The sequence below is a fragment of the Oryctolagus cuniculus genome, chromosome 11, assembly GCF_964237555.1.
Source record: "Oryctolagus cuniculus chromosome 11, mOryCun1.1, whole genome shotgun sequence".
Classification (NCBI taxonomy): domain Eukaryota; kingdom Metazoa; phylum Chordata; class Mammalia; order Lagomorpha; family Leporidae; genus Oryctolagus; species Oryctolagus cuniculus.
Window position 1 is genome coordinate 358,289 of NC_091442.1, and position 103,165 is coordinate 461,453.

At 66.7% G+C, this 103,165-nt stretch overlaps 6 protein-coding genes across 15 annotated transcripts; 4 read left to right on the forward strand and 2 right to left on the reverse strand.

Moving 5' to 3' along the window:
* Positions 1-1,948: 1,948 nt before the first annotated feature.
* On the reverse strand, positions 1,949-25,903 carry RTEL1 (regulator of telomere elongation helicase 1). The gene is given in 35 exon segments (XM_070051603.1): positions 1,949-2,304; positions 2,384-2,801; positions 2,803-2,884; positions 2,976-3,200; positions 3,402-3,518; positions 3,840-3,980; positions 4,077-4,275; positions 4,825-4,920; positions 5,423-5,583; positions 5,671-5,821; positions 5,925-6,048; positions 6,154-6,269; positions 6,483-6,629; positions 6,874-6,951; positions 7,146-7,223; positions 7,307-7,392; positions 7,469-7,509; positions 7,587-7,700; positions 7,791-7,923; positions 8,832-8,913; positions 8,995-9,069; positions 11,350-11,405; positions 11,757-11,854; positions 12,471-12,549; positions 12,617-12,655; positions 15,450-15,603; positions 16,092-16,157; positions 18,968-19,052; positions 19,749-19,824; positions 22,609-22,669; positions 23,570-23,651; positions 24,040-24,133; positions 24,361-24,556; positions 24,995-25,102; positions 25,366-25,903. Coding segments are annotated over 34 exon segments (3,933 nt in total). The 5' UTR covers positions 25,097-25,102; positions 25,366-25,903; the 3' UTR covers positions 1,949-2,223.
* A 2,875-nt stretch (positions 25,904-28,778) lies between these two features.
* Positions 28,779-34,424, forward strand: STMN3 (stathmin 3). The gene is made up of 5 exons (XM_051829122.2): positions 28,779-28,992; positions 32,370-32,465; positions 32,663-32,838; positions 33,354-33,545; positions 34,170-34,424. Exons 1-5 carry the CDS (start codon positions 28,974-28,976, stop codon positions 34,227-34,229), a joined length of 543 nt encoding a protein of 180 aa, XP_051685082.1. The 5' UTR covers positions 28,779-28,973; the 3' UTR covers positions 34,230-34,424.
* Positions 34,425-41,282: 6,858 nt separating this feature from the next.
* Positions 41,283-67,766, forward strand: GMEB2 (glucocorticoid modulatory element binding protein 2). Of its 4 annotated transcripts, none has more exons than XM_051829106.2 (10): positions 41,283-41,428; positions 44,634-44,821; positions 55,371-55,468; positions 55,998-56,125; positions 60,739-60,842; positions 62,624-62,781; positions 64,138-64,209; positions 64,412-64,549; positions 64,688-64,810; positions 65,265-67,766. In XM_051829106.2, the coding sequence occupies exons 2-10, from the start codon at positions 44,691-44,693 to the stop codon at positions 65,903-65,905; spliced, it is 1,593 nt and encodes a 530-aa protein (XP_051685066.1). In that variant the 5' UTR covers positions 41,283-41,428; positions 44,634-44,690; the 3' UTR covers positions 65,906-67,766. The 4 variants fall into 4 exon arrangements, with proteins under 4 accessions (XP_051685066.1, XP_051685065.2, XP_051685067.2 ...); XM_051829105.2 differs by lacking the exon at positions 41,283-41,428 and adding an exon at positions 41,647-44,538; XM_051829107.2 differs by lacking the exons at positions 41,283-41,428; positions 44,634-44,821 and adding an exon at positions 54,216-55,208.
* A 3,837-nt stretch (positions 67,767-71,603) lies between these two features.
* On the reverse strand, positions 71,604-74,034 carry FNDC11 (fibronectin type III domain containing 11). 2 transcript variants are annotated; one of them, XM_051829128.2, is made up of 2 exons: positions 73,913-74,034; positions 71,604-72,631 (listed from the first exon to the last, which is right to left on the reverse strand). In XM_051829128.2, the coding sequence occupies exon 2, from the start codon at positions 72,620-72,622 to the stop codon at positions 71,666-71,668; it is 957 nt and encodes a 318-aa protein (XP_051685088.1). In that variant the 5' UTR covers positions 72,623-72,631; positions 73,913-74,034; the 3' UTR covers positions 71,604-71,665. The 2 variants fall into 2 exon arrangements, with proteins under 2 accessions (XP_051685088.1, XP_051685087.1); XM_051829127.2 differs by having other exon boundaries at positions 73,878-74,025.
* A 2,691-nt stretch (positions 74,035-76,725) lies between these two features.
* On the forward strand, positions 76,726-82,457 carry LOC127485774 (tyrosine-protein kinase Srms). 4 transcript variants are annotated; one of them, XM_051829124.2, is made up of 8 exons: positions 76,726-77,304; positions 79,097-79,218; positions 79,564-79,727; positions 79,970-80,111; positions 80,186-80,338; positions 80,787-80,968; positions 81,060-81,216; positions 81,421-82,455. In XM_051829124.2, the coding sequence occupies exons 1-8, from the start codon at positions 76,991-76,993 to the stop codon at positions 81,612-81,614; spliced, it is 1,428 nt and encodes a 475-aa protein (XP_051685084.2). In that variant the 5' UTR covers positions 76,726-76,990; the 3' UTR covers positions 81,615-82,455. The 4 variants fall into 4 exon arrangements, with proteins under 4 accessions (XP_051685084.2, XP_051685083.2, XP_051685086.2 ...); XM_051829123.2 differs by having other exon boundaries at positions 80,183-80,338; positions 81,421-82,454; XM_051829126.2 differs by having other exon boundaries at positions 80,183-80,338; positions 81,060-81,185; positions 81,421-81,557.
* An 8,312-nt stretch (positions 82,458-90,769) lies between these two features.
* Positions 90,770-96,519, forward strand: EEF1A2 (eukaryotic translation elongation factor 1 alpha 2). Of its 3 annotated transcripts, none has more exon segments than NM_001082031.1 (8): positions 90,770-90,780; positions 91,763-91,919; positions 92,929-93,108; positions 93,434-93,730; positions 94,585-94,735; positions 95,006-95,262; positions 95,556-95,790; positions 96,058-96,518. In NM_001082031.1, coding segments are annotated over 7 exon segments (1,392 nt in total). In that variant the 5' UTR covers positions 90,770-90,780; positions 91,763-91,775; the 3' UTR covers positions 96,186-96,518.
* Positions 96,520-103,165: the final 6,646 nt, after the last annotated feature.

Below are 103,165 nucleotides of genomic sequence, written 5' to 3' on the forward strand. Positions count from 1 at the left end.
CGAGGCGTGGTACGCCAGTCTCAGCCCACGGGGAAGCAGGCAGCGCGGCCAGCGAAGCGCCCACAGCAGCGGCCACCACTGTCCCGTCTCCCCCCTCCAGGGGCTGCTGATGCAGCGGCTCCTGCAGAACCACGTGGTCTGCACCAGGGCACCGAGCCCACCCAGGCCTGCTGTGGGCGCTGCTGCCTCCTGGAGGTGGCCTGGAAAGCCACAAAGCCCACAATGGCATGCTCACACTCCTCGGTCCCTGGAGCAGGGTCAGCTGGCCGCACCAGGCACTGGACAGGCCCTCCACGTGCCCACTTAGAGGACCCCGCACATACAGGCAGATGAGCCCAGTGGGCAGCTGCAGGGCCTTGGGCTAAGGGAGGCTGGGGCTCAGGTGCTGCAAGGGGGACCCACAGGGGGTCTGCCAGTTGGTGCTCCCTAATGTGCCTGGGAAGGCCACGGAAAATGTTTAAGTGCTTGGGTTTCTGCCACCATGTGGGGGACCAGGGCGGACTTCCTGACTCTTGTGGTCACTTGGGAATTGAACCAGCAGAACAAAGAGCTCTCTCCCTATCACTCTGCCTTTGACTTCTTTAAAAAAAGATTTATTGGAGGATGACACTGGCGCAGTGGGTTGAAGCCCCAGCCTGCAGCACCAGCATCCCACATGGGCACCAATGAGTGCCAGCTGCTCCTCTTTGACTCACTGCTGTGGCCTGGGAAAGCAATGGAAGATGGGCCAAGTGCTTGGGCCCCTGCACCTGCGTGGGAAACCTGGGTGGAGCTCCTGGCTTCAGATGAGCTCAGCTCTGGCCATTGCAGTCATTCGGGGAGTGAACCAGCAGAATGGAAGACCTCTCTCTGGCTCTACCCCTCTTTGTAACAAACATTTGAAAGAGTTAGAGAAAGGGCAGAACAGGTCTTCATCTGCCAGGTCACACCCAGGATGGCTGCAATGGCCAGGGCTGGGCCAGGCCAGAGCCAGGAGCTCCACCCAGGTCTCCCTGTCGGGTGCAGGGGCCCAAGCACTTAGGTCATCCACATGGGACGCCCTCCCTGTGGCTGGTGGCTTTACCTGCTATGCCATAACACTGGTGGAGGGTGGAGTGTGTGCTGAAGCCACCCTGGGGCATCCAGGACCCAATGTTCAGTTCCTAGGGAGACTCAAGGGCACCCATAAAAATCTACAGGCCCCAGGCAGCAGCCAGCTGCAGGGCCTCCCCTCCACGCCCACCATCCCCACGGGGTCACCTGGCTCCCTGGGGCCCAGTGGAAATGCAGTGCAGCTGATGCACAGGTGTCCGGGGGTGGGGGTGGGGGTAGGGTGGAGCTGGCTGTCACCGCGTGCTCCTGGGTATGCCCAGCAAGGGTGGGGAAGCTGGTCGGGAGCCCTGGGGTTGATGCCCGTCCCTGCAGCGTGACCTCTCCGGGCCTGGCACCACCTAGGGCGCTCACTGTCGTGCCAGGAGGGCACTGCGCATGCTCCACACAGAACCCTGGGTGCGCCAAGCCGGGGCAATAGTGACAGGTGTGGCTGTGGGTGGCACAGCCCGGCTGTGCCGCAGCCTTGCAGTCCCTGCAGTCACGGGCAGTAGCGGAAGTTCCAGATTGCGTGGAGTGGCGCAGCGGGCAGGTGCCGCACGTCGCGGGGTTGTCCCACTGCAGGAGCCGGGCACACTGCAACCACTCCCGGGTCTCCAGGTCCCGCGAGCGCCGGCCTCCCCGCGCCTCCATGGTCCCAGCTGAGCTCGAACACCTCCAGCTGTGCTGCATCTCCTTACGTGCGCCAGGACGCAGGGGCGGGGGGGAGGAGGCAGGGCGGCCTCGCCAGCCCCTGTGGGAACCCCACTTCCGCCCAGGTGGAGGAGACCCTAGACACTCCCCACATCCCCCAGTGCACTTCATGGCTGGGCCCTGCAGAGGGCGCTCGGCGCAGCACGTTGGAAAGGGGACTCTTCGCTGGCACCCCAGGCCACACAGACAGGGCTGCACCCTGCCCGCAGCTTTATTGGAGAGCAGGCTCCCTCCCCCACCCCCTCTCCAGCAGGGGGAAAGGTGAAGCCCACCCCGGCCCCAAGGTGACTTCCCAGGCAGTCCCAGATCCCGCGGGGGCACCTGGCTGGGCTCCTAGTCAGGCGGGCTCTCAACCCTGACCAGGGTCAAAGGCCAGCGTGGTGCCATAGAAGCTGACTCCAGCGTGCACGGGCCAGCAGCGCCCAGCGGTCCCCACGGCGCTCAGTGCGGCTCCGGCCAGAACACTGGCATGATGCTCTGTCTCCTGGCGGCAGCTCCACAGGCCGGGCAGGTCCTAGCGGCCTGAGGGGACACGTCCACTGGTCATGCCCCACCCCCCACCTGGGCTTCCGTCCAGCAGGGGCCAGGGGCTCGCACCCACCTGGAGGTGCCGTCGCCAGCAGTCCTGGCAGCGGTGGAAGTCACAGCGGGGGCACTGGAAGGGCACCGCGTCCTGCGCCCCACAGCCCTGGCACACGCCGCCTGCCGCAGGGCCAGCGTGAGCTCCGGGCCTGCCCCACCCCGCAGTGCCTGTGGGCCCTCCCGCCAGGCTCCCCCACTCACACTGCGCGTGCCTGGGGAGGGGCTGTGCGGGCCGGCTGGGCCCTGCCCCGGCGTCCCCCGCTGGCCTCCGTGAGAGAAAGGATGAGATCTTGCTCTGACCCTTCTCCGGCCTCTCCGGCTTCTCGGGGCCTACAGGCGGCAGCAGCTGAGCCCCTGGTGCCCCTCTGCGCCCGTCCCCAGCTCTGCGGGGCAGGGTCGGGGGCGCCCAGGCAGGCCTCCTCACCTGGCCTGGGGGTCCCGCGGGCAGGCAGCCCCGTCAGGTCCGTGCACGCTTGTAGCAGCCGCTGCTTGTGGTGAGGCCGCACGAAGATGCTGAACCCTGCAGGCAGCTGTGCTCAGCCCCGGCCAGCTCCACCGGGCGGTCAGCCCAGCCCAGCACAGCCCTGGCCACCAACCCCGGGGCTACTTGCTTTGCAGCAAGGAGAAGTCCTCAGGCCTGGCAGTGGTCAGCGCGGCCAGCACGGCCAGCACCTTGTCAAAGTCGTCGTCCTGCTTGTAGACCTTCAGAGCGGTCAGCAGCTGGCTGTAGCCTGCCGAGCCCAGAGCCCGGCGGGCGTCCGCCAGGTAGGCGCGTGCCACAGGCTGTCCCCGCGCCTCTGCTCCGGACCCCACTTGTGGACAGCTGCTGGGGCCTCCTGGTGAGGGACAGCATGGCTGGGAAGCAGCTCTGGGCCTCTGCCCCTCCCTCCTGGGACCCCCGCTCGGGACCCCTGGGGGTGTGGAACCCAGGAGGCCCCCAGTGGAGTCCCTGACGCAGACTTCAGCTCCCCCTGGGCACCAGTTCCAAATCCCTGAGGCCAGGATGGGAGGCGGGGCCCCCGAGGACGACCACGCACCTGCCGTGGCTGGCCCGCTGGCCAGGTGGGGCCCTCCCTGGTTCAGGTGCTGTCCCGGGTCGAGCTGCCTCACTGCACCCGCAGGCAGGGTCAGCCTGCAGTCAGGCCCCTTCCTCTCTGGAGAAATGTGAACCCCAAGGAGCCACTCAGCACCTCCCCGACCCACGCCACAGGCACGCAGGGACACAGCGGGGGCGCAGAGAGCCCACTGCAGCCCTGCACGGGATACCCCCATGGGCAGCAGGCGCTCCCTGGGTCAACCACCGCGAGAGACGGAGAACGGGGCAGTGCGCTGGCTGTCCACACGCAGGGCCCTGCTGGGGGCTGGCCCAGGGCTGTCCTCCCCAGGTGACACCTTCCGGTCCCCACACAGGCGCAAGGATGCCAGGTGCCACCTGTCCAGCCCTGAGGCTGAGGGTCCAGTCGGGTCCCACTCACCAACAGGGTCTAGGGCTCCCTGTGCCTGCTGCCTATCGGGGAGGGAGTGCTCTGGCCAGCAGCCGCAGCCGTGGCCTGTCAGCTGGACGCAGAACTCCTCGAACTGCTGCTTGTGGTGGGGACGCACAAACTGGTAGAAGCCTGTGGGAGAGGGCGGGCCCGTGGGCTCTCGCACCGTGGCCGCTGGCCCCCAGCGGTGGTCTCCCCCAGGGTGAGTGGCCCGCGCAGCTAGGGCACCTTGGAGCAGGCTGTGCGTGGCGGGGTCCTGGGTGAAGAGCCGGCCAAGGCAGGCCGTGAGCGCGGCCAGGTCGTCGGAGCCCTTGTACTGCTGCAGGGCCCGGGTGAAGGCGGCGAAGCCGGCCTGGCTCAGCGCCTGCCTCACCGCCCCCATGAACAGTTTCGCTCGGTGCACCTGGCTGCGCGCCGCAGGCTCCTCCTGCTGGACACAGCCCAGGCCCCGTCAGGCCAGCCCACTCTCCCGGGCGAGGGGCAGGGCTACCACAGGGGGCCCAGGCCCGGGGCTCAGAGCCACAGGAGAGCAGTCAGGAGCCCATGCAGTGGACGCACACCTGCTTCTCCCCAAGCTGGGGCCCTGCAGGGCTGCCTCTGGGACCCCAAGCTCCCCAGCCTCGGGCACTTGCTGCCCCATGTGACAGCTCCGAGGGGGCCACTGCTCCCACCCCAGGCCCACCACGAATGGCGCAAGCCCGGCAGCCCAGCCCTCCCTGGGCGCTGCCCAGGCCTTCCCCGAAACCAAGGATGTGGACAAAGGGCTCCAGAACAGCACGGGGCCCCAGGACCTGAGCTGTGGCTCCCCTGCCTTCACCGGAGGCTGGGCACTGTCCCCACAGGGGTGGCCAGCATCTGCATTCCAGAAAAAGCCAGGGCAAGCCCAGGACTGGCCGCCCGCCGGGCAGGGGCAGGGGGCGTGGCTGCCGGTGGGCCCAGCTCAGCACCTCCCGGCCCACGGCACTGCTGACTGTACCGGGGCTCGGACCAGCCGGATCCTCTTCCTCCCTCCTCTCTGCTGCTCTGCCAGCCTCTTCTCACACCGCAGGGCTAGGCTGCAGCCGCCAGGGGCCTAAGGGAGACAGGCTGGGTCCCAACCACGCCCAGGTGTGTGCCTGGGGCCCCAGGGAGCCAGCTGACCGCCACCACCCAGACCCTTCTGAGCACAGCCTCGGGCAGTGAGCAGCCTCATGGGGGACAGGAAGGGGACAGAGACCCCAGTGTCAGCGCCGAGGGGATGGAGGGAGGGGCTCAGGTCAGGCCCAGGAGGTTTGGGGTTTCTGGGCCAAGGTCCCAGGGCAGAAGAAACAAGGCCCCAGCACAACCCAGGCATGGAGAGAGGCTGGCCCTGGGTACAGGCCACACAGGAGGCCCTGGGCCTCGAGGGGGCTGTGCTGGGCTGACCGCCTGAAAACGCTGTCTGCTCCAACCTCAGGGCCCTGGGGGCCAGAGCCTCAGAGGCACACGGCACGCTGCCCACTGCCTACCGCTGCCAGGGCGATGCACGGCACCGAGTGGGGCAGGGCCCGGGCCAGCCCCAGCAGCTGTGTCCATCCCCCAGCCCTAGCCCGCACCTGTCTCTTCGTGGGGGAGGCCTCGTCCACAGGCCCCTCAGCCTGCTGCTCGCTGTGCTCCAGGGCGGCCAGCAGCCCTGCGGGCGTCCGGGGCGCAGAGACGGGTTCCGGCTCGTACTCCACACACAGGCTGCGGTCGCAGTCCCCAGCTGCGGGAGGCCCTGCAGGAGCGCAGAGTGGGGTGGGGTGGGGTGGGACATGGCGACCACACCAGCTAAGCTGTCCAGCGCCCGGCCGGCCCCACTCACCCACAGGCCTCCGCTGCAGGCTGGGGACGTGCACGTCCAGGCTCTTGGCTTTCCTGATGGACAGGACGGGGGCTGGTGCCAGGGCCGCCGTGCCAGCGCCTCCTTCCTCACCCACACTGGGGGCCACAGCCTTGGGGGTGGGCGACGGCATCTGCAGAACCACAGGAAGGTGGGGCTCCCGCCTGCTCCCTGGCTCCTTGGGGCAGGGCTCCCCCCCGGGGGGGGGAGTGGCTGGCTAGACACCAGGAGCTCACACTTTTCTGAGCGACACGGAAGAACTGGGCCACATCTCGGATGACGTGGCCAAAGCTGTTGTACACCTTGACACAGGGACGCACCCAGGAGGGCAGCTGGGCTCTGGCATCGGCGTAGGCAAACCTGAGGGTGGGTGTGGCCGTCAGTGCCGCGACGGCTGCTTGAGAGCCCCCCTCCCCCTCCCAGGCTCGGGTCCCCACGTGGAGCCCCTGCACGTGGGGGCCACACCTGTGGTCACACAGGAAGACGGCGCCATAGTCGTGGCGGTGCCGGATCACCCGGCCAATGGCCTGGTTCACAGCCCTGGATGCCTGCAGTCGGTACCACTCTTGCCCAGAGAGAAACTGCAGGGGGCAAAGGGGCCGTCACTGCAGCTGCCACAAAACAGCCCCGCCCACCTCAGCTGCCCCCAGCCCCCACCTCAGCTGCCCCCAGCCCCGCCCACCTCACCTGGCCCCCCACCCCGCCCACCTCACCTGGCCCCCCCCACTCCGCCCACCTCACCTGCTCCCCCCACTCCGCCCACCTCACCTGGCCCCCAGCCCCGCCCACCTCACCTGGCCCCCAGGCCCGCCCTGGGCCTTCATCTCGTCCAGGAACTGCATCTTGAGGACAACACGGGGGTCCATGCGTGGGGGGTACGGGAGCCCCGTGACGATCACACCCCGGCCGTTTGTGTCCGAGAAGTCCAGCCCTTCGCTGGCCTAGGGGACAGGGCCGCGAGTTGCCTGGGGCTGCTGGCTTCCCCAAGGGTCCGCTCACACTCGGCAGGCACAGGCAGGGGTGGGCAGGAGCTGCAGCTGTGGGACGGCCCCGCTCCCAGGACCCAGGACAGCGCCCACCTGCTTGGAGCCTCCCCAGCCTGGGCCCTGTGTGGCAGGACTGCCCAGTGCACGCTCCGCCCCCGCCCAGCCATCCAGCCAGGAGGGGAGGTGGGAGAGACCTCACCTTGCCCCGGCACACGGCCAGGAAGGCGGCCCCGCCGGGCCCACCGGAGGCCACTTGCTTGTAGTAGGCGTTGATCACCTGGGCGGAAGGTGGCTCAGCCACGGTCTGGAGCTGCCCCGCCCACTGCAGCCAGAGCCCTGGCCTCCTTCCCGGGACAAAGTGACCGTTCCCGCCAGAGGCTGTGGGGCTCCCAGAGCCACGGTGGACACGAGGGTCAGCTGCTTTCCGCAAAGTCCACCCCAGGGCGAGCAGACACTCAGGGGAGCACGGACCTCTGTGAAGCTGTCTTTGCTCCTGGGCTCCACGAACAGGGGCTTCAGCGCCTCCATCTTCCTGGCCAGGTCTCGGGCCTGCGCGGAAAGGTAAGGACGTGGCCGCTGCGGCCACGCTGGGGGCTGGCCTCCCACCCAGGACACACGGGCCGGGGACGCACCCGCCAGAACTCCAGGCTCTTCTCCATGACGGGGTAGGAAGGGAAGAAGACCAGGAGCCCGTGCGGCACCACGCGGGCGATGTTGTCTGCAAGCGAGGGGGTCACGCGGGGCCCGGCGCCCAGGAGGCTCCGGGGAGTGGGGGCAGGGGCAGCACTACTCACTCAGAGCCTTCCCCAGGGAGGACAGGTACTGCTCGGAAAACCTGCGGAGCCAGGGCAGTGACAGCCTCAGGCCTGGCCCAGCACCGGCGCCACCTCACCCCGGAGGGCCAGCCCTTACCGTCTGTCAAATGCAGAGCTCAGCTGGGCTTCGTCAGGGCCCCTGGGGACAACCCCCACCCAGATCTGGTGGCTGTCGATGACGTGCGGGTTTTCCAGGCAGACTGGGAAGGGGCTGCGTGTGGCCAGAAGCAGATGGTGGGCGACGACACGAGGCCCCCGCGGCCGCCCCCGCCCCAGGGTCCCCTTGGCCAGGCGCCCGTACACCTGCATCTCCAGGGCGAGGGCCGAGAGCGGGGCCAGCGTGCCGCTGGTGAGGATGAGCGTGCGCACGCCCTGCTGCAGCAGCTCCCGCATGCTGTGGCCGGGGCTGAAGCACCAGTAGCTCAGCACCTTCCCTGGGGGCGCAGGGGGAGGGGCGGGGGTGAGCCGCACAGGAGCGCCCACCCCCACAGCGGGGGCTGCACCCCCACGGTGGCCTGGGGTGCGAGCCCACTCTGCCACGTGCCTGACCTCTGACCCCTGAGCTCCAGGCACAGCCTGCAGAGGCACAGCCTAGTTCCCAGAGTGCCCCTGCGCAGGGAGGGGCACAGAGCCGCTGCCTCACGTGGCAACAGCAGGGCAGTAAGGCTGGGGCCGGGGCTGTGGGGCGGCCGGTCACTCCAGCAACTCCGGAAGCATGAGCAGAACCTGAACTGATACTCCGGCCAGGACCAGGGTCAACAGGACAGGGACACCCGGGGGAGGCCGCACGCCGGCTCTGCTTCAGGGCCGCCCTGCCCTCTCCCAGCCTCAGGGCACCCTGCGGTGGGAAAGGCAGCCACAGGAGCCAAGAGGCAGAGCTCAGCTCCCTGGCGGGAGGTGGGGGACAGGCGGGCACACGGGCAGGGCTGGGGCCCTGGGGGCACAGCTGGTGCAGGAGCCAGGCTTGCTTGAGTCAGCAGCCCCTGCGCTCCAGGGGCGACAGCCAGGGGTGGGGTGCTGACTACAAGCCCACAGCTGCGGTGGCCAGCACTCATGAGCCCTGCCCCAGCAGCACTGACCTGGGCCAGAGAAGCAGGGACCCGGGGCTGAGCTCACAGGGGGTCTGCAGAGCCTGGCCAGGGGACAGGTGGACCAGGGGTCTAGAGCTGTGCCTCCCATCTGCCTGCTGACACGGCTGGGTGTGAGTGAGAGGCCCAGGCCTTGTAGGGGCCCCGACTCCACTCCTGCCCACAGGTGACTGGGGGTCACCGGCCTGCTTGGGCCCCCCAGGAGCTGGGCAGCCTGAAGTGAGGCAGGAGGGGTCACCGCCCTGGCCCTGTACCTTGCTTTCTGGACGCAGTGCTGGTCCAGGAGTCTGCCCGCTGAGCTGCCCTCTGGTGACTGGTGTCAGGGTGGATGTGTACCTGGGGACAGAGCGCGCACAGGGCCCTGAGACCCCACCACGTCCCAGGAAGCCCCGCCCACATTCTGGAGGCAGCCCCTACCTTATAGTACCGTGAGGCCGCCAATGCCACCATGGACCCAGGGCCGCCCTCAGGGGTGTCCACGCTGAACACAATCTGAAAGGCAGTGCAGTCAGGACCTGGGCGAGGGCACGGCACCCTCTGTGGCACGGCAGAAAAGCGGGGCCTCAGCCCCACCCCCGGAGGAAGGAGACGGCCGCCTGCCTGCCACTGAACCCACGCGCTGCCATCGGGGGCCCAGGCCCCGCCTCCTCCCCGAACCAGCCCTCTGCGTACCCCGGTAGGCCCAGGAAATGCAGGGCCTGCCCTCGGGCTGACTGCCCCTGGGGACCCCAAATTAGTCTGGAGCCCAGCACGCCCCAGAGGCACGGCAGGATCCTACACAAAGTACACGCACCGACTCTCCAACCGTCCTGGTGGAATCTGCCCTGGCCAGGGCCAAACCTCACCACGACAGGGAACCACAAACACCAGCACAGGCCCCGCACTCCTCCCACACTGGGCTCTGACAACAGCCCAGAGCTGGCCTGGGCAGGAGGCCAGAGCTTCCCACAGGGAAACGCGTTCCTAGTCACACGTGGACGAGGGCCCGGGAAGCAGAGGACGCCCCAGCAGGGCGTGAGCCCCAGGATGGGCACGGCGGCTCTCACAGAGAAACACCAGAGCACCCTGCTGCGGACAGCGGGAAGCCGGCCCTTCCCCCACCACAGAACACACCGCTCACACCACTGGGCCACCCCAGCACACGGGCCTGAGGCCCCCGCAGATGCTGCTGCTGCACGCCTCCTGCTGGGCCAGGCTGGGCCTGCTGGGGGCCATAGCAACCCCCACCCCTCACAGGGCCTCCAGCCAGGGACGCACACACCCCGGGCCGCAGGGGACTGAGTCATTGCCAAGGGCGCTTATGGCGGAAGCCAACGGGAATTCCCGCCCGTGGGTGAGCAGCACAGGAGGAAACCACTCGGCCTGCAGACTGCTCCGGGCAGTGCAGGGGCTGCGCCAGGAGCCACCAGGCGGCCGGCCTGGCTGTGCGTAGGTGGAGTCGGGCTCAGCCACGGCCCGCCTACTCAACCACAGGCCTCCCTGCTCCAAGGTGGACACGTTGGCCACACACACCCACAGTCCAGAGCTGCAGACAGCGACGCCCCAGTCCTGGGGGAGAATGTTGGAACACTCCTCACACATCAGGCTGACAGCACTCTCCAGCCCTGATCACACCTCGCGGACGAGGGGACTGGCTGTGACGTCACTTTCCCTGGGCCTGGAGCCCAGACCCTGGCCTGTCCCCATTCAAAGCCACATATGTGAAGGAGAAGGCGGCTCCCCCAGGGGCCTCCGGCGTGGACACAGCACAGCTGTGAACCCTGAACACAGGTGAGCCTCGGCCCCTGCCCGCGGCCAGGCACCTCCCGCAGAGCGGCCCAGGGATGCAGTGTGGGCAGCAGCACCCTACATGCAGCCTCGCACAGCCCCAGCTGCCACAGGGCTCCCACACCTCAGCTTCCCAAAGGACCAACGGCACCCCGCAGGGCTCCCAAAGACCGAAGAGGAGCAGCCGGTTAAGCCGCTGTCTGTCGGAGCACGGCTGCTCTGCTCCCTGCTGACGGCCTGGGAAAGCAGCAGAAGGAAGACGGCCCAAGTGCCTGGGCCCTGCTCCCATGGGAGACCTGCACGGAGCTCCTGGGCCCTGGCTCCGGCCTGGGCCCTGCTCCCCTGGGAGACCCGCACGGAGCTCCTGGCTCCTGGCTCCGGCCTGGCCCAGTCCTGGCCATTGTCATCATCTGGGGAAGTGACCAGCAGACAGAACCTCTCTCTGAAACTGCCTTTCAAATAAATCTTTAAAAAAAAAAAAGAAACACTCAGTGGGCTTGGCAGACATCAAGGCCATGCCCAGAGTGTCTGGGCTGCCCCTCCTCTCCCTGGGCGAGCTGCCATTTGACCAGGGCTGGCCCTGGTGGTCCCCAGGCTGACAGCTGGATGATACACAGGTAAGAGGAGGCATGGGCTGGACAGCACTCGTGGGTCAGGGGTGCATGGGAGGAATCCCATGGTCCCTCGGTGCCAGGCTCAGACATGGCAGCCACAGGCCACGCCTTCCCCTTTGGAAATCACTCAGGGGTAACTCCCCAGACCAGGGGGTCCGGCCCCCAACCCAAGGGCCGCAGGAGGCAGGGGCAGCTCCCAGCCCTCATTCCCTGTGGGGGTGACAGCCACACCCTTCCCTGTCACCTCCTCTGGAGGGAGGTGAGAAAATAGCTTGGCCTGCCGGAGGCAGATGGAGTGGGGGCCTCTGTCTGGATCGGGGCAGCGACAGGAGGCAGGGCCGCCCCAACGGCCACTGGTGACAAGACGCCCCCCGCCCCCCGCAGGCCCTACCTGGATGATGTCCGCCAGCTTCTGCAATCCGGCCGTGTTGGTGAACACTCCAGCACCTGGGGGCACCAGCCCAACACTGTGCCACAGGCAGGGAGTCCGTGGAACCCTCGGGCCAGGGGCCAGGCCAGAGGGGCGTTTTCCCCAAGGCGTTTGGTGGGGCTTCCCTGGCAGCCAGGAGACCCTGCTGCACAGCACCCGCCCCCCCCCCCCAGCAGCCTGTGGGGGCGCTGCCCTGGGCGGCTCTCAGCTTTGAGCAGGATCAGGCGTGGATGGTGTGACACGCCGAGGGGCACTCCCTTTGCTCTGCCACGCTGGGGGCGCTGCAGCTGGCCCAGGCGGCCACACGCAGGAGCGGAGACTCCAGGCGCCAAATGCGGCTCAGCCCCTCCCCCAGGCATGGGACTCACGGCCGGCCAGGTGCTGGGTGATCTGGTCCAGCGAGTGCAGGACGCAGTCCTTGGTCTGCGATGTGATGTGGGCTTCCGCAAGGAGCTCGAAGACATAGCTGCGGAGGAGACGGGAAGCTGGGGCCAGCGGGGCCAGGCAGCGCCAGGATCACAGGGGCGAACTCTTCACTAGGTTTCCTCCTCTCAGAGGCAAATGCTGGACCTCCCAGGGAGGCCAGAACTGGAGGGGAGGGCCTCACCGTCCTGAGCCCAAGGAAAGGACCAAGCCCTGGGGCCAGGGTCAGGATGCGGTCCTCAGTGATGGCTGTGGGCAGGGTCCCCAAGAGCTTCAGAAAGAGGTGGGGAGGGGGCACATGAGGCCACAGTGGCCTTGACTGGCAAGCTGAGTTCAGCTGCACCTGCAGGAGACAGGGAGCCCTGGCCCGAGCTCGGGGCCCAAGAACACGCCTCACCACAGACCCAGGACACGCCTCGTCACAGACCCAGGCCTGGGTCCCACGCGGTGCAGGGAGAGGCGACTCCTCAGCCGGACTGGGGCCCTGCTGCCCTGGAGCCAAGGGGTCATCCAGGGCTGGGGCAAGGCCTGGAGGAGACCTACATGGGGTATGGGGGTGGCTCCCGGGGCTCCCAGCAGCCCCTCTTGAGCACAGGACCCAGCCCAGGCACCACCTCAACCCCTGGCTCCAGGCAGAGCTGGGGCACGGCCCCCCTCACCTCCCTGGCTTGGTGACCCCGCTGCAGTCTCCAGGCAGCTCTACGGCGTCGATGGCCCCCTCCAGGCGAAGCAGCATCACTGCAGGTTACAGGGGTGTCAGGGCAGGCCCCTCCCAGGGGCAGGAGGCAGGGCAGGGGGCACTTACTCTTCAGCTTCGCGATGTCTTCCAGCTCCATGCTGAGCCCTAGGCGAGAGAACGGCACGTGCACCAGGGTGTCCAGTGCTGGGAACGGGCGCGCACACGCAACCAGGATCCCCAGTGTCGGAAACAGGCACAGCGCGCAACCTGAGCGGGAGCTCCAGAGCTTATTCTATTACTTTTTAAAGATTTACTCATTTCAACGCCAGAGTATTAGGGGTGGGGAGGGCAGAGAGGGAGAGAGAGGTCTTCCATCCACTGGTTCACTTCCCATATGTCTGCAACAGCCAGGGCAGGACCAGGCCAAAGCCAGGAGCCAGGAGCCAGGAGCCAGGAGCCAGGAGCCAGGAGCTCCACCCTGTGGCAGGGGCCAAGCACTTGGGCCATCTCCTGCTGCCTTCCCAGGTGCATTAGGGAGCTGAGGCAGCCACAGCATGAACTGTCACTCAAGAGGTGCTTCAGAAACACAGGGAGAGGGGCTGGCGCTGTGGCGTAGTGGGTGAAGCCGCTGCCTGCAGTGCCGGCATCCCATGAGTGCCGGGTCTAGTCCCAGCTGCCCCTCTTCCCATCCAGCTCTCTGCCATGGCCTGGGAAAGCAGTGGAGGATGGCCCAAGTGCTTGGGCCCCTGCACCTGCAACAGAGCCCAGGAAGAAGCTCCTGGCTTCAGATCAACCCAACTCAGGCAGTAGTGGCCATTTGGGGAGTGTGTTGTTATTTTATTACAAATAAAGTAACGGCTGGCACCACGGCTCAATAGGCTAATCCTCTGCCTGCGGCGCCAGCACACTGGGTTCTAGTCCCGGTTGGGGCGCCGGATTCTGTCCCGGTTGCTCCTCTTTCCGTCCAGCTCTCTGCTGTGGCCCAGGAGTACAGTGGAGGATGGCCCAAGTCCTTGGGCCCTGCACCCCATGGGAGACCAGGAGAAGCACCTGGCTCCTGCCATCGGATCAGTGCGGTGTGCTGGCCGCAGCGCACTGGCTGCAGCAGCCATTGGAGGCTGAACCAATGGAAAAGGAAGACCTTTCTCTCTTTCTCTAACTGTCTACTCTGCCTGTCAAAAAAATAAAATAAAATAAATAAAGTAACAATAAAATTAAACGAAAGAGAGAAGAAAACCAGATATGTGAGCCTCTGACAGAACAGTCACCCGCCTGGAGCCCTCAGAAGGCTGCATCAGAACTGAGCCCTGACTCCAGCCCAGCACGCGGGGCCACCTGGCCGTGGACCCCACAGGGCCCAGCTCGGATTCCCCAGTGGATAAAGTGCACGGAAAATCAGATGGGAATAGCCCCTCGAGTTACAGTCCCCAACAAGACCAAGCGGCGCCCACTGCACCACACTTCCCCTCTTGTTACAAGAACCCTGCACACAGAACAGCCAACGGCTGGGAAAGCAGCAAGGAGGGTGGGCGGTGGGCGGCCGGGGGCGGGGCCCAGGGCATCCCATGGACAGGGAATACCTGAGGCACAAGCCATGGTCAGCCCAAGAAAGGCCTACTCAGCCGGGAAACCAGAGAGCAGCTGGCTGGACAGGGCTCTCTCCCTCCCATCCACTCGACTCCTGGGCCCAGCGCACAGGTGTGCAGCCCTGGAGACCGCGCCAGCTGCAGCTGGTCCCAGTGCTACTGCTGCAGACGGGGCGGGAGGAAACCCCGGGAATCGCCTGTACCTGGCAAAGGCAGGGAGAGGGCATGGGCGGGGGCTGCCAACCCGTGTGTCACACCCCAAGCGCCTCGTCCCTGACACAGCTGCCCAGATGGGACAGCTCTGAGAATGTGGCCACACCACGGACACTGCCCATGTGGCCTCTGGCCTCTGGCCACAGCCCAGAGGCACACACTTGGTGCATGTGTGCTCATGCCCACACCGATGGGCCTGGGTTCAAGTCCCAGCTCCTGTGCTCGGGTCCCTGTCACCTGCAGGGGAGGCCCGGATGGAGTTCTAGGCTCCTGGCTTCAGCTTGGCCCAGGCCTGACTGCTGTGGGCATCTGGGGGGAGACCCAGCACAGAGACCTCTGCTTCTGTATCCCTGCTTTCCAAATGGATGAAAACAAACATTACAAAAAAGAAATCACGCCCCACCAGAGTGGTTAGGACCTGCATAGGCTGCCCCTCCCATATGGCGGGTAAGGTCGCCACGCCCAGCGCTGGAGTCCCATGTGAGCAATGGTCTGAGTTCCCACTGCCCCACTTCCGGTCCAGCTATGACAATGTGCTGGGAATCAGCAGAAGACGGCCCAAGTCCCTGGGCCCCTGCACCCATGTGGGAGACCTGGATGGAATCCCCGGCTCCTGGCTTTGGACTGGCCCAGCTCCAGCCACTGCAGCCATGTGGAGACTGACCAGTAGATGGAAGATTTCTCTGTGTGCTCCGCTCTCTCCGTAACTGTCTTTCAAATAAATAAATACTTCTAAAAGTTAAAATTTAAAAAAGAAAAATGCCAAAATTATGGGGTGACACCAACCCTTCCCTGTCTGTGGGGTCCCCCTGAAGTGTCGGGCTGAAGTTGGTGTCAGCCTGTCGCCACGGTAACAAACTCCTGAGGGAAGCCACTCCAGATGGAAGGACGGTCCCTTTGGCTCAAGGTTTTGGGGCCCACAGCCCTAGGCTGGGCAGAACTCCCACTCTGGCCATGGTTTGGCGGGGCTGGAGGAGGGCTGTCGGGGGAGAGTGGCCAGCAGGAGGCCAAGCATGGAGGTGGCTCAGGTCCTCCTTGTCCGTGCAGACACCTTGACCCACTAACAACTCACAAGGGCTTCAGGGACCGAGCTGACCACACTAACATGCAGCCCATGCAGGAGGCTCCACGGAGACGCCGCCCCCAAGTCAGGTCCTCACCAGAGCCGGTGGGCTCTGCGCCCAGCTCCAGGCATAGGGTCCCCTGCTGTGCAGCCCTGGTCTGCTCTTCCAAAACCTGGTCTATGGCCTCCAGGCCCGAGGCGAGGTCGCGGGGCGTCAGGTCGAAGGAGGCCGACTCCTCGCACATCTTCTCCTGGGAGCCAAGCACGCAGCGTCAGCACAGCGGGGGCGGCACCCAGTGGGCCCCACCCCACGGGCAGGCAGCAGCCGGCCCAAAGGGACCCTCTCTGGCCCCCACCGATGCCCAAGAACCACAATTTCACTTGAGCAGCAGACGCTGTGACTAGAAATGTCCCGTCAACATCCGGAGCAGAAGACTGGCACATGAAGCCACCGCCTCCCGGAGCCTGCCTGGGGCCCAGTGGGGCGGGGCCGGGCCCTGTGGTGGGAGCCCTGGCTGCCACGCAGGCTTGCTGCGGGCCCTCTTCTGGGCCACAGGGGCGGGAGGAAGGCACAGCGATCCTGCTGGGACCTGGTGACAAGGCACCCACGGAGCAGGAGGGCCTCCCGCAACAGGAGGGGGAGGGGCAGCGAAGGCGCCAGGGCCTCCGGGGCGCGTGCTTCTCAGCAGGGGAGGTGTGGCGCGCACAAGGCCCGGGACAGAGCCCAGCAGGCACTCACCACGTTGTGGGCTTCGTCCAGGATCACCACCGTCCCCTTTAGGTCAATGCTGTGCGCCCTGCGACTCTGCAAGGAGGGGCAGACCACAGCCTCAGCCCTCCTGGCAATGGCTGCCCAACACAGACCAGCAGCTCCCGGCATCTGTGCCCACACCGCACAGCGGAATGGGGCCCAGGCAGCAGGACAGCCATGGGAGCGGCCACAGCAGCAGAGGAGCCGAGAGGGTTCCTGGGGACGGGACCAGCAGCCACCTTCTCCTCAACGATAAAGCCCACGGCAAGCGCACAGCTGCGTCCCGGCAAACGCAGGTGCAACACAGCCACCACCTCTGCACGCCTCCCAAAACCTCACGGAACTGCAACCACACAGCTCTGCCGCCCATCAGCCCCCCCGGAGAACACGCGTGAGACACGCAGCTCCTCCTCCACAGCCCCTGGGGAACACGTGTGAGACACGCAGCTCCTCCCCCCACAGCCCCTGGGGAACACATGGGACGCACACAGCTCCTCCTCCCATCAGCCCCCCGGAGAACACGTGTGAGACACGCAGCTCCTCCCCCCATCAGCCCCCCTGGAGAACACGTGTGAGACACGCAGCTCCTCCTCCCACAGCCCCTGGGGAACACGCGTGAGACATGCACTCCTCCCCCCATCAGCCCTGGGGAACACATGTGACACACACAGCTCCTCCTCCCATCAGCCCTGGGGAACACGTGTGAGACACACAGCTCCTCCTCCCATCAGCCCCCCTGGAGAACACGTGTGAGACACACAGCTCCTCCTCCCATTGGCCCCCCAGAGAACACGTGTGAGACACGCAGCTCCTCCTCCCATTGGCCCCCCAGAGAACACGTGTGAGACACACAGCTCCTCCCATTGGCCCCCCAGAGAACACGTGTGAGACACACAGCTCCTCCTCCCATCAGCCCCCCGGAGAACACGTGTGAGACACGCAGCTCCTCCTCCCATCAGCCCCCCTGGAGAACACGTGTGAGACACGCAGCTCCTCCCCCCATCAGCCCCCCTGGAGAACACGTGTGAGACACGCAGCTCCTCCTCCCATCAGCCCCCCTGGAGAACACGTGTGAGACACGCAGCTCCTCCTCCCATCAGCCCCCCTGGAGAACACGTGTGAGACACGCAGCTCCTCCCCCCATCAGCCCCCCTGGAGAACACGTGTGAGACACACAGCTCCTCCTCCCATCAGCCCTGGAGAACACGTGTGAGACACGCAGCTCCTCCCCCCATCAGCCCCCCTGGAGAACACGTGTGAGACACGCAGCTCCTCCTCCCATCAGCCCCCCTGGAGAACACGTGTGAGACACGTAGCTCCTCCTCCCATCAGCCCCCTGGAGAACACGTGTGAGACACGCAGCTCCTCCTCCCATCAGCCCCCCTGGAGAACACGTGTGAGACACGCAGCTCCTCCCCCCATCAGCCCCCCTGGAGAACACGTGTGAGACACGCAGCTCCTCCTCCCATCAGCCCCCCTGGAGAACACGTGTGAGACACGCAGCTCCTCCTCCCATCAGCCCCCCTGGAGAACACGTGTGAGACACGCTCCTCCTCCCATCAGCCCCCCTGGAGAACACGTGTGAGACACGCAGCTCCTCCTCCCATCAGCCCCCCTGGAGAACACGTGTGAGACACGCAGCTCCTCCCCCCACAGCCCCTGGGTAACACGTGTGAGACACGCAGCTCCTCCCCCCATCAGCCCCCCTGGAGAACACGTGTGAGACACGCAGCTCCTCCCCCCATCAGCCCCCCTGGAGAACACAGCTCCTCCCCGCATCGGCCCTGGGGAGCACGCGTGAGGCACGCTGCCCCACACCCTCCTCTGTCACTGCTACCGCAGGTGTTGCGGGTGAGCACTTCCTGAGCGCACAGCGCGGCGACACGCCACGCCACCTCTGGGGGAGCACTGCCCGCTCTCTTCCCGGGTGGGCGTGTGTTCAGCGACGAGAACACGGGCGTCTCCAGCCTTTCTGTGACCTGCCTGCTAACTTCCCGCATCCCCAACTCTCGAATCAAGGGTGAGGTCTGGTGCTCAGCTCGTCCACCGGGCTGCGTCTCGGCGCCCAAGCCTGCAGCCGGCCCGGAGCGGCCAGCAGCTCACCGCGCCTCTTCCCGAGTCTGGCTTCCGCTTCCGTGCAGTGAGCTGTGGGTCGCCCACTCAGCCACGGTGTTTGAAAGACAGGAGCAACCTTCCTTTCCCGCAGCTCCTCGGCCCGCTGAGCCCAGTGAGCCTCTGGTCACGAGCCCCGGCCAGCGCAGTCCCCGTTACGTGTGACGTGATGACTCCGTGCTCTCGTGTGTGAAGGTCAGAACAGCTCAGGCGCCCTGAGCTCTTCCAGGCGGGGCCAGCTCAGCTTTTAGCAGCCGCACAGGCACCCGGTGTGACAGCACCGCGCCGGGGAATCAGCCGCAAGCACAGCGCACCTGCCAGCCCTCGGAGCCCCAGCCCAACTGTCACTCTCTCCCAGAGCCCGCCCCCCACACCCGTCTTCCTGTGGCCTCCGTGAGTTTCCCGGTGCAGCAGGCACCAGGCCCTCTCAGCCCTTCCGGCCCAGTGGAATCAAAGCACCCACGGGTGGGGCTGGATCACTCACTTTTGCACCGAGGACCAGGCACCACCGTGGAGTACACACACAGAGGGTGGGGAGGGGGAGTGGCCGCATAAGCTGACCCCCGAGTTCAGTGAAGGAAGTGGGGCCAGCAGTGTGGACACGCTCCCCACATCCTCGCCACCCGCCTTGCTCCAGCTCCAGGGCCAGGCAGCACAGCCTGGGGCTCTCCTCACCCTCCCACAGCTGAGCCTAACCAGGGTTAGATGCACCCCCTCGACGTCCGAGCCACCAGCCGCGTGTGCAGCCTCACCTTGGCGTCCAGAAGGTAGTTGTACGGCATGAAGACAATGTCAGCTTGCTGCCTCAGGTTCCGGGAGAGGTAGTACGGACACACCCTGGGGTGGGGGAGCGGGGAGATGTTGCCGTGAGCACCCCGCAGAGGGTGTGCAGCAGCCTGGGGCAGCCTGGGGCAGGGTCTCAGCAGGCAGCTGTGGTCTGGGACGGGGGGAGCTGTGGGGACGCACTGTGCATTTAAAACTCTATGAAAGGAAAGACCCAGCGCTGCTCCTGGACAGAGGTCACCAGAAGCAAACCAAGGGGCCAGCACCGCGGCGCAGCAGGAGAGCCCTGGCCTGCCACGCAGCACGGGCTTGGCCCCGGCTGCGGCTGCCCCACTTCTGACCCTGCTCCCTGCTGTGGCCTGGGAAGGCAGTGGAGGACGGCCCAAGCACTTGGGCCCCTGCACCCACATGGGAGACCAGGATGGAGCTCCTGGATTGATGCTGGTCTAGCCCTGGCCATTGTGGGATCTGGGGAGTGAACCAGTGAATGGAAGATCGCTCCTCTCTCTCTCTCTGCCTTTTGAACAAAAATGAGATAATTACAAAAAAAAAAAAAAAAAAAAAAAAAAAGCAAAAACACATGTGTTCCTACAGCAACAAAGACCTTCCCAGGCTCGCGTGCACCGTCCACCTGACGCCTGCGGGGGCAGGGAGGCGATGTCCCCGCTCGGGCTTCTTCTTGCTGTCAGCTCACAGGATTACGGAAGCAGGAAGTGCCACGGGGGCTGCGGGCCCCAGCAGGGGTCTTACTTGTGCTTGCTCCCACTCTTGACGAGGTCCTCGATGTCCAGGATGGGGGTGGCCAGCTCCTGCTCCAGGCTTTTCTCTGTGACACAGGCAGGAGAAACACACCCCCTTGGGTCCACTGTGTGTGTGCCCAGGCCCAGGGGATGTCCTGGCAGAGAGCTGCCGTGAGCAGCCAGCGTGGCCCACCCACCAGCTGTGGGGTCCCCAGAGAGGCCCTGTCCGGTGTCTCCCGTCTCCAGGGGAGGCCCCGCTGCCTGATGCAATCCTGAGGTAGCCCTGCTCCACACCCCAGCACCAGCCAGACACACACAGTTCCCGAGGGTGCTCTCCTCCCCAGAGCCCCAGGACAAGACAGGAGCAGGATCCCAGCCCTCCTGGGGCAGGCACAGGAAGAACAGCCCCCCAGCCTGCCATAAGCCCCTGGAGGTACCGGCCTTGTGAGAAGCGCCACTCCCCCACCAATGAAGAGGCCCGGGGTGGGCGCCGTGGTGCAGTGCAGAGCCCCGGTTCAAGCTCGGGCTCCTGCGCTCCTGATCCAGCTTCCTGCTAGTGCAGCCCGGGAGGCAACACCTAACGGTCCACGTGTGTGGACCCCGCCACTCACGTGGGAGACCCAGATAGGAGTGCTGGGCTCCTGGCTTCAGCCTGGCCCACCCCTGGCTGTTGTGAGCATAGGGGATCGACACCGCTGATAGAAAATCTGTCACTATCTCTTTCAAACAGTGAAAGAAAGGAAAAAAAAAAAAACCTACAGCCAGATTTCCACCTAGAGAACACAGGGAGCTTGTGTCCTCACGGGGCCAGGCCTCCTCTCCTCCTGCTCACAGGCTGGGCCGTGGCCCACCCTCTACCTCCAGAGGGCAGCCCCAGAACAGGGGCACGTGTACCAGCAGTGAGGCCCAAAGGGAAGGAGCACAGGAGTCGGAGGGCTGTCACACCCGAGTCCAGGCGTAGGAGTCCCTTGGGGTGCAGCCGAACACGGTGCCTGCCAGGTCCCACGCCCTCTTCTAATAGGCACACCAGGCTCTCGGGGCAGCCGTGTGTGGAAAACAGGGCTGCACCAGCTCTCAGCTCCATGCACAGCCCTGGGGTGGGGAGGGGGCGTTCAGGCCCCTCGGGGCAGGACTAAGGATCAGCCCTGGGCTGCAGCAGCCAGAAAGCCCCCAGCTGACAAGAGCTGGCAGGAAGGAGACGCAGCCTCCAGCACCACAGCAACAACCGGCCAATCAGCAGGGCCGGGTTCAGCACCATAGCAACACGCCAGCCAATCAGCACGCACACAGCAGGTGCAGGCAGGGCTCACCCACCTTCCCCCGCCCGGGGTCCCTGATGGGCACCTGCTCTCCTTGGCCCTCCCTCCCACTGGGGCCAGCCCTGCACACAAGCCTCCCCTCCTGTCCCACCCCTTCAGAAGTCAGGGGGAGGCTCAGCAAGCATGCACAGGTGCACACGGAGCAGGGACAGTGGGGCCACCCTGGGGACTGGTGTGGCCTCAGGGCTGGAGCATCGGGCCAGCTGCCACAGCTCCAGCCCTCTGCCGTCAGGACGCAGGGCAATGGGGAAGCTAACACATGCACCTGCTGGAGCAGCGCCCCCCTCCCAGCCCTCAGGACCCTGCAGGTGGGCAGAGTGCGGCTGGGGGCTGGGGGCTGGGAGCACTCCAGGGCGACAGCAGTGCAGGGCTGACCCACAGCAGGCTCAGGACTGAGGCCACTGCAGACAAGACCCACGCCTGGGCTCCCACAGACAGCTCCCGAGCAGCTGGGGCAGGACAGGGAACCCCACTGCTTCCAAACAGCACACTTGGCCCCTGCCGCGACGGGATGGGGCTCCTGGGGATGTGGAGCCCATTCCAGACCACCCAGCTGGTGACTGAAGGTCAGACCACAACAGCAGAGGAACAGCAACAGGGGAGCAGTCCCACTGAGCCGCCAACGGCACACCTGGGGCTGTCCCCGGAGCCACCCCCACTCAGGATCTGGCAGAGCAGCGCTGCCCGCCCCCACCGGCCGTCGCCTCAGGGGCCTCCCTGGTGTGCTGGTCACTTGATGAACACTGAAGCACACAGCTGCCCTTGGGGCAGCAACGCCCGGGGCTTCAGCACCGGGGCTCCAGGTTAGGGTCTGGTCCCATTCCTGATCGGGACTCAAGCCGTGTGGCTGCACCAACACACGTGTGGCCCACAGACCACAGGAAACCAGAGGGCTGCACCACACGGAGGCTCAAGTCACCACCACCCTGGGTGCTGGGGGGGGGGCATTCCAGACCTCCCTGACAGACACCAGGGGCAGCCACAGGGTGCAGGGAGATCTGGAGGGCGCTCTGCAGGCACTGCTGTGCCCCGGGCAGGCTACTGCCGCTAACCCTGCCCTGGTGTGCTCACCGTTGAGGGTCCCACAACCACCCCAGGGGGAACTGCGCGGGGCTGTGACAGCACCAGCAAAAGCACACGTAGCGAAGTGCACACGAGGAAGAGGACGGATGCAGAGGCAGGAGGGGCAGAGACAGCTGCCAGGGAGGCCCCAGCGCTCCACGCACGGGTGCTGTCGGCCAGGGGACGTGTCGGCGGCCCTGCGCCCGGCTCTCACCAGAGGTGGTCACAAGGCAGCCCCTGCCCGGTTACGAGATCCCAGCACCCGAAAGGAAGTGGCTGTCCAGTACGCACCCTGCTGTGTGCACCGGGAACCCCTCTCGCGGGGAGGGGGACCCTCCAGAAACCCAAGCTCCCAGGTGGCAGGCCTCTCCGGCCAGGGGGTTCCAAATCCAGCCTGGCTGTGTCCAGGGCACAGCCCGCGGAGCCACACAGGCCACACGGCAACCCTGACTGGCACGGATGGCAGGAGGGCTCAAGGGTGGCCATTACCTTCCACGTTGTTGTAGAAGTGACAGGAACGGCTCGCCACCTTCCTACGACACAGGTGGATCTGGAGGGGAAAGGTGGGACCCGGAGCTGCGGCCGAGAGGGGGGCTCTCGTTCTTCCCCCGCCCTCACTAGTCCCTCCCATGCCATCCCGGCTCGCTGCCATGGGGACTGAGCTCAGCGGGGGAGGTGCAGACAGCACCTGTAGGCAGGGGAAGGGGGACAGGCCAGGGGCGGGGGCAGGCCCAAGGCAGGAACAGGCTGGGGGGCAGGGGGCAGGCTGGCAGGCCCAGGGGAGGGCAGGGACGGGGGGGATGGGGGTGGGGGGGCGGGGACAGGCCAGGGGCAGGGGGGCAGGCTGGCAGGCTGGGGTGGGGATGGGGGGCAGGGACAGGTGGGGGGAGGCTGGAGAGTGGGGACAGGCCAGGGGCAGGCTGGCAGGCCGGGGGTGGGGCAGGGACAGGTTGGGGGAGGCAGGGGGTGGGGACAGGCCACCGGCAGGCTGGCAGTGGGGCAGGGACAGGTGTGGGGGGGAAGGTGGGGGGGGCAGACCAGGGGCAGGGGGGCAGGGACAGGCGGGGGGGGGAGGCAGGGGGGCGGGGACAGGCTGGGGGTGGGGACAGGCCAGGGGCAGGCTGGGGCGGGGGGGGGCAGGGACAGGTTGGGGGAGGCTGGGGGGCGGGGACAGGCCGGGGGTGGGGGCAGGCCCAGGGCGGGGACAGGTGGGGGGAGGCTGGCAGGCCCAGGGTGGGGACAGGTTGGGGGAGGCTGGCAGGCCCAGGGTGGAGACAGGTGGGGGGAGGCTGGGGGGCGGGGACAGACCGGGGGTGGGGGTAGGCCCAGGGCGGGGACAGGTGGGGGGAGGCTGGCAGGCCCGGGGCGGGGACAGGCCGGGGACAGGCTGGCAGGCCCAGGGTGGGGACAGGTTGGGGGAGGCTGGCAGGCCCGGGTGGGGGGCACCCACCTGCATGTGGTTGCTGTCCTGCTTCTTCACCTCGGGGTGGATGCACAGCTGCTCCCGGGAGCCCAGCACACAGACCCTGGGTCTGGGGAGACAGAACCACGTCAGGAGGGGCTGCCTCCAGAAACCAGGCCCACAGGGGCCCAGCAGCACTGGGGAGCAGCAGCGGCTGCAAGGTGGCCGGGCCGGGCGGGGCCTGGGAGGGAGAGGAGCCAGGGCAGAGGAGGAGACCCTGGGGCTCCCACCGCCACCTGGCCCCGTGCGCCCCTGCTCAGGAGCCAGGCACAGTGAGAGGCCCCTCGCCACACCACAGCCAGCACACAGCGTCAGCAAGCAGCTCAGGCACCATTCCAAAGGCAGCTCAAAGCGGCTTCCTCACGGCACGGGTCAGGCGCCAGACCCAGCGGCCACCAGGGCACTCCACCCAGTGCCTGGCCAGGGCCGCCTGCTCCATGCCCCAGGGGCTGACCCACCGGTAGGAGGTGTTTCGGAGTTCACTGATGGCCTGCGTGAGCTGCGAGTGCGTCCGGGAGGCGTAGATGATCTTCGGGATGTCTGCAAAGCACGCTGCCGGCACCGGGAAGCAGGACGGTCAGCACCGTGTGCTCACCTGCACGCGGCCGACGGCCGGACGCCCACGCTCATTCTCCAGAATCGGCTGCGTGGGTACCTGGGGGTCCCAACTCAGCAAAAGCTTCTCCCCTTGCTCCGCTCAGCAGAGGGCTGAGGGCTGAGGCCTGGTGGAGTCCCCAGTCCCTGCCCCACCCGCAGGGCCCGGAGAGGCTGCGCGTCACCTATGGGGTCCTTGGCGGTGGCGGCGACGTTCCCCCAGGACGAGGCGCGCTCCGGGAAAAGCTGCCCTTGGGATCTCTCCGCCACCAAGCGAGCAGCAAGGGTGTCCCGCAGGTGCTCCCGCCAGGCCAGCGTGGTGCACAGCAGGCAGAGGGTCTTCCCCGTGCCCGTGGGGCTCTCCAGGATGCCGTTCACTTTCTGGATGGGGCGGGAAGTGGAGGGGGAAGCAGGGGCACGGGGGGGCCCGAGGAGCCCCGGCACTGGCCGGGTGCCAGGGGCCAGCGGAGCGCACGGGCTCTGGGCCCGGGCACGGGGGCGCCCACACGCCACCCCAAACCCAGGTATCTGCAGGCTAACGCTAGTGGCGAGATGACCACGGGCCAAGTCTCAAACCAGAACACAGTTCTGCAGTTCCGAGTCCATCTGAGCGGGGTCAGACCTCGGCAGGTACTCCCGGGGAGGCGCTGCTGGGGGCGAGGGCCGCCTCCCCGCGGGGCGACCCTGAGCAAGGCCGCCCGCCACTCCCAGAACACCCTGGCGTCCTGGCTGTCACCCTACTGCACCCAGAACCCGGCACTGCCCACGCAAGCCGCCCGGAAGCCGAGGGAGCGCCCCCAGCCCCCGCCGCGCCCCCACCTTCTGCAGACACTCCAGCACCCGGGCCATGTACTCCTGCTGGCATTTGTACGGCTGGAAAGGGAAGTCCACCGCCACGCCGTCCAGCACGATGGTGGGCATGCCGGCCTGTCACGCGGGGAGGGGGCACCGGGCTCAGGCGCCGCAGCAAGCCCCGGACTGCCCCGCAGCAGGACTGCGCGCCGCGGCGCCCTGGGGTGCCGGTCCCCTCGGGAAGCCCCTCCGAGCTCAGGGCGGCCGGCCACGGCCCAGCCCCAGGGGCCAGCGACCGAGGCCTGCTAATCCCCCGTCCCAAAGGACACGGGTCTCGGGGCTGCGGGCCGCGCGGACAACCGAGCAGGCAAGTCCGCGCGGCCTCGGGGGACACGCACCTCCCTGGACCGGGGCAGAGCCGGCCCCGCACTCCCGCTACCGGGACCTGTAGTTTGGGAAGCGCGACCCGCCGACGAGCCGCTCCCCGAGAAGAAGCACTTGGAGGGTCTCCGCCCGCAGCCTCCTGCAGCGCGGGGCCCCCAGCACCGCAGCCGACGCGGGGAGCAGCGCAGTCACAGCCACCTCGACGGCCGTCAGTTCGAGCTTCGCGGGCGGCGGCGCGCAGGCGCCCCGAGAACCAACTTCCTCCCTCACTTCCGGTCCCTGCGCTGCGCTCCGACCGGAAACCCGGGTCCGCGCCGTGCGTTCCGCGTGCGCTCCCTCCCGGGCGGCCACACCCCGGTCTCCGCGTTCCCGCCGTCTTCTCGAAGAACCGCAGCCACCGTTTTACGGCCCGAGGCTGAGCCCGCACGCGCGGCGGGTCTCCCAGAACTCGGCCCCGGAGCGCCGCCCCGCGTGGGCGACCTCGAGTCGGCGCGCCGGGCGCCCGTGGGTCGGCCACGTGTGCCCGCAGACGCCCGCGCCGCGGTGCGGGGCCCGCCCCGTGACCCCCGAGAGCGGCCCTTTGCCGCCCCCGCCCGCGCGCGAGGGGAGGAAGCGCGGGGCTCTGAGGGTGCCCGGGGCGCCCGTGGGGCGGGGCGGGGCGGGGCGGGGCAGCCCGCGCAGCCTCCCGCGAGTCCGGCGCGGGTGAGCGCGGAAGGGGCGCCCCGGTCGGAGGCCAGGGAGCCGGGGCAGCTCGGCAGGTGCGGGGCGGCCGGCGCGGGAAGGGCGAGCTGGCGCGCCCGCGAGCCCGGCTGTCCCGGCGGCCGCCGCCCGCGTGGGGCCTGGATGGAGCGGCTGCCGGCGTGGCCTGCCCAGGCGTGAGGATGCGGCGGTGCCTGCTGGCGGGGATGTGCGATGGCTGTCAGGGGACGGGCTTGAGGAAGCCCGGCGAGGAGGGCTCCCAGCGGGTGCACGCGGCTCCCGGCGAGGAGGGCTCCCAGCGGGTGCACGCGGCTCCCGGCGAGGAGGGCTCCCAGCGGGTGCACGCGGCTCCCGGCGAGGAGGGCTCCCAGCGGGTGCACGCGGCTCCAGGGCTCCACTGGCCCCAGGCGTCTGCTCCTACCCCTGGTTCCTGTGCTGACCTGGTCCTGGCTTCTGACGGGTGCTTGCTGGTGACCGGGCGTTGACCACCGGACTCCTCCTGGAGGGGCCGGCTTGGTTTCAGGAAATCACTGCACAGATTTGATCTGTAAAGATGCAGTTCACGAAAAGTGGGTGCCACAGGTTAATCCTCCGCCTGCAGCACTAGCATCCCATATGGGCGCTGGCTTGAGTCCCGGCTGCTCCTCTTCCGATCCAGCTCCCTGCTGTGGCCTGGGAAAGCAGTGGAAGGTGGCCCAAGTCCTTGGGCCCCTGCGCCCACGTGGGAGACCTGGAAGAAGCACCACAGGCGGCAGCTTAACCCACTACACATCACCACGCCGGTCCAAACATGACATTTTTAAAAAGTAAAAACAAACCAAGCAACCCAGGGCCACGCTGTGCTGGGCATCCCATATGGGTGCTGGTTCAAGTCCCGGCTGCTCCTGTTCCAATCCAGCTCCCTGTTGATGGCCTGGGAAAGCAGCGGAGGATGGCGCAAGTGCTTGGGCCTCTGCCACTCATGTAGGAGACCCCGAGGAAGCTCCTGGCTCCTGACTTCAGCCTGCCCTAGGCCTGGCTGTTGCAGCCATCTGGGGAGTGAACCAGCGATGGAAGACCCCTCTCTCTACCACCCTGCCTTTTAAATAAATAAATCTTTAAAAAGGTTGAAAACCCCATCTTTTATTAGCTCACAGTTCTGAGCATGTCAACGCTAAAACCAAGCTGTAGCCTGAGCTGAGTTATCTGGGGACAAACCCGCTTCCATGGGCCGGCCATGTTGGCTAACAGGCTGCCACCTGCAGCACTGGCATCCCACATGGGTGCTGGTTCAAGTCCCGGCTGCCCCACTTCTGACCCAGCTCCCTGCTAATGCACCTGGGAAAGCAGCGGAGGATGGCCCAGGTGCTTGGGCTCCTGCACCCTCATGGGGAACCTGGAGAAAGTTCCTGCGACCATTTGGGGAGTGAACCAGTGGGTGGAAGATCTCTCTCACTCTGTCTCCCTCTCTGTGTCACTCTGCCTTTCAAATACATAAAATAAATTTCTAAAAACATTTGCTCCCAAGGTCCCGCTGCTGGCAGTCACTTCCTGGTGGCCTGGGAGTGGCGTCCCCTTGTCTGCTGGCGTTGGCTGGGAGCTGCTCTCCTGTCCCTCATCTCAGCAGCAAAGAACGTTTCCTTGCTTTGAATCCCTCCAAAATGTTTGAGTAGCCAGAGAAAGCCCTGTTGTTATTGCTTTTAAAAATAAGCTTGTCTTGTCGGGGTGCCGGATTCTGTCCCGGTTGCCCCTCTTCCAGGCCAGCTCTCTGCTGTGGCCAGGGAGTGCAGTGGAGGATGGCCCAAGTGCTTGGGGCCTGCACCCCATGGGAGACCAGGAGAAGCACCTGGCTCCTGCCTTCGGATCAGCGCGGTGCGCTGGCCGCAGCGTGCTGGCCGTGGCGGCCATTGCAGGGTGAACCAACGGCAAAGGAAGACCTTTCTCTCTGTCTCTCTCTCTCTCACTGTCCACTCTGCCTGTCAAAAAAATAATAATAAGCTTGTCTTTAACATATTAACCGGGATCACTTCTTTGATTGGCAGAACAAGACAGACACAGAGAGCCCCCAAATGCCCACAACAGCCAGGGCTGGAGCAGGCTGCAGCCAGGAGCCAGGAGCTCCTGCGTAGGTCCTGTGTCTGCAGGCTGTGTCCCTGGGGTTCTGGGGTGGGGGCAGGACAGGGCCCCAAGCACCAAATGCAAACACCCAGCTCCAGCCCTGCCCACATCTCTCCCAGGCCCTTGTCCAGGGCCTCAGCACCTCCTCCACACCCTGCTCTGCCCAGGATGGGCCGTTGAAGGCGTCTGTGGTCTGGGGCAGAGATCAGGGCCTCCAGCCCAGCTTGCCCTGCCCGGCTGCCCCATCCTGGGGCTTGGGCCCACCACCCGCTCAAGGGGCACAGAGCTGGGGGTGGGGGGAGGGAGCAAGGAGTCCCGGCTGTGGGTCTCCCACCTCCTGGGCTCCCCGCTCTCCCTCTCCCCCCTTCTCTCTCCCTTTTCTCCCTCTCCCTCTCTCCCTCCCTCCCTCCTCTCCCCCATTCTCTCTCTCCCTCCCTCTCTCTCCCTCTTCTCCCTCCCCCTTCCTTTCTCTCTCCCTTTTGCTCTCTCCCTCCCCCTCTTTCTCTCCCTCTCCTCTCTTCTCCCCCTCTCTCTCCCTCCCTCTCCACCTCTCTCTCCCTCCCTCCCTCTCTCTCTGTCTCTCTCCCTCTCTCTCTGTCTCTCTCCCTCTCTCTCTGCCTCTCCCTCTCTCTCTCCCTCTCCTCCCTTCTCTCCCTCTTCCTCTCTCTCTCCCCCTCCCTCCCTCTCCCTCTCTCTCTCCGCCTCCCTCTCTCCCTCCGCCTCCCGCCGCCGCGCTGCTCCTCCCCCCGGCACTGCAGCAATTCCGACTGCAGCCCCGGCCGCCGCCCGCGTCTCTCCGGCCGCAGCAGCGCCCGCCGTCAGCACCATGGCCAGCACCATGTCCGGTAGGCGCTGCGGGCTTCCCGGGGCGATCCCGCCTGGCGCTGGGCCGGGGACCGCCTCGGTTCTCCTTCCCAGACCCTGCACGTCGCCAGGCGGGGCCGACCTCGTGACAGCGCCGGACGACCTCAGACCTCGGTCCGACCGCGCCTTCGCGGGGAGGGGGCAGGGGGGGGACCCCTGCAGGAGACCCCGCCTGGGCCGCGGAGCGCCCGTGGGTGGCGGGAGCTTGGTGGGAGGGTGGCGAGGGGACCATCGTTCTGGCCGCGCGTCTTTGGCGCCGCGAGATTCCGAGGGGGGAGCGGCGGCTGCGGAAGGCATCCCCCCTGCATATCGTGGGGCCAGGGCCCACCCACAGCCCTAGGCAGCAGCCCCACCCCTCCCCGCCCGCGTGGGACGCCCTTCGTCCACGCCATCCAGCGTCCGAGGGCTCGGGGCCGTCGCTGCTGCCCCTCTCCCCAGCTGGCCCGTTTCTCACCATCCCCACGTGGGCCCCGCCCTGCCACCAGCGGCCACGCCTCCCCCACCCGGTGGGCCTGGGCCGCTCCCTCCCCCAGCCCCCAGCCGGCTGGCCCCTGCCCCCAGGGCAGCTCTGGCCCTTAGCTCTGTCCCCTCTCTGGCCCTGCTGCCCCTCTGCTCCCCACATAGGGAGGTCCTGGCTGATACTCAGTGTCCACACATTTCCATCTGGATGGGCAAGGGAGGGCAGGCCCCTGGCCTTGCTCGGAGTGCAGAAAGATGGTGAAGGAAAGGCACGTGGCCGGGTTCTTGCTGAAAGGTGGTGCCCTCTCCCTGCCCAGCACCCACATCCCCAGAGGAAGGCAGATCCAACCAGGGTTTCCCCGTGTGCTCTGCTCCCAGCTCTGTCCCAGGCGCCTCTGGCCCGCAAGGGGCAGCCAGGTGTCTGTCAGCAGGGGTGAGGGGGCATCTGTGCCCCTGCCCTCCCAGGTCTAGATGGACCCCTCTCTGAAGTCTCTGCAGGAGAGGGGGCGGAGGCCCAGTCCCTGAGCAGCCTCCCTGGGGCACACACAGGCTAGGGCTGTTGTGGGCTGCTTGCCCCCTCTGAGCCCCTGTTCCCCCTGTGCAGAAAAAGGGGTGCCCAGGGCCTAGGTTCCATTGGGAAGAGGGTGCAGTGGGCACTGACCTGATGCCTTTCCCTTATGCCCGCTTTTGAGGCCCTAACCACTACCCGGCGGGCCGGAGAGGAGGGAGGAAGGGGAGGAAGAGGGACTCTGTGGGGCAGGGGTGCCTTAGGACCCTGGGGGGGGCTCCCCTGCCTCAAGCTCTGTCTAAGGAGAGCGGCCTGCGTCTGGGTCTTGTCCTCCTCCCCTCACGGTCGTGTCCTTTAAGTTCCTCTGGCCCTGGACATACAGGTGGAGCCGCCTGCCGCACACTGCAGCCAGCCGGCCCGTCCCCACCAGCCCTTGCTCAGGCTGTCCAGACGCCACCTCCTCACTCGCTGCCCTGCCTCCTCCAGGTGCCCCCTGCCGCCATGCCACAGAGCAGGCCTCCCCCGCACTTCCTCCCTGCGGGACCGTCTTCCGGAGGAAGCTCCTCCTGGGCCCTCAGCTTGCAAAGAGCAAAGCCAGGGCACCCCTGATGGGCATGGGACTCTGAGCAGGCCCAAGTCTGGAACCGCGGACACTTGTGCCTTCGGCCATGAGCTGAGAGAGCCCTGTCCCTGTCCCTCGTCCCTGAATGGCGGCTGGCTCCTGTGTGGGCGGTGGCAGCTACCTGGCAGGGGACCCCTTCCCCTGTGATGAACCTGCAGCCAGGCAGGCAGGGCCTGGGAGCAGCGCTCAGGTCCCAGGTTCTGGGCCTGGAAGGGCTCGCTGGGGGAGGGAGCTGGGTGCTGGCTGTGTGACACCTGCAGGGCTGTGTGCCCCCTTCCTGTGTCTGGCCCACCCAGACTCCCTCTTGCGGCCCCCGCGGCAGGGCTGCCACCGCCCGGGGGTCTCCCGAGCTGCTGCTGGGAACAGCTGGCTCCTACACTCCAGCCTCCGTCATCCCACCCTGGGGTGTGCTCCCCCGCTTCTCTGTCGTTAACCTCTACAGCACGAGCAATGGATGAGCAGAGTTTGCTTCTGAAAACATGAGCCTCGACAAGCCAGGCCGAAGCCTCCTGTGAGGCCCCCCCATTGCTCCCCCTACACCTCCCTCCGTGACCAAGACCAGAGTTTGATCTTCCCTGCCAAAGCTCTCCCAGGACCCGGTGATGCTCTCTCCAGAGAGCCGAGGCCTCCGGGAGATGGTGGTCTGGCAGGGACAGCATCCACCCTGGCGGCCGCAGGACCCGGCTCCCCTGAGGGGCTTGGTCAAGCCTGTCCTGTGTTCCTTGTGCACATCGGCAGGCTTCCAGTCGCACGTAACGTGATTTTAAAAGCCTCGTCTTCTGTGACACTGGGTCCATTTTCCCAGATGCCTGTCCAGCCTCCACTGCCCCTGGCCTGCTGCCTGCTTTCCCTGCCGGGGAGGCCAGACTCCCTCCTGCAGTGTCCAGGAGAGCGGAGCCTGCCCCTCCACATGGCCAGGCCATGGGTCTGAGTCTCATCCTTGGAAGCTTCTGGAATGGTGGGAGAGCACACGGTCAGCGTTTGGGGTGACTGGCTCCCAGGATTTGGGCCAACATGTCCACTGTGGATGGCCCTCCCCCTCCTCAGCGGCAGTTATCAGGCCCACCCCACCTCCTCTTCTGAAAGGCAGGAGGGCGGCTTTGGTGCTGAATGGACAGCTCCCGCCTCCGGGCGCCAGGGAGTGTGGCCTGCCCGTTTCTCTCCCGTGGTCCCGCTACCGGCAGGGGCCTGCGGGCTTCACCCAGGCCTGCATCGCAGGACCTTCCCTCCTGTGGGTTCCTGCTGTCTGTCCGAGCGGGCCAGTGAGAGGCAGGAGGCAGACCCTGAGATGGAGAATCAGAGACACGGGGAGACCCAGGGGCCCAGCGGGCGGCCGCTGTAGCTGACTTGGGCACAGCTCTGAAGGCTGGGAGTCTCAGATAAAGAAGCCCCGGCCGATCCGGCGTCCGGTGAGGGCCCTCTTCCCGGTTCAGAGTGGCGCCTGCTTTCGGTGTCCTCACAGGGGCCCCTGTGCAGGGGCACTGACCCCACTCCTGCGGCTGCACCTCACAACCCACCCCGCCCCAGGCATAACCTGGGGTCAGGATTCCAACTCAGGAGCTTGGGGAGGAGTACACAGACACGGCAGGCAGGGGGCGCCGGGGATGCGGCAATGTGAGACAGGCAGAAATGCTGCGAAACTGGGTGGGGCAGAGGCAGGAGAGACCCCCGTGTCCCCAGGGGCCCCGCAGAGGCAGGGATGGGAGCGAGACCAGCGGGGGGGGGTCCTGGGGGACCGAGGCACCGGCTCACCCTGGCCACACCCACAGCCTACAGGGAGAAGATGAAGGAGCTGTCCGTGCTGTCCCTCATCTGCTCCTGCTTCTCCCCGCAGCCGCACCCCAACACCATCTACCAGTATGGGGGTGAGTGTCCTGGCTGCCCAGGGCCTGCCCTCGCCTCGACCTTTGCCTCTCCTGGCTTCTCTGAACCCCCTGGCCTGGCTGGGGAGGGGGCAGTCCTGGGGTCTCAGGCCTGGGGGGGCTATGCGGGGAGCACACCTCTTAGCCCACCCCATCCTTGGGCCAGGCCTCCTGAGGTCCCCTCTGGTCTTGCCCCGCAGACATGGAAGTGAAGCAGCTGGACAAGCGGGCCTCTGGCCAGAGCTTCGAGGTCATCCTCAAGTCCCCTTCCGACCTGTCCCCTGAGAGCCCTGTGCTCTCCTCCCCCCCCAAGAGGAAGGACACCTCGCTGGAGGAGCTGCAGAAGCGGCTGGAGGCAGCCGAGGAGAGGCGGAAGGCAAGGCGCCCCTGCCCACCCTGGCTCTGATGCAGGCGGCCAGGGCCCTGAGACGCTAGGCGCCCCCAGTCCCCGTGGTCAGGGCGCGAGTCTGGGGCGGACAGGGCTGCTGCCGGCTCGAACCTCTTCCCGAGGGGCAGCAAGGGCCGGGCGGGGTCCCCAGAGGGCCCTGGGTGGGCATCCTTGGGGGCAGCGAGGCCTCCCACGGGCCAACCCTGAGCATCGGCCCCGGAGAACTGGGGGCGGCTCCGGGCCGAGCGCGGGCGCGTAGGTTCCACCCAGGCCTCTGGGGCTCACCAGAGGGCCCCGCAGCCGGGGTCTCGGGCGGTCCTCTCGCGGCTCACCGGGCAGCCCTGGGACCCTGCACCCCCGCGAGCGCCTCCCTGGATCGGCTCCGAGCGGCGCCCGGGGCGGACCCTGCAGGAGCGAAGGCCGGGGTGGGGGACGGGGGACGGGCGACGTCTGCGGGGGCCCCCGGCGCCCCGGGGCTCACGCCGCCGCCGCCGCCCGCGCAGACGCAGGAGGCGCAGGTGCTGAAGCAGCTGGCGGAGCGGCGCGAGCACCAGCGCGAGGTGCTGCACAAGGCGCAGGAGGAGAGCAGCAACTTCAGCCGCCTGGCGGGCGAGAAGCTCAACCACAAGATGGAGCTCAGCAAGGAGATCCGCGAGGCGCACCTGGCGGCGCTGCGAGAGCGCCTGCGCGAGAAGGTGAGCGGGGCGGGGCTGGGGCGGAGCCCTGCGGGACGGAGCCGGCCCTGGGGTGGGGCTGGGGCGGAGCCCTGTGGGATGGAGCCGGCCCTGAGGGGCGGAGCCCACCCTGGGGCGGGGCTGGGGCGGAGTCCCGAGGGACGGAGCCGGCCCTGGGGTGGGGCTGGGGGCGGAGCCCACCCTGGGGCGGGGCTGGGGCGGAGCCCTGTGGGATGGAGCCGGCCCTGAGGGGCGGAGCCCACGCTGGGGCGGGGCTGGGGCGGAGTCCCGAGGGACGGAGCCGGCCCTGGGGTGGGGCTGGGGGCGGAGCCTGCCCTGGGGCGGGGCTTGGGGCCAGGGCGGGGTCTCGAGCTGGGCGAGGCGCGGGGTCCGAGGCGCAGTCGCAGGCTCTCAGGGCGCCTCCTTCGGGGCGAGAATGCGGCCCGCAAGGACGCGGTGGATACCCGCCGTGGTAAGTGCGGACATTCAGTAACTCTGAGGTGCATCCCGGGACGCGCTACAGGTAGGGGCGCCCCAGCCCTGCGCCCCACCCCCACCAGCCCAGGAGGCCGAGTGACTGGGGTGCAGCCTGCACACCTGGCTTAGGTGCCGCCCAGCCCCCTCTTGCCCCGCCTGTTCCCGCAGGAGCTGCACGCGGCCGAAGTGCGCAGGAACAAGGAGCAGCGTGAGGAGATGTCTGGCTAAGCGGCTGCGGACGCGGGGCGCCGGACCCCGAGCCCGACGCCGGGGGCTGTGGTCACTGCCCCTCCCCCGCCCCCTCTCCCTGGCTTCCCTCTTCTCTGCCACACTCTGAGCTGTCCAGCCTCGTGGCGAGGCACTGACCACACCACGCGGCAGCTGGGTGCCCTCTTGGTGATCCTCAATAAACAGTGGCCCGGGTGTGTCTGCGTGCTCGGCTGTCCAATCAGCACCGGTGAACAGGCGAGGGCAGCCATGCCCGCTTGTCTTTGTGGGGAAGGGGCACGAACGGGGTGGGGGTAGTATGGGCCCCAGTCCCCCCCCCATCTAGCGCCGGGGAGCCTGTGCTGGGGAGTGGGCACTCCACCAAGGACAGTCCAGAAGCCGGTGGGCAGCGTGGACACCCCCTGCTTACCCTCTGAGCACCTGTGTGAGGACAGAGCCCCCCCCCAGCTGCGCACAGGCCCCAAAAGACCCACCCTCAGAGCCCCTGGAGTCTGCCCTCTGGGCGTCCTCCCCAGGGAGCCCTGGGAGAGTCCAGGGGCCTGCGGCCTGCAGACACAGACCCCGCCAGGGCAGAGGTCAGGGTGCAGCCCCAGTTCATCAACAGAGGGGCCTGGCCCCTTCCCTCTGTTCAGCCCTGGGGTCTCCAGGTCCCCCAGAGCCAGTCTTTGATGGTCAACCTGCCTGGGTGGGGGGCCCCTCACCAGGGTCCCTGCTGACCAGCTTGGTGTGCAGCATGGGGGACACAGTACTGGTTTCCTCATGACCCAAGGTCCCCAAAACCAGGTGCACACAGCCCCACTGCCCTCGGCTTGCACCTCAGAGAAGACCCACGGGAGCCATCTTCCGGGGCAGGTGGGGGGCTCTGAGGGGACCCCTGCCCCTCCCTGCACCCCAGGCAGGCTCCTGGGGAGCCCCTCCTCCCGTGGCAGCCCCCCAGTGGAAGCCTGGTGTGGCATGCCTCCTCACCCACGTGAACCTAAAACCAAAGCCAGTGAACAATCAAAGAGGCAGAGGTGTCCCAGGAACCGGTCCTGAGCCGGGGTCTGCTGCAGCCAGGCACAGCTCCCGCGGCTGTGAGCTGCGCCCACGGCAGCGGTGCTCGTGACCATGGGACCGACCAGCAGGTGGACACACAAGCCCACTTGCCCAGGACCGGAGGGCGGTGGGGCCATCCCAAGGAGCTTCCTGTTGGCCCAGGAGCTGGGTCTGCGTCTCAGGCTTGAGCCTCAGGGCTGTGGGTCCTCCTGGATGGGGGACCACAGCGCTGGGGACCCCCCACTCACCCTGGGGCTGTTCACTGCTCCCAGCTGCGGCAGGGGTGCCCAGCAATGCCGCATGGATGGAGGAGGCTGAGGATGGACGTCCACGGTGCCCAGCTCAGGCCCTGGAAAAGTGCCGAGTCCACGACCTGGAGCCGGCTTTCCCTCCCCTGCGTAGTCCTGGGCCTGACACCCCTCCTCCCGTCCTGAGGTGCCCGTGTGAAGGACGGAGACACGGGGGTCCTGTGTGCCTGCGTTCTGGGCACGGTCACCTGTACACCCAGACAAGCACACCTGGGCCCTGGGACTCACCCAGGCCACGCCTTCTTCATTCCCCAGGGGCAAACAGGGTTTGTGACAGTCCCCATTGGAGCCTCCTGTTCAGGTGGGTGGAGTTATTCCGGAGTGGTCACTTTCCCTGAACAAGGAAACCGTGGGTGGGGCCTTGGAGTTGTTTCAGCTGTCAGCATCTACATGGGAGCCATCACAGGCACACGGGAGCCGTCACAGGTACACCGGGGCTGTCAGGGGTCACGGGAGCCGTCACAGGTACATGGGAGCCGTCACAGGTACACTGGGGCTGTCAGGGGCACACGGGAGGCGTCACAGGCACACGGGAGCCGTCACAGGTACACTGGGGCTGTCAGGGGCACACGGGAGCCGTCACAGGTACACTGGGGCTGTCAGGGGCACACGGGAGCCGTCACAGGTACACTGGGGCTGTCAGGGGCACACGGGAGCCGTCACAGGTACACTGGGGCTGTCAGGGGTCACGGGAGCCGTCACAGGTACACTGGGGCTGTCAGGGGTCACGGGAGCCGTCACAGGTACACTGGGACTGTCACAGGTACACCAGGGCCATCACAGGTACACCGGGCTGTCACGGGCACACGGGAGCCATTCGACAACCCCAGGAGTGGCTCAAAACACACACTGTGTCTCAAGTTTGTTTTTTTTTTTTTTAAGGTTTTTATTTGAAAGTCTGTTACATAGAGGAAAAGAGAGATCTTCCATCTGCTGGTTCACGCCCCAGATGGCCACGACGGCTGGGGCTGAGCTGGGCCAAGTTGGGGGCCTGGAGCTCCTTCCAGGTCTCTCATGCGGGTGCAGGGCCCGGGCACTTGGGCCATCAGCGGGGACTCCGATCAGCACCCACATGGATGCTGGAGCCGCAGGCAGCGGCGTCGCCAGCCCCTCTCCTAGAGTTGTCTGCGTTAACATTGATCCAAAGTGGGGGAGGCTGAGGGAACTCGCATCTCCTCTTGCTGAAGAAAAACCATTTTACTGCCCAGCAGTTCCCTAGGTCCACTGCCAGACGTCAAGAGTGGACGTGGGGTGGGCTGAGAAAACGCTTGGGAGTGGTGGGTGGAGCCCTCCGAAGTCAGGGACCCCGGAGAGCTCAGCACCTCTGCACCCTGACGGGACGCCGGAGCCACTGGTGCTGCCCGGCTCACGGCAGCCTCGCCCGGTGGACACGGGACTGGGGTGGGGGCCTGCCCCGGCCGACGTGACTGTGTCTGCACTCATCCCCCTGCAGACTGCAGCGCGGCGAGGCCACGCTCTGGGGGACACGTCACGGCCGAGACCACCACCTGCGGGCTCGGCTGCTCCTGACACCCCCTCCCCCCCACGGAAACATCCTGCATCAAAACCGCACACCCCCGAGGGTCAGACTTCAGCCCGGCCCACCTTAAACACACTAAGAACACGCGTGTTGGCCCTCGGCTGGGCAGGGCCACCTGACACGCAGCTCACCTCGGTAACGCACGGAAGCCCTGGGCAGTCTGAGCTGGGGTCTTGACGCTCACTCTGGGGCCTGGGCCACCCATCACCAGCTTGGCAACGACCTAAACTCAAAGCACGCTGTCTACAGAACACGGCGCCTCCGCATCACGGCAAAGCTGCCGGTCCAAACACCGCAGCCAGGACCATTCCAACAGCGAGAATCGTCTGTGGCTCCACGTGGCAATCGCGCTCATCCACAGGCCCTCTCGCTAGAGGCCAGCAACGCCCTTTAACAATGCCGAAACGGCTGGAGCTGCGCCATCCGAAGCCAGGAACTAGGTGCTTCTTCCTGGTCTCCCGTGAGGGTGCAGGGCCCAAGGACTGGGCCATCTGCTCCTGCTTTCCCAGGCCACAGCAGAGCTGGATCGGAAGGGGGCAGCCGGGACTAGAACCGGTGCCCACATGGGTGCCAGCCCCTTGAGATTTGAAAGGCAGAGGCAGACAGAGATCTCCCGCGTGCTGGTTCACTCCCCGAACGCCTGCGACAACCAGAGTGGGTCAGGCTGAGGCCAGGAGCCTGGGACTGTCTCTGGGTCTCTCAGGTGGTGGCAGGGACCCAGGGACTTCAGCCATCCCTGCCGCCTCCCCAGGAAGCTGCACTGCACGCAGAACTGGGAGTCGACCAGGCACGGCACCGTGGCATGTGCATGTCCCACCTGCTGGGTCACAAACCCCAGCCCCACTGCAGGGGCAGCCGCTCGGCTCTGGATCCAGCTCCCTGCCGACACGAGTGCCAGGCCCCTGCACCCCCGTGGGAGACCCAGATAGGGCCCCCGGCTCCGGCCTGGCCCCGCCCTGGGCACACCAGCACTGGCAACGACCAAACTTCTGAGGGAGACCCCCTTAAATCGTACAGCTTGCAGAGGCCACCAAAGGCCACGCTCAACTAACAACAGAAACTTCAAGAAAAAAATGAAAAATAATACCCCTATTATGTAGGTACAGAAATTTTTTTTTGACAGGCAGAGTGGACAGTGAGAGAGAGAGACAGAGAGAAAGGTCTTCCTTTTCCGTTGGTTCACCCCCCAATGGCTGCTGCGGCCGGCGCACCGCGCTGATCCAATGGCAGGAGCCAGGTGCTTCTCCTGGTCTCCCATGGGGTGCAGGGCCCAAGCTCTTGGGCCATCCTCCACTGTACTCCCTGGCCACAGCAGAGAGCTGGACTGGAAGAGGGGCAACCGGGCAGAACCCGGCGCCCCAACCGGGACTAGAACCTGGTGTGCTGGCACCGCAGGTGGAGGATTAGCCTAGTGAGCCACAGCGCCAGCCAGGAACAGAAATTAAAAAAAAAGAAAAAAAAAAAAAGAAAAAAAAAAGTTTATTTATTTGAAAGGCAGAGAGAGGGAAGGAGAGACAGACCTTCCATCTGCTGGTTCTCCCCAGATGGCCCAACAGCCAGGTCCGAGCCAGGAGCGCCGGCCCAGTCCCCACCTGGGCTCTCGTGCTGCCTGCCCAGGAAGCCGGCAGCCGCGACTCCGACGGTGCTGACACGGGCGCCAGCATCGCAGGTGGGGACCCCAGCGCCTACATCCCTCCTGAGTGGAAATCATTGAGGTAAATGAAAAAAAATCTGGCCTCCCAATCATGCAGCTGAGCAGAGAACTCTAACAGAGCCGCTCCTCCCTCTAGCTGGTGCTGTCGGTGGGGGCGGCTTGGGAGCGGGGCTCAGCGCTCAGGGCACCGCGCGCACCGTCCGGGAGGGCACTGGCTACCACCACCGCCAGCCTCCTCACGCTGCGGCTCACGCTGCGGCTTCAATCTTCCCGGGACTCTCAACTCCCCCCATTCTAACCCTCGACCTGGGAAGGCTTCCTCAGCTCTCTGGCACCAAACGTGGTCTTTTTCTTACCAGCAACCAACTCTCCAGACACCCACTGGGTGCTCCAACAATTCTTTTTTTTTTTTTTTTTTTTGACAGGCAGAGTGGACAGTGAGAGAGAGAGACAGAGAGAAAGGTCTTCCTTTGCCGTTGGTTCACCCTCCAATGGCCGCCGCGGCCGGCGCACCACGCTGATCTGATGGCAGGAGCCAGGAGCTAGGTGCTTTTCCTGGTCTCCCATGGGGTGCAGGGCCCAAGCACCTGGGCCATCCTCCACTGCACTCCCTGGCCACAGCAGAGGGCTGGCCTGGAAGAGGGGCAACCGGGACAGAATCCGGCGCCCCAACCGGGACTAGAACCCGGTGTGCCGGCGCCGCTAGGCGGAGGATTAGCCTAGTGAGCCGCGGCGCCGGCCATCCAACAATTCTATCGAGTTCTGTCACCGTGCCCCCAGGAGTTGGGGACAGACCCCAGCACTCAGAGGGCTCAGTCCTGCAGGTCAGGCCGAGGTACCGGGCAGGAGCCCCGCGTTTCCGACACCTGCTCGGGCTGCACCGTCTGGAGCAGCCCTGGCCGCAGCCGCAGAGGGCAAGGCCCAGGGAGGGTTAGGGTTAGGTGGCCTCCACAGCTGGGGTCTCTGTGCCGGGGCAGCAAAGACGCAGGCCCCACTCCAGAGTACACGCATTCAAGCCACACCAAAGACCACTTCCCCACCCTTACAGGAGATCTGGACCGTCTCCTGGCTCCCAGCTCTGGCCCGGCCCCGCCCCAGCCGGTGAAGGCATTTGAGCTCTCTGCCCTCAAATGCACAGGGGGACAAAGCACGGAGTCCAGCTTCCCCCCGCGCTCGCTCCCTGCAGGACCACGGCACAGGGGCACTCAGCGGTTCGCGGCCCCTAGTCTCCCCGACCTGCTCTGCGCCTCGGCCTTCTCAACCACCTCTCACGACTGGACTAGGGCCAGGGCTTCTCAGAGGACCAGAGTGGGTCATCGCCCAGGGTGCCCGAGTCCGGACCCGCGGTCCACGCGTGCAGGGCAGGCTGCTGGGTGCCCACGTCCCGGGCTGCGGTGCTGGATTCCGGCTACGGAAACGCGCACCCTGGGAGGCAGCAGGCGGTGGCCCTGTCCCCACGAGGTTGGCCTGGCCCAGCCCTGGCTGTGGCTGGCATCTGGGGAGCGAACCAGAGGATGCCGGATCTGTCTGCCTTTCAAGTAAAACAAGGTTGTTCTTTCTGGGGTCTTGGGGAGACCTCCCGGGTTAATCGCGAGGGTTCTGGAGGGGGTGGCGCCTGGGCATGGCCGCGCTTCTGCGCTGCCCTGGCTGCGGGACGCCGAACGAAACACACCTGCTCCTGGAGCCTCCAAAGGCCGCAGCCCTGCCGGCGCCTCACTGTAGCCCAGGGGACTCGGGCTGGACCTCTGACCCCGGAGCCCCCGGCTGGAGACCGTGCAGACCCCGCCCGCAACGTTCATCTTCCGCGTTCTCCTGCGTTCCCACCGGGCGGGGTTGAGCCACGCAGCAGGTGAAGCGCCCCCACACCCCAGCCAACTCCAGTCCCGGCTGCTGCACTTACGTCCCGCGCCCCGTTCAAGCGCCCGGAGCAGCAGCAGCAGGGGGCCCGAGCGGCCCCGCCAGCCCCGTGCGAGACCCGGGGGGCGCTCCCGGCTGCAGCCATTCGCGGGGTGCACCAGCTCTGCTTCTCGTAAATAAGTCTGACAAACGAACCGCAGCCGCCGCGTCCGCCCCGGCTGCTGACCCCTGCGCGGGCGGCCTCTCCCCGCCGCCCAGCTGTCCCTGAGCGCTGGGAGCCTCCCCAGCGACCGCACCGCGCACGGGGCCGCTTCCTCTGCGGGGCTTACCGGGGGCTCCGATCCCGCTCAGGCCGCCCCGCAGGGCCGGGCACACACATCGCAAACGCCCGCCGGAGGCCCGCGCTCCCCACGCAGGACGGCCTCGGCGCCCCTCACGCCCACACGCGGGCAGAGCGCGCCAGCAGCTGGGCCGAGCCGGCCCGCAGTCCAGCCCGCACCGCCCTCCGCGTCCACGACGAGCCACCGCCCTCGCCGTCGGCCAGCGCATGCGCGCCGGAGGGCCGCCGGGCCTTATTTCTCAACACCGCCCGCCCGGCGCCAAATAGATCGCAGGGCCCGCCCGGCCCAGGGCGTGCGCGTCCCCGCCGCCTGCGTCACTAGGAAGCGCGCGCCCGCGCCGCCGCCGCCGTCGCCGCCGAATCCCCAACAAGGAGCGAAGCCCGCGGCCGCCGCCTCCGCCGCCGCTGCCGCCGCCGCCGCCGCCGCCCCCGCCGGGCGCCCGAGCAGGCCCGGCGCGGCCCCAGGTAAGCGGCGCCGCGCGCCCGCGGCCCCCCGCGGCGAGGCCTCTCGCTCCGCTCGCGCGCGCCGTCCAGTCAGGGGTCCCTGCGGAGCGTCAGGACGTTACGGCGGGGGGAGGGGAGCCGGGGGAGGGGCGGCGGCGCGGGCGGCGGCGTCGGCGCGGCGCGGCGGCGGCGTCAGGCGGGCGGGCGGGCGCGCGAGGGCGCGGGCGGAGGCGGCGGCGCGAGGGCGGCGGCGCTTCCGGCCTCCATGTTGGCGGGCGGGGAGGCCTGGTGGCGGGCGCCGCGCTCGGGCCTCGGCGCAGCCCCGGACCGGGCCGCCAGGCGTTTCTCGGGGGGCGCGGCTGCCTCTCCGGCCCGCCCGGCCCGGAGCCGCGCGGGAGGCCGTGCGTGCCCGGGCCGGAACGGGGCCGCTGCGGTCCCCGCGGTCGGGACAGGCCGGGGCTTGCTGCGTGTTCGTGGGACGCCGCAGGGGTCGGAGCCGTGCTGCGCCGTCCCCTGCGGGTTTATCGGAGGAGGATGGGCTGCCAGGCCTCACGCCCTGCGCGCGCACACCTTAGTCTTGGTTTTGCGGATTCCGCCTCAAAGTCGGCCGGAGGCCCGCGGACTGGCCGCTGGGGGAGCCTGGGTTCCGTGGGCGGGCTTGGGCTCTGGAACGAGTGGGTCGCGGCCGTGGCCGGGGGGAGCCCGCTGAGCCCCAGATGCTCTTTGGACGCCTAAGCCCCGAACGCCAAAGTTTGTCCGGTGCAGAAAACCCCAGGCGGCCGGCGGCCCTGTGTCTGGGTCCTGGCTCTGCTTCCTGCCGGCCACGGGGAGACCCAGCTGGGGCTGCTGGCTGTTGAGAGCATCTAGGGGATGGCCAGTGGATGGGACACGCTGTGTCCGCCTTTCAGGTGGAGTCAGCCTGGGGCTCGGGGCAGCTCTGGCCGAAGCCTCCGCAGAGCCCTTGAGACCCTCGTGGGCCCGGAGGGAGGGGCCGGCCCCGTCCTGCCGGGTGCTGGGCGCGAGGGGCTGGGGTTTTTGGAGGACATTTCCTGGTTTTAGGGGACTGGCCACCCCTCGCTTCACATCCCGTGCGGCAGGAGCAGGGTGTGAGTGCCTTTGGCTCCTCGGCCCCGCCTGCCGTGGCCTCCGTGTTGGGGGCACAGGCCCCAGCTCCGGCCTCGCAGGACCAGGGTCTGGCCAGTGGCTCCCAGCTCTCCAGCAGGAGACTGGTGAGGGGCCCCTGGCTCTGGCCGGGGCAGCCCCGCGCTTCACCCTGAGCGGCCTGGAGACCCTGCCCGGGGGTCTGCAGGTGACTGAGGGCCCCTGCTCTCCCTGACACTCAGTGTCCAGGTGCTGCCTCGCGCTGGGGCTGGCTGGTGAGCTGGACTCGGCTCAGTGTGGAGGCCTGGCTGGGGAGTGGGTGCCTCCCCAGATGGGCTTCCCTCGTGACCTGTGACTGAGGCATGCCGGCTGTGCAGGGACGCTGGTCCTGCCCTTGGACGCTTTGAGTGGGTACAGCACTTGGCACTGGTGACGGCGTTTGCGTATTAACCATGGTGATAAGTAAGTTCTGGGCCTGCAGCACCAGCATCCCATATGGGTGCCCGTTCAGTTCCAGCTGCTGCACTGGGATCCAGCTCCCTGCCGTGGCCGAGGGCAGCAGAGGGCAGCCCAAGTGCTCGGGCCCCTGCACCGCTGGGGGAGACCCGGGAGAAACTGGGCTCCTGGCTTCGGTCTGGCCCAGCTCCTGCTGGGGAGTGAGCCAGCTCTTCCCTCTGTAACTCTGCCTTTCAAATAAAATGAACAAATCTTTTTAAAGTTTCTCTTGTAGCCAGTTTTGGTTTTCGGCTCTGCGGCCTGTAACGTCTGGTCTGACGAACGCCTGGTTGTGCTGTAGTAGCACTAGCACGTTTTCATTGTGGGAGAACCATCTGAGTGCACAGCAGTGAGCGCATTCTCAGTGTTGTGGAATCATCACACTGTGTGCAGAACCTTCTGCCTGCCCCGACAGGCCCCCCCCCCCCCCCCCCCCGCTGCTTTGTCTGAATGCCATTGTTTTAGGGACTTCACCGGGGTATCTTTTTTTTTTTTTTTTAAGATTTGTTTATTTGAAAGGCAGAGGGAGGGGTCTTTTATCTGCTGGTTCACTCCCCAGATGGCCACAACAGCCGGGGCTGGGCCAAGCAGGAGCCAGGAGCTGCTTCTGGGTCTCCCAGGTGGATGCAGGGACCCAAGTACTCAGACCATCTTCCACTGTGTTCCCAGGCCATTATCTGGGAGCTGGGTGGGAAGTGGAGAAGCAGCGGGGACTTGCATCGGTGCCCATGTGGGATGCCGGCGGCGCAGGCGTGGTTAAGCCCTGCCACAGCGCTGCTCCCTGTTTCCCTTCCTGCCCACGACTTCTCCACGCCCGCCGTGGCAGTTGCTGGTGGTGCGAGGGGTGTCTGGACGCTTTCCTGAGCCCTGGCCGGTCACATGCTTTGGAGAAATGTCTGCCCTTAAGTTCTTTGCCTGCTTTTTTGTTTTGTTCTGGTAGATTTATCTGACAGTGGCAGAGAGAGGTAGAGACAGAGAAAGAGATCTTCCATCTACTGGCTCACTGCCCAAATGTCTGTGAAAGCCAGACTGGGCCAGGCTGAAGCCAGGAGCATCACCCAGGTCTCCCACGTGGGTGCAGGGGCCCAGGCACTGCACGCTCACCGGCTGCCTCCCAAGCCACCAGCAGGAAGCCGGGTGGAAGCAGAGCCGGGACCCAGGCCCAGGCCCCCGCCTGTGGGGCGTAGTGTCAGTTGTAACCCTGGGCCAGCACCTGCTCCGTGGTGTGGGTGCAGCAGGCTCTTGGGCCGCCTGAGGGCAGAGCCAGCAAGCACAGGGCATTGCCCTCCCTCTCGCCCTCCCCTCTTGTGCGTGGGTTTCCCACCGGGGAGAGGGCTTCTTAGGGCCCTGTGGGTGCCCAGCACCCGGTTCTGAGTTCTCGCCAGGATTACGGAGAGGAAGGGGGACGGGAAGCTGACCTCCATGTCCTGCTTCCCGCCCGTCCTGTCCTCAGCTCCCTGGAGCGAGCAGCGCTTGGTTCCGCTCTGCACTGGGGGCTGCCGCCTGACGTCAGCGTGGCAGGCTGGGATGTGCAGGTGGGTCTTTGGAGCTTCTCCATGGCGCGCTTGGCCGGGGCCCTGCGGTGCCGCTGGTGGCCGCCCCATGACCTGCCCTGCTTTGTCTCCCCCAGGACTTGGGGCCCTGGAGGAGTGACCTGCTGGCCTCGGGGTTCCGCTGCGGCTGTGCCATGGCCACCCCAGACGTGAGCGTCCACATGGAGGAGGTGGTGGTCGTGACCACGCCCGACACCGCGGTCGACGGCAGCGGTGTGGAGGAGGTGAAGACCGTGCTGGTGACGACCAACTTGGCCCCTCACGGGTGAGAACTGCACCGCGGCCTGCCGAGGGCCGCACCCCTGCTCACGGGGGGGGGGGGGGGGGGGGCGGCGGGCGGGGGGGCTGCTCGGCCTGGGGCATGGTGGGCCTAAGGGCAGGCTGCGTGGTTTCTTTCAGCGACTGAGCGTGGGCTCAGCATGAGGGAGGACCCTGCTCGGCTGTTCCCGTGTCGGCGTGGCCGCAGGGTTTCCGTCTGACACGTTTTGTCAGAGATGGACTTTTCCTGCCGTTCCTCCAGAGACCATTGTCTTCCTCATTTCTCGGGCAGGCGCCGGCAGGGGGCGCTGCCGGGAGGGGCTGAGCTGTTTCCCTGCCGCGTGCCAGGGCGGGCCGCCGTCCTCCGGCAGCTTTTCACGGTGCTGCTGAGCCTGGGAGGGTCTCGCTTTTGGAGAACTTCGGAGAGGAAGGTCCTAGGCTGGGGCCAGCCCCGAGGCTGACAGCTGGGGTCTGTGTGGCCAGAGGCGCTGGCGGCCGGGCCTCGTCCTGGGCTCCGCTCTGTTCCCTCGCCCGGCAGCTTCCAGCCTCTCCGTGTCCCACGAGCACATGGGCCCGGCTCTGGGGCTTCCTCGTCTGACTTGCGTGGTGTCACGGCCACGACCGTGTCTGCAGGAAAGCAGGACCCTGGAGCCTCTGTCGGCACCTTGTATGCGTCTCAGGTGCTCTCTCTCAGTGACAGGACGCGGCTGTGCCCTGCGGGACGCGGGCTCGTGTTCGTACACACTGGGGGGGAGGGGAGGGGAGGGGAGTCTGCGTCACCTGACACGCTGTGAGGATACAGAGCTCACGAGGGCTGACCGTGCAGTGTGGCAGGAGTGACCCTTGGTCAGAAAGGCCTGACAGCCCAGGGTCAGTTTTGCATCCCGTGCCCCTATGCAGCTCCTGGGGGCAGGGGGGTCTGCATGTTGGAGACCTCCCCGCAGAGACCCAGCGCCGTGGCCGTCACTGTGGGTGAGGGAACCTGATGCTGCGGTCTCCGTGTCTCCGTGGCCTGTGTCAGTGGGCTCGGGCCCTCGCTGCACCGCAGGCTGGGCGTTCGGCGGGCTCGGGCCCTCACGGCGCCGCAGGCTGGGCGGTCGGCGGGCTCGGGCCCTCACGGCGCCGCAGGCTGGGCGGTCGGCGGGCTCGGGCCCTCACGGCGCCGCAGGCTGGGCGGTCGGCGGGCTCGGGCCCTCACGGCGCCGCAGGCTGGGTGGTCGGCAGTGCTCCTTGTTCTCTCACAGTTCTCGAGGCTGCAGGCCCAGATCACGTCTGACAGGGTCAGGGTTGGTGGGGGAGGGGGCCAACTTCTCCCCCCGCCCTTGTGTGTCAGCGAGGGAGGGTGGAGGAGGAGCTTTGTGCACCCTGGTCGCCCCGCTGAGCCCCTCTCCAGGGGCAGGCGTCCACGTCCTGCGTCAGGTGTCTGAGTCTGGCTCTACTTCTGATTCCAGCTTCCTGCTGGTGTGCACCCACGGGTGCCAGTGAGGTCCCCAGCTTCAGCCCTGTGCTGCCCAGGACCCTTGTGAGCAGATGGGAGCTCTCTGTCTCTCTCCCTCTCGAAAAACAGAACAAGGACGTCTCCAGTTACAGTCACTTTGGGGTCAGGCCTTCAGTGTGGTTCAGGCCAGGGCTCCCGTAGGACACTTGCCCTGCCTGGGCCTCCAAGGGTCTCCTGCCCCGTGGGGCTGGGTTGCTGCCTTCTGTGTGGGCAGGTGTGGGGCTCACTTCCTGGCTTGCAGCTGAGGCTTCCTTTTGTTCCCCCTCGTCCCCGCTTGCAGTGGCAGGGCCCTGGATTCGGGAACTTGGGTATAAATCAAGCCGGTGCCTCCCTCTCTGCCCTGCGCTGCCCAGCGTTGAAAGCCTGGCTACTGGGAAGACGTGCTGGTCTTGCACTGCGTGTTTACATGTTTAAAGGTCGTCCCCTTCAGGGGCAGGTGTCGTGGCACAGCAGGTAAAGCTGCCTGTGGCACCGGTTTGAAACCCGGCTGCTTCAGTTCCGACTCAGCTCCCTGCTGGTGTGCCTGGGAAAGCAGCAGAAGAGCTTTCTGTCTGTCTCTGTCTCTCCCTCCCTCTCTAACTCTTCAAATATTTCTAATTATTTTTTACTCACATGAGAGGCAGATTAGGGGAGAAGCAGAGAGGGAGATCTTCCATTCTCTGGTTCAGGGCTGGGCCAGGCAGAGGCCAGGAGCCACGCGGGTGCAGGGGCCCCAGCGCTGGGGCGTCTTCTGCCGCTTTCCCAGTTTCATTAGCAGGGATCTGAGTTGGAAGAGGAGCAGCCAGGACACGAACCAGCGCCTGTATGGGATGGTGGCTTCGTGGGGGCAGCTTTAGCTGCTACACCATGATGCCAGCCCCTAAAATCTTAAAAAAAAAAAAAAAAAAAAAAAAAAGTCCCCGTGAGTGGTTCTTGTGGAAGTTTGTGAAGGGTGGACTTAGATGTGTGTGTTTGGTGTGCCACAAAAGTAATTCACTGATTACTCTAAAATGTGTCTGGTGGAAATGTAGAAGGCACTGATGAGCAAACACAGAGCCTCGGGGTGAAGACTTGGGCGTGTGCAGAGCGCTCGCGCTCCGGGCCATGATGTCCCTGCTGCTGCTGGGTCTCTCTGAACGCAGATTCTCCTGTCCTTTCTAAAATGTATTTTTATTTTTAAGATTTACGTATTTATCTGAAAGAGAGAGAGAAAGAGATCGATCTTCCATCCGCTGGTTCATTCCCCAGATGGCTGCTAGGGCTGGGCCAGGCCCGGCAGAAGCCAGGAGCCAGGAGCTGTACTTCACCCAGGCCTCCCACTTGGTAGCAGGGTCTCCGTCACTCAGGCCATCTGCTGGTTTTCCCAGGCCTGCAGGAACCGGTGGCATGTGGGATGCCGGCATGGCAGGAGGGGCTTTACCTGCTACACCACAGCACAGCCCCTTTCCTTTTATTTTTTAAAGATTTATTTATTTGAACTGCAGAGCAACAGAGGAAACAAGGGACAAACAGATCTTCCTTCTGTCGGTTCACTCTGCACATGGCTGCAGCAGACAGGCTGGGCCAGGCTGAAGCCAGGAAGCAGGAGCTGCACTTGGGTCTCCCACGGGGTGGCAGGTGCCCTTGTATTGGGCCAACATCTGCTTTCCCAGGAGCCTTAGCAGGGAGCTGGATGGGAAGTGGAGCAGCCAGGACTCGAGCTGGCACTCTGCTGTGGATGCCAGCACTGCAGGCGGCAGCCTAACCTGCGGTGCCACAGCGCCAGCCCACACACTTCCTTCTGTAAGCCTCTTCACTGGTAAACGGCGTGCACGTGTAGAAAGCACTTGTGGCTTGGCTGTGTCCCTGGGACGTGGACGTGGACTGTGGGAGTGGCCACACGTGCCACTGCTGTGGGATTCTGGTTTAGCTGATCTCTTACTGATAAATTTCCATCCCTTCTTGATTTCAGCTCACCCTTAAACTCCTTCCTGTCTGAACTGTCCAAGCCCAGATCCGTGGGCCCGGTGGTCTTCATGCAGCCTCTGCCTCAAGCTGGCTTGCAAGGAGGGGCTGGCTGCTCTGCAGGGGTCCACTCTCGTACCTGTCCATCTGTTGGGTTCTCTGGACAGCTTTCTCAAGGGGGCGCTTCCAGCAGCCGTGAGCCTGAGGCTGGGGTGCCCCCTCCTCTTCCACCCAGACCTCCCAGGTTTCAGACCTGCACAGGCCCTCTCAGGCCACCTTTGAAATGTGTTGTTTCAACATTGCGTATGTTTTTATTGAAAAGTCACAGGAATCTCCTGGACGTGCCTCCCCTCCCCCACACTGTTGTCTCGGCTGTAGCTCTGAGCTGTCCCTAGCCCCTGGCCAGCTGGCGGCAGTGACGTCCCAGAGCCCTCCCGAATCTGTGCACCTCTCATCGTTATTAAGAACACGGCTCGTGGCTCTTGGCTTTGCCGTGAACCGCGCGTGAGTTGTTTTTCTGTGCTGAGAGTTTGTCATGCGTTGAGAGCAGGGAGAGGAGGAGGAAGCCCCGGCGCCTCCCCTGCTTGCTGCACCTGATGCTGTCCGCTCCCTCCGCCGCACGAGGAGCCCCTCACAGCGCAGCGGGTGAGACTATGGAATTCTCTCCATCCTGTCCGTTGGCCGCTGGTTCTGCTGATCCTGCTGGCCTAGGGACCTTGGGCATGTTTCTGGAGGTGGGCAGTGGTTCCCAGGGACGGCGCACCTCGGCCAGTGGGAGCCCGGATCCTTTCCTGTGATGTGCCTCCTCTCTGCTTGTGTCCCATGGTGTCCAGTCGCGACTCTAGGGGCCCCCCTGACCCACGTGAAGCCCACAGCAGAGCCCACAATTCAGGTGGAGCTGACACTGTGTCCCTTGAGAGGAGAGGGCCCAGCGGTGCTGGTCACCCCTGCACCCCCACCATGCCCTCCGGCACGGACAGCCTCCCCCAACCCTGTCTCCCTCCTAGCTGGCAGCAGCCTCGGGCCGGGGGCTGCCTGGGCCCCCTGGTCTGGTACAGAGGAGGCTTCAGAGCCCCGAGAGCGAGCTGTGCAGCGTGCGAGGCGTGCAGGGCGGGTGGGCACGGCGCGGCACGGCCCCACTCAGCCACAACGTGGCCCTCAGGCAGCCCTCGCTGCTTTCCCCGCCGCCTAAATCGTGGCGCAGTTTGAGCAGGGGCTCTCAGAGCCACGCCCTTGGTTTGTCTGCACCCTGAGCCATTTCTCTGCCAACCGAGAAGCCAAGGAGAGTTCTGTCATCAGCGCCCAGGGAGCCGCCTGGCACCCTGCACCCTGCTGAGGCTGCCGGGACCGCCACCCGTTATCGGGGCGCAGTCCTGCCAGCTCTGACTAACGTGGCCCCGCGGCCCCTCCCCAGCCCCTGTAGCTGTTCCCTGCCCGTCCCAGCCCCCGCCTCAGCTTCTGCCTTCTCCCAGTCCCAGAGGCAGAGTCACACCTCTCAGGTTTATGATGTCAGCACCAACGCTGGCAGTTTCCCATCCGTTTTTCACTACACAACAAACAGCCTGGAACCCAGACCCTGAGCCCACCCCAGACCACATCCTGGACCCAGACCTGGACCACACCCACCCCACACCCGGACCCCACCCCAGAGCACACCCTGGACCCAGACCCGGACCACACCCACCCCACACCCGGACCCCACCCCAGAGCACACCCTGGACCCAGACCCGGACCACACCCACCCCACACCCGGACTCCACCCCAGAGCACACCCAGACCAGACCAGACCACACCCAGACCCTGAGCCCACCCCAGACCATACCCTGGACCACACCCGGACCCCACCCCAGACCACACCCTGGACCCAGACCTGGACCACACCCACCCCAGACCAGACCCCAGACGCCAGATCACACCCACTCCAGAACAAAACCAGACCCCAGACCACACCCTGGACCCAGACCACACCCCACCCGACATCCAGACTGCACCCCAGACCATACCATATCACACCCTGGACCCAGACTATGCCCCACCCCACACCCAGACCTAGACCACACCCCAAACTCCAGACCACACCCAAGATCCGGACCCCACCCCAGGCCTGGACCACACCACACCATACCCTTGACCCAGACCCCACCCACACCCAGACCCAGACCTGGACTACACCCCACCTACACCCAGACCCAGACCATACCCCAAACTCCAGACCACACCCCACCACACCCTGCACCCGGACCTCACCCCACACCCAGACCCAGACCACACCCAAGACCCAGACCCGGACCACACCCCACACCCAGACCTGGACCACACCCAGACCCAGACCACACCCTGGACCCGGACCTCACCCCACACCCTAGACCCAGACCACACCCCACACCCAGACCTGGACCACACCCCAAGCCTAGATCACCCAGGAATCAGACCAGGACAAACTTGTGCATCATTTCTTGTGATGAATAATTGGTAGGGGCCTAGCTGCTGGACCTCCCCAGGGTCTGGAGCTCCCTCTGTCCTGGGTTGTTAGCACCTGGAGCTCCCCACAGGTGGCCAGCCCACAGGACACCTACAGGACAGAAGTTCCAGCTGGTGGACAGGCCAGAGTCGAGCGGGGGTGGGGAGTCGCCCAGCCGTGGAGGTGCAGAGTGTGGTCCTGCAGCAGGTGTGCCCGGAGGGGTCTGAGGTTGACTTGAGATTTACTCCTGCTGTGTTTTTAAAAAGTTTGGGGGAGGAGCTAGTGAATTGCTCTGTGGGCTGTGCTGCTCTTCTGGCTGTTGACCCGGTGGGCGTGGGAGTGCCCCTCATGCTGGTCCCAGGTGGGGCCACAGCAAGAATGCATGCAAACATTTGCTTTAATTAAAGTGGACATTTTCCAAGTGCGAATGCCAATTAATTAGCTCGCCCAAGAGCTGGGAGTCGCGTGGGTGTCGTCTTGCAGAGGATCTCTGACTGCAGGTGCTATGGGCAGGCTGCGCGGTGGTCAGTGTGGAGAAGCGCGGCGGGGGAGCCCTGTCCTGGCCTGTGCAGCCTCCAGTGGCCTTAGGCCAACTTCTCAAGGACGCTGGCCCCATACTTGCTCCTGACCTGGGGTGGGCTTTGCCTGGTCGCCTGTGACTCCTTCCTCCCAGACCCTGTCTGTGGCCATCTCATGGTGGTGCCCGTGTTGCTGCTCTGCCCCTCGGTTCTAGCTGGAGGGACAGAGTTGTGCGCACGGCCACACTTTGTTTTGTCCCTTGTAGAAGAATTGCCCGAAGCCTGACTCCATGTTTGCATTTTTTTAAAAAAAAAGATTTATTTATTATCTGAAAGGCATACAGGCAGAGGCAGAGAGAGAGAGAGAGAGAGACGGAGGTCTTCCATCTGCTGGTTCACTCCCCAGATGGCTGCAACTGCCAGAGCTGGGCCAATCCAAAGCCAGGAGCCTGGAGCTTCTTCCGGGTCTCCCACGTGGGTGCAGGGGCCCAAGGACTTGGACCATCCTCCACTGCTTTTCCAGGCCATAGCAGAGAGCTGGATCAGAAGTGGAACTGCCGGACTCGAACCGGCGCCCATATGGGATGCCGGCACTGCAGGTGGGGGCTTTACCTGCCACAGCGCTGGCCCCAGGCTTGCATTTTTAGGCCTCTTTTGGACTCAGCTTAAGTGGAATAAAGGTTAGAGACTGGGGCTGCATGTTCAGGTGCCTGGGGATGGGCAGGAGTCCTCCTGGCTCTGCGCGTGCCGCCCGGGGACGGGCAGGAGTCCTCCTGGCTCTGCGCGTGCCGCCCGGGGACGGGCAGGAGTCCTCCTGGCTCTGCGCGTGCCGCCCGGGGACGGGCAGGAGTCCTCCTGGCTCTGTGTGTGCCGCCCGGGGACGGGCAGGAGTCCTCCTGGCTCTGCACGTGCCGCCCGGGGACGGGCAGGAGTCCTCCTGGCTCTGCACGTGCCGCCCGGGGACGGGCAGGAGTCCTCCTGGCTCTGCACGTGCCGCCCGGGGATGGGCAGGAGTCCTGGCTCTGCGCGTGCCGCCCGGGGATGGGCAGGAGTCCTGGCTCTGCGCGTGCCGCCCGGGGACGGGCAGGAGTCCTCCTGGCTCTGTGTGTGCCGCCCGGGGATGGGCAGGAGTCCTGGCTCTGCGCGTGCCGCCCGGGGACGGGCAGGAGTCCTCCTGGCTCTGCACGTGCCGCCCGGGGATGGGCAGGAGTCCTGGCTCTGCGCGTGCCGCCCGGGGACGGGCAGGAGTCCTCCTGGCTCTGCACGTGCCGCCCGGGGACGGGCAGGAGTCCTCCTGGCTCTGCGCGTGCCGCCCGGGGACGGGCAGGAGTCCTCCTGGCTCTGCGCGTGCCGCCCGGGAATGGGTAGGAGTCCTCCTGGCTCTGCGCGTGCCGCCCGGGGATGGGCAGGAGTCCTCCTGGCTCTGTGTGTGCCGCCCGGGGATGGGCAGGAGTCCTGGCTCTGCGCGTGCCGCCCGGGGATGGGCAGGAGTCCTCCTGGCTCTGTGTGTGCCGCCCGGGGACGGGCAGGAGTCCTCCTGGCTCTGCGCGTGCCGCCCGGGGATGGGCAGGAGTCCTGGCTCTGCGCGTGCTGCTTGGGGCCTGCCCTCTGAGCTGTGGCAGTGAGGCCCTCCAAGGGCAGGCCCCGCAGAGCTTGCCGCCGAAGGCCTGCTGTGAGACGTGCAGGTGCCGGAGGCTGAGAGGGGGCCTGAGCACTGCCTTTGCAGTCCCCATGGCCACCGTCCTCTCCCGACCCCTCTGACCAGGCCCCTTTGTCCACTGCCTCTCCTGTCCGCAGCCCCAGTGCCCGTGATCCTTCCCAGGAGGCTCTGGCACTCCGGGTGTTTGCGGCCGTGTGTCACTGCCCACGCTGTCTTTGTCACTGTGGACTCCCTGTCTCTGGAGGCCTCCTGGGGCTCGAGACATCTCGCATGGCCGATGCCTGCCTTTCCCGGGATCCCTGCCTTCCCGCCGGCTCCCTGCTGGGCTCGGCCTGCCCCTGCCAGGCGTGCAGAGCTGTTTCCTCTCCCAGGAGGGCAGGCTGATGCTCACAGCAACATGGACCTCGCACAGGGCTAGACCTGAGAGTGGACGTGGGCAGTGGTTTGGTCTGTCATGAGTGCAGAAACAGCAGACTTAGTTGGGGCAGTGACCAGAGGAAGTACAAGAGAACAGTGGGTTCCTGTCACCTCCATGAGCTGGCCACGGGGTCCAGTCACGTCTGTGTGCTGGCTGTGCCTCCGCCAAACCTCCAAACTGGGTGCCAGTGAGTATCCCACAGTCACCCCGATTCACTGGCCCCTGTGCTGCTCTGCTCCCCTCTCCCAGGCCAGCGAGTCTGCAGGGTGGCCCCTCTGCTGCTGAGGTCCACACCTGCACCTGCCCCTGCTTTCCCGGCTCAGTTTCCCGCCCCTGGAATCCGTCTTCCACTCTCCTGGAATAAAACACAAATCTGACCAGGTCCCTCTGCTGCTTAAAGGTCCAAAGGGTTTCCCTGCCTTTAGCCCTGCAGTGGGAGGAAACTCGGGAGAGCTCCAGGCCCCGCGCTCAGCCCTGCACCAGCCGCCCGGCCCTGGCCCCAGCATGCAGAGAATCAGCTTCCCAGGGCTGGCTTCTCCAGAGCAGGTGCCGTCACGGGCTCCCGCCGCCCCTGCCTGGGTCCCCAGGCCCCACAGGCCTCTGGTGAGGATGCTGATGCTGTGCTGTTGATGAGGCCTGGAGCCTGATGGGAGGAGGGGAATGCGGCAGGTGCCTTCCTGGGGTGAGCACACCGGGGGTGCACTGGGCCCCTCTCAGACCTCCCCAAGCGCCAAGCCGCCCCTCTCAGGTCCAGAGGTAAAACAGGTTTCCTGCTTCCAGCGGTTCCCAGCGGCAGGCACGTGTGGGAGCCCTGTGGGTGCCGGGCACCGGGCAGGACCATTTGCGGCCATTTGGGGAGTGAACCAGTGACAGGAAGATTCTCTCTCTGTCTCTGTAACTCTATTTCAAATAGGTGAATCTTTTTTTTTTTTTTTTTTTTTTTGTTTGGACAGGCAGAGTTAGACAGTGAGAGAGACAGAGAGAAAGGTCTTCCATCCATTGATTCACCCCCCAAATGGCCACTACAGCCGGCGTTGCACCGATCCGAAGCCAGGAGCCAGGTGCTTCCTCCTGGTCTCCCGTGCGGGTGCAGGGCCCAAGCACTTGGGCCATCCCCCACTGCACTCCTGGGCCACAGCAGAGAGCTGGACTGGAAGAGGAGCAACCGGGACAGAATCCGGCGCCCCGACCGGGACTAGAACCCAGGGTGCTGGCGCTGCAGGCGGGGGATTAGCCTAGTGAGCCGCGGCGCCGGCCAAGTGAATCTTTTTCTAAAAAGGTTCATATTGTTTTCCCCTCATCCTGGAGGTTTGTATTTTCTTAGAGCAAATCATCTTTCTTATTTATTTAAAAAAACCACTTTACCACCTTGGAACTTTTTTTTTAAAGATCTTCCATCTGCTGGTTTCTTCCCCAGATGACGGCAGTGGCTAGGACTGAGCCAGGTTCCACAGCCAGGGGCTCGTTCAGCAGTTGCATGGCAGTGCAGGGCCCGAGCACTTGGCCATCTGCTGCTGTTTCCTAGATGTCTTGTCAGGGAGCTGGACTGGAAGCCGAGCAGCTGGGGCCGGAACCAGTGCCCATATGGGATTCTGACATCACAGGCCGCGTCTTAACCCACTGCAGCACGGGTCCCTGAAACCACTTTTTGAAAATTCTTTCACACTTTTTTGGTGTCACGTTTTATCTTTACATTTTGATTTTTTTAATAATTTATTTTGGTGTAAGATGATGTTAGACTATGGGAATTTTTTTTCTAAAGTTTCGTGTATTCTGACCGTTTCTGTGAACACACAGTCATTGTCGTGGAAATAGACGGTATTACTGAAGGAGTGGAGGTGTGGAATTCCCGCTGCCCTCCCTTGCACGCGCTGTTCCAGCGCGGGAGCCACAGCCGTGAGCGAGCAGAGTGGAAGGTGGGCGCTCAGGAGGGCAGCGCCACGCTGCGCCAGCCGGCCCCTGCGGCCCCTGCGGCTCCTGGGTGGGTTCGGAACCTGCCAGCTCCGTGGGGCTGGGCGGGGCCTCAGCTCTCGTCCTCGGAGATTCTAATGCTCTTCTGTGTTTCTCGCACATTCCAGGGGGGACCTGGCGGAAGATAACATGGAGACGGAGAATGCCGCCGCCGCGGCCGCTGCTGCCTTCACAGCCTCCTCGCAGCTCAAGGAAGCCGTGTTAGGTAGGAAGCCTGCGGCCGGGCCGGGCGAGACGGGCCTGCCACCATGATTAAGTTCCCGAGCGGTGTGCCCACCAGGCCCTGCCAGGGGTCCCCCTGTGACAGCTCCAACAACAGCTCTGCCTCTGGAACCTGAACCTGGCAGCGCCTCCTCCTTTGGGTTTTTCCTCCTCACCGGTTCTGCACCTGTGGCTTTGCCCATCAGTATTTATTACAACCGTTGGTGTGTGGTGGGGAAGTTTTATACAACACGCATTTAGATTAAGACCCTAGAATCTTTCTAAAACCTTAACTTCCCCTGGCTTTTCTTCCACGTGAAGTGTGAATTGGTCTCCACTGTGCCGCTGAGCCGTGGTGACCGTCGCCCATCAGGTCTCCCCATGTGTTTACCTGAACTGTGGCCCAGAAGGGGAGCAGTCCCCTGCCCACCCTCGTGTCAGGCGCCCTCGGGTTGGCAGCCGTGTGCCCGAGGCATTACAGAGTTGTAACTGACGTTCTGTCTGCATCTCGCTGTCACTGCGCTGGTGAGAAGTGAAGATGGCCGAAGAGGGGGAGAACCTGGAGGCCGAGATCGTGTACCCCATCACCTGCGGGGACAGCAGGGCCAACCTCATCTGGAGGAAGTTCGTGTGTCCTGGCATCAACGTTAAGTGTGTCCAGGTGAGGGGCGGGCAGGTGGGGGCAGGCCTCGGGGGACGAGGAGCTCTGACCATGGTGAAGCTGGGGTGCCGAGAAGCAGCTCTGCCTGCTGGGGCTGCGACGTCCGGCCAGGGGGTGACCAGGGTGGTTTAAGAATCTGGTCAGTGGCAGGGCGTGAGACAAGGAAAGGGACCCGGGCCCCGCCACGTGGAAACAGCTGACAGTGCCTCCTTCAGCGGACGCCCGAGGCAGCATCCTGAGGCCCAAGGAAGGCCCCAGTGAGGGTAGGACTGGGAGCTTTTACACTGTGGCCTGCCCACTTTGGGAGGTGTGGGTGTTTCCTGCCTTGCAGGGCTGGGATCCAGGGCCCCCAGGGTGGGACCATCCCGCTGAAGGTGGCACTCCTGGGGGCTACTGGTCACGTGCAGCAGCCTCACCGCGGCCCCTGGAAGGGCTCACTGCCGGCAGCCCAGCACGGCGTGAGCAGCCTCTGAGTCCATCTCAAGGTCCAGGCGGTTTCCACGACATTCCAAGGGCAGGAACAGCTCTCGGCAGACGGACAGCCATGGTGGACAGCAAGTCAGGCCGCAGGAACCTTGGGGCGCAGACGGCGACATGCTGACATGTGATTTGTGTCCAGGCCGAGGCCTGAGCAAGGGGGAAGCGTGGTGACACAGCCAGGGCGAGGTGGGCACCAGCAGGCTGGGACTAAAGGACTTAGCTGAAAAACAGCCCCGAGGTGAGAGGAGGTCTGACACGTCTGAGCCACGAGGACAGAAGGGGCTGAGAGCGGCCGCCCCGCCGGAGACCTGGCCAGTGCAGCTCAGCACGGACGAAATGACGAGCGTCACGCATCGCAGCCCGCAGACAAAGACGGGCCGTGTGCGCTCCGTGCAGGGAGAGGCCGGCTGCGCCCGTGGTTGCTGGGGTCTGGCTCCTAAATCACGGGGCCCTGCTGAGAACTCCGATGGGAGCTCCTGTGGTGCTCCTGTCCAGTGCGTCGCCTGCCCCTGCTCACTGAAGACCTGATGCCCGCGCGCATGCTGCAGTGTCCAGCCAGCCGCTCTAGTGCCAGGAGCCCCTCTCGTGGACCAGGTCCGGCACCAGAAGGAGTGGGCTGCGGCCGTCCTTGACCGGGCTTAGGTGACGGTGAACTGTTCTCAGGCATAAGAAGCTCGTTCTTAGGTAGCTCAAGGTGCTCCTGGGCCCGAAGGCCCCTCGGCCGGGCAGCTCAGGGGTGACCACGTGTCTGGTGGGGCCCAGGGCAGGAGGGCAGGCAGAGCTGCTGCTGGGTCTGGGAAGACGAGGAGGTGTGAGGGCTGCTTAGCCGTGCCTTGTCCTCCTGGGGAATCAGGAGTGGTGTCCAGTTGGAAGTCAGAAGCCAAATGAAGTTTGCTGTCGATGGCATCGGTGAAATCCTAGAGCAGCAGGGACAGAGAGCCTGAAACGGCTGCACCGGACAGACGGCCCTGGAGCAGGCCAGCAGCCCATGCGTCCCTGAGCCCCTGTGGACGCCGGAGTGCGGAGCTCGGTCCTCCCTGTGCCGCGAGGGGGTGACCGCACAGCAAGTCGATCTGAAGGCTGGGCTGGACGCGGGCGTTGTCTCCCCCGTCGTTGCTGAAGGATGCCCACGTTTTTTCTTTTTTGCAGATTCACTTATTTGAGAGGTAGAGTCACAGAGAATCAGAGAGAGCTTCCACCTGCTGGTTCACCCCCAGATGACCACAGCAGGCGGAGCTGCGCCGATCTGAAGCCGGGAGCTTCTTCCAGGTCTCCCACCGAGTGCAGGAGCCCAAGGACTTGGGCCATCTTCCGCTGCTTTCCCAGGCCACAGCAGGGAACTGGGTCGGAAGTGGAGCAGCCAGGACTTGAACCGGCGCCCATATGGGCTGCCGGCACTGCAGGCAGAGGCTTAGCCTACTACACCACAGCACTGGCCCCATTTTTCCTTTTTAAAATTAAATTTTAATTTTATTTGAAAGACAACAGAGAGATTGAAACAGGTAGAGCTCTTCCATGCACCAGTTCACTCCCAAATCCCCAAAAGTCCAGGGTTGGACCAAGCCAAAGCCGAGAGCACAGAACCCCATCAGGCCTCCCGCAGGGGTGGCAGGGACCCAAGTACTTGAGCCGTCACCTGCTGCCTCCCAGGGTGAGCATTAGCAAGAAGCTGGATCGGAAGTGGAGTAGCTGGGACCCCAACCAGGCACTTCAGTTTGGAGTGGGGATGTCCCACGTGGCAGCTTAGCTCGCCATGCCACATGTCCGTTCTGATACTCTTTTTGAAAGAAACTTATCTGAGGAGCCAGTGTTGTGGCTGGTGGGTTGACCTGCCACATGCGATGCTGGCTTCCCAATGAGCACTTGTTCAAGCCCCAGCCGCTCCACTTCCACACTTCCAGTTCAGCTCCCACTTCCAGTCCTCCCACTGACGGCCGGGAAGGCAGGGGGGATGCTGAGTGCTCGGGCCCTGCCCCAGCGTGGAGACACAGATGGAGCTCCTGGCTCCTGGCTCAGTGCAGCCAGCTCTGGCTGTTGTAGCCATTTGGAGAGTAAACCAGAGGATGGAAGACCTCTCTCTCTGTCTCCCCCTTTCCCCTCCATCTCCTCTTCTTCTCCCCTTTCCTCCATCTCTGTAAGGCCTTTCAAATAAATAAAATAAACCTTTAAAATTTTTTTTATGTGCGAGGCAGACAGGTAGACCGCTCCGTGGATTCACTGCCCAGATGAGTGCAGCCACTGGGGCTGGGCTGGGCCGAAGCTGGGATCTAGGAGCGCAGTCCTGGTTCTCCATGAGAGTGGCAGGGGCCCCAGTGCCTGAGCTGTCACTGCTGCCTCCTGTGGTCTGCATTGCAGGGGCTGCAGGTGGGAGCGGAGCCTGGGAGTTGAACACAGGCCTGTTGGGGGGTGCAGCTGTCCCAACCCACGAGGTGAAAGGGCCAGCACGGGCCAGCAATGTGGCGTGGTGGGCAGGGCCACCACCGGGGGTGCTGGTGTCCAGATGGGCATCCTGGCTGCTCCACTTCAGATCCAGCTCCCTGCTAATGCTCATGGGAAGGCAGTGGAAGACGGCCCAAGTCCTTGGGCCCCTGCACCCACATGGAAGACCCAGAAGAAGCTCCTGGCTCCTGGCTTCAGATCAGCTCAGCCTGGTTGTCACAACCATTTGAGGAGCAAACCAGATTGACGGAAGATCTCTCTGTCCCTCTCTCTGTGTAATGCCACTGCTTCGAAAACCAGGAGAGACAACGTCTCCTCCACAGGAAACAGGGAGACCACACCCCCTCCACAGGAAACGGGGAGACCAGACCCCCTCCACAGGAAACGGGAGACCACGCCCCCTCCACAGGAAACGGGGAGACCAGACCCCTTCCACAGGAAACGGGGAGACCACATCCCTCCACAGGAAACGGGAGACCACGCCTCCTCCACAGGAAACGGGGAGACCATGCCCCTTCCACAGGAAACGGGGAGACCATGCCTCCTCCACAGGAAACAGGGAGACCACATCCCTCCACAGGAAACGGGGAGATCACACCCCCTCCACAGGAAACGGGGAGACCACACCCCCTCCACAAGAAACGGGGAGACCACATCCCCTCCACAGGAGCCACGGAGACCAGACCCCCTCCACAGGAAACGGGAGACCACATCCCTCCACAGGAAACGGGAGACCACGCCCCACCACAGGAAATGGGGAGACCATGTCCCCCCCACAGGAAACAGGGAGACCACGCCCTCTCCACAGGAGCCACGGAGACCAGACCCCCTCCACAGGAAACGGGGAGACCACACCCCTTCCACAGGAGCCACGGAGACCACACCCCCTCCACAGGAAATGGGGAGACCACGCCCCCTCCACAGGAAATGGGGAGACCACATCCCTCCACAGGAGCCACAGAGACCACGACCCCTCCACAGGAAACGGGGAGACCACACCCCTTCCACAGGAGCCACGGAGACCACACCCCCTCCACAGGAAACAGGGAGACCACGCCCCCTCCACAGGAAACGGGGAGACCACGCCCCCTCCACAGGAAATGGGGAGACCACACCCCTTCCACAGGAGCCACGGAGACCACACCCCTCCACAGGAAACGGGAGACCACGCCCCACCACAGGAAATGGGGAGACCATGTCCCCCCCACAGGAAACAGGGAGACCACGCCCCCTCCACAGGAGCCACAGAGACCACGACCCCTCCACAGGAAACGGAGACCATGTAAAGGGACGCCCTTTACAGGAAACGGGGAGACCATGGCCCCTGACAGTGCTCCCCAGGAGTTGCCCCAGGTGGTCACCCCAGCTGTGACCCCACTGCCGAGGCCTGGGGTGCCGTGTGCAGGGCGCAGAGGCGGCTGTCGCGAGCACGCCCGCCTCCACAGGTTCACGTTCTCTGCTCAGTCCCAGCATTGCTTGCTTAGCGAGGTGGAGTGGGCAGTTTTCCTTCCCAGGTGCTTAGAGGCCCCGCGGCGGGCAGCTGACAAGCCCAGAGCCTGTGGCTTGGGCAGGCAGGTCCTCCAGCCACGCTGTGGTCCTCTTCCCTGCCATGAACACCACGTGGCATCAGGCGGGGTGGGGTGAGCCGAGGCTCCGCCGCAGCCTGCCCTGCACTGCTGTGCTTCCCTCCACAGTACGACGAGCACGTGATCAGCCCAAAGGAGTTTGTGCACCTGGCGGGCAAGTCCACGCTGAAGGACTGGAAGAGGGCCATCCGCATGAATGGCATCATGCTCAGGTGGGCCGCGGCTGCCTGCTCCAGGCACACACGGCACAGTGCACGGCGCGCCGTGGTGTTCGCTGGAGAAGCAGGGACAGGGACGGATGGGGGTTTCTCCTTGCCGCTTCACTCCCTGGGTGCACGCAGGGGCAGGGGCAGGGCCTGCGCCAGGCTAAGGCTGGTGTCCCGAGTGGGTGGCAGAGGTCCAGCGACTTGAGCCGTCACCTGCTGCCTCCCATGGTCTACACTGGCAGGAACTGGGGATTGAACCGGGTATTGCAGTGTGGGCTGCAGGTGTCTGCACCGGGCAGCGGCCTTCCCAGTGCACGCCCCGCAGCCCCGCGTCCAGGCCTGAGCGGGCTCCTGGAGCCGTTGTCAGCCCAGCTCTTCACTCAGAGACACTTGGGGCTCTTTCGTGTCAGGAGTTAAGGGTCTGCGAGCATAGCTTCTGGTGCTGTACTTTTCGGTTTTATTTTTTGTTTCTCATTTTTTTGATAAGGGGATAGTTTTTTGGTTTTTCGCTTGTTTGATTTTTTTACAGGTAGAGTTATAGACCGTGAGAGAGAGAGTACTCTGCCGTGAGCCAGCTCACTCCCCGGTGCCCACAGCCACCGGCCGAGCCAGGCTGCAGTCGGGAGCCCAGACCGGCTGGGTTCCCCAGTGGCTGAGTCCTCACTGTCGCCACCCAGGATGCGCTTCAGCAGGCGGCTGGGCTCGGGCGTGGAGCTGGTGCAAACCCGGCTGTGCCCGAGACGGTTGTTCTTTTTTAAAAAAGATTCTTATTTATTTACTTATTTGACAGGTAGAGTTACAGACACTGAGATAGAGAGAAAGGTCTTTCCATTGGTTCACTCCCCAAATGGCCGCTACGACTGGTGCTGTGCTGATCCGAAGCCAGGAGCCAGGAGCTTCTTCCTGGTCTCCCATGCGGGTGCAGGGCCCAAACACCTGGGCCATCCTCCACTGCCCTCCCGGGCCACAGCAGAGAGCTGGACTGGAAGAGGGGCAACCGGGACTTGAACTGGTGCCCATATGAGATGCCGGCACCACAGGCGGAGGATTAACCAAGTGTGCCATGGCGCCGGCCCCCAAGGCGATTCTTATTCTGACCTTTTCCTTCTTTTTCCCTGAGCTGTGTGTGCAGAGCGCGTGGCTGCTGAGTGGCCGTCCTGGCACGCTTCTGAGCCCTGAGCAGTCTCAGTCTGGGGGCCGGGAAGGTGGCATGGACTTGGCCTCTTTGTTCCTGGGTAGATGCACCGCCCAACCCCCCAAGCCTGCCCTAGTGTTGTCAGAGTGGCTGGTGGGAGCGCTGTGGCCCGGCACTGCCGGGAGGCCGCGCGAGGCCGCAGCCGCATCCCCGTTCCTGGCTCAGAGCAGGTTGGCAGATTGGTGCTGAGCTTAAATCCAGGAGCTCGGGGAGAGGCGGGAGGGGCCCTGGAGCGGGGCTGAGGACAGCAGGAGCCACAGCCGGGAGCCGTCTCTGGGTTTGCTCAGGGTCCTTCCCTGTCCATGCCCACAGGAGGACAAGGCTTCTTCCGGAAATGGTTTCTCACCTTCCTCACGAAGTGGGTGGGCCGTGCTACCCTTGGTCACTGTGGTCAGCCCACTGGCCGTGTCTACGTCCTTCCTGCAGTCAGCCATCTGCAGAGGGTTCCCAGGGCTTTATGTTCAGGGAGAGATGGCCCCAGTGAGCCCCTCTGCTGGCCCTGGCCCTGGCGGCCAGCTCTGGTCAGGGTTGCTGGGTGCGGTGTCTGGGGCCTCCACCTCACCTGGGTCCCCGTCCCTGTGTCCTGCCACAGGAAGATCATGGACTCGGGGGAGCTGGACTTCTACCAGCACGACAAAGTCTGCTCCAACACCTGTCGCAGCACCAAGATCGACCTCTCGGGGGCCCGCGTGTCCCTGAGCAGCCCCACGTCTGCTGAGTACATCCCGCTCACGCCCGCCACGGCTGACGGTAGGTGTGTGGGTCCTGCCCTGGCACGCGACCCCCGACCCCTGCTCCGTCCTGGTCGGGGCAGCTTCCCAGGTGTCCGTGTCGTCCAGCTGAGTCAAGTCGAGGGACTTGTGTTTTAAAGCCGTGTTTATTATAAAATAGTCACACATCGAGAAGGTGTAAGGAATAACGAGGGGAAGACCCTAACCTGCCCCTCAGCCTCCCCACAAGGCTGCCTGGTGTGTGCAGGGCCCTGCGATGTGCCCACGTGGGCTCTCGGTGGCCATTCAGGGTGTGCGTCTGTGTTGACATCCATGGCTGTAGATGGAACAAGCGTCCACATTCTCGAGCTTCCTGAATGGAGAAATTCTTTGTTAAAACTGGCATCAGTTCCTAATTGCCCTGGGGTTCCTGGGGGTATTGGGATGGCCCTGTCCCCGAGCTGTCACTCCATGGTGTCTGTGCTGTGTGGTCAGGGCTGTGCTTGTCACTCACCAGGCGGGGCAATAGTGAGGCTTTTCTCTGTCCCTAGTGGGGACAGAGCCTTGTGGTTCTTCCCCATCCATCCTGGTGTCCACTCCAGGCACCTGAGAAACCCAGGGACATGCAGGCCAGCGGGCTTGATTGTGGTCAGTGGTCACAGGGCGTCCACTGTCGGACTTCTCATGGCTCCACACCACAGGTGGTCAGGCCTCCTGGCTGGTCTTCAGGCCCCGTCTGGCTGGCCCTGAGTGGCCGCAGACGCATGAGCACCGACGGGGCTGGCTCTCCTGGGCCCTGCCTGCCAGCTTCTGGGTTTGGCTCTTCCTTCAGCCTGAGGTCGCGGAGAGCTCTGGGCCCGTGTGGTCGGTGCAGGCCTGGGGGTCAGGCCAGACGATGCAGATGAGTGTGGAGCAGCGTTGGCCAGCGGGACGTGGAGAAACAGCAGAGCACGCGCCACGTCTGCCCTTTGTGTCTAGATGAGTGTGTGAGGCCCTCACCGGAGCGTCCACCCTGGCCACGCGGGAACTGCAGGCTCCTGTGTCGTGGCGGGCGGGAAGTGGACTCCAGGGACGAGCAGAGCAGGCCGTGCGTGCTCTCCTGGTGGTTTAGGATGTGGGGGTGGGGCAGGCCCAGGAGGAGCCCCACGTTTGCGGAGCCATCTCTGAACCTCCATTAGCAGTCGGGTCACGAGGACCGTGGGTCAGAGGTGGCCACGACGAACCACAGGGCTCGTTGACACAGCTGCCCCGACAGGCCCTGGGCCGAGGGTGCTTTGGAGACCGCATGAACCCTCGGGAGCTCCGCGCCCACTGCGAGGGGATCCAGAGCGAGCGTCAGCAGGCGGCGGCCATGAGGCCTCGGGCAGCGCTCACCGCCGTTGTGTTTTGGTTGCAGTGAACGGCTCCCCTGCTACCATCACCATAGAGACCTGTGAGGACCCTGGGGACTGGACCACGGCCATGGCAGGTACGGCCCTGTGGGCGCTGAGTGTGGAGGCTGGGCAGCGGGCCAGCACCTGCCACAGCCCCCGCAGAGCTCCCAGGTTCCAGGTGGCCCCTGTGGGCTGGAAGCCGTCTCTGTGGTCAGGCTCTGTCTGTGACCGGGCTCGGCAGGCGCCCCACGGTGGCCGGGCTGTGCGCTGACGCACTGTGCCCCGCCCTGTCCCCAGACGACACGTTTGCCTTCTGGCGGGGGCTGAAGGACGCGGGCCTGCTGGACGAGGTCATCCAGGAGTTCCACCAGGAGCTGGTGGAGACCATGAAGGGCCTGCAGCAGCGCGTCCAGGACCCCCCCCTGCAGCTCCGAGGTGAGGGGCCTGCACCGGGGTGCGGCTGCGGCCCAGCTCCTCAGGCTTCTGCTGAGCCAGAGCCGAGGAGCTGGCCCAGCCTGGGGCGCGGCCGGGGGCCAGCCGGGGCTCTCCTCCTCACCGTGCGCTGCCTCGCAGACGCCGTGCTGCTCAACAACATCGTGCAGAACTTCGGCATGCTGGACCTGGTGAAGAAGGTCCTGGCCAGCCACAAGTGCCAGATGGACCGCTCCCGGGAGCAGTACGCCCGCGACCTGGCAGGTGCGCGCGGTCGGGGGAGCGGGAAGAGCGGCCCTGGCCCCGTGCAGCCCCCGCGTGGCGCCCTCGCCGCAGTCAGGCTGGGGTGGGTGGGTGGGCGCTCCTGTGTGACCTCTGCCGCAGCACGGTCACAGCTTGTCGGGGGGGGGGGCAGCTCACGTGGCAGCCACAGCTCACAGCTGCCTGGTGATGGTGCACGTCCCTGTGCCCGTGGTGACCCCGTGTCCCCGTGGTGACCCGTGTCCCTGTGCCCGTGGTGACCCCATGTCCCTGTGCCCGTGGTGACCCCGTGTCCCTGTGCCCGTGGTGACCCGTGTCCCTGTCCCCGTGGTGACCCCCTGTCCCTGTGCCCGTGGTGACCCCGTGTCCCTGTGCCCGTGGTGACCCGTGTCCCTGTGCCCGTGGTGACCCCGTGTCCCTGTGCCCGTGGTGACCGCTGTCCCTGTCCCCTCTGCAGCCCTGGAGCAGCAGTGTGACGAGCACCGCCGCCGCGCCCGGGAGCTCAAGCACAAGTCGCAGCACCTCAGCAACGTGCTCATGACGCTGACCCCCGTGTCCCTGCCGCCCCCCATGAAGCGGCCCCGGCTCGCACGGGCCACATCCGGCCCGGCCGCCATGGCCTCGCAGGTGCTCACTCAGTCCGCACAGATCGCACTTGGCACAGGCGTGCCCGTGTCCCAGCTGACCAGCGTGCCGCTTGGCAAAGTGGTGTCCACCCTGCCGCCTGCTGTCCTGGGCAAAGGCTCCTCCCAGGCGCCCCCTGCCAGCTCCCCAGCCTCCCCGCTCCTGGGCGGATACACGGTCCTGGCCTCCTCGGGCCCCACCTTCCCCAGCACCGTGGAGATCCACCCGGACGCCTCCAGCCTCACCGTGCTGAGCACGGCGGCCATGCAGGACGGCAGCACGGTGCTGAAGGTGGTCAGCCCGCTGCAGCTGCTCACGCTGCCTGGCCTCGGCCCCACCCTGCAGAACGTGGCCCAGGCCTCACCTGGGGGCAGCACGATCGTGACAGTGCCCACGGGGGCCGCCCCAGGGCCCGAGGAGCACACAGCTACCATTGAGGTGGCCGCTGTGGCAGAGGACCATGAGCAGAAGTAGCCGGCGGGAGGGCGGGGCCCTTGGGCAACAGAGCTGGCTGCCTCTCCTCAGGCCACAGACGGACGGTGGGTCACGTGGGCTGAACCAAAGAGAGAAATCGCCAGAACGCGGCAGAGAAGAGCAAAGAGGCAGGGGCGGCGCGGCAGGGGCGGCGCAGCGGGGACCGCGGGCCTCCAGACCTGAACCTCCCTCCCCCTGCTCTTGGGAAATGTGCTGTCCCCCTGTTGCTCACGCTGGGCCTTCCCTGGGAGCCGCTGGAGGACGACGAGCAGGAGCCGGTGCTGGTGCGGCCCTGGTGCCTGCGCCCCCGCCCCCGCCCGGCCCCTGGGGTCAGAGCCTGGGGGACGTTACTACACACGTCTTGGGGACCGTACCCAAGTGTGGAAACCCATGGATCCTATGGATTTGGCTTCTTCCCACAGTTTTCTGTAGGGTTAGTGTGGCTGCGCCCCGTTCTCCGCCCTCGTGGGAGCGTGTGCTGGGGCTGGGGCGCAGGCCCGGGTGCTCAGGGGACCGAGGCCGCGCGTGTCCCGCGGTGGCGTTGAGGGAGCTGCTCAGTAGGCTTCCAGAAAGAGTCAGGTTTACAGCATTTTCAACCAAACAGTGCCGAGTGCCTCGGCTTCCCCAGTTGGCTCTGGGAGGAGGCCTGCGGCGCCGATGCATGCACTTGTCCAGGTGCAGGGCGGCCCGGGCGGCACCCTTCCCGCAGCTGCCCCCCAGGAGTCTGAGCTCTGGGTGGGGCGTGTCAGGAGGACGGAGCCGCTCTGGAGGGCAGCCCTCAGTGCCCTGAGCCCTGCCCAGCTCCCTGTCCTGAGGGAGCCCTGGGGTTTGGGAGCTGCTCGGGGTGGGGGGGACAGCAGGTCAGGGCTGGCGAGGGGGCTCCTGGGACCTGGCCTTGAGGGGCTGTCCTGGGCTGCTTGTGGATCTGGTTTGGACTCAGGAGGAAGACCAGGCTGGGCAGGGGTGCCCTCCAGGCCCAAGCCCCGGGGCCAGGCTTCCAGGAGCAGGAGCTCAGGGTGTGTCCTGGGCGCTCCCGCTGGCCCTGTTTCTCCTTAGGGGCTGCAGCCCCACTTTGCTGCCTTGAGGGGACCTGGCTGAGCAGCCGTGCTTGCACCTTGCGCGCCGCGTGCTCGCCCTGTTCTGGAGTCCGGCCGCAGGCCCTGCCCCCCTTCCCTCTGGTAGGTCAGTGCTCGCGCGGCCGGAGCCGCCCGGCCCAGCGTGCTGTTTACCTGTTTGTATGCATACTCCTTTTTTACACTCGTTTTTACTCGAGTTGTGAGTCCTGTTACATGCAGCCGTGTGGCCCTGTGGGCACCCAGAGGGCGGTGAATGGCAGGTGGTACTGCCGGCAGTCCCTGCCCCCAGCTCAGACCACAGTGAACCGCGTCCGAGCTGGGAGCCAGGGGCCTGCAGCCTGCAGCCGGACTGCCGTGGCCAGGGTCTGTTTTCTTTCTTTTTAGGAGCAAGGTTGGGTTCCTTCCTGCCCTTGCCCCTTTTGTCCACTGAGAGATGAAGTCCATCTCAGAGCCATACAGAACAGCCACAAGGCAGCTTCAGGGGCAGTGCCGACCCACGTGGGGCGTCCCCGGCCTGCAAGCCGTTCCTGGCAGGTGCTTGGAGCCCCCGCTGGAGGAGGGACTGGAGAGACAGGAAGGCTAGGGTGGCCAGCGCCCCCACCCCCTGCCTGGCCGCCGTTCCTGGCTTTCTGAGGACGTGGGGTTGGGTTTGGTCTTGGCACAGAGGGGAGAGTGTGTCCGTGCCTGTCACGGGCACCCTGGGCGTGGCGTGGGAGCTCTGCTCTGTACGGTGTTTGCAAGTATCTGCTTGGTACTTTGATTTAAAATAAACACATTTTTCATAACTTCCTGCTCATGATGACTGGTGGTGAAGGGAATCCATCAGACTAAAACCCGCAGTGGGCAGTGCCCGCACGTCTCCAGGGCAGCGAGGTCCAGGGCCGGGCCCTTTGGTTCCTTGTTCCCTCCTGAGCGTATGGTGATGGCTGGGTGCGCCAGGTGGGTCGTGGCTGTGCTTTCAGGCCGCTGTGACGTTGCAGGTGGACGGGTGGACGTGGCTGCCTGTGCGCTGGGGTTGCTGTGACGTGGCTGGAGGAGGTCAGGTGGACGTGGCTGCTGTGACGTGGCTGGAGGAGGTCAGGTGGATGTGGCTGCTGTGACGTGGCCGCCCGTGCGCTGGGGTTGCTAAGATGACCTGGTGCTGAGGGTTGCTTGGTGTTGGAGGACAGATGCTCCAGGTCGGGGTGCGAGGCCAGGGTCTGGGGGTGTGGTGGAGGGTGTGTGCACACTGCTGCAGGGCAGGAGTCGACTGCGAGCAGCCTTGTGCCTGCTTGACCAGCGGCTCGGCCAGCAGCACCCACTGAGGGCTGGGGCCATCTCCAGGGAGGGCCGGGAACTCGGGGTGGAGCTGGCCATGTCTCCCTCCCCTGAGCTCAGCTCCACAGGCAGACCCGGCCCCTCGGGTGTGGGCCGCGGCTTCCCGGGTGCGTTAGCAGGAAGCTGGACTGAAGGGGAGCAGCTGGGACTTGCACAGGGGCCATGCCATGACCCCGCCCCTTCCTCTGTTCTTGACAACTGTTTCTGCCAGGTTCATGGAGCCTGCTGAGCCGCAGGCCGGGGCAGGCCGGGGCAGGCCGGGGGCCGCAGGGTGGCTCTGAGCGAGGCCCCTTGCAGCTGCCGGCCCGGGCTTCGCAATGGCTGCTCTGTCCTGTCCGGTGCTCGCACCCGGCTGCTCTCACTGGGCAGGTGGCTGGCGCCCTGCAGCCTGGTGTGTGTCACTCATGTCTGGTTCTTCCCCGATGCCCCAGGGTTTGTCCGTCTGCCCCTGGGGATGGCGTCCCGAGTTTCCACTGTGTGGCCCTGTGAGCCTGCAGGTGGTGTGTGTGTGTGAGGCCGCCCCCCCAGTCAGGCTCGTCACCCAGGAAGATGCATTTTTGGGGGCCGGCGCGTGGGGAGCCACGGGTTAAGCCGCTGCCTGTGATGCCAGCAAGTCCCGGCTGCTGCACTTGCGACGCAGCCTCCTGCCAGTGCACCTGGGAAGGGGCTCCGTACTGGGGCCCTGCCGCCCACGGGGGAGACATGGCCTGTGGCTGTTCTCTGGGAAGTGAACCAGATCTCTCCCTTTCTCTCTCTCCCTCTTTGTAACAGCCTTGCAAGGAAATAAATCTTAAAAAAAAAAAAGAACAAAGAAGCATTTTCACTTCTCTGGGCTCAGGCCACAGCAAATTTGCCACAGATCGAGCTGTGGCTGTGGTCACTGTTGTGGGCAGAGAGGGACAGGAGCTGAGGTCTGGCAGCTCCCTCCCCTTTCAGTGTGCTGTGGAGCCCCGCCCCTCCAGGTGGCCCCGCTCCCTGTCGTGGGAACTTGGCACCCTTGCTGGCTGGAAGCCCTCAGCATGGCTGCAGGATGTGTCCCCTCCCAAGTGCTTTAGGTCATTATAATAAAATTACCATGGGGCACGCCCACTCCCACCCTGCTCCTGATACGGTGTCCCATCTCCTACAAAGGGCGTGGAAATAGCCCCACGCCCCACCCCAAACCCCGCCCTCTTTTGAATATTCACTTTCTTAAATGGGGGCCACTGCAGGGCCGCAAGAGTGCGACCCTCTTGTCCTTGTCCCGGTCAGCAGCTTGGTCACACTGGGCTGAAGCACCCGCACTCCCGCCCTTCGGGGTGGGCTTCCTGCAGAGGTGTGAGCCCCTCTGCTGCCTGCTGGCCATCACCTTGGAGCCACCTGTCGAGGCCACGGGCTGGGAGCAGGGCCTCTGGGTCCTTGTCCTGCAGTGCGGACCCAGCCTTCATGGCTGAGCACTGCAGACAGTGTGAGGGGCTTGCCGGCCGCTGGCCACAGAGGGCACTGCACAGCATCCTGGCCTGCACTGTGGACCCCCAGGGTGCTCTCTGGTGTGAGGGGACCGTGCGGGAGGCTGACGTGGCCAGCTTCTAGCCAGCAGTGGGGCACTGGACGTGGAGTCCTGCCTACAGGGCGCCGTGCGCTGGACGTGCCTCGCCATCTGCCTCTTGGTCTCCACGTCGAAGGGCAGTGCGCGGTCTGCCTGCACCTCGTGTCTTCTGTGGTCTGCTTGGACCCCCCGTTGTCCTATGGGAGGCAGCCGAGGAGATCCAGGGCCCCCAGTGCCTGTCCACGAGCTGGACAGGGACTGTGCTGGGCGCTGTGGCTGAGTTCCTGGTCACGGCACCCAGCAGCCGCCAGCTCGAAGCTGCCCCCAGCGTTGCACCTGCCCCACTCCCGGCACAAAGCCCCCTCCAGGGAGGCAGGTCCAGCTGGCCACCTACACCGAGACCACGGCTGGATGGCGGCTCCATTGCCGCGACAGGCACCCCTCACCGGCTCCCAGAAGGCCTTGGGCCATCCCCACACCCTGGAAGGACACAGGCCGCAGAGCAAGCTCCTGGTGCGCCGGGGCAGAGCCCAGGGTGCAGGTGTTGCCGCCGGCTGCTGAGCCCCGTCCACGCGCGCTGGCCGCAGCCGGGACCAGTGGGGACTGAGCAGGCTCAGGAATCTTCCAGGCCTTGTGGATCCTGAGGGAACACAGCCAGGCTCCGGGGGTGTGGGCTCAGGGCTGGGGGAGGGTGAAGGAGGGGCCCTGGCTCCCGCCCCTCACATCTGAGCACCTCCTCTCCCGCTGCTGGCGGCCAGGGGCAGGTGCACAGATTCCTCCATGTGGCTTCTCCCAGGATGGCTGGTGACAGGGGCTCTCAGGGTGGCTGTTGCTGGGAAGTGTGGGGGCAGCAAGGGAACCCCCAGGGCTCAGGGCACTCCTGGAGCCGGTGTCTGCTGCTGGGAAGGGCCACAGTCCAGCCGGTGGCCAGGGGCCTCCCTCAAAGAGACAGCTCTGCTTCTGCCAGTCCCAGCCATCGGCCCTGAGCCGTGGGACAGATGGCCCGGGCAGGCAGACTGCCAGGGCACCTGCCCCGCCCCCACCACTGACCAGAGGAGCAGATCCCCTCCCAGGTCCAGTTGTCAGAGCCAGGAGGCGGGCCTGTCTGATGCTGGCAGCTTTTACAAATCACAGTCTTCTCACAGCGCGCAAGACCAGGCACAGACCTGTTACAGAGCTCCACTCCCTTCCGGGTGTGCTGACGTCTGCCGGGGGGGAGGGGGCTGGGGCAGTGGGGGCTGTGGGCAGTGGGGGGCAGTGAGGGGCGGTGGGCAGTGGGGGCTGTGGGCAATGGGGGGCAGTGAGGGCTGTGGGCAATGGGGGGCAGTGGGGGGCAGTGAGGGCTACGGGCAGTGGGGGGCAGTGAGGGGCGGTGGGCAGTGGGGGCTGTGGGCAATGGGGGGCAGTGGTGGGCAGTGGGGGGCATTGAGGGGTGGTGGGCAGTGGGGACTGTGGGCAGTGGGGGGCGGTGAGGGCCGGGGGCAGTGGGGGCTGTGGGCAGTGGGGGCAGTGGGGGCAGCAGCTCAGGGACGTGGGTTCCTGCCAGGTATCTGGTTCCCAGCTCTCGCCTGGTGCAGCCCTGGCTGTTGTGGGCATTCAGGGAGCAAGTCGACAGGTGGGAGAGATCTGTCTGTCTCTCAAATTCAAAAAAGGAAGGAAGGAAGGACGGCCAGGGCTCGGTTCTGGTTCTGGTTCCGGTGGAGGGACAGGGAGGCAGAAGCGCGGATCGGGCCGAGGCCGCCCTCCGCCCTGGTGGGGGTTCGGCCCCCAGGCTCTCTGCATTCATACGCGTCTTTATTAGTGCATAAATACTAGAAAATCATCTGTGGAGGGTGCGGCTCACCCGGCCGACTGGGGGCCCGGCTTGGTGTGCAGGGTGAGGCTGTCCCGCCAGGGCTCGTACACCAGCGTGTAGCTCTCGGCCCTCTTGATGGTGAACCTGTAGGAGCGGCTGGGCAGCAGGTTGCGGACGGCGAAGGCGCAGGCGGCCACGGGGATCACGCCGCCGTGCGTGCGCTCCTGCTGCGTCCGCGGCTCCAGCAGCTTGAAGCGCAGCTCGAACTGCTCGGGCGCCGCGGGCTGCAGGGTGACGAACCAGCGCAGGCTGGCCCAGTCCTGGTGGGCCACCGACTCCTTGCGGTCGAACATGACCGGCGTCTTGGTGCTCAGCATGAGCCGGATGTGGGGGATCTTGGTGGCCCCGATGTCGGACACCAGGCGGTGCTTAATGTGCAGGCGCCCGGGCACCATGATGGCCAGGAAGCTGTCCATGGTGGCCGACAGGTCCGTCAGCCGCTGCTCCACCAGCGCCCAGCCGGCCAGGAAGGGCCGCGGGTCGGGCGACTCCAGCAGGGCGTCCAGCACGGCGCGGCCGCGGTCCAGCTGCTCCAGCAGGTCGCCAAGCAGCAGCAGCTGGATCTTGGTCTGCGCCGTCCCCACCTTCTTCATGCGCTGGAACTTCCAGGGGTCGATGAGCTGGAACATGGCGCTGGGCAGCACCAGCGGGTTCTGGTCGCCCAGGGCCAGGTGCTTGGGGAGGACCTCGATGTAGTAGGAGCACTTCCGGAGCAGCTGCACGCGCGCGTGGTGGCGCTTCAGCAGGTGGGGGCTCAGGTCCGAGGCCAGGAACTCCCGCAGGGCGTTGCGGCGTTCCACGTAGGTCCTCCAGGCCTCGGGCTCCAGCAGCTGCTGGTCCTCGGCCTCCTCCGCCTCCTCCACCTCCTCCTGGTCCAGGCAGGACTGCGGGCTGTCCAGCTTCATCTTGTCCAGGCCCAGGCCCCTCACCTGGAAGTTCATGGCTGGGAGCTGGGGGAGGGGGCAGAGGGCCGCAGGTGAGCCGCCACCAGGCCGCGCACACGGGCGGCCTCAGCGAGCGAGGGGGTGGCTCTGGGCCCGCACCCTTCGACTCGGACTTCTGTCCCCCACGCTGGTCTGGGGAGGGCTGCCTGGCGGACCCAGCAGCCAGACGCAGGGCTGGACGACAGCGCGTGCCGAGGGGCCGGCTGTCTCCCGTGGGGACGACGTGGGGCTCAGAGTGGGCTGTGGATGCTGCAATGGCTGCCGCCCAGCCGTGAGGCCCTGGTCTGAGGCAGGGTAGCGTCAGCCTTGGTCCCGAGAAGCATGGACCCCCGGGGGGGCACCTGGGGAACACCCTCCCCACGGGTTCTCCCTGGGCACCCCCACGCCTCACCGCTTACAGTGCAGAGGGACCAGGGCTCCGCCAGAGGCAGGTGGGGCGGGTGCAGGAGCAGGAGTCCAGGCCCCCACTCTGAGAATACTCAGGCTTGCTGCTCTCGGGGTGCTGGGGTCCAGTGACCGAAGGTCCCACAAGGGGCAGACCCATCCCTCATCTCACAGATGGGGGCCTGAGGCTAAATCGCTTGGTGGCTTGCTCTTGTCCAGGGTTGGAACCCAGCCACCACGCCCAGCCCCACAGTCTGCCCCCTCCTCCCTGTCCCCAGGCCCAGGGTGCCAGCCCTGGGAGTCAGTGGGAGAGGCCGGTGCAGCTGTGGTCCCTGGCCCCGTGCGGGGCTGGCCCTGCAGCCCGGCATCCAGGAGCCACCCTGGGCCCGGGGCCCCCAGGGCTGAAGCAGCCCCCTGAGCAGGGCCATGGGCTTCGGGGGCGGGGAACCTCAGGCTGTGACCCCTGGCTGGTTGGGCGTGTTAAAAGGGAGAGACCGAGCCCCAGGAGCTCGCCCAGGCCACACAGGTGCTGGTGGGGGGGAGCAGTGCCCGCCCCCTGTTGGCTGTGACCTTTCTGGGGCAAGGGTCTAGATCAGGCTGCCGGGACCACAGGGGGCATCTCGGGGTGGAGGACAAGCTGAAGCCAGAACCCAGCGCCCAGGCCTGAGTCCACCCTAGACGTTTCCCTCCGCGGAAGAGAACCTGGGCTGGCAGTGAACGGGGGCAAGGCTGCTGGGAGCGCCCCCTCCCCAGGCCTCTCGGCAGACCCCACCCTCACCCTCCTCCCGCCCACCTAACCGCCCCCCCTCCCCGCCCCCGCCGCCGCCTCCTCTGCCGTCCCAGCGCCGTCCAGGCTGAGCCCACTTGCCCTGCGTCGCGAAGCCCAGCTGCTCAGCCACTTGCCCAGTGCGCGAGGGGGGACCCAGTCTCGCGCCTGCCGGCCAGTGGGTTGCCAAGAAACCGCGGGCCCTTGTGACGCCCCGCCCGGCCAGGTGGGGGGGCGGGGTGCCGGGAGACCCCGCCGCGGAGGGTCGGGGGAAGCCAGGGACCTGAGGGGCGGAGCGCGGACTGCGCAGGGCGCAGAACCCGCCCACCGGCTCCACGGGACGGCTGGACTCAGGGTCTTCGCTTCCGTCGCTAGGGAGCGCGGGGTCGGGTCCGCGCCCTTCCTAGGAGGCCCGAGGCCGCGGGTCCGAAAGCCGGGCTGAGCCAGCCGAGGCTGGCGGCCCCTTGGGCGGAGAACCCCTTTGGGCGGAGACCTCCTTGGGCGTCCGTCTGCGCACCGCGCTTCCCCTACGCCCCGGGGTTAGGGGCAGGGGCTTCCGCTCGACGCCCACTCGTGCGACCTCGACGGACTTGGGGAGGGAGCGACCTGCGAACCCTCGCGGGCCGGGGTGACCTGGCGGGAGGGCCCGCTCTGCAGGGGCTCCTCCGAGGGGTCCTCGGGCCCTTGTGTCCCATGCGTGTGTACGAGCGCGCTAGGGACCTCCGGAGTGCCCAGCTCGGGGTCTGCGCCCAGCGGTCCGCCTCAGCCACCTTGCCAGGAAGGAGGAGCAGGGAGCCCCTTCCCACCCGCGGCCTCCCCTGCCGAGAGCTAAGTGGCTCGACTCCCTCCTTTCCTCCCCCATTCCTGACTGTGATCCCAGCCTTGGGAGGGGGCTCCCAGAGTGGACCCCTGTAGGCCTGTACCCCACCCCCAAGCCAGAGCAGGCCCTGAAAGCGGGGCTGGGGGTGTGTGACTGCCCCTTGTCCGCCACCCAGCCTGGGCGCTCAGAAGGGCTCGGTAGATCACGCCCAGTCCTGGGCCTGGGTGGGGGGAGACCCCACTCCAAGCTGCAGCCCACGGGGAAGGGGCTGGCAGACCTGACCTCCTCCCTGGTCCCACAGCCCCCTCCTCTGTGTCTGACTCCCCAGAACCCCGGAGCACGGTTGCCAGCCTCAGCCTCATACCCAGGAAGCCCCCTCCTCAAAGCGCCGGGTCCCTGGTGTCCTCCGGGCGCTGCAGGCTCTGTGGAAGCCGGGGAGACAAGCTGCAGAAAGGCCCACGGTCAGGGGTGGGTTCCCAGCCGGGGCCGCCGGCCGGTCCCTCTGCGTCCCCGCCGGGGCTGTCTCAGTGGTTGGGGCCGCCGTGGGGCTGAGGCTGCGGTGTCTCCGTGTCTCCGTGTCTCCGTGTCTCCGTGTCTCCGCGGCATCGCAGGAGGAGGTGAGGCAGGTGGAGCCCAGCTGGAGGCACAGGGCAGTGGGGCCTTCATCTGGGGCGTGGGGGGACTGCAGGTGCTGGGTGGGGGAAGGGCTGAGGAGGGGCTGGGGGGTGCTGCTGGGCAGTCCGGCAGGAGGCCCGACCCCATCGCTCCAGGCCTCCCTCCTTGGGGTGGGGGACTCTGGGGCCCCCAAGTGGTTTTTCAGGAGACATTGTTTTAGAAAGATTAATTAGAAATTAATTAATAGGAGAGTCAGGGTGTGTGGGGGTGGTGGGGGCGCAGCTAGGTTTTCCATCCGCTGATTCACTTCCCAGGCCAAAGCCAGGAGCCAGGAACTCCATCCAGGTCTCCCATGTGGGTGGCAGGGCCCATGGGTCATTCTCGCTGCCTTCCCTGGTGTTGGCAGGGAGTGAAGTGGAGCAGCCCCGGCCTGGACGCCCAGATGCATGGCGACTGCCTGGCCTGGTTTCCTACGGGAAAGCATCCCTGTCCGACTCTGGTGGGGGGGCGGGGACGGAGCCTCGCTGCTGCATCTCAGGAGGAGGGAACTCCCACCCCCACCATGGGGCCTTGGCTACGGGCAAGGCTGGACGTCCACCATGCCAGGTCCCCATGTTCTCGGGAGACCTGGGGACAGGTGTGGGGCAGGGAGGGTGGCTCAGGGCTGGCCTGGGCTCCAGCTGCAGATGGTGCTGAGTCCCTGGGACCTCGAGGGCCTGACCCCACTGCAGTCAGCACTGGGAGTGCCCACTCCGGATGGCCGGCTTCCCAGGGCTGGGGGGCAGTCAAGGCTACAGCTGCATGCAGAACCCACGCTGGCTGGTGGCCTCCCCTCCCGTGGTTCTCCCCTCTCTGCCTGAACTCCACGCCCAGTAGGATGCTCCACAGCCCTCAGCCTGCCTGGAGCTGGGAGGCCGGCAGTCCAGAGCCGCGCCTCTCTGCACTGGCCACTGGGCATCTCCTGGCCCGGAGCGGCCCAGAGGGCACTTTGCATCGTCCCCGGAGCACCGGTCTGGGTTGCCTAGGAGCCGCCTCTGCTGAGCCCCTGTGTGCCACGTGCCTCTGCCGGGCGGGGGTCTGCCCTCTGCCCTGCACAGGAGTCTGATGAGCGAGATTTGGCCGCCATTCAGATGGTCCTGGGGCCGCTTGGGATGCCCTCGCCCGGTCCCGGGCCTGGGTGTGCGCCCCGGCTCTGCTGCCGCTTCCAGCGTCCTGCCGACGCACACCCTGCAAATCCTCCGCGATGGCTCTGGCAGGCAGGCAGGGGGAGACTGCCCCTGGCCTCCAACCGTGCCCAGCCCCGGTTCTTGGGGGCATTTGGGAAATGAACCCGTGGGGGAGGAGGAACTCTACTCTCAAATAAGTGAATGAATGCAAACTTAAAATAAAGAGGCGCTTTTGGCGCGTCATCCAGCTCACGGCCAAGCAGACTGCAGTCGGTGGGGCCCGCAGCTGGGCGGGGGAGGAGAGCGCGGCGACCCCGCCCCAGCCCCGCCCCTGCCCTCCCAGGCCCCGCCCCTGGGCCCCTCCCTCGAGAGCCCTCGGCCTGGGTCCGGGTCAGGGCAGGAGACCCCACTCCCGCTCCCGGGCGCGCAGTGCGGATCTTGGAGAGGAGGCTGTCCCTGCGGCCCGAGGCTGAGGGCCAGACACTGCTCCGGCTGTGCGCCTCGCTGCCCCGCGTCCGACCGGCCCATCCGGTGTCTCGGCCCTCGGGGGACCGTCCGAATCCCAGACCGCCCACGGACCCTGTCCCCGGCGCGGCCCGCTGCGCCCCGGCCGCATGGAGCCCTTCCTCAGGAAGCGGCTGGCCTTCCTGTCCTCCTTCTGGGACAAGATCTGGCCGGCGAGCGAGCCGGACGAGGGCGCGGGGCTCACGCCCGAGCCCCCTGCCGCTGAGCCGGCGCCGCGTGCGACTCCCGAGTCCCCAGCGCGCAGCGCCGCGGAGCTGAACGACGGCCGCGGGGGCCGGCCCTGCGCGCCCCGCCAGGACGGCGACTACGTCCCGGCCCCCAGGCTCTCGGGCCAGCCCGGCTCTGGGCCATTGCCCCTCGCCCAGGGTGCCGCGGCCGCCCCGGAGCTGCGCTCGGACCAACCGTGAGTAGCGAGTCCAGGGCTGGGGAGCGGCTGGTTCGTTCCTCGGTTGCTTCGTTCTTTCCCGCAGACAGGTGCGGATCTGGGACAGGCGTGGCAGGCAGCACCGCAGGCCGGGCGCCCAGCCTTGATGACCCCAGCCGGGGATCCAGTCAGGTGTCCCCTGAGAGTCGCTGGAGGGAGAGGCTGGGGGCCGCAGGGGGGAGGAGAGGCTCAGGCTCCCGCAGCGTGGGACGGAGAAGCCAGGCGAGCCGTGGGTTCACCTGTCCACGCTTTGCTGAGCACCTGAGCTGGGTCCAGCTGTGGGGCGGATGCAGCCCTGGCCTGCAAGGTGAGGGGGGAGTGTCACTGTCCCCTGACGGCTCCCAGGAGCCCTGGGGCTGGGGCCAGGACGGGTACCTGGCTGTTTGCAGAGGGAGGGCCTGCGCTCTCCCGGGCGGCTCCTTGGAGGAGGTGACCCCTTGGTTCAGACAGTCTGCAGCATGGCAGGTGTGCCAGCTTCCGGCACAGCCTGCAGGGTGGTGGACACGGCACAGGGACCTCGGGCGCCCACTGCAGAGCCCGCCCCGCCTCTCCCCTCCGTGCCAGCCCCTCTGGTGATGACCCGGCACCTGGGGGCCTCCCTGGGGCACAGACGCCTCGCCCGGCACCAGCACGCGGGGCTGGGCCGGCTGGAAGACAGTGGTGAGGGCAGCCGCCCTGGCTCTTGGCGTCCAGCCAGGCCTGAGCCCCAGGCCTGCCGCCCTCAGTCGAGCATCGGGTCTCAGCCTGCTCAGGGCCCCCTCCTGGGGGCACCCCCTGCCCCGACACAGCCTGCCGGGGGCCCTTACCCAACGCCTGCCCCCTCGCTCTCCCTAGTGGGGTGCTGAGCCGCCACTCTGAGGGGAGGGGGCACCGGAGGTGACCTCGGTGAGCAGCTCGTCGGAGGCCACTGGGAAGGACAGGGCAGGGCTGCTGCTCCCAGAGCTAATGACTGTTTGCCTGGGCCTGGAGATGAAAGGGCTGGCGCCATTCCGGTGTCATTAGCACCCCACGCCCCAGGGGAGACCCAGCCACATCCCCCACCATGCAGGATGTGCCCGGGGCCCAGCCTGCATCCGCCAGGGTCCCGGCACCCTGGGAAGGGAGCCCCGAGTAGACCCCCTCTCCCTGCTGGTGGACCCCGGCTGCAGTGGACAGAGCTGGGCAGTCTTGTCTCAGGGGGCCCCATGGCCACTGGGTGATCCAGTCCAGGCTCTGTCTGTGTCCTGGATGTCCCCCGACTCGATCCGCCAATGCCCAGCACTGCCCCTGCCCGGTTCACCCCCCTGTGCCCCTCCCTGGCCACCCCAGGTCCAGGACCTGCTTGTGCCACTCTCTCCAGCTGGCCTCTCAAGGAGAGAGGGCCGTGCCCACTCAGGGGGTACCCATGGCCCTGCACAGCCGCATCGGCAGCCCAGCAGCTCTGGGGGCAGCTTGTCCAGGTCCCCAGTTCCCTGTGGACCTCCCACAGGGCTCACGCTTGGAGGGTCCAGCCTGTGGCCAGGGCTGTGATCACGTGATGAGCAGGGAGGTGGAGGTCCCTGCACACTGTGGCCGAGGTGAGTGGTCAGCCTCACGGGCAGAGCGCAGCAGCCCTGGTCCTGCCCTGCAGCCCTGAGAGCCCAGCCGCAGGCCTTCCCACACCTCCGCAAAGCAGCCTTCACCCAGCTTCCTGGGGCTGAGCAAGGAGCGTGGGGTGGGCACGGGGAGGCGGCAGCTGGGGCTCCGCCTGCGTGGGCCGCGCCGTGAGGTGAGCCGGTTCCTGCCCTTGCAGCTGGTTCTTCCGTGGGATCACCCGGACCCAGGCCCAGCAGCTGCTGCTGTCCCCTGCCAACGCGCCCGGGGCCTTCCTCATCAGACCCAGCGAGAGCAGCCTCGGCGGCTACTCACTGTCAGGTGCCCAGCCCCACCGGCCACACGACACTGACCCGGGCACGCCAGCCCCAGCCCTGCGCAGCTGCCCGCTGCCTGCATTCCCACTTGCTCATCCATTCGCTCGTGCATGGGGTCAGGGGCTCATTCCTCCCACGAGCGGCTAGTAAGCGCCTACTGTATGCACATGGGCAGCAGGAAAGCCACGTGGGGCTCTTCTCGCCCCCAGCCCCAGGGCTGACCACCTCAGTGTCCCCAAGGCCAGATCTGGGCCAGTTCCCTGGGGAGGGCCATGGCTGCCGTCAGGTTGGGGTGGGGTGGGGTCTGGGCCAGGCTGCAGCTGAGGCCCCCTCCTTCCCCCCGCCCCAGTCCGGGCCAAGGCCAGAGTCTGCCACTACCGCATCGGCCGTGTGCCCGGGGGCCTCTACCTGCAGGAGGGCCGGCTCTTCCCCAGCCTAGAGGCCCTGCTCAGCTACTACAAGGCCAACTGGAGGCTGATCCACAACCCCCTGCTGCAGCCCTGCCTGCCCCAGGTAGGCCCCCGCACCCCTGCCACCTGCAGGCTGCCCCAGGAGCTGGGAGCCGGCCGGCAGGGAGGAGCCTAGAAGTGAAGCGGGGACCTGTCACTCCGGTCTCATAATGACGTCCCCTGGGACAGTAATGAGTGTTTGTGGACATGGGCTGGGCGAGCACAGCACGGGCCCCTGCAGCTCTGGGCCCCGCCCCCCTTTGCCCTGCCCCACCCCAGGCGGGCACTGAGCGCCCCTCTCTGCAGGGGCCCGAGCGGCAGGACCCGTGGGAGCGGCCTCGCTGGGAGTTCGCTCTGCGGCGGAAGCTGGGTGAAGGCTGCTTTGGGGAGGTGTGGGAAGGCCTGTGGCTGGGCTCCGCGCCCGTGGCGGTCAAGGTCGTCAAGGCAGGTGAGGCCCCGCCCCTCCCCAGGGCCCCTCGGATGCCCTGGGTGGTCCTGGAGCGGCCTGGTCTCCTGCAGCAGCCATGAAGCTGACCGACCTGGCCAAGGAGATGGAGGTGCTCAAGGGCCTGCGGCACGAGCGGCTCATCCGGCTGCTGGCCGTGTGCAGCGGGGAGCCCGTCTTCATCGTCACCGAGCTCATGAGCAGGGGCAGCCTGCAGGCCCTCCTGGCCAGTGAGTGTCCACCCCCAACGCCGGGCCTCACCGTCCTCACTGCCCTTCCCCGTGTGGCCTGGCGGTCTCTGCCCTGGCTGCTGACGTTTGTCCAGGGTGGGCCAAAGGAGGGCTGGGGGCTGGGCCAGGCCTGGGCTTTTTCTGGAGCCGCTGGAGCCTTTGGGTTCCAGGGCTGGGTCCAGGCAGCGTGCGGGGGGTGCCCCAGCTGGGTCACCAGCCCCTGGGCCCAGCCCAGCCCCAGGGCTCCCATCCCCCCTCTGGTCTCTGCCAAGGGCCCCGGTGGCAGGTGCCAGAGCCCCTTCATCCTACTTGCTCACTGGCCGCCACCCGGAGCAGGTGGAGCTGCCCTCACGCCGGCTGGGAGGTGGGACGGCAGTGCCCACTCTGCCTCCCTAGCCGGCGGCCCCACGCCCTGCAGCCCTCGGGCCCTGCGCCTTTGCCCCCACAGGCCCTGAGGGCCGGGCCCTGGGCCTGCCCCTCCTGCTGGGCTTCGCCTGCCAGGTGGCCGAGGGCATGAGCTACCTAGAGCAGCAGCGCGTTGTGCACCGGGACCTGGCCGCCAGGAACGTGCTGGTGGGTGACGACCTCAGCTGCAAGGTGGCGGACTTCGGCCTGGCTCGGCTGCTCAAGGTCAGCAGGTGCTCCGGGACCAGGGTGGTGGACAGCGGGGAGGGGCGACGCTCTGCCCGCCCCCACCCACCGGCCCTCCCCCGGTCCCCAGGACGACGTCTACTCCCCGAGCAGCGGGTCCAAGATCCCCGTCAAGTGGACGGCGCCCGAAGCAGCCCATTTCCGCATCTTCTCCCAGAAGTCTGACGTCTGGTCCTTTGGTGTCCTGCTCTACGAGGTGTTCGCCTATGGCCAGTGTCCCTACGAAGGTGCCAGGCAGTCCTGGGGGAGGGCAGCCTGGGGGAGGGCAGATGGGGGGCAGATGGGGGGAGGGCAGCCAGGGGAGGGCAGACGGGGGAGGGCAGCCAGGGGGAGGGAAGCCAGGGGGGAGGGCAGATGGGGGAGGGCAGCCAGGGGAGGGCATACCCTACCCTGGGAGTCGCTGGCCTGCCCCTCACGGGCGCCCTCCCCAGGGATGACCAACCAGGAGACGCTGCAGCAGCTGGCGCGGGGGTACCGGCTGCCGCGCCCGGCCGCCTGCCCGGCGGAGGTGTACCTGCTCATGCTGGGGTGCTGGAGGGACGGCCCCGAGGAGCGGCCCGCGTTCGCCCTGCTGTGGGAGCAGCTGGCCACCGTCCACAGACGCCTGCTCCCGGCTCTCGCCTGACCTGGACGCTGCTCCTGCCTGCAGAGGTGCCCCGCCCAGGACAAAGTCGCTTCGGGCCAGGGCAGGGGCACTGCACAGCTGGAAACCACCGTGGCCTGATCCTCACATGCGGGCATGAACACGCGTGTACACTCATGTGCAGGCTCTAACACCGCGGAGAGCAGGTGGCTGGTGTGTCCTGTGGCCCTGGAACTCTGTGCAGAGGGTGGGTGGAGACTCAGGGGGGCGCTGTGCCCGGGTCCCAGCAGCACTGGCCCCACACGTGTGTGCCCTGCACGTGTCAGGGGAGGCACCATCCAGCCACCTGTGCACACCAGGGCTCAATAAATGCGCACTGGTGGAGACACAGACACAGTCGCCAGTCACACCCCTGCCCCCAACCCGGAGCCCGGAGCCGGGGGCGCTGGGAGCACCCCTGGGCGGGATCAGGTGGCCGGAGCTGTCCCTGGGGGCAGGCGGCCTGCCAGGCCCTCCTCAGCCTGGGAGGAACAAGGGCCCTGAGCAGGGCTGGGCGGGGGCGATGGTGTGGGCGCAGCGCCCGGGGGTCACTGCTCGGAGCTGCTGCGTGGGGCAGAGATGGACACCCTAAGACAAACCGGGGGCTGGGCCCAGGGGACCACATGGGGGCGGGGTCTGCACAGGGTCCCCTGAGACCCCCACCCCTCGGGAACCACAGGTTGGCAGCTGGGCCCCATAGGGTATGGCTCTTAGGGGGATTGCCAGGAGACATTGCCCACCTGCTCGGACCCTGGCGAGGGCAGGCACAGCAGGGACCCCTAAGCAAAGGAGAGGCCCCTCCCACTCAGAGCAGGGGCAGGCGGGCCAGGGCTTCAGAGAGAGGTGGGGGCAGGAGCTTCTCAGAGACGCGGGCGGGGGCTGCTGGGTGGGTGTTAATGGCGGAGGCCTTGGGTGGTGGTGTCCGGGCACGGGGCTGGCTCTGACCCCCAGGGACGGCACGGCTGGGGGTGTGGGTGGAGCCTGGGTCTGGCTCTGGCACCTGGGCCTGGAAGGTGAGACCTTGACCGGCCTTGTGAGTCTGGGGACTTGCCCAGCACGCCGGGCACTGAAATCCCCACTCTGCACTGCTGGAGGGTGGGGCTGCCCTGAGTCCAGAGCAGGGGTGGGCACGGCCGGGGAGGGGGACGGTGCAGGCTGGGTGGGCACAGCCCTGGGGGGAGTGGGGGGACGGTGCAGGCTGGGGTGGGCACGGCTTGGGGGGGACAGTGCAGGCTGGGGTGGGCACGGCTTGGGGGGACGGTGCAGGCTGGGGTGGGCATGGCTGGGGGGGACGGTGCAGGCTGGGTGGGCACAGCCCTGGGGGGAGTGGGGGGACGGTGCAGGCTGGGGTGGGCACGGCTGGGGGGATGGTGCAGGCTGGGGTGGGCACGGCTGGGGGGGACGGTGCAGGCTGGGTGGTGGAGCAGGTGTGACGTGGGCTGGTGCGGTCCTGGGCGCGTCAGCCGGGAGCTGGGCAGCTTTGAGACCGTGGGGCAGGGCCTCTCCTGCTCCCTGGTGTGGCTCCGAGCCTCCCACACAGGTGCACCTGCCACTGCCCGCCCCACCCCGGGGCTGCCGCAGAACCTGCCCTGCTGGGCAGCCCCTCGGGGAAGCCGGGGACGCTGCCCTCATTCCTGGTTTTGGCAGAAAGGTCCAGCTGCGTGGAGGAAAACGGAGCTAAAAGTTGTTTTGGTGAAAACTCAGAAATCCCGGCCCAGAGGGTCCTGGAGTTTGTGCAGACCCCCAGGAGCCGTGCCTTTGGCCACATCTCCCCCGCCGAGCTCACCCTTGAACTCCAGGTTCTGCCCCTGCTTGCCCTTGCCCCTCCTGCCTGTGGCCGCTGGTCCAGCCCAGGGTGGACGGGGCAGGGTCAGCGGAGGCCATGGGGGTCCCAGCAGGGATCGAGGCGCTGGGCCGAGTGGAGGGGCAGAGGCTATGAGCTGTGGGCGGAGGTGGAAGCCTGGCCCCACTTGCGGTCTTTGGACGCCCCCTCGTGTCCGTGCCGGGGAGGGCAGTGTCCCTTCAGCCAAGGGTCCCTGGGCCACGCCTCGCCCAGCCAGGGAGGCCTCCTCCTCCAGGAAGTCTCCCAAACCAACCGCAGGTGTCTGGGGCACTCCCTGCCCAGGGCCTCACCCCTGCTCTCCTCCTGTGGGTTCTGGCCAGGCAGGCGGCTCCCAGGACTGGCGTCCACTCTGCTGCCTGCCTGTGTGTGGCGGGGGAGGGGATGGGGCCCTCCAGGGAGGGGGAAGGTGCCCCCCAGGCCCCGCTCTGTGCCTCCTCCCTCAACAGCACCAGCCCCTCCCACACCCTCAGCTCCCCAGGGACCTTGTTCCTGTCGACACCTGCGAGGGCCCCTCCCGGCAGGTGTGTGAGTGTAGGCAGTGTGCTTGTGTGTGAGCACACGTGTGAGCACACATGAGTGTCATGAGCACACGTGTGTGTATGTGTGTGTGTGAGCGTGTGGAGGAGCCCTGCTGCTCAGGCCCTGCCCCAGCCAGTGTGTCCGTGCTCTGTCGGGGGCTGGGGTTCCCCACATGTGGGAGGGGCTCTGGCCACGGACGGAGGTCACCCAGGGCAGGGTGGTGGGCAGTGCCTCGGCCACGTCCACCTCTCCTGGCATCAGCACTCATTCGTTAGGGGCCTTCGGGGCGGGGATGGGCACGAGTGACGTAGCCTCGGTGGGTGCAGGTGTCGTGGGGTGGGAGTCGGCGTGGGGGCAGCAGGTGGTCCTTGGGCTGCGTCTCATGCCTGCACGCTGTGGCAGGGCACCGGGCGCCTTCCTGGTCAGGGCCAGGGAGAAGTCCTCCCCAGCCTTGCTTGGCCCTTCGGCCCTGGCCGCTTCCAGCCGCATGGTGGGCTCCATCTGGCTCACCGTTGGGGGCAGACCTGGGCAGTCCGGCTGCAGCCTCCACTCCGAGAGGTGCCCTCTGCACAGGTCCCCATCCCAGGATCTGTGTGGCGAGGGCCACAGCCAGCCAGGGAGGGGTGGGGCGGGGTGGGGTGGGGTGGCCCCTGCCCGCACTGTCTCCCCCTGCCCCCGTGTGGGCGTGCTACAGGCTCTGGCAGCACACGGGATTGGCTGCCACTGACCAAGGCGCTGTCCTTCCCCAACCTGCCCCAGCTTCTGGACCACAAGGCCCAGTGCCTGTCCTATGGCTCAGCCCCACCGAGGTCCCTGCCCAGCCCCTGTCCCCACCAAGGTCCCCGTCCCCACCGAGGTCCCCGCCCAGCCCCTGTCCCCACCGAGGTCCCTGCCCAGCCCCTGTCCCCACCGAGGTCCCCGTCCCCACCGAGGTCCCCGCCCAGCCCCTGTCCCCACCGAGGTCCCTGCCCAGCCCCTGTCCCCACCGAGGTCCCCGTCCCACCGAGGTCCCTGCCCAGCCCCTGCACACACAGTGGTTGGAGATCCCAGCCGTGATGAGGCTGTGGGTGGCGCTGCTGGCCGTGGTGTCCCAGGGGACCCTGTGTACCCCGTCAGGAGTTCAGGCCCCTGTGGGCCTGGTGTGGGGTGAGCGGGTGGGGCACCCAGCAATGCCAGGGACCCAGGCGTGCTGGAGGCCGCCACAACCCAGGAGGAAGGAAGTGCACACCGCACGGCCATCGCTGGCTGAGAAGCGACACCAGCTCCAGTGGCTCCTGGAAAGATTCCAGAAAACGCAGAGAAGTGCGACGGACGGGCACGTGTGATTCTGCGGCCAGGTAGCCCAGGCCACATGCCCCGCCACGCCTGTGCCCTGCGACACACACGCTGCAGCCCTACCTAGGGCAGAGGCCTCGCCCCAGGCCTGGGCAGTGATGGGGACTGGCTCTGAGCGGCCTCGGTGGGGTCTGGGGCCGCTGTCCGGCTTCTTGGAATACAATGCGCCCTGGACACGAGCACACGTGTGTCTCGTGAGCTTTTCTCCAAGTGGACTCAAAGCCAGGCTCCTCCGAGAGGCCAAGGCCGGGGCTGGCGTGGAGGTGCCGTCCACGCGGGAGCGCAGGCTCAGCCCCGCCGCTCCGCTCCCTGCTCCCAGCCTGGGGGCAGCAGTGCCGGCCCCGCACCCACGGGGAGACCGGGAAGGAGCTTCAGGTCCTGGCTTCGGCCTGGCCCTGCCCTGGCCGTTGCGGCCATCTGGGGAGGGAACCGGAGGGTGGAAGACCTTTGTCTATGTCACTCTGCCTTTCAAGTAATGAATAAATCTTCACAAATCATCAAAGTGCAAAGGTGCCCTCTCCAGGTGTGGGGGTCGCTTCTGGGCAGGTGGGCAGGGCTCTGAGTCACGCTGGGTGAGGAGAGCGCTGTGGGCACTGGCGGCCTCCGAGGCTCAGGGGCTGTGGCTGTCCCTCGCTGCCTGAGTGCCCCCTGCACAGGAGCTCCTGGGCCCCCAGGGCAATGTCTCTGCCCGCCCAGCACCTGGGGGCCCCACTGTGGAGGAGAGGGAGGCCTGGGGGAGGGGCAGAGCGGGGGCAGGGGCAGGGTGGTGGTGTCCACGGGGGAGGGCAGGGCAGTGGTGTCTATGGGGAGGGGCAGGGTAGTGGTGTCCACGGGGGAGGGCGGTGGTATCCATGGGGGAGGGCAGTGGTGTCCACGGGGGAGGGCAGTGGTGTCCATGGGGGAGGGCAGGGCAGTGGTGTTCACGGGGGAGGGCAGTGGTGTCTATGGAGGAGGGCAGGGCAGTGGTGTCCACGGGGGAGGGCGGTGGTGTCCATGGGGAGGGCAGTGGTATCCATGGGGGAGGGCAGGACAGTGGTGTCCATTGGGGAGGGCAGTGCTGTCCACAGGGGAGGGCAGTGGTGTCCATGGGGGAGGGCAGGGCAGTGATGTCCATGGGGGAGGGCAGTGGTGTCCATGGGGAGGGGCAGGGCAGTGGTATCCATGGGGGAGGGCAGGGCAGTGGTGTCCATGGAGGAGGGCAGGGCAGTGGTATCCATGGGGGAGGGCAGGGCAGTGGTGTCCATGGAGGGCAGGGCAGTGGTGTCCATGGGGGAGGGCAGGGCAGTGGTGTTCACGGGGGAGGGCAGGGCAGTGATGTCCATGGGGGAGGGCAGGGCGGTGGTGTCCATGGGGGAGGGCAGTGGTGTCCATGGGGGAGGGGCAGGGCAGTGGTGTCCATGGGGGAGGGCAGGGTGGTGGTGTCCATGGGGGAGGGCAGGGCAGTGGTATCCATGGGGGAGGGCAGGGCAGTGGTGTCCATGGGGGAGGGCAGGGCGGTGGTGTCCATGGAGGAGGGCAGGGCAGTGGTGTCCATGGGGGAGGGCAGGGCAGTGGTATCCATGGGGGAGGGCAGGGCAGTGGTGTCCATGGGGGAGGGCAGGGCGGTGGTGTCCATGGAGGAGGGCAGGGCAGTGGTGTCCATGGGGGAGGGCAGGGCGGTGGTGTCCATGGGGGAGGGCAGGGCAGTGGTGTCCATGGGGGAGGGCAGTGGTGTCCATGGAGGAGGGCAGGGCAGTGGTGTCCATGGGGGAGGGCAGGGCGGTGGTGTCCATGGGGGAGGGCAGTGGTGTCCATGGAGGAGGGCAGGGCAGGGCGGTGGTGTCCATGGGGGAGGGCGGTGGTGTCCATGGGGGAGGGCAGGGCAGTGGTGTCCATGGGGGAGGGCAGGGCGGTGGTGTCCATGGGGGAGGGCAGGGCAGTGGTGTCCATGGAGGAGGGCAGTGGTGTCCATGGAGGAGGGCAGGGCAGTGGTGTCCATGGGGCAGGGCAGGGCGGTGGTGTCCATGGGGAGGGGCAGGGCAGTGGTGTCCATGGGGGAGGGCAGGGCGGTGGTGTCCATGGGGCAGGGCGGTGGTGTCCATGGGGAGGGGCAGGGCAGTGGTGTCCATGGGGGAGGGCAGGGCGGTGGTGTCCATGGGGAGGGCAGGGCAGTGGTGTCCATGGGGGAGGGCAGTGGTGTCCATGGGGCAGGGCAGTGGTGTCCATGGGGCAGGGCAGGGCAGTGGTGTCCATGGGGGAGGGCAGGGCGATGGTGTGCTCAGGGAGGGGCAGTGGTGCCCATGGTGTGTGGGGCTCTGCTCTCTGCTGCCAGTGGGGTCCTCCCTGTCTCACGCTGGCCCCAGCTGTGGCAGGTGTGGCTCCTGATCCACCCTGGCTGCCCACTGCACAGGGCAGAGGACGCTGACCTCGGGTTCTCTGGGGCTCTGGCGGGCACAGCGCCCCTGCCCCGTCCCCAGGGGCTGCCCTGTCGTGCTGTCAAGATGCTGACTCTTCCCCTCCCTGGTCGGTGACCCCTGCCTCCAGTGTGGCTTCCCTCCCTCCGGCTGCACCTCCTCCACCCCTTCCAGGCCAGAACTCGGGCCTCTGGCTCCCCTGGTGGCGAGGAGAGGAAGTTCCCGGCCCCTGCTGCGCCTCCACTGCTTGGACCTGGCAAGCCTGCCCTTGGGGAGGGAGGAGCCTGTTGCCATGGCAACAGCTCCCTGCCAGGCTGCCTGGAAACTGGGTCCCCCCGTGGCCATGGCATCTTCCTGCTGCTCCCCTGGGGGGCCCCACCCAGCCTCAGGGGTCCGGGGGAGTGACCTGGCCGCCCCCAACCCGCCCCCAGCCGCACTGAGAGGTGGCCGCAGGGAGGACCCTGTCCTGCTGGCCGTCCAGGACCCTGCAGACAAGGATGCACCCCCCCCCCCAGTGCCTGGATCACTCACGCTTGGGACCAGAAGGCCACCTGCAGCCAAGGCCAGGGTGGGGGTCAGTCTGAGGCCAAAGGGCACCTCCCCAGTCCCACCATGCTGCCCCATCCCTGTCTGGGCTCTCTGGAGCCAGCGACACCATCCTGGATGCCGGTCCCCACCTGCCCTGCGCAGGAAGGCGAGCACAGGTGGTTATGAATTCACAGGCTATTATTAACCCACCAGTGACATCACCAGCAGCCAATGGGAGGCAGGTTTATTTCCAGGGCTGACGGCCTGATAATGGTTAATTTTAGCCGGATCTTCCTGCCCCAGGCTTGTGAAACCCCAGCCAGCCAAAGAGGGGGCCCGCCCAAGGGGCTTGTGAATGAGCCTGGGATGGGAGGGGGCTGAGGTGGGCGGGGCCTGTGCCTCTTCCTCCCGTCCTGCTCCCAGGAGCAGCCCTGGTGGGCTGAGCTCACCTCTTCTCCCATCGCCCCCTCCCTGTGTCTGCTACCTGGCCAGGACCACTGACCGGGACCAGTGACTGACCAGGGCCAGTGACCAGGACTAGTGACTGACCAGGCCAGTGACCAGGGCCAGTGACCCAGATCAGTGACCAGGGCAGGCGACCAGGGCCAGTGACTGGCGTGGCTGGGGCTCCTGGGAGCCTGTGATGTGCTCTCAGGGCACTGAGCGCCCCAGATCCCCAGGCCCTGCTCGGTATTGGTCTCAGTCTGCCCTTGTCTCAGATCCGGGGCCGGGGAGCTCAAGGTAGGGGTGCTGGCGGCGCAGCCCCTGGGGGAGGCAGAGGGGCAGTGAGGGAGCCCCCTCCCCAGGCCTATTCACAGCAGCTGGCTCCACCCCCGCCCGCCACAGGTCTGGGGGACTCTCCAGCCACAGCCACAACTCTCCACGGAGGACGCTGATGGGGGTCAGTATCCAGGGGTCAGTACTGAGGTCAGCACCGAGTGGTTGCTCAGTGCTGGCCAGTGGGCAGCTGCCTGCTCTCGCTCCGTGGTGCTGGCTGCTCAGTACTTCCAGTACCAGCAGCTACCTGGTACTGTTGCTGGGTCATCGTGCAGGGTGATTACCCGACCCAGACCATGCTCTGTGAATCCCAGAGCGGAGACACACCGTGGAGGGCGGCAGCTCGGCTTGCTCAAGCTCCAGGCTGTGGGCTGCCCCCTGAGGGGAGGCGGGGACCTCACATCTGAGCCCCCAGCCTTAGCCAATCGCAGCGCCCGCAGCAAGCTGGCCTCTGCATGCTGGCCCCGCCCCCACACAGGCGGGGAGGCATTAAATATAGAGACCAGCTGGGGAGGAGGGGCTGGTGTTTTCTAGCCAGGCTTTTATTTTTAAGTCCTGGCTCCTGTTTGACCGCATCAGCAGCGCCCGGAAGTGCTGGGTCATCCCCGAGGCCCTCCCTGCCTCTCCTCCTCTGCATCCCTGGCCATGGGGTCAGGGGTCCCTGGACTTGCGGTCTGCAAACACAGGGGCAGCCCCCAGGAGGGCCTGCCACTGTCCGGGGGCCCCACCCGACTGTCCTCCCCGCGGCCAGCCACGGGCATCACCCCAGTAGCAGGTGCAGGGGCCCCCACCTGGTGCCGCCCCTGGCCAGTCCCAGGGGACCCCGCCGGCCACGGGAACAGGCAGAGGGCTGTTGGCATCCACCTCTCCTCCCCCCAGACCCTGCAGACCAAGGCCTGAGCCGGGGGGGGGGGGGGCGGACAGCAGGGGAGCAAAGCCTGGGGACGTGATGAGGACAGGGGCTGCGAGAGGCCCCCACCGTGACTCGCACCACATCCACGCTGCCTGCCCCCCGCCTGGAGCCTCGGGAGCTGTCCAACCTTAGGGACTCTCCCTCCCAGCAGGAGGCCCTCTGAAATCAGCAAGCAAGGGCTTGGCTCAGCCAGGGGAGGCCGTGGGCTGGGGGCTGGCTCCCTTAGGACCCCGGGCTGTGGCTGTTTCCCCAAAGCCCACTCTGCCCCACACCTGTCACCGATGTGAGTGGGTGCTGGGAGCGGCCAGGAGCAGGGGACAGAGGCTCCCCCCGGGGCCTCACGGGCCTGCTGTGGGCAGGGTCCCACCCAGAGGGGCTGCACAGGCTCATGAGGCCAGACCTGGAGCGCCCCCCCCCCCCGCCCCACTGGGACACAGACCAGGACTTGGGCTTGCTTCAGGCCTGCTCGCCTGCCCGTCCCTCCTCACCTGCAGACTCCTGCCCTGCTGTGCCCGCTCATCCGGGCCTCCATCTGCCCAGAGGCCGCGACCCCCCCTCCCCCGCCCCGCCGCGGTGTCAGCCAGGGTCTCTGTCTATGTCCCGGTACCCATCCCCCGCCGCCTCGCCGCATCCCGCGCTCTCCCTCCATCGCTGGTGCTCGCTCCCTCCCCCCGCCTCCCGCGCGCCCGCTCCCGCGCGCCCCTGGGCTCGCCCCGGCTGCGCCCGCCCGCGCGCGCCGCATTGCCGTACTGCAGGGCGCGGTGCATTGCGCCCGCACCGTCAATAGGTGGACCCCTCCCGGAGACATAAAACCGCCGGCGCCGGCGCCGCCAGTCCCTCTGGCTGAGACCTCGGCTCCGGGTAAGGACGTTCGGCTTCCGGGGCCCGCCCCAGGCCCGGCTTTTCGCCGAGGGACCTCTCCCCGGAGACCGGCCCGGGGCGCAGAGCGGAGCCGCTCTGTGCGCCTGGCGACGCCCCGCCGCTCGGCCGGGGCTGTGGCCGACCCCCGTGCCGGGGTCGGTCCCTGCGGGCAGGCGGGTGGGGAGGGGACCGAGGCGCTCTGGTGTGCAAGGCGGCGGCTCCGGGGGGCTACGCCGCCCAGCCGCCGTGACCTTGGGCCGCCCGGGCCCTGCGGGTTTGGGGAGGGTTGCAGCGAGCTGTCGGGGGTGGGGGCGGTCTGGCCTGTGCCGGTGCGGGGCAGTCTGGGGAGGACAAGAAGGGAGCTTTTCCAGGTCCCTGGCCGGTGTTCCCACCCCCAGGGTGCCGCAGCCTCTGTCTTCCCCTCCCCCAGTCTCCTGGCCTCTGGGGTCAGCAGTGGTGTGGAGGGATTCTCCTTGACCTCCAGGATGGGCAGGCGCTGAACCCCAGATTCTGGACCAGAGGGAAGAGGGGAGCACAGGGTGCCCGGCCGCTGAGCTGGCTGGCGGGAGCCTCCCCCCCAGCTGGAGCAGGGACCCCCTCCGGCCCTGCTGTCTGTCCCCTGGGGGCTGTCTGATGTCTGGGGGAGTCCCTAGCCAGGCACCACATGGGGCCTGCGTCCCCCCTGCCAGCCCGCGGGCAGGGACAGCGGAAGATGGCGCACTGACCGCCTCTCCAGCAGGTGGGGGCGGGGCGCTTGTCCCTGGCCCTGCGGCGGCTGGGGGGCCGGCAGGGTGACTCATCACCCGGCTGCACTGGTCCTGGGCTCCCCGGCACGGTGCCCCTTGTCTTCCAGGTGGGGGCTTTGCAAGGAGCAGGGGCGGGGGCTGCAGCAGACGGAGGCAGGGGCGGGGGCGGGGGCTCAGCTGGGGCAGGCCCAGGTGGGGGCTGGGGGCTCCTCCCTGAGCCACCCCCTCCCCAGCAGAGCCCCCGGCAGAATGGGCAAGGAGAAGACGCACATCAACATCGTGGTCATCGGCCATGTGGACTCGGGCAAGTCCACCACCACCGGCCACCTCATCTACAAGTGCGGGGGCATCGACAAGAGGACCATCGAGAAGTTTGAAAAGGAGGCGGCCGAGGTGAGCCTGGGCCCCAGCTGCCCCCCAGAGGCCCGCCCCCGCGTGGGGCTGAGGCAGCGCCCCCTGAGGACCCAGGGAGGGGGCAGGGCGGCCTCAGCTGCCAGGTCCCTGTTGGGGAGGGGCGGGCCTGCCCTGCAGGGGTCCACAGAGGGTTCCAGAGCCCTCTCCTTGCCCCCAGGGCAGAGGCTGGGGCTGGAGGTGGCACTGCCCTCACTTGTCCCGGGGCCTGGCCAGGCGCAGCTGCTATTAATAGCGGGACGACGGGCAGGCGGCCCAGCGCCGCTCTCTCCTACTGACCTGCTAGGGCCGCGTGTCCAGGAGGACGGCCCTCAGCTGACCTTGCCTCTTTCCTGGCTGAGACCCGTGGGTGGGCCGTGGCCCCGGCCCCCACCCCCAGCTCTGGGAGACACTGTGTGCGTGCGGCAGAGCCTGGGCTGGGCCCCTGGGAGGGGGGGAAGGGGTGCTCTGAGCCGCAGCCGGTGCCGGCTCAGCCCTGGGTGGGCAGCCCTCCTGCCCGAGCCCGGCCCGGCTGGACAGCACCTGCACCTCAAGCTGCAGCCCTGGCCTAGGCTGTGGGGGTCTCCCAGGTGCTTGCCAGCTGCGCCCGGCCCAGCTCCCCGGGGAGGCGAGAAGAGGAGGCGGAGCCTCACAGGCAGTGGAAAGAGCTGGAAATTTCCCAAGATTTTTTTCTGTTTATAAATAACAGAGGGGCTATTGATTTGGCAGCCGACACCCAGTGCGGTGCCTCTGGGTGACCCAGAGTCTGAGGGTGTCACCGACCTCAGATGAGGGGCCCCCCACCCTGGGAGTGGATTCATCCTGACGGCCTCCTTCGGGGAAGACAGCTCCCGGGCCCTCACGCCACCTGCTGGTGGACATGTGAACTGCTGCAGGGAGGACTGGGGACCCCTGCTCTCAGGGGCTGCTCCCCGGTCCAGGGCAGCCCGGGCACTGCGCAGGCTCCACCCTGGGCTGGGTGTGACCGCTGGGCCCTGGGTCCTGCCTGCAGATGGGGAAAGGCTCCTTCAAGTACGCCTGGGTGCTGGACAAGCTGAAGGCCGAGCGGGAGCGCGGCATCACCATCGACATCTCCCTCTGGAAGTTCGAGACCACCAAGTACTACATCACCATCATCGACGCGCCCGGCCACCGCGACTTCATCAAGAACATGATCACGGGCACGTCCCAGGTGGGCAGGGCGGGGGCGTGGAGGGGGCACCTCCCCTGCTCCCCCTCTCGGCCCCAGCCAGCTGCGGGGGAACAGGTGGGGACACGGGATGACCCCCCAACAGCTGTAGAGGCCAAGACAGGAACAGCAAGGTGTGGGTGACAGCAGTGGGCCCAGGCAGGCAGAGAGCCGGGCAGCACCCAGGAGGCCACACACTCGGCCCTGCAGCGAGGGACAGGGCCACAGGCGCTGATGGTGGGGCGGGGCCCCAGGGCTGGGGGCCAGCGACTGCCCACCCCCGCTCCGCTCCCGCGGGCTGGGGCTCACGGTGCCGGGCCTGCCCCAGGCGGACTGCGCGGTGCTCATCGTGGCCGCGGGCGTGGGCGAGTTTGAGGCCGGCATCTCCAAGAACGGGCAGACGCGGGAGCACGCGCTGCTGGCCTACACGCTGGGCGTGAAGCAGCTCATCGTGGGCGTCAACAAGATGGACTCCACAGAGCCGGCCTACAGCGAGAAGCGCTACGACGAGATCGTCAAGGAGGTCAGCGCCTACATCAAGAAGATCGGCTACAACCCGGCCACCGTGCCCTTCGTGCCCATCTCGGGCTGGCACGGGGACAACATGCTGGAGCCCTCCCCCAACGTGAGTGCTGCCGGGCGCTGGCGGGGTCCGTCCTCCTCGGGGGCCCCTTCTCTGGCTGGGGGGCCGTGGCCGCTGGGCTCAGGCTCACCTGCTTGGCCTCCAGGTGCCCTTGGGGGGGTTCTCGTGGTCTCCCCAGGCCAGTGTCCTGCTCCTGGACTCTGGGTAGGGGCAACAGGGTTAGGGTTGGGTCTGGGAAGCAGCAGCAGGCCTGCAGGGCTGAGGACTGGCTCTCCGCCGGTCAGCTGGGCTCTGACTTGGCCCAAGGTGATGGTTTTGGACCAGAGACCTGTTTCTAGGCTCACTCAAGCCCCGGGGGGCCCCAGGCCCAGATGGATAGCCCCTTTGCTCTGGCCAGCCCTGCAGCTGCCCACTGCAGGTGGAGAGTGTGCAGCCGGGGCCCTGGGAGCGGCGTGGAGCCCAGAGCCCCAGGACTGGGGACAGAGCGGGGCAGACTCCACCCCATCGCTGGAGGCCCCAGCCCTCAGGGCCGCCCCACTCACCTGCGCAGAGCTTTCTGCTGGCCCTGGGGTCTGATTCGGCTGTGGAGGCAAAGGACAGTGGGGAGTGGGGTGGACAGTGCCACGGGAGGCAGGGGTCAGTGGCTGGGAGCTGTGGGTGTGGCTGTGGCTGGGTGGGTTCATCGCCGGCCTGACTCTGCCCCTCCCACTCTGGTCATTTGTCTTGCCCAGGACCTGACGGCCAGGACCGGAGGTGGGAGGAGCTGGCTGGGCTGGGGGTGGAGGGGAGGGCTTTGCACCTGCCAGCCCCGCCCCCAGCCACCCTGATTCCTGGAGTTGGGGGGCAGGGCCCTCTCTCATGCTTCAGGGCTCTCTCTCACGCTTCCTCCTGGCCAGATGCCGTGGTTCAAGGGCTGGAAAGTGGAGCGGAAGGAAGGCAATGCCAGCGGCGTGTCCCTGCTTGAGGCGCTGGACACCATCCTGCCCCCCACGCGCCCCACGGACAAGCCGCTGCGCCTGCCCCTGCAGGACGTGTACAAGATTGGCGGTGAGCGAGCCTGGCCGAGCCCCGCCCCCAACTCCCAGCTGGCGGCTGTGGCCGGGCGCACAGGCGGCTCCGTGTGCGGGTGTGGGGGGGTCTCATGCTCCCGCCGCCCTGGGAGGCCCCAGCGCCTGCCCCGCAGGCACACAGCTGCTCTGTGGGAGAGGGGGTCAGCAGAGCCCCAGGCAGGGGTCCTCCGAGAGGGGAGTGGTCCCTGCAGGGCGACAGCCCCTCCCGCGCACGGCGGCTCCCTGGAGCCTCCTCTTCCTGGCGCAGGCATCGGCACGGTGCCCGTGGGCCGCGTGGAGACCGGCATCCTGCGGCCCGGCATGGTGGTGACCTTTGCCCCCGTGAACATCACCACGGAGGTGAAGTCGGTGGAGATGCACCATGAGGCGCTGAGCGAGGCGCTGCCCGGGGACAACGTGGGCTTCAACGTCAAGAACGTGTCCGTGAAGGACATCCGGCGGGGCAACGTGTGTGGGGACAGCAAGTCCGACCCGCCGCAGGAGGCCGCGCAGTTCACCTCCCAGGTGGGCGGCGGGGGGAGGGGCGTTCATCCACTCGCAGCTCCCCGTGGGGCGTGCAGCGCGGGACCGAGGCCGGGCCTTGTGTGTCCGCCCCAGTTCTGCCGGGGCCCGGGGCAGGGGCGCGGTCCCCCGCGGTCCCCCGCGCTTTGCTGACCCCCGAGGAGGGCCCTGCGTGGGTCCCCCGCGCTTTGCTGACCCCCGAGGAGGGCCCTGCGTGGGTCCCCCGCAGCCCGAGCTTCCTCCGTGGCGGGCACTCGGGGCTGCAGCCTGACCGCCGCCGGCCGCTCCGCCCGCAGGTCATCATCCTGAACCACCCCGGCCAGATCAGCGCCGGCTACTCGCCGGTCATCGACTGCCACACGGCCCACATCGCCTGCAAGTTCGCCGAGCTCAAGGAGAAGATCGACCGGCGCTCGGGCAAGAAGCTGGAGGACAACCCCAAGTCCCTCAAGTCCGGGGACGCGGCCATCGTGGAGATGGTGCCCGGGAAGCCCATGTGTGTGGAGAGCTTCTCCCAGTACCCGCCCCTCGGTGAGCGCCGCTGGGCTCCGGTCGGAACCGGGCGAGCCCTTCGCCACGCGTGCGGCCAGGCGTGTCCAGCCAGTGGCCTGGGGCGCGGCGCACGTGCTCGCCGGGGCGGGGCGGGGCCTGCGGGCGAGGTCTGCAGGAGGGGCGGGGCCAGCGGGCGGGGCGGGGCCTGCAGGAGGGCGGGGCCGGCGGGCGGGGCGGGGCCCCGGGCGCCCAGTGCGCTTGCGCGCTGCCTCGCCGCCGCTGGCCCGTGACAAGCGTCCTCCTCAGGCCGCTTCGCCGTGCGCGACATGCGGCAGACGGTGGCCGTGGGCGTCATCAAGAACGTGGAGAAGAAGAGCGGCGGCGCCGGCAAGGTCACCAAGTCGGCGCAGAAGGCGCAGAAGGCCGGCAAGTGAAGCGCGGGCGCCCGCGGCGCGGCCCCCGCCGGCGGCGCCGCGCCCCCGCCCCCGCCCCCGCCGCGGCCGCGCGCCGCGCCCCGCCCCCCGGCCCCGCCCCGGCCGCGCGCCCCGCCCCGCCCCCAGACCCCGGCCCTGCCCCGGCGCGGCCCCGGCGCCGCGCGCCCCCGCCAGGCGCACGTCTGCACCTCCGCTTGTCGGCGGCTGTCGGTCAGCGACTGGATGCTCGCCATCAAGGTCCAGTGGAAGTTCTTCAAGCGGAAAGCGCCGCCGCCCCGGCTTCGCGCCCGCGCCCCCGCCCCGTGCCCGTGTTTCCAATAAACCGAGCCCCCGAGCCGTGTGCGCCTGCTGCTGGGGGGAGGGCGCCGGGGCAGGTGTCAGTGAAGTGTCCTCCCGCGGAGGCCGTGAGGGGCTGGGGGGCCTCCTCGGGGAACCCAGGACGCGGAGCCAGCGCCTCGGCCCGCAGAGTAGGGGCTCAGGGCTGGGGGGTCGGCCTGAGGCCCCCGCCAGCAGGTGCCCTGGTCTGGAAGACCCCTGCGCCGCCTGGGGGCTCCCGCCCCCAAGCGGTGGCCCAGGTTCTTGGGAGGCCAGGCTCGCCAGGACCTTGGTCAGCGGCAGGTGCTTGCGTGAGGACGGCGGTGTGGCTCCCTCCCCGTCCGCGGGTCAGCCGCTGGGGTCCGCGACACCGGGCCCAGAGCCGGGGCGGCTGGGCCGTGTCCCCTCCCCTCTAGGAAAGACTCCGCCCCTCCCCTCCCGTCTGCACACTGCGGGCCAGCTCTCCCTCTGCTCCAGGGATCCGCACTACCCTCACCCCGATGGCGTTTGCACCCCCTTTCTTGCCACCGCCACGGTCCAGGGGTGCCCCCGCCCCAGGGGTGGTGCATCCTGAGTGACAGGCAGTTCTGGGGTGGGTGGGATCACAGTCCTGGACATCCTTGGGGGTTTCTGTGTCCTTGCCCGCCCCCATGTGGTGGTGGGCCCCTGGAAACTGGGGTGGAGGAGGAGCAGTGTGGTCTGGGGGCTCCGTTCCCCCCGGGGTGGGGGGTAGTGGTGGTGGCCCACGGCGCCCTGGGAGGGCAGCTGAGTCGGCAGATGAGCACAGACTGGTCAGCCCTGGGCAGCAGACACCGCGGTGTTCAGTGCAGAGCGTTCGGGACGGGTTCTCATTCTCCTTTATCTGAAGTCCACCTGGGCACCAGGCGTCCATGCTGAGCCCTGGTCCCCCGCCCCTCCCTGGGCCCCCAACCGACAGAAGGCACCTGTGGGACCTCGCAGCCCAGCTGCCCCCTGGGGTCACCTGGTTGGTTAGGGCCGAGCTCAAGAACTCTAGCCAACTTGAGAGAGGAGAGTGACAGTCGCCCCCGCCCTTCCCCTGCCTCGGACCTGGCTGCAAATGCTGGCCTCTCTGGCCCCTGGTTACCCACGCCGCTCGCCCCTCTGGTCCCTGGTCACCCACGCTGCTGGGGTGGGGGGTGCGGTGGACAGCCGCAGGGACCCCTGGGTTGCCAGGACCCAGGCTCGCCAGCAGGGGTCACCACTGTAGTGGGCGACTCTGGGGAGGGTCTCAGTGAGTGGAGGGGGCCTTGCTGTGTCCCTGTGCCTGGGTTGGGGGGGGGTCTTGGGAGGCGGAGCGGCCAGCGGCCACTGTCTGGGGGCAGCACATGCGGCGACCCCTCAGGGTCTACCAGGCAGGGGTGCCCTGGGTCCACCCACGGCCAGCTCTGGGGAGACTTTGGCAAGGGCTTGTCCTGGGCTCTGGGGAGTTCCTGGGGTGCCCGTGCTGGGAGGGGAGGGGCTGGGGGTGCTTGGGGGGTCTCCTGCCCTTGGTTGGAGCCGTGAGGGGACCGTGGGGGAAGGGGTGACAGATCCAGGGAGCAGCATTGGCAAGGTCGGCCATCTGCGTCTCTGGGGACCTGGGTGCGGTGCTGACTGCGCTGCCTTCGAGGCCTCTCAGGGCGCCGGTGGCCCGAGTGGCTGGACCGCGCTTTGGGATCGCAGCTCAGGGGGCGGTGGGTGGACAAGGTGTGGGTTTGAGTCCTGCACGGGGTAGAGGGCACCTGCCCCAGGCCTCGTCATCAGGGCTGAAGGAGGGAGCCTGTGCTGGCAGTGACCGGGCAGTGAGTGGGCAGTGATGGGTCAGTGAGTGGGCAGTGACCAGGTAGTGAGTGGGCAGTGACTAGGAAGTGAGTGGGCAGTGACCGGGCAGTGATGGGTCAGTGAGTGGGTAGTGACCAGGAAGTGAGTGGGCAGTGACCAGGAAGTGAGTGGGCAGTGACCGGGCATTGAGTGGGGAGTGACCAGGAAGTGATGGGTCAGTGAGTGGGCAGTGACCAGGAAGTGGTGGGTCAGTGAGTGGGCAGTGACAGGTCAGGGACTGGGCAGTGAGTGGGCAGCAACCAGGACCCTTCCAAGGCTTTGATGCTGTCCACCAGGAGCTGAAATGGATGCTGGGACTTGGGGCAGGAGGGAGTTGCGGGGCAGTGGGGGATGGGCCTTGCCCTTGCAGGCAGCTGGGGGAGAGGACCTGGGGAAGGGGCTGCAGTCCAGCAGACCCAGGACTTCCACTGGACATCACCGTAGGGAGCCCTGTGGGTCACTTGGACGTGTCAGTGGCTGGGCTTGGGGCACTCGGCACCAACGGCGCCCTGGGGCTGGGCGGAGGAACTGGGGGCCTCAGGACATGGGTGCTGCCCACGCCTGCTGGGGCACCCGGGCCAGAAAAGGGGGCCTGCCTGGCCGCTGCTGGGGTCCTGTGGTCAGGCGTGGGGGTCGGGGCCGGGGACACTGCGCCCTGCACAGGGCTGGTGAATGATTAAATCAGGATCCGCCAGGACTCCTGACGGCAGCTTCGCTCTGTACTTTGGACGCCTCTGAAACACTGATGAGGCCCTGAGAGGCCCTGCTGTGCTGGCCGAATCTGCACCGTCTGCCGCCCTCACGCCCCTGGGGCTCCCGGTGCCCTCCCATGACCCAGGCTCCCAGGGCGGCCAGGAGGGTGGGTGTCCTGGCAGTGACCAGCCTGGCTGTGCACAGCGGCTTCTGGGCCTGGGCTCTGTGCAGGTCAGGCCCCCTGGGGTGCCCTCTGGGTCTGGGGAATCAGCGCGCTGTGGGACAGTGTTAGTGCAGGCCCTGGGCCTCGAGCTGTGCACGGCTGCTGGGGTGTGGGTGGGCAGTGCCGGTGCACCCACGTGCGTGTGCGCGCGCAGACATTGCATGCATGGATACATGTGTGTGCACATTTGTGCACATGTGTATACATGCATGTCTATCCGTGTAGTGTCTGCATGTGCATTTGTACATGGGTATGTACACAAATGACTGCCTGTGCTTCTGGCTGGAGCCAGGACTGAGTCTCTGGGATGTGGGCATTGCTGGGGCAGCTGTCTCTGTCCTGGAGTCGTGCAAGAGCAGATGGTGGGGGGGGAGGGGCGCATGTGCAGGGGGAGGGGCATGCTGAGCTCTGGGGGGAGGGGCACGTGATGCAGGGGGAGGGGCATGCTGAGCTCTAGGGGGGAGGGGCGCATGTGCAGGGGGAGGGGCATGCTGAGCTCTGGGGGGAGGGGCACGTGATGCAGGGGGAGGGGCATGCTGAGCTCTAGGGGGGAGGGGCGCATGTGCAGGGGGAGGGGCATGCTGAGCTCTGGGGGGAGGGGCATGTGATGCAGGGGGAGGGGCATGCTGAGCTCTGGGGGGAGGGGCACGTGATGCAGGGGGAGGGGCATGCTGAGCTCTAGGGGGGAGGGGCGCATGTGCAGGGGGAGGGGCATGCTGAGCTCTGGGGGGAGGGGCATGTGGTGCAGGAGGGAGGGAGGAGCATGTGGTGCAGGGGGGAGGGGCACACTGAGCTCAAGGGGTGGAGCTCATGGTGCAGGGGGCGGGACCCGTGGTTCAGAAGGCTGGACTCAAGATGGGGCTGCCAGTCCCAGCCTGCAGCTGGCTTCGCTCCTGCCCCTGCTGCCCAGAGTGCTAATCCCAAGGGGAGCTCTGCCCCTAGGGCTCCTCCCACAAAGCCCTACCTCCAACCCCTGCACTTGGGTTTGGGTTTCAGCATGTGGGGGAGGGACACATCATTCCGTGCCCAGCAGGCTCTGGGGCAGCTGGGTGTCCAGGTGCCAGGCTCAGAGGTGCCCGCGGGTGTCAGGAGGTGGGCGTGGGGGACACTGTGGGAGGGGAGGGGTCCTGGGCCCTGCTGCCTTCCTGAACCACTGGCAACGAGCATTTGGTGACCTTGTTCTGGTGACAGGGTGGTAGGGGTGAGAACCCTGACAGCCCCTGGGGTCAGCCCTAGGCTGGACAGCTCTGTCCAGAGCCTGCTGGACATCTGGCCCGGCAAGTCACTGAAGAAGGCCCAGGCTGGCAGCGGGCGGGCAGCCAGGGTGCTGATGCTGACGGGCCTGGCAGGGCAGGCGGCAGACGGCTCTGCCAGTTCGCACTGCCCACGTCCCTCGCGTCCACCCTGGCAGGCCCAGGCCAGTCCTGGAGGGCCATCTGGCTGGAGGCTCTGAGCCACATCCAAGTGTAGGTCCAAGCGGCCCTTCAGTCACTTGGTGAGCAGGGCGGTGAGGGTCTGCACTGGCCCCTCAGGTTGGGGGGGACGGAGGCAGAGCCCCCAGAGAGCGGCCCCAGTGCTCGCCGTGCAGGGACATGGAGGTGGCCAGGGTGAGGTCCGGCTGCTCCGAGAACTACTGGCAGGGCCACATCCCCGGCATGTAGGCTGAATTGAGGACAGGCTTGGCCAGGGTGGCATGGCTGGGGTAGGTCCACGGCAGGGCCTGGTCATCTAGGGCTCTTTGCTACAGAATGGGGATGACTGTCGCAGCTCCTGCCCTTGTCCAGAGGTGTCTGCAGGGGTGTGTGGGTGTCACCTCTGAAATCGTGGGCCAGGGATGCCGACACGGGGGGCCCCGCTGGCACGGCACTGGGCAGGGAGGGCGCTGGCAGCTGCTGCCCCTGAGCTTCCTGGACCTCACCAGCCCGCTGCACCCCCAGCCTGCAGCCCAGCTGCGCGGCGAGAATGCCAGCCTTGCCTGCAGGGCAATTGGCTGGTTTTCCCGGGGTTGGGAAGCTTGCTGAGAGCTCTGGACCTTTTAAAAAACGACAAATTAAATTTTTATTGACTGCAGTCAACAGACTTTAGAGTAAGATGTTTAAGGAAATCAATGCTGTGTCTCTGAAGTCTCCCCCTCCCTTCCTCCGTCCCCTGGGGGCGGGGCCCTCTGTCTCCAGATGCCAGGACTGAGGCAGCGGCACTGTCGAGTGACTGGGAACCTGTCTCTTCTCATCTCCCCCAACCGAGTCTGCTCTCCTGGCTGGGCTCCGGCGGGGCCGTCAGTCTTCCGGAAGGTGCTCCCTGCTCCTCTGCTGGGAGGAGCCGGCCCGGTGGTCCAGGACGCGCTGCCTCCCGGTGTCCACCTGTGCCAGTGGCTGCTGCTCCTGGACACAAGTGCCGTGTGTGTGACCCGGGCACTGGCAGGGGCTCCACAAGCTGGGGTCAGGCTGCTCCCCACTGTGCCTCATCACCGCCCCCTGCCTTCCACATCTGCAGGGGGGGCCCATGGAGGCCATTGCCTTGTCCCGTCCCGTCCCCTCCCACGAGCTTTGTGTCTGTGAGACCAGAGCCTGACCCAGCAGTGTGGCTGTTTCTGGGAGAGGCGGGGTGCTAAGCCCACCTCTGGACCTGCACCGTTATGGGGAGGGTCTGCCCTGTGTGGGTTCCCCACAGGCAAAAATCCAGATGTGCCTGACTTGACCCCCCACCCCCCAGCAGCCACAGCCTCCGCCGGCCAGGGGCCCCATCATTGCTGGGCTCCAGGAGCCTGGGGAAGCAGACACAGGTTCTGGGGAGCCGGGCGCAGAGCAGGTCAGCGTCCCCCGCGGGGGGGACGTGTGGGAACTCAGAGCCGGCCCTTGTATGGCAGCAGCCCACACGGCTTGGGGCCCGTGCCCTGGGCTGCCTACGCCAGGAGGTTCCTGCTGAGAGCCAGGGCCGGAGGTGCTGAAGGGACAGCGCCCAGCCCGGCCCTGCCGCCCGCGTCTCCCCGCTCACTCTCGCTCTGGAATCCTGTCGCCGCAGTCTTGGCAAAGATGGCTCGAGCCTGCAGTCTCTTCCCGTCTGTGTGGATGCGTGGAGTTCCTGCTGCCTGCGTGGAGCGCACCCTGACTGGTGCTTTCACGGCCGCCTTCCCCTGGGACGCAGGGCTGGGTGGGGACGCGCGGTCCTGACGGCTTCACCGGTGTGTGCGACGCCAGTCTCAAACATGAATGATTAATGAGCAGCTTGCCGAAAGGACCCGGAGCAGGGGAGCAGGGGCTTTCAGAGCCGTGCAGACCCGTTTCCAGAGCCGAGGGGACACGGCTGCCGTGCCGTGCATGGAGCAAAGCCTGGCCGCATCCCAGGCTGTGCCGGCTCTGGTGCTCCTGCTGCAGCGGAGGGCTCCCAGGACCTCAGGGCTGTGTCCCCTGCTCTGTGAGACAGGAAGTGAGCGGGTGTCTCCCCCTTGTACGTCCTTGAACCCTGCGTCAGCTCAGAGCTCCTGCACCTGCCCAGCTCCTCCTTCGTCCTCCGCGAGCCGACCCCACCCTCAGCAGGGTGAAGCGGCGCAGCATTGGAGGAGGGGCTGTGTGTTGGGGTCTCCTGTGGAGCGAGCACGAGGCTGAGCGAGGGTCACCCCGGTTAGATGAACAGAGCCCGGGGCCTGGTGCAGGGGGTGAGGGCACATTGAGGTCCGCCCCTCCCCTGCAATGGACTGGGTTGGCGCCTCGTCCCTTATCTGGGGCTGGCATAGGAGGCTGGGAGCCGGGCAGGCCCCTGGCGCTGGCAGAGCAGATGGGGAGGACCAGGGTGTGCCCCCGGGTGGTCCCGTGTGCCACGCGTGTGCGCATGTGAACACCGGCGTCTGGGTAGCTGACCAGCTAGCCCGGTGCCAGCATGGGCCTCCTAGCCTCTGGCTCCCAGGTCTGGCCTGGCGCCAGGGTGGATG

Excerpts from the sequence above, each read along its gene's own strand:
- EEF1A2 (XM_070051264.1), top strand. The coding sequence starts at position 91,776 with ATGGGCAAGGAGAAGACGCACATCAACATCGTGGTCATCGGCCATGTG. Across the intron at positions 91,920-92,928 it reads TTGAAAAGGAGGCGGCCGAG|ATGGGGAAAGGCTCCTTCAA; the intron begins GTGAGCCTGGGC and ends TCCTGCCTGCAG. Across the intron at positions 93,109-93,433 it reads TGATCACGGGCACGTCCCAG|GCGGACTGCGCGGTGCTCAT; the intron begins GTGGGCAGGGCG and ends GGCCTGCCCCAG.
- FNDC11 (XM_051829128.2), bottom strand. The coding sequence starts at position 72,622 with ATGAACTTCCAGGTGAGGGGCCTGGGCCTGGACAAGATGAAGCTGGAC.
- STMN3 (XM_051829122.2), top strand. Across the intron at positions 32,466-32,662 it reads CACCATCTACCAGTATGGGG|ACATGGAAGTGAAGCAGCTG; the intron begins GTGAGTGTCCTG and ends CTTGCCCCGCAG. Across the intron at positions 32,839-33,353 it reads CAGCCGAGGAGAGGCGGAAG|ACGCAGGAGGCGCAGGTGCT; the intron begins GCAAGGCGCCCC and ends CCGCCCGCGCAG.
- LOC127485774 (XM_051829123.2), top strand. The coding sequence starts at position 76,991 with ATGGAGCCCTTCCTCAGGAAGCGGCTGGCCTTCCTGTCCTCCTTCTGG. Across the intron at positions 79,219-79,563 it reads CGGCGGCTACTCACTGTCAG|TCCGGGCCAAGGCCAGAGTC; the intron begins GTGCCCAGCCCC and ends CCCCCGCCCCAG. Across the intron at positions 80,969-81,059 it reads GCCTGGCTCGGCTGCTCAAG|GACGACGTCTACTCCCCGAG; the intron begins GTCAGCAGGTGC and ends CCCGGTCCCCAG.
- GMEB2 (XM_051829106.2), top strand. The coding sequence starts at position 44,691 with ATGGCCACCCCAGACGTGAGCGTCCACATGGAGGAGGTGGTGGTCGTG. Across the intron at positions 55,469-55,997 it reads GCTCAAGGAAGCCGTGTTAG|TGAAGATGGCCGAAGAGGGG; the intron begins GTAGGAAGCCTG and ends GCTGGTGAGAAG. Across the intron at positions 56,126-60,738 it reads TCAACGTTAAGTGTGTCCAG|TACGACGAGCACGTGATCAG; the intron begins GTGAGGGGCGGG and ends TTCCCTCCACAG.